The sequence below is a fragment of the Gekko japonicus genome, unplaced genomic scaffold (genome assembly GCF_001447785.1).
Source record: "Gekko japonicus isolate JY-2015 unplaced genomic scaffold, Gekko_japonicus_V1.1 scaffold1147, whole genome shotgun sequence".
In the NCBI taxonomy this organism is placed as follows: Eukaryota; Metazoa; Chordata; class Lepidosauria; order Squamata; family Gekkonidae; genus Gekko; species Gekko japonicus.
In genome coordinates, this window is record NW_015169206.1 from 458,678 (window position 1) to 586,661 (window position 127,984).

At 44.4% G+C, this 127,984-nt stretch overlaps 1 protein-coding gene across 1 annotated transcript; it reads left to right on the plus strand.

Annotated features, from left to right (window-relative positions):
- The first annotated feature begins 27,033 nt into the window (after positions 1–27,033).
- GABRA5 (gamma-aminobutyric acid (GABA) A receptor, alpha 5) lies at positions 27,034–118,138 on the plus strand. The gene is made up of 9 exons (XM_015416355.1): positions 27,034–27,119; positions 46,722–46,834; positions 52,774–52,841; positions 53,186–53,406; positions 74,262–74,350; positions 108,476–108,619; positions 113,538–113,690; positions 115,110–115,321; positions 117,839–118,138. The coding sequence occupies exons 1-9, from the start codon at positions 27,034–27,036 to the stop codon at positions 118,136–118,138; spliced, it is 1,386 nt and encodes a 461-aa protein (XP_015271841.1).
- The last annotated feature ends 9,846 nt before the right edge of the window (positions 118,139–127,984 follow it).

Genomic DNA, 127,984 nt, shown 5'->3' on the forward strand with positions numbered 1-127,984 from the left:
TAAGAATTTACTGATGTTCAGGGGTGGTGTTCTGTCCCTTCTCTCTGACCACAAATTCTTTGGGTCAAAGATAATGGTGCCCCAAGTGGTTCTTGCCTCAGTTCCACGAGAGGCACTCTAACACCTGGTGTGAGGAATTTTTCCTTCATCTATGCCTCAGAGTACCCACCCATGCTTTATACTCAGAACATAACACTGATTGCCTGCACTGATATTGCAACCAGGTGACACTGATACCAAAAGTGACTGGCTCATTGGGATCTGAGAGAGTCTACTCCCATGGTCAACAGAGTGGAACAGGTAAAAAATGACTTCTTGTTAATTGAGGGAGAGAGGCAAAATAATTCCTTCTCAGACCCCAAAAAGAGACCAGACTGTGCCCACTCTAAAAAGTTGGGAAAGAAGGTGGGTGTCTCATCTGGAGCTGGGTCAAGGGGGGTAATACAATGGTGCCTTATATAACCTCCTACTATGCCACCCTCCCCCACACTGTGGGTGAGCCTTCTTGAACATGCCAATGCCCACCAGCTCACTTCTGCGAGTCTCCAGGAAATTCTATCCCCTTGCCCTTATTGTTTGCAGTGGAGGGAACTGAGTGGCATTGTCTGCCTGCTTTCACCTATGAGCAGTGTTCCCTCTAAGCTGAGTTAGTGTAAACTAGCTCACAGTTTTTTAGCCTCCAGCTCACACATTTATGTCTTAGCTCGGGAAGGACGGCTCCAGAGAAAACTAATTTATGCAGTAGCCAAATCACTCGCTCACAGCTTTAATGCCAGGAGCTCACAAAGTAGAATTTTTGCTCACAAGACTCCGCAGCTTAGAGGGAGCATTGCCAATGAGGTATGCCTTCTCCCAAGCCATTGGCTGTACTGTGATATCATGGAATGTTCACAAATACTGTATATTTTGGGGAAGAAATCGGTGTCAGAGATCCAAGCCTGGTTCCCCCTGGGTCATCACTCCTTTTTATGTGAGCAGCACCCATTCCTGCGGGTCCTCAAAGTTAAATGTACAACAATAAAGCAGACCTTTTAAAAAATATATGAATGTTTATTGAACAATTTAAAAAATGAATATCACTGTGCTGTACAGTTTCTTCCACTTAGCAGCAAAGAAATAAAAAAGCTAGCTTTCTATCTAATACATTTAGTACCTGGTATTAGATGGCACAGCTTCTTGTAGCATAAGAGTCCAAGCATTATCCTAAAGAATTCTATACATAGTTGTCCATCATGAGGTAGCATTACATATAAAAGTGTGCTAGCATATAGCCTTAATATAGCCTTTTGCCCTTTGGCACCAGGTGGTCTCTTGGATCCATCCAAGAATCTCCCTCGGTGGAACTTTCCAGAAGATGTTAACATCCGCTCCAAATTCCCCCTCCCATCTAGTTACACAATTGAGCAGAGGTTCTCATGATTAACCAATTACCACATTCTAGAATCAGGCCTTGAAAGAGATAAGGATGGTATCAGCAACAGGAAGGTCCAAACTATGGACTCCTGTGGGCAGGAGCAGGCCTGCTAATAATCATGTTAACGCTTGAGGGGAATAAGGGTGTTTTGCCTCACAATTGGCCAAGAAGATTGGGGGCCGGGTTATGTGTTATAAATGAGAAAAGTGATGGAGGAGGCAGGGAGACAGGTTCAGTGGGAAAACTGCCAGGGTCAATGGGAAAACTGCACACAAGACATGACTGCAAAGCCAATCACACCCGCTATTGTCATTTGGCATCTGAAATCACTCCACTTTCCAATATATAGTACAGAGGGGCTCCCATTCTAGCTGTATCTGAAGTCAGCAGTGACTCACAAAACCTCAGGCCCTGCCACAAATTTTGTTAGTGTTTAAGGTGCAACAGAATTCTTGCTCTTTTTCTACTGCTACAAGACAGAAAGACAGAGGGGTTGTTGTAAGTGGGAATGACAGTAAGATCAAGAGAACTGTGGGACACTGAAGTAAGAAAGGAGGATGGACTGAATTTCACATTTTGGTTGCATCTTTGATGCAGATCCCATGTATTTTTGTTGGGGTGGGGTAACTGTCACAGCTATTGTTGTCCAACAGTACCATTACCCATTAACCATATAAAACATATTTTATTATCCACAACAACCATACTAGTGATATAGTGATATAAAAGTTAACAATAATGGGAGATAGTGGGAAATAAAAACTCTAGCAAGAGGCTGAGTTTATATTCTAGTTGATTTTTCTGTTGCTTTGTGCCTTTGCAAAAAACAAAACAAAACCCTGTCCTGTCCAATTCATTCACTGGATTAATGCTTGCCAATCTATTCCGTCTACAACAGATTGGATTTGATATAGATGGGATTCCACAATCCACCCGGCACAACTTTCTGGCAAGGCACCAGATGGACTTCTGAAAGTGTCATTTTTGATGAATGAAGAACTTGCTAGGATAACCAATTGGAAACCTGAAATTGCAATGTGTGACAAGAATTTCCGTGACCTATTTTCTCTGTTACCACTGATGTAAAGGAGTCAATAATCACTCACTAAAGTTGCCAGCTTTTCTTGAGGAAGGGCTCTTGTGCCTTCAGGTGGTATTTCCCTAAGCGCTGCTAGCTCTAGCACTGTTGTTAATGAATTCCCACGGAAAGCACCATTCATTTTTTTTACAAAAAGTATTTACATGAGACTATGCAAACGGCAATGAGCAATTATCACGTCTCTGTATTGGGAAGGAATGATCAATCATATCCAATGCATAGCTGTAGCAGAATTAGCCATACCCAGTTGTGGTGACTGGAAGGAAGTGAGGCCAGATGAGTTTTAGTCATACAGAATTACGGCACACAGACTGTGGGTGTGAGTGCTTGAGGTTCAGGGGACGGATACTTTAATGGTTTTATTGCTATACAATGCCCGCACGGGGGAAGGGGCAGGGCGAAACGTTCCCTTGCCTCCCTGAGCCCCAGGGTGGTGGCCTTGAACTCGTAGGGGCAAATTCCACCTCTCCCGTGTGATGTCCGAGCGGAGTTGCCGTTCGGTCATCACACACAAGAGGCCATTCTGGCTCCCCCAGTTCTCGGGAGGGGCTCTTTAAAAAGTGATGGCCACTGCCACTGTTCTCAGCAGCAGCTGCGGCGCCCGCACGAGGGGAGGGGCGGGCCGAAACGTTCCCTTGCCCAGGGGTCATTTCGTAGAAAAAGAGGTGCAGGGGCTCATTAGCATAACTCATTAGCATAACTCGTTTGCGTATGCCACACCCCCTGATGTCACCGGAAGTGTGTCAGAAGGCAACACGCACTGCTCAGGCTCCACTGGACTGTTTTGGATTGCTAGCTATCGGGGGGACGGGGGACGTGCAGATCTGTCCTCGCAGAGGAGGGAGAGCTTGTACCTGAATAAAACCTGGTCTTAAAGGTGCCACTGGACTGTTTTGGACCAGGGGGCCTGGGGGGGGCTCTGCAACTTATACCTGGCTGCTTCTTGCTCTGACTGAGGGCTGCTGGGAGCAGGGGGTGGGGGCTTGTTGCATGTGCCCGCCCCCTGGGCTCTTTACTGCTGGAGCTCCGCTCCTGTGCGCTCCTGCAGGAAATGACCCCTGCCCTTGCCTCCCTGAGCCCCAGAGTGGTGGCTTTGGACTCCTAGGGCCAAATTCCACCTGTCGCATGTGATGCCAGAGGTCATTCTGGCTCCCCCAGCTCATGGGCTAGTTGTGGCAAATGGTTGGGAAGCTCTGTTTTTCTGTATACAGTTGTAGGGGCTTTATTGCAATTTGGTATGGCCTGATATTTTGTTCTTATTCCAGTGTGGGGTGTGTGGGGGGCAATGGAAGCTGAGTGATAGGGTCTCTCCAAGTGATTGCCAGAAGTGAGATGCGTCCTGGTCTTGTGTCTTACAGATAATCTTACAAATAGTCCTTTGCATTTATATCATGCTTTCAACTTTAAAAGGATCATAATGCTGATTGTGTGAACTTAGGCAAATCACGAGAGGTAGAGCAGGAAGGGTTGCATCAGTGCTTAGTTCTTGTGGCCCTTTCTTACATGCCCAGGGAAATGCTGATCGCCACTTTGGGGCCAGGAAGCAATTTTTCTCCAGGCCAGTTTGGCCCCCAGTCATCCTGGAGTTTTTTTTTTAATCATATTCTGGGCGTGGAACAGGGGCCACTGGGGTGTGTGGGGGTATTGGTGAATTTCCTGCATTGTGCAGGGGGTTGGACTAGATGACCCTGGAGGTTCCTTCCCACTCTATGAGTCTATGATTCTATAATTCACCCAGGCTGGCTGTGGGCACGCCAGCACCTCTGTCAGGCAGAAGTGCCTGAGATCCTCCCCCTCCCCTTTTCCTTCGCCCGACTTGGAGGCGAAGGGAAGGGAGAGGGGGGAAAGAATGGATCCCAGGTGCTTCTGCCTGTCAGAGGGGCTGGTGCACACTTCCGGTGATGTCAGGGGGTGTGGCATATGCTAATAAGTTATGCTAATGAGCTCCTGCTGCTCTTTTTCTATGAAATGACCCCTGGATATACTACAGCTGGGATGTGGAATGGTATAGCACTGCCCAATATTATCAGATCTTAGAAGCTAATCAGGGACAATAATTGGGTGGGAAACCACTACGGAAGACTTTGCAGAGGAAGGTAATGGCAAACCACTGCTGCTTAATCACTTGCCTTGAAAACTTGACAGCACTTTGCACATGCATATATTACAACAGTCAGCCTGGGAATTACTGCTGGGGAGCCCATATAGAAGTTCAGCATGTGAAAGTTTTTCATCTGACTCCGGCATGCATAGTTTTGATCTCCATGTTGTCCTCACTGCAACCCTGCATCGTAATACAGGGCAACAGAATGACCGATCCCAGGTACGGTTGCTAAACAGCTAGACAAAAAATGTCCTGTGCCTTTAACAGGATACAAGCGGTTGGCAACTTTTCATGGCATGGAGATAAATAACATCACCTGTTATTTACTGCAGATCAAACTGATATTAAAGGGACAGCTGAAGAGACCAGTTTAAAAGCTGGTAAGCCTAAATTCTAGCCCATCATTCTAACCACCACGCCATACTGGCTAATCCATGCCCAGAATACCATCATCTGCTAAACTTCTGCATGTCAGGTAATTAGGACAAAAGGGCTGTTGGGAGGGGGAGGAATTGACAACCTATTGCTTATTTGCCTGTCTAAATGTATATAAATGAAGAAACCCTTTGATAGGCTAGGCTAAAATAACCCAACCAATAAACCCTGCCTCTGCCTGCAACAACAGAATCAATCCACCCTCAACAGCCCAGTTGAAAATGGCCATGCTGCTGCGTGTAACTGGGAAAGCATAGCTCCTACAATTAGGATGCGATCCAGATAATATAAAGTGTACTGCACACATATGAAGCGTTGATTTGAACTTCCCTGATTTGGACTGCGCCCTGAATGCTTCCTAGCATTACCAGGTAAACTATGATTGTGTTCATTAGTATCATCCCAACGAAATAAACCTATCCTGGTTAAGATGGACAGGTCTACTATGCAACACAGAAGGGTCATAGTACGTGAATCAGTAAGCTGTGCTTTCCTCTGGTGCAAGAGCAGACTTTTGTGTCAGCAGAGTGTTAGGAGAGGAAAGCACTGCTGTTCTGACCAATAATTAGCTTGTGTGGTAACAAGCTAGGTTTTCTACTAAGGCCCCTGCCACACAGCAGGGAAAACACGAGGCGAAGCGCGGCTAAAGAGAGCCGCATCAAAAAAGATAGCGTGGGCGGGATCCCACGGATCCCGTGCACCGCGCGCTGTTGCTCCCCGGCATGATCACATGCCGGGGAGGAAGTGTCGGAGGCAAGGGGGAGGCTACCAAACTGCGCATGCTCAAGCATGCACAGTTTTGGCCGGAGGCTGGGATGTGCCGCTGCAAGGACGCGCGGCCGATCCCACGGCCAGTTTGAGCCGCTCTACTTCGCATGAACCACCCAGGTAGGTGGTTCTTTTTAGAGTGGGTTTTCGCGCGGAAGAGACAGATCGGGGACGGACAGGCAACGATTCCCAGATGTTGCCGTGGGATCGCGCCCGTTTGATCCGCCCCCGTTCTGTCTCGCTCCCGGACCAAAACCCCTCGTATGAACGGGGCCTAAGACAGTCAGTATTCAGAAATGGCTGTTTTAGTACAGCTGTTGGGATTTTGCAGCCTCTCCTGTTGCTGACTTTTCTGGGGCTATTCACTATGCCCCTGTGTCAGTCCTGGATGAAATGGAAGCAAGTCAAAGGAAAGTCCTGAGAGGCTTCCAAATTTGACAGCTTTCTTTGAAATCACTTCAGCCTCTGATTCATCCATTCAGTGTGAGAACAAACCAGAGATTAATAGAAGTTCACGGACTGTTATCTCATGCCGAATTAATAATTCTGTTACAACATACTCGTGGTCCTCTGGTGCAGAAATACAGATGGTGTCATTTTTTCTAGGAGTAACAGGGAAAAGCAACACCTGTTGAATTTCTGGTTGCTAGATAGCAGTAGCAACTGTTTCTTCAATCCTGCCTTAGGTTCTAATATTGATCTCTGTGGCATCTCTCCAGGAGGACCATTAACATACTCGTGGTCCTCTGGTGCAGAAATACAGATGGTGTCATTTTTTCTAGGAGTAACAGGGAAAAGCAACACCTGTTGAATTTCTGGTTGCTAGATAGCAGTAGCAACTGTTTCTTCAATCCTGCCTTAGGTTCCAATATTGATCTCTGTGGCATCTCTCCAGGAGGACCATTCGCACATGAAGTTAATCTTCAAGACAAGAAATTTGTTGTCTTGATCTTGCAAGGAGTTTCCATTAAGCCAAGGGTATAAACTGCATTCCTCCAACTGGAATCTAAGAAAACTCTTAAAGAAGGCATTCTTTCAAGATAAACCCTTTTTGTTTGTTACAGATAAAGCCTTTTTGCTTGTTACAGTTTTGGCACTGAATAAACATGAAAGAAGAAATGATCCTCCTCATACATGTAGTGCGAATATGGCAACATGCAGATATCTGGCTTTGGCACATGTGAGCACATGCTCTCAATAAATCTGAATTTCTAGTCACACATACCAAACGTGGAAAATATGTGTGTTTCCCTGTTCACACTAAATGGTGACCACTTGAATCAGGAGGATCAAAGGGAGTATCACCTCCTCTTATGCATGGTTTGAGCACCAAAATTGTCATGACTGAAGATGGCTATAGGTATTAGCCAGTTGTGTTCACAGAGGCATCAAAACAGGCCAGTTCTCAGTCAAATCTCCTAGTATATTAGCTTCCACCTTTCGAATTTCCACATGATTTAAACTTAGGACCAGCCTACGTCTTAACAGTCCATACTAAAGTGGCTGTTGCTCTGAAGTTGAAAAAAAAAAATCTTATTCTGTTCCAGCAGAGAGAACAGCTGCCAGCCCTTCCCCGATCCAATCTTTAACCTTGGTTATACTTGCAAACATAAATGATTTGTTTGACATTTCAGCATACATTTTTTAAAAAGTCAAAAGTATTTTTAAGCATTTGGTAGTATCAGTATTAAACATCTGGCATTCTGAAGGACACACTAGGAACAAAGAGAAGATAATGGAATAGCATTCTGACAACCAAATTTGCTACAGATGTTCAGTTGTATTGTTTTAGCTATTGGTCCCAGCAATGTTTCCTGGAGATGGGAGTGAAGTGGGAGGGGGAATCTTGGGCTTCTACTATAGTAACTCTATTCTCAGAGAGGTTCTCCAGAGAAGATAGCTGCTGTCCCAGATTTAGGCTGTCACAGGATTCAAGACTATCCAATATAATCATATTATATGAAGTAGTAGAGCCCCATTTCCTTCTTTTGTAGAATCCTGCTTAGTTTCTGAGATCTGATGAGATCAGACTAGCCTGGGTTATCTAGGTCAGGGTGTCTGTCTATCTAAAAGAAAGTCCCCTCACCATAAAATCAATGCCCAGGCCAAACCCCTGGACCTAGAAACACGAAATTTGGGGAGAGCACTCCTACCATGATGTAGATACTCACTAAGAAGGCATTTTAAGAAATTTGACCCCTAAAGGGGGCAAAAGGGGCAAAATGCGCTGCTACCTCTTTGCACCCCGCACTCTCTGATTGGTCAGCTGCAGAGCTCAGGGTTCTGAGTTTTTAAAAAAAAGTTACAGGAGACTGCAGAGAGCTAATGACATTTGAAGAAAACAGGAATGGCCAACCACCTGTGAGGTGTAGCAATGCTGCTGGTCAAGCCTCCCCGATGACTTCAAACACCCCCCCACCTCCTACACCTGACAGGCAGCTATCTGTAAGGTGCAGCAGTGGGTGCAGGGTGCTTAAAGCCATCAGGGAGCCTGCCCCAGCAGTAATATCTTAGTGATATTGCTGGCCTAGCCTCCACAACTGCTTTAGCCACACCCCAAATTTATATAAAAGTGGTTTCCTGTATTAGGTTATTTAACTTCTCATAATGTGGGTTCTAGAAAATTGGTTCATATGAATTTACTTAATATCTGATTGCTTGGATGTTGTTTTGAATACGTAGTTATGTCACACTTCTTAAATGTAACATAAATAAGAAGCATTTATGTTTAAAAAAAGATGTATACCATGCACCCAAAAACAACAAAAATTCAATGCCCAGGCCAACCCCCTGCACCAAGAAACCCAAAATAAGGGAATGCATTCATACCATGATGTCAACCCCCATTACGAAGAAATTTCTGAGAACCATGACCCCTAAGGGGGTAAAAGTGGGGCAAAATGTGTTCTCCCAATTGTTTTCCATGTGCCTGGCAGGCTGCTACCTCCTTGCCCCCCCCCCAATTAGTCACCTGTGTGGCTCAGAGTAAAACCTGCCTGCTTGCACCCATAAGAACAGAAGAGAAGCCAATGTTGGATCAGGTCAATGGCCCATCCAGTCCAACACTCTGTCACACAGTGGCCAAAAATACCAGGTGCCATTGGGAGGTCCAGCAGTGGGGCCAGGATACTAGAGGCCCTCCCACTGTTGACCCCCCCCAAGCACCCACCTCCCTCTGATTGCTCAGCTGTGGTTCTCAATGTTCTGAGGTAAAAACACAGTTAAAAGAGACTGCAGAATGTTGAGGACAGTTACAGATTGGACCCTACCAGAACTAACAGCCAGGATCTACCCTGATATTGCCAGTATCACAGAGAAGTCCATGGACAGCCTGTGCGAGCATGCCATTCTGACCCCCAAGAACAACAGGGCTACCTCTGTAATGAAACTCTAATTAACTTCTTCGAGGGGGGAGAAATGGAGTACAGATCTGTGGACTCAGTGGAGCAAATGGATGACATGGTCCACTGCCCTGTAGAGTTTCTCAACACCCTCAGTCCTCCTGGCTTCCCAGCCCATAAGCTTCTCCTCAAAGTGGGGACTCCAGTGATGCCTCTGTGGAAACTCAACCCACCAAAATTCTGCAATGACACCAGACTGCAAGTGAAGGCCCTGCACAGGAACATCTGCACATACCACTCATACTATCAGAAAACCCCTTTGAGTTCAAGAGGCTGCAGTTCCCCCTCAAGGTCTGCTTTGCTATGACCATCAACAAGTCCCAAGGCCAGACACTGAAGGTGGCAGGAATTGACTTAATAGACGACTGCTTCTCACATGGACAGTTCTATGTGGAATGCTCCAGAGTGAACCTGAGGGCAGAACCACCAATGTGGTCTACAGAGAGGTCCTTCAGTAGAGAGAAAAACCAGTATGTATGTTTCACTTCATGCTACACTTTTTATGCTACAATCCTCTCCATTAGAATTCCTACAACAAATGTTACATTTCAAACTTCACATCATCAGTATTATAACTGAAGCACTGCAGTATCAGGCTAGTCAACTATAAAATATGCACATATATCCACTGTTGTTCTTCTGTCCTGTCAACTACTATTCCAAAATGTCCTGCCTTTCACAACCAACTAGTAAAGCTGGGTAGGGGAATCCATTTCAATACATGTAATTATACATTGATTCATTTGAAAACTCTTTTCCCCTAAAACCACATTCATTACAACAGTCAGATTTGTAGCGCCTCAGTGGAATTGGGAACTGCAGAGTACATTTATTTCAACATAGCACATGCCAATAAATGCAGAGGGAATGCACTGTATTGGAGACTTTAAAATAAATGTCCCTTCAGTTTCCCAAAAGTAATTTATTTCCCAGCTGCAGCTAAAGGCAGGAGGTCACATCAGCAGGAAGCAGGAAAGCATTCATAGACTATCCCCACTATTGGAAGATTTCCCCCCCCTCAGTGTAAAGTCTATATTGCAAGCAATTTGCTTGTGTGATGGCCCCATCCACTTCCCTCCCTCAGAGGCAAGATTTTCCCTCCATTTTTCTTTCCCTTCACTGACTGAGCCACCCTAGTAATGTGTTTTCTTCTTTGCTGAAGAACTCTGGCTGTACCACCCTGTCACAATATGATATTTTGGCTGTCGGCTCAGCCCAGGAACCTGAGAGAAGGATCAGGAGCCTACTCTTTAACTTAAACAATTTAAATGGCACTCAAGGCATTTTGAAATTCAAAAATAACAAAATATTTTATTTAACACAGAGGGAAAAGGTCAGGTGAAATCAGGGGTTGAAACTTCTGAGGTTAAAACCAGTACATGCATAGATGTTAGTTTTTATATTTCAAACTAATGAGAGTTTCTTAAGCTTTTCACAGTGACATAAATCTTTATGTTGGCTGCGGTCACACGCAACATTAGCCACGCAAGAGATACGGAAGACAAGCGGAGTTTCCGGTCGCGATCTCAGCAGCACATCTGGGAAGCACTCTTTCCAGTACCCAAACCCCTTCTCTTGAAACACCAGTATCCATTTTGAGTTTTTAATTGACTCTTAAGGTTTCTAATGGAAGTTTCCAACCACACCAGACCAGGGATCTCTGCACTCCTCATAGCTAACTGACTGGGTAGGGAAATTCTCCTCTCACTAGAGGATCTATCACCTTTCATTGGCCCGAATGGGAGTCTTTGCCTACTTCTCAAACTTCCTTGCCAACCTTCCCCCAGCTCTCCTGTCTGTGTTAAACTGCTCTCAGGCAGGGCTGAATTCCGAAACTGTCAGTACTTGACTCTTCAGCTAGGGCTGAAATCAGACTGAATTCTCCTCTGCATCCGGTTCAGAAATCTTTCTCTCTTTGACTGATACTAACCAGTCAGATCTCTTGGGACAGCCTGTCACTCAAGGCTCCCTGGCTCTGTGAATTAACCCTTTACAGTCCTTTATCTGTTTACACAGCACTTCTAAGCTTTTAAAAGTGCACTCCATCACAACTTGCAATACCAGTTTGCAGTAGCAGCCCCATATTTGCTATACAATTTAGTGAGAAACACGGAGCATTTAATAATCAAAACTGTAACATATAGGCAACGTGAGATAAATTGAGATCGAAGGGCTGCCAAAGCTCTGAAGCTTCAGAATTGGTTATATTTTAGTTGCCACAAAGTTGGTTTTTACTATTAGAGGGGGAAAGCATACCAAAAAAAACCTGGTACCCCTTGAACACTGTGCCAAATTTCTTTCCATTTACCCCCCCCCCAACTTCCCGCAAAATCCCTACAGGTTTTGTTTTAGGAAGAGACTCCAAATGTACTAAGAATTTTTCTTGAGGTAAATTTGGTAGTAACTCTGATTTCCTATGATGAAGAAGCATTTTGCTAATGGGAGCTTCTGACACATTAGCCACTGGATACATTTTTGATATAAGCAGAAACCAATTTGTAGGGAACATGGCTGAAACCTCCAGTGAAAAAGCCTGCCTGAGAACCAGCTAGTGTTGAGCTGGATGAAGACAGGGGAGGAAGGGGGTCAAACTCAGACATGCAGTGGGGGATCTTGGGCAGGCCACTGTTTCTCAGCCTGATATACCTCATGGCCAAGTTTTTTTGTGGGCATTCTTATCTATATATCTAATTCCCAACATGTCCCCACCATGAGGATATCTAAATCTGCACATCGGGGGCACTTGGGGGGCATGGAGATTTTCCTGCACATTTGGGGCAATCCCCAGATGTGCAGAAAAATCTAAAAACTGTAAAAAAAATATAGGGGGGTATTTAAATCCCCCCAAATGTAGAAAAGTGTTCACTGCGCATGTGCAGGAAATGCACTGGGAACGGTGCTTCGCAGCCATTGCAGGTGGGGGGCTTGGCGGGCCTGTAGCTGCATGGGCCTCACTGTCGCTGCAGGGGGTTGGGGGAGAAGGTTTGTCTGCAAGTATTTAAATCCCCCCCCAAAGTGTGTAGTTGGGCTGCGGCGGCAGTGGCTTGACACCGCAGAAGAGCAGGTGGTCACAGAGCCTCCCCCCACCACCGCCACGGCCATGCCGCCCGGCTGCTGCTGCTGCCCCAGCACCCGCTCGCCGGCTGGGTGGGGGGGGGCGGCGGCCAGTGCAGTAGAGTCCCTGTGCCTGCCCATCACACTGCGGCTCTCTCCCTTCCCTCCACAGCTGCCTTCTCTGCATCTGGCACCCCCCAGTCTCCTGGCGGTTTGCCTCGCCAGCTCCCTCACACACAGGCATGCTTCTACCCTTGCGCAGCAGCCCCACTTCATGTGTGCATGCCTCTCCCGCTTCCTCAGCTCCCTCCCGTGAGTATCGTGGGTCCCTCTTCTTATTCTCTAATTCCTTGTAGCTAAGGGAAGTAGGATAGGCTGTGTTCCTCTAGTGTGATGAAATGAAAGTCCAGCGGGATCTTAAAAACCAGTGACATTCAATTCAACATGAGCTTTCGTGTGTCACAGCTCACTTCTTCAGGTAGCTCATATTGAAATACATGCTGTTAGGCTTTAAGGTGCCACTGGGCTTTTATTTTACTTGCTAGGACAGACTAACGAGGCTACCTCTTTGCATTCGTATAGTGCATACAGCCAAGGAACTAAACTACACTGTTATTCTGCCTTTCAAAACAGGACATCATCTTCCTTGAAGATTTTGCTCTGGGCCAGTACCCAATTTCCCCCAATGAAAATTTAGTCAGTAGACAGATGCAACAACCTACTACAATAGACATGTTATGCTAAACACATTATTATTTTTGTCCTTACTAGAAAACAAGCTATAGAAAGCAATCACCAGCCCCACTGGTGAACCTCCTGATGGCACTGGTATTTCTGGCCACTGTGTGACACAGAGTGTTGGACTGGATGGGCCTTTGGCCTGATCCAACATTGGCGTCTCTTATGTTCTTATGTTCTTATGAAAGATTTCAGTTTCACCAGGCAGAAGCTATTGTCTCATCAGGCTATCCCAGCTGTTTAAAGATTCATTGGCTGTAGCTGGCTAAGAATTCCCCTCATCCCCAATAGATGGGTTCTGTTCAGGGTTTCCTAAGGAGCAGTTGTGGCTAGGCAGAGAAGGAATGTAGTGCCACAATCTCATGAGTGAAGATAACTTTTAGTTCAAGGTCTTAATGCAAGATTTGTAAATAAGTATGAGTCATCTGGCTTGGGTAGGTTTTCTCCTGTTTTCCTCTAACAGCTGCATATCAAACAAAAATTGGACTGGACTAGCTCCTCCCAACCTGCAAATGCACAGATGAAAAATGCTGCATGGGGTGAATTTGTTTTATCATGCAGCTATTAAAAGCACAGATCCTCTGTCAAAAAGAAAGGTAGCAACCCTTTTTCTTGGTTTGCAAGGAACACATTGGCAGAAGAAGGCTGACTCCCAAAACAATAAAACAGGTATCCAGTGGCAAGACTAACAAAAACCTATTACAGCATAAACTTTTTTGAGCTCCCTCCATCAGATACACTGGAGTGACCCAAGCAAAGGATTTCAAATTTATCCCCTTTTTTTGTTTTGCCCCTTAAGACCCCCATTATAATTCCACTTTTCCCTTGTTCAAACTGAATCCAGGATTCTTTATTTTTGTATCCCTTTCTGTTATTTCTGATTGATTTTTTTTAAAAAAACGTGAAATGTACACATTTTTCAGTGTCATTTGTGCATCAGTAGATCAACATTGACTGTGTGGATCATGTAAAGTTATGGTTGGCTTTCTTTTATATATATATAATACTCATTTCAAAGAAATGAGTGTGCCCCAACATCTGATTGTTTTGATGTGCAAACTATACTCCAAATAAGAGGCCACTGTTAGGACAGAATGGTTTCCAGCTGGTGAATATGTCAGACAAGGATGTATTTTATCTCCCTGTTACTTCAGTCTATATGCAGAACACATAATGAAAGCTGGATTAGATTTAGATGAAGGTGGAGTGACAATTGGTGGAAGGAACATTAACAATCTGAGATATGCAGATGACAACAGTTTGTGGCCAAGGGACTGAAGGAGCGAGGGGGACTGGAAGAATTACATAAGACAACATTAACTTGGTGAGAAAATGGCCACAGCCTTTATTAATTACAATTGTAGAAGTACAGGCACAGCATAGGGCAGGATCCATAATCAGGTGACCCACCTGTCAGCCAATAATAGATGGGCCTGCCTGTTGGGGGAGTACTATGGAATGGCAAGCCCATTGGTCCCAGCTGAATATTCACCACCGGAAGATTGGAGCTGGGCACCAACCCACGAGCTGGGCATAACACAGATGAGCTCCCCTCTCAAGACCCCTCATGGGGGTCCCCAGACCAGGGGAGGCAGGCACACCAGCTCAGCCTCCCAAAATCTGGATCTGGCCAAGTGCCCCAAACTTTTCATAAAGGCTGTGACACAGCATGCAACACAACCCACATACTAAAGACCCACCAAACACTATAGCAATGGATGATGAGTAGGGGGAGTCAGAAGCCAACCGACCCTGCAGCAGCTTGCTGAACAAAGACGTTCTGGGGCCAGAGTGAGCAACTCTGGCTTCCAGGCCCCCCTGGAATCCCCGCCCCTTGCCTCCAAGCAGTGGCAAAAGTCAAACACTGCAGCCACAACCCCTGCCAGGAATCCTGACTCCTCCTTCCTCTCGCTTCCCAGCCCAGCAACCCCAAATGTGGCCTTAGGTAAATCCAGGACCATTGCTTACTGGCAGAAAATAATGAAAACTTGAAATAACTACTGATGCAGGTTAAAGCAGAAAGAGCCAAAGCAGGATACCAAGAAGACAAAATTAATTACTGGGGAATTACACAACTTTAAGGCTGACAATGAAGAAATTGAAATTGCTCAAGATTTTCTATTCCTTGGTTTAATCATCAACATCTGATCTCCAGGGGACAGAGATCCCATCCCCAGAGAAAATGGCTGCTTTGCAGGGTGGAGTCTGTCGCATCATGTGCCACTGAAGAAGTCCCTCCCCTCCTGAAACCCCGCCCTCCCCAGGCACCACCCCCAGATCTCCAGGAATTTCCCAACCCAGAGCTGGCAACTCTAGAGGGAGTGGAGCCCTTTCTCCCCTTCGTCTCTGAATTATATAATTGAAAACTAACTCATTAATATCGGTCTTCAGAGCTGGATTTCTGCCGGGAACGAGTCTGTTGCCTATTTTGAATAAAATGTTTGCAATGCAATTATATCAAGACAAAATAGCTGTCAGAAGCTACTTTATAATACAAGTATTGAAAATATAATGGAAATATAAAATATACTCCTAGGAACCAATAGGGTGAACTGCTCAGGCATGGTAATCACTCACTTGAGCTCATTTGTTAAATGTACAAATGTTTTTCATCTTAGCCATGCCGCGCGCGTGTGTGTGTGTGTGTGTGTGTGTGTGTGTGTGTCCTGGCACAATAAATAACAAGTAATAAATGCCTAAATAAAAGCGAGAATATTTTATCTCTGGTTTTGGAGCAGTAACTGAATGATATCCAATTAAATGCATGTAGCATTTTTGTCATTGACTCATTGCTTTTTGTCTTTGACTTGTTTATTGTCACGATTATATAGAGATTCGCGGCTATGTACAGATCTGAGGACTGTGCAGAACAGATCAGCATGACTGCAGGCAGAGTAACTGCTCCACCCTCCGTTCAAACGGCTTCACTTCACCTATAGATTTCTCATAGCAATGGCAGGACCACTGCATAAGTGGAGAGATTTGGTCTGCAAAAGCTTGGCTTCTGTGGAACTATAGCACCCTCTAACGGCCCATTAACCAACCGCAGGTATTTATGCATCATGCTCCCCCCTAAATAACAGGAGGAAAATGCTGACAGAACAGATGGGGTTTAGCAATGTGTGCCTGTAAGCTGATATTTCTCATGGCAAGCACAATCTCCTAAAATTAAATTGATATTTATCAAATGTTCCCTTTTGCAGTGGAATGCACTTTTCCATTTTCTTCGAGAAGTTAAAAGTCTGCATTCTCCTTGACGTTCAGAGTTCTCTCACAATTTCCAGGCTCTTTTCTTATTAACCATTTTCTCCCTTGAGTTCGTGGAATGAATATTCATTTTGATTGTATGCTCCGAGGGGAAGATCTGATGTGTTACAGAAACGAATGGTGGACTAAAGTAATGTTGAAACTGGAGCAGGGAATTAGACAATGAGGCTCTCTTAAGATTCAAAAGCAAAAATTCTAGGCCAGCACCCTTATTTACAATTTGTATTTAATGACGGAAAAAATTAGGCTATGTCAGCCTCATTAACCTACATTAGAAATCAAAAAGCTCTGATGTGAATCTACACAAGGCAGGAATTCTCATTAAAGGCTTCGACTCCATTCTCATTTCTGTTAATTTTGGGCAGGCATTTTTATAACATAGAAAGCTCTGCTGTAATTCATACATATAAAACTGGCTTTCTTGTGGGTGCCATGAAGGACGGACAGGATCCAGCATGGTTCATACGGTGCTTTTCTTTTCTCCTCATTTGTCCCCTAAAGAGGAGTGCTATGCAGTGCTGTCTTACTGACGTGGCTGGCCCAGGAACAGTAACTTACAAACCCATAACTGATATGCAGTCATAACTTCTTGCCAGTCAGAATAATTATGCTTGATGGTGGTGGAAAATGCTGTCAAGTCACAGCTGACTTATGGCAACCCCTGGTGGGGTTTTCAAGGCAAGAGGCAAGACAGTTCGTGGGTGGTTTGCCATTGCCTGCCTCTGCGTAGGAGTTTCCCAGGCTGTGACATGGTAACGGAGGAGTTTCATGTGTGTTTGGAGAGGGGCCATGGCTCAGTGGTAGAGCATCTGCTTGGCATGCAGAAGGTCCCAGGTTCAATCCCTGGCATCTCAGTTAAAAAGGACCAGGCAGCTGGTGATGGGAAAGACCTCTGCCTGAGACCCTGGAGAGCGTCTGCCAGTCTGAGTAGACAATACTGACCATGATGGACTTGATGGTCTGATTCAGTTTAAGGCAGCTTCAACCCTGGGCTTCCTTGGTGGTCTCCCATCTAAATACTAACCAGGGCCAACCCTACTTAGCTTCTGAGATCTGATGAGAGCTGGCTAGCTTGGGCTGCGCAGGTCAGGGCAGTGGGGCTTTAAGTGTGCCTGACTCTTTGTCTGACTGTGGTTAAGTTCTTCTGCTTGCTCATTACAGCTATCACTTCAGTACTTGAATGAGGGGAACAGCTATCAAGAATCCATTACCATGGATCATTCTGTATTATCTCTTCAGGCAGTTATACGACAACAGACACAAACTAGAAGGGTAACTGGGTCTCTCAAAACAAAAGTCCTGTGGTACCTTGAAGACCGACATATTTGTTGAAGCATAAGCTGTCATGCACTAGAGGCCACCATCAGAAGTATAACATTGATTCCCAGCAGAATATATATAGACAGAAAGGGGGGGGGGAACGACTGTGAAATGTAGATTATTGCATTTCCTTGCCAGACTCAAAAGTATACAAGGTAAGTACAGTAAGCATTCAGCCTGATTGCAATCCGTAATAATGAGTTATTCTAGTCATGTTAAGTCCATGATACTCACTCTGCAGCTCATTTGAAGTTACTCTTAGCCAAAAAAGCCACATATACTTCCATCCCGGGCATGAGGCCTGCACCTGAAAGAAGCTAACAATTAAGCCATTCCTCAGATTGCAGCTATTTCAAGGTGGGAACCAACTGCCAACAACAAGTCCCACCGGGAAGGGCCTGGCTTAGATTCCTGAAACATAGGGAAGTTGCCACACTGGGGAATGGTGCTCTGAACAGCAAGTCAAAGAGCCACATGTGGCTCCCAAGTGAGTTAAGCAATTTAACACCTGGAGTGCTTAAGAAAGATATCAGCTCTGTTTAATCCTTTGTTATAAGAGTCCTTTCTGGGTGTTTGTTTGTTTGTTTGTTTGTTTTCTGCAACAGGCTAACAAGGTTAACTGACTGACAGGGCTCTTTTTGTAGCAGGAACTCCTTTGCATATTAGGCGACATACCCCTAATGTAGCCAATCCTCCAAGAGCTTACAGAGCTCTTATTACAGGGTAAGCTCTTGGAGAATTGGCTACATTAGGGGTGTGTCGCCTAATATGCAAAGGAGTTCCTGCTAACTCCTGGTGAGTTCAATAGGATTTACTGCTGAGTACTGCCAACCTAGCAGTTCGAAAGCAAGAAATTGCAAGCAGATAAATAGGTACCACTTCAGTGGGAAGGTAACAGCATTCTGTGCGCCTTGGTGTTTATTCATGCCGGCCACATGACCACGGAAACGTCTTCTGACAGCGCTGGCTCTTCGGCTTTGAAACGGAGATGAGCACCGCAACCCTAGAGTCAGATTCAACTGGCTTTCGAGCAAGGGAACCTTTACCTTTACCTTTAGACTTTGCTCCTAGAGCTTCTTACATTGTTCCTATTAACTCACTGGCTCTCACCTTTCCAATGTGAGGAGATCTTGAGTAAATGTCACAGAATTGGGCCACAAACTGTCCCCTGTTTGCAATGTTTCATATATTCTAAGTAAAGTATACTTCCTAATTCCCATGATCAATTATGGTTCTTACATTACCTTTAATACATCAAAGATTCACCCTGAATGTGATTTTGCTCATGTCCTTTTCTTTATTTATTAAACGATTATTGTTCCATTGTCATGAACTATTTTTCTCAGATCAGGTATCCTATTATATATATATATATGGTTTGGTATTTTGGATCAACTTGGTATCTCAAACGTAACATCAATATATGCTTTCCCCTGTATAGTTCATTTCATATCAAGAATGAGAACACTGTACATTAATGAAATGGTTTAGATTTTCATTGTGAACAGACTGACAGTTCTTTAAAACATTTACTGAGTCTCCTGAATGTGTAACACTGGTAGAATGCTGCGGCTGTACTTTCTTAAATGAAGTAACATTTACATGTTTAGAGTTTTGCATCCATGCAGACTGTGGGTCAGTTTATCCCCAGAAGTTTGATTGGCCACTTTGTTATCAGAGTTGTACATGAAAGATTACCAGAGCTGTATATGAGAAATTGGATCACAGATATATGATTTAAATGCTCCCCCTTTCCCCTCCATGATTGGCTAATATAAACAAAAGTCTACAACAACTGTACGAAGCCATTCTGCAAGAGGACTGTAACAGAAACAATTCTGAAGAAGACAGTGAAACAGTGTCTTCATTAGCTGGCAGACTGTCAATTGTTATACTTTACTGATTGTCATAATTCACTTTTACCATGCACTGAATTTGTATACCTTAATGGTCATACTTCACTGTATCATGCACTGTATCTGTGGACTGTTTTCACTGACTGCACTGTGGACAGTTAAGTATATCAGCCTGTTTTTCCTTTTGTGTAGCCTATGATTCTCACGCTGTCAACATCAATAGGATTTTAGCCACCGATCCCAGCAGAGTTGGGGGTTGCAGTTGTAACTTGATTGTTGAGGGTTGACTGCCAAAATGTATAGCCTCTGGTAGACACAAAACATGATTTCTGGGGTTTCCCCACACCACAAAGACAGCTTCTTCTATGAAAACTGGGGTGGCCCCATTCTGAAAGTCTTCTCCCACCAGTCTGCAAATCTTTGCCCCATTCCTTATGTTCCATGCACGGCTCACATGGATCGGTCTCATCACATGGAAAGTCTCCATGCCAACATGGCATCTTTCTGAAGGCTCTTGGTATTCACATATAGTATTAGGGTTCTGCTCAAGAGGAACAATATTCATATTTCACCCAGTGGATCCATGTGGGTTTATTGAGGCTTATTGGGGGTGCATGGATACCAGAAACTGTTTAAGGAAGGAGCCATGTGGCCTACACAGGAGATCTGTATACTCAAGTGGAAAAAGAGGTCAGACCCATGAGAAGAAACGGGAAGCAATGTTCACTGTCGTAACAGCTTCACCTGCAGATTTCCAAGCACAGGACCTGTGGAAACTGTGGGACAGGTCTGCAGATTCAGAAAAGAGCATATGATTATGGAATGTCCTATATTTAATGAGCTGAGGGCTAATTTAATTACTCCTTTACTTAGAAATAAGGAAATGCCCACTGAGGCATCTGACAGTATGCGGGCACAGGTGATATAGTTACTACCGGACATAAATGATTTTGTTGCTCTCTCTGTGGCAAAATTTATGGGGGCAATAATTACACTAAGTAAGGCATTATTTTATTTTATAATATATTTTTTGCTCAAGGCTATTGCTATACACACAGTACTAGATAGATGGAGATTAAGAAAAAGAACAGTTTGTTGACAGGAACTGGAAGAAGCATAAGAGCAGCAGCAGTACACCTCAGCAGTTCAGGAGAAAAACATCTGCTTGGCATGCAGAAGGCCTCAGGTTCAGTCCCTGGCATCTTCAGTTAAAAGGATCAGGGGGGTTAAATGGAAGAGCTCTACCTGAGAGCGTGGAGAGCTGCTTTCAGTCAGAGCCAACAATGCCGGCCTTAATAGCTCAGTGGTCAGACTCAGTATACTCAATATAAAGCAACTTCCAGGATGGAATTGAGAGTGTTAGACGAGAGAAAGATAAGAGGTATTTGTTGAGTTGGCAAAGAGAGCAAAAAGTGGCAAGGCAGATGATGAAAGGCAACACCAGCTGCTTTGTCAGGCTGTAATGATATTGCCCTGTCAGAAAAGGCACACATCAATTTTTATGGAAGGAGGTGCCTCCTTGAAACTGCTCTGTACCCTTTCCCCCCAAGGCCCTGACTTTATAGTCCATAATTTCTATTCATGATGAGTCTAAACAGGATGAGTCATGGATGAAACCGAAGTGCCGGTCAGTCCTAGCAAACTGGCCTTTGTATAACCGTGCAATCCTGCAACTGGAAATAGTGAAATTTAGTAGTAAAGAACAGACATCATTCTCATAATCTCAGTTTTCTCATATTTGTATTAGAAACTCATGTGTAGCCTCAGGGCTTCAAAACAACCTGGAAAACAAGAGGCCAAAGCAAGCACTGAAGATGGGACTCAGTGACCTGCATTTTTACTACTACTACTACTACCACCACCACCACCACTACTACTACCACCACCACCACCACCACCACTACTACTACCACTACTACTTCAATTTATGAAGCAGGGCTCTGGGTGATATATATCGATAATAAAACAACAGATAAAATTGTACAACAAACCAATATACAGTTAAGCATGTAATTAAAAAGCTAAAATCCAAGACGGTGTCCTACTAAATCTTATTCCCATGCTGGACTGCGCCACCGCCCCATGGGCAGGGCAGGAGGAGGGAGACAGATAAGACAAAGAGAAAGAGGGAAGGTGTCAGTGGTGGGTCATACCATTGCTGTCCTCAACAAAAATCTTTGCCTTGTCCATGGTCAGCACTAACACGATACGTGCCGTCCTAAGCAGAATGATGCCCCTGTCAGTCCACTGAGGCCAGTGGGCTTAGAAATGTGTAGGGTTTTGGGTTTTTTTGGATTGCACTGTATGCGTTACAATGTATGAAATGCATGAAACAGCATAGATACTCCATGGTGCAGAATTCTGATTTTGTTTTTAGAGTACTGTTGGGGCTTGGAGCCTAATTCTGCAAAATGTTTCAGAAATAATGCCCCTCATTTCAATGAGACTTACTTTCTAGTACGTATATTTTTTTTACTGCAAAGTTAGAAATTTGGCCTGCAATATCTATTTCTATTACAATTTTGTTCTGCCATCTTTCATCGATGTCATATGGAACAACTGGCTGTTCCATTTGATCCTTACAACAACTTTGTGAGATTAGATAGTATGCGAGAGTGTAACTGAACTCAAGGCTATCCAAATTAGCTTCACAGCCAAGAGTGGATTAGAAAGAAATTTCCCCCCAGTCCTAGCCTGCCACTCTAACCTCTACACCACACGGCCCACACAAGACTGTCTTCCTTTCTGATATGCAATTGGCACTTGTCTCATCAGACACAGATTTGGGCTCCCTTCTTTGTATGCAGGGGAACTCTTATCTTGTCATGCATCATCTGAAGGTGCTGCCGAGGTATCTCTGCACACGCACAAACTCTGCTCCTGTGCAAAACCTGCCGAAAAGGAACCGCATAAAAAAGGGGTAGAGGGGAAACCCGAAAGAAATAACATGGCATTGCCCTGAAGGAGGCAGCCTGATGGGTAGCCAATGGGCCAGCCTGCATCAAGGTCCACTCAATCGCTTTCCCGGAGTTCAAGGAATCCAGACTGTATTCTTTTTTTCTTTTCTTTTTTAATGAGTTATGCCTTCTTAAAATCCCTGCATTATCATGTGGTTTACCCACCAAAGTGGTTTCACATATTGCACTGTTCTTGTGTACATATGAAACGTTTTATGTGCACATGTGAACTAAACATATAGTACCTGTGCGTGATAATTATGTTTGCAAATATGCATTATACAGGTAAAAAAGGTAAAGGTAAAGGTTCCCTTGCTTGAAAGCCAGTCGAATCTGACTCTAGGGTTGCGGTGCTCATCTCCGTTTCAAAACCGAAGAGCCAGCGCTGTCAGAAGACGTTTCCGTGGTCATGTGGCCGGCATGACTAAACACCAAGGTGCACGGAACGCTGTTACCTTCCCGCTGAAGTGGTACCTATTTATCTACTTGCAATTTCTTGCTTTCGAACTGCTAGGTTGGCAGGAGCTGGAACTAGAGACGGGGGCTCACTCCGTCTTGCGGCACCCGGGTCTCGAACTGCTGACCTACTGACTTTCCACAGCCTGCAGTGCAGCGTCTTAACCACTTGAGCCACCGCAGCTCCATTATACAGGATTGGCCTTGGTCCCGGTTTTACTTAAGAAGAACACTGCTGGATCATACCAATGGTCCATCTAACCCAGCATCCCATCCCCCAAAGTGGTTTGGCAGATGCCCTGGAAGGGCCAGAGCATGCAAGCAGAGACCAAAGCCCCCTCCCTTGCTACTGTCCACCAACAACTGGCATTCAGGGGCATTTCACCTCTGAATATTCCCATATGGCCATCATGGCTAATAACTCTTGACATATCTTTCCTCCATGAGTTTGTCTAATCTCCTTTTAAGGCTGCGGTGGCTCAAGTGGTTAAGACGGTGAACTGCAGGCTGTGGAAGGTTGGTAGTTCAGCAGTTCAAACCCCGAGTGTGCCGCATGACGGTGTGAGCTCCCATCTCTAGTTCCAGCTCCTGCCAAGCTAGCAGTTCGAAAGCAAGAAATTGCAAGTAGATAAATAGGTACCACTTTGGTGGGAAGGTAACAGCGTTCCGTGCACCTTGGTGTTTAGTCATGCCGGCCACATGACCACGGAAATGTCTTCGGACAGCGCTGGCTCTTCGGCTTTGAAACGGAGATGAGCACCGCAACCCTAGAGTCGGATTCGACTGGCTTTCAAGCAAGGGAACCTTTACCTTTAAGCAAATGATAATCACCACCTGCAGTGGCAGTGAGTCCCACAAGGTAATTGTACAGTGCAAAGAAGTGAGGGTCAACACATGCACCCAACACACACGCCCCGTTTGCAGTATAATCCTAGGTATCTTTACTCAGAAGAAAACCCCACTGAATCCAATGGAATTTCCTTCCTAGGAAGAGACAGAGAATTATAGACCAAGGGCTACATGTATTCGCCACTGGGCAACTGATGAAATCTACCTTTCTCACAATGTTCTTTTGATGATACAAAAGAACCACAAAAGGATTTTGAACAGTAGAAATGAATGACAGAGCAGTTCATAATGTAATGTAATACATTTTATTAGGACCTTCCAAAAGGTCACAAAACAGCAAGCAATCTTTAAGGTTCCCAGAAATCTTTATCAGTCTGGTTGTGCAGTGCAGGTGGGGTGGGGGTGGACAGGAAAAAAAAAAGATGTCTCAGGGCAAAATGGGGGAGGCTGTAGTCTCCACCACCACCCCTGTACTGAATATCCAGGTTGATGAAGAGTTCAGGGAAACTCAAAAGCTTAAACAGGGCTTTTGTGTAATTTTGGTTCATCCAAATAAAAAAGGCGACTGTGGTTTCCGATTTCTCCCTCCTATGGACCAACACACCTGTCCACAATTTAAACGTATCCCCAGTGCAGTCAACTTTACACAAACTTCTGAAAAAGAAACCCCTGCCAAGCTCTAGAAACAGGAGCCTCCCTACTCGGAAGTGAATGCTATAATAAGCCATCTCTTCGTCTCGGAATCCCCCCCTTCCTCGAAACAATGCCGTTCAGGAAAGCGCTTGGTTTTTAGCGAGTTCTCCACCGGTGTTAAGGGACGCAGTGATTAATATCGGCTATTTCTGCCATGCGTGCAGCGGCCTCTGCTGGCGCACGTCTGCTTGGCAACCGTTCCGCTCCAAGCCGAGGAGGAGCCATGTGTGGGGTACAAGGGAACGACTAAGGGGGAGAGGGGTGACACCTGGGGGGGGGCACACCACCCGGCGAAATCTGGGGAGGGGGGGAGAAAAAACAAACGAACGGCAGCAGCCTTGGAAAGACGGTGACTCCCTGGATCTGAACCATTTACTGTTTTCCCTTTTCTTGGCGCCGTGGGCGAAGAAGATGTGTTACCAACAGTTGCTGGGATCTATACATGCACATACATTCTAAGCGGCAACAACGAAGGCACAAAAGCGAACGGAGAGGGAGAGGCAGTTCACGAGGGGCTCCATCGCCCGAGCTTCGACAGCTGGTAAGCCGCGCGGCATTCTTCGCCCCAGCAGCCAGGCTGAGCTCGCAGGAGGCTTTGCGCAATTCCGCCAGGGGATGGCTGGCTGGCTGGTTGGCTGGCGGAGGCGAGAGGAGCCAGGGCTCGAGCGGGGAGCCGAGGGGAGCGACGCGCACCGCGATCCCGCCCTCCCCTCTAGCCGGGGCGGACGGGGGTGTGTGTGTGTGTGGAGACGACAGAGGCCGGCGGGTCGCGTCGGGCAAACTTTGCTGGCCGAGCGGGCTGCGGGAGTGACGGGCTGGGGCTGCGCGCTCTGCTCCGGCCGACCTGGGCTGGAGCCTTGGAGCTGGCGCGGCAGGCTGGGGCAGGCGCAGGCCCGCCGGGGCGACGGGGAGCGGCGAGCCGCCTGCTGCGCTTGTGATCTTTCGCCCGAGTTTGCGGGAGTTGTGTGCATGGCAGGGGCAGAGAGGTTCGGGAGAGGCGAACCAGGCGCTCGGTCGGCTTCGTTGCAGCGCGCGGCGCTCGGTGCAGTAGCAGCAGCAGCACCACCACCAGCAGCAATAGCAGCAGCACGAGCAGAGCGACTGCAAGACACCCGAAAGGCGCCGGCCAGGGCTGCATGCCTGGATCTTGCTGCGGGTATAGCCATGGTCTCGGGACCGGGGAGGGGGGAGGCATCCGCGGAGGGGAGTGAAGCAGACGGTCGAGGGGGGGGAGTCCGGCCGGGGGGACCGGAGGCGCGCGGGTGACTCCCCAGGGTAAGAGGGGTGGGAAAGGCTGCCGGAGGTAATAGGAGGCTGCGGCTCTGCAGTGCCCTCTTTCTCTGGCCAAGGGAGGGAGGTGAAGAGGGGAGATGACAGGAGGGTGGGAGGATGAGCCCTCCCCACGCCGAGCCTTCGCCCAGGCACGGCCTTTTCCAGGGTTTGGAGGCCGGAAAACACTTTGGAGGTTGTGGGGGGGGGGAACCCTCCTTGGACTACTGAGAATTGACTTCACCTGCACTGCACTTCCATGCAAATCACAAAAAAAGATAAAAAGAAGAAAAAGCCAAGCCCAGCCTCTTTCTGGGTTGTTGTTGTTGTTTTGTCCCCTGAATATTTCCAGGGGTTGATGGCAAAGAAAAATGCACCGACTCTTGTTCTGTGGCCAGAGTGTCTTGGCTGTCTCTGTGTGTGTGTGTGGGAGGGTGTTACATGGCAGAAGGAAAAAAGAACTCAAATTTGCCTTGAAAGCATCCTCCTTTTGCTACGTTTTAAAATTAATAAACCAAAATCCAAAAGCAGGAACCAGAAATGAAGAAGGGGTCGTGATTTCCTTCCAATACAGTCACGATTAGCTGTTTGACTCAGGCAGGCAGCCTTCCAAGGAGTGCCCATCAATCTTGCAAGCAGGTATTCCTACCATGCCTCCCCCAGAGCCCTTAAGGTGCTGCGAAGGAAATAAGCCCTTGTTTTATCTGTGACTGTTCTTTATATTGGCACCTTGAATTTCAGGAGGTGTTAACTAGCTTCCCTTTTTTAAAAAGCCATGTAAAAAAGCCATGGCTCCATTTGGGAAATAAAGGGGGAAATAATTCACAATAGCAAACATTTATTTTTAAAGGCAAACTCAAGTATCTTATTTTGGGTAATTTTTGCACGTTGGTTGTGTCGTGGATGTGTCTGCTTGAAAAATATGATTTATTTTCTTACTTTTCCGACTAATATGTGGATCAGACATACCTTTTGTATCAGTCTATCTGTGGGAAGTCATTTAGTTGAATACAAAATCATCCTTGCTGTGCTAGAGTTCCCATTATCCAAGCTGTTCAGGATATCTGAATTCACTTGTGTCCCCTTCATGTGTACAGAAAGGCTCCCTTAACCAATTTCCTTTAAATTCTACTTTCCCCCTGTCCGAGTGTTGGCTTAACTAAATGTTTGGTCTGCTTGCTGGGCAGATTGAACAACTGGTGCCCCATATCTTGCTTAGTATCTGACCGTTTTGCTGTCTTGCTGCTGACTGATGTGCATTACTCCATTTCTTGTCCACTGCAGCTTCAGAACAAAAGTGGCCAAGGGACACCCCTGCAAAGTCAGCTGCTTCTAGTCCTCTTTTCACTGGGAATGGACAATGGGATGTGCTCTAATTATATCATGATCAAAAACTGCTTCCTGCTCTGCATTTCCATGAGTTTAGCCAGTCACTTTGGGTAAGTTACCACTTTTACAGAGTTTTTTTCCATATTTTCTTCAGGATATCTCTGTTGTTGTTGTTCAGTCGCACAGTCGAGTCCGACTCTTTGCAACCCCATGGACCAGATCATGCCAGGCCTTCCTGTCTTCCGCCGTCCTCTGAAGTTGGCTCAATTTCATGTTCGTTGCATCTATGACACTGTCTAACCATCTCCTCCTTTGCCGTCCCCGTCTTCTTTGACCTTCAATCTTTCCCAGCATCAGGCTCTTCTCCAGTGAGTGCTCCCTTCTCATTTGGTGGCCAAAGTATTTGAGCTTCAGCTTCATTAGCTGGCCTTCCAGGGAACAGTCAGGGTTGATTACTTTTAGGATTGACTGATATCTCTGTACATCTGTTGAAAACCAGACGCTGTTCCAAAAGAAACAAAGAGGGTGCACCCTAATGCGTCCTTAAGATTATCAGTGTGGCGCAGAGGCAACTGGGAGAGATCAAGCAAAGTATTTTTCTGTCTCAGTTTCGCCATCTGTACAATAGCGGTAATCTGAGCCTGAAATCTGGAGATGCTCTGAAGACAAATGAGTTACAAAGCATAAAACGCAGGGGAAAGATCTATAAGCATTGGTATTTACTGTCTTTTTCAGCAAGCATCCAGGTGTATCGTCGATCCTGGGATGAGGAGATGATGAGCCAGTCAGAATTCTGGCCTTTGGGACTCTGGTTGGTTTGGAACGTTAAGGCTGAACAAGGAAACTCAGGGCATGTTTGACGTGTCCATCTGTTTCCCCTACTATTGCTGTAACATTCAAAAGAGGAATTCATGCATCAGCAAGAGGCAAGTGTTCTGTGTGTGCTTGGGCACCTCACCCTACGGAGAAATGCACAAGTCCCCCACCTTTGCATATGTTCTGGAAGCAGAATGCGCTGGCACAACAACTTTTTGTTCTGGGAGCAAAGCAGCTCTCACTTTTTGAAACTGTCAGCCCAACACTCCAGGCCACGAAGGCCTCCAAGGTGCATGATTTTTCTGGCAGAAATCAGCATCTGTCACTGTGATCGCACTTTTAAGAGCCAGGCTTGTGTTGCATCCACAATGGTCAGAATCATGCATCTGACAGAAAGGTAGCTGGTATATCTGTGTTACCTGAAGGCGATGGAGATTGTTGTGACCGTCGATAGGAGAAATAATTTCTTCTGTTTAACTTTTGACTGTGCAGTGAACTCAGTAGGTGGCCTTAGGCAAGGGGCTCTCTCTCAGTTTGGTCCTCATTTAAAATAGCCTAATATAGAGGTCATTATAGTGCTGTTTTTTGGATTCCTGAGAAAATGAATGTGAAGGGCTTAAGGCACCCCTAAAGGTCTTCAATCCAGAAAACAAAAGCCTTGCCATGCCTTCTATACAGACCGACTGAAATAACACAACACAGAGGGACAATTTTCAAGTTCTCCAGCACTCTTAATAAGACAGGATGTTTAAAAATGGGGAAAGGGGTGGGCTTTTCCACCCATGATCTTTAGGCCTTTTTTGTCAGCATTCTGTAAAGAAAGTTTTGCTGACTTCAGAGAGTGCAGGGTGTGGTTAGTATCAAATTGCATCCTTGGTACACTGGGAAGAAGAAACAAAAAAACCAGAAGCTATCATGTTAAAAATATAATAACTAGTAAGTGATTAGATGTCTCTTCGGGCTTAGAATCATAGAATCCCAGAGTTGGAATGGGCCATACAGGCCATCTAATCCAACCCCCTGCGCAATGCAGGATCAGCCTAGAGCATCCCTGACAAGTGTTTGTCTGGACACTCCTTAAAGATTGCCAGTGAGGGGGAGCTCACCACCTCCCTAGGCAGCTGATTCCACTGTTGCACTACTCTTACTGTAAAAAAGTTGTTCCAATATCCAGTTGGTACCTTCCCACCCTTAATTTAAACCCATTATTTCAAGTCCTATCTTCTGCTGACAACAGGAACAGCTCCCTGCCCTCCTCTAAGTGACAGCCCTTCAAATACTTCAAGAGAGCAATCATGTTCCCCCTCAACCTCCTCTTCTCCAGACTAAACATTCCCAAGTCCCTCAGCCTTTCTTCACAGGGCTTGGTCTCCAGGTCCCTGATCATCCTCATTGCTCTTGTCTGCACACGCTCTATTCTGTCCACATTCTTTTTAAAGCAAGGCCTCCAGAACTGCACACAATACTCCATGTGCGGCCTGACCAATGCAGTGTACAGCAGGACTGTGGCACCTTGTGATGTGTTATGCCTCTGTTGATACAGCCCAAGATCACATTAGCCTTTTTTGTCGCCACATAACACTGGCTGTTCATATTTAACTTTCGGTCCACCCTTACCCCAAGATCTTGTTCACATACACTGCTACTCCCCCATCCAGTATGTGTGTTCCTCAAGAACTCGGCACTTATCCTTGTTCAACTACATCTTGTTCACATCCTCCCACTTTTCCAGCATGTTCGGATCTCATTGAATTATATCTCTATGTGTGTTCGCTACTCCTCCCAATTTAGTGTCATCTGCAGATTTAATGAGTAGCCCCTCCACAAAAAATATTGAAAAGTACTGGGCCTAGAACCGAGCCCTGTGGCACCCCGCTGGACACCTCCCTCCATTTAGATGAAACTCCACTGACAACTACTCTCCAAGTGCAGTTCTCCTACCAGTTCCCTAATCACCTAACTGTCCTACAGTCCAGTCCACAGTCCTTTAGTTTACCCGTAGGGACATCATGGGTAACCCTGTCAAAAGCTTTACTGAAATCCAGGTAAACAACATCAACAGCATTCCCTCGATCCAGTAAGCTCATCACTTGATCAAAGAAGGAAATGAGGTTGGTCCGGCAGGAGCTGTTGGGGACAAATCTGTGCTGACTTCTCTGGATCACCAAGTTGTCCTTTAGATGCTCACAGATTGTCCCCTTTAAAACCTACTCCAATATCTTCCCTGGGACAGAGATCAGACTGACTGGCCTGTAGTTTCCTGGCTCATCCTTTTTTTTTGAAAATTGGGATAACATCAGCCCTCTTCCAGTCTTGTGGCATGTCTCCTGTCGTCCAAGAGGTCTGGAAGATGATGGACAAAGGCTCTGCAAGCTCTGTAGAAACTTCTTTGAGCACTTTTGGGTGCATACCATCTGGCCCTGGGGATTTGTACTCATTCAATGCAGCCAGGTGCTTCTCAACTACCTCTCTGTCCATGTCAACCAGCAGCCCATCTCTAGATGAGCCTGTTTTCATCACTTTAGTACTGCTTTAGCAATACTAAAATGGGCTTTAAAGGACTGAACATTTTCTTTATTATTATTATTATTATTATTATTATTATTGTTGTTGTTGTTGTTGTTGTTGTTGTTACTATTGTTACTATTACTGTTGTTACTACTACTACTGCTGCTGTTGTTATCATCATAATCATCATTCTGTTTTGGAAATAGATGAGTTTTGCTTACCTCCCCCTAATATTAAACCATAAATCAATAAACCACATGGGAATGTCTTAATCATGTGATATGAAGGGGAATATAAGGGGAAAATCCAGGGCTTCTTACACTGCATATATTTTCCTGCTTCCCCCTCCAGCTGCAATTTTCTGTTCCCCCTGAAACTGTGGCCCCCTTTGGGTCAGAGGACCCTGAGGAATGTAATGGGACTCAAAGTGGGGTGCTGCAATAAGAAGGGGAAACTGAGAACAATTGCACTTTCTTTTTCCCACAAACAAAAGTGCCTACTGCAAGTAGAAGGAGAAGAGAAGAGATTGGATTTATACCCCGCCCTTCACTACCCAAAGGAGTCTCAGAGCGGCTTACAAACTCCTTTCCCTTCCCCTCCCCACAACAGACACCCTGTGAGGTAGGTGGGGCTGAGAGAGCTCTTGACAGAAACTGCTCTTTTTTTCAAGAACAGCTGTGCCAGAACTATATGCAAGTGGAGGAGCGGGGAATCAAACCCAGTTCTCCCAGATTAGAGTCTGCGCACTTAATCACTACACCAAAATGGCTCTCAAGTGGAAAAGACAGTTCAAATCCAAGACACACTATTCATGGCAACTATGGGGGAGATCCTATTGTTTTTAAGATATCAATTGTATTGAAAGCAGATTTTGTGTGATGGTCAGTTTCGGACAAGGTACAGGGAGATATGGGTTTAGCTCCCCAGTCTGCTATTAAAATCACTGCATGGCTTTGGATTATCACTCACTCTCAGCCTAGTTTATTCATAGGGCTGTTTGTGTATGCTGCTTCTTACAGGAAGGGCAGGATAAAACCCAGATAAATAACAGAACCAAAATGTTCATTGCAACAAGAAAAACAGCATTAATTGCAACAAGAATGGTGATTCTTAATTTTAAGAGGAAACATAGCTAATTGCCCTAATTTCCTGACAGTATAACAGAGACCAGTCCAGTGTTCCAGGTAACCGCTGAGCTTTGAGCATCTGAGTTTCCAGTGGCCTTCAGTGTCTCAAGTGTCAAAAATATTTGTAGCCGATGCATCCTCCTCATCTCAGTCTTTTCAGCTGATAACATTATAAAGCAGACTGAATATATGTGAAGAGAAGCTGGTTGCCTGGAAATGATTATGACAAAGCCCCCAGTGTACCTTCGTGGGGAAAGTACCATCATTGAGAATTCTCAAAAAAACAGCCGGGCCCCAAATAGCAGATAGGCTGAAGCCATGGTCTCTTGGCATGATTTAAGTTACAGAGCAAATGGCCAGGCTACTGGAGCAATTGTGTTACGCTCCCCTTGCGATCACTCATCCCAGGGTGATGTGACTCGGCTGGGAGGGAGCAGGGAGGCCCCGCTAACACAACAGCATTACATTTTACCATGGAGATTTCTGTTATTCCTAGAGCAGGGTGACTTCCCATGGTGATTCTAAAATGTATTTTTCTCCCACCAGCCAAGAAAGCGGCAGTGGGGGGTTGCTGGCAGTAGGTCTCCTGACATAGCAGGAGACCTGGCAACCCGACTTGGCCTGGTTGGCATCATCACTTGGGTGTTTCTATGGGCTCCCATGAGACAGGGAAGTCTCACACGGTTCAGAGAACTCAGAGGAGCAATAGGGAGAAGTAGCAGGCCAGTTCATATTTATATTACTATCATCTACATATAGTAGTGTTAAAAGGAATGTTAGGCACCACAGAATGAAATGGGTTTACTAGTTGTTATGTCTGCCCAGAGAACCAGTTCTGTACAGAAAGCTAGGGAGTCTCTGTTGGAAACACCTTTATAATCTCACTAAACTATAATTCCCAGGATGGTTTGGGAGAGGTCATGTCAGGTAAACCAGTAACAAATTGATGAAAGGTCTGGTTTTATTTTAGGCTAGTCAGGGTACAGAAAACAGTCCTGTTACTTCCTCTGCTACAATATAATAGTCAGTCTGAGTTTCTGTTGTATTTGTTATATTGTACAGAATATTGACCAAATTGATTTTATGGGTAGGTTAGCCTAGATGAATGAAAACTGTATATACAGTTTCTATATTTGAATGAAGATCTCAGAAAAATCAGGGACAGTAGTTGTTTACCCTGAACATGAAAGCCCATACAAGAAGCCATTGGCTTGAAACTTTTTTTTTTTGCCCTCAAGTCACAGTTGACTTATGATGACCCTGTGGGATTTTCAAGGCATGAGATGTTCAGAGGTAGTTTGCCATTATCTGCCTCGGTGTCATGACCCTGGTATTCTTTGATAGTCTCCCATCCAAATACTAGCCAGGGCCAACCCTGCTTAGGTTCTGAGATCTGATGAGATCAAACTAGTCTCAGCTATCTAGTTCAGCGCAGTTTGAAACTACAGGCAAATGAATGATGATCAGATGTTAAGAACTTCCAAAGTCAGAGGTTGTTGGTGAAGTAAGGGGACAGACAGCAAACATTTCCTTTGTCCTCTGTTTTGCCCTTTGTCTCGTTTCCTATCCTCATATCTGGAGGATATGCAGAAGTTTGAATACAGACAAGATGGGAAAGTACTGAAACCAGAAGTGCCCAGAGCAAGCGCCACCTGCTCATCATGCGTTAACATCCCATCCAGGCCAAGTGTAAAAGCAATAGAATCAGTGTTAGGAGACTTTCTAGGAAGGGCTGTGGCTTAGAGGTAAAGCATCTGCTTGGCATGCAGAAGGTCCCAGGCTCAGTCCCTGGTGTCTCCGGTTAAAAGGATCAGGTAGTAAATGATCAGGTAGTAAATGAGACCCTGAAGAGAGGCCACCAATCAGAGTAGAGAATACTGACTGATTCAGGTTAAGGCAGCTTCATGTGTGCTTTTTAAGAGATCAGTTTTAACACAATATTGTCAGTTGCTGGTTTAGGGTTTCTATGTCCACGGAGGCAGGACGAGAGGGGGTTTAGATACAGACTGGCAATGTATCTTATGAACTTTTTGCATTTTTTGGTATATATCTGTAATTTGTTTGTCTTAAAAATTTTAAAAGATCTGTGGGCCCATAATCTGGCATGGGTGGGCGGGCAGGCCACCTCAGCCATTCTCAGTCTAAGAGAATCGAAAGCTTTTATCTGAGGATATCCTGAGGTGGGGCATCTGCCAGGTCTCAAGGCTTCTGCCAGGGCCCACTGCCCCTGACCCCACCACCCCCGTGCAGTTAGTGTGAGCTAGCTCACAGTTTTTTTAGCCTCTGGCTCACATGTTTTTGTCTTAGCTCAGGAAGGGATGGCTCCAGAGCACACTAATTTATGCAGTAGCCAAATCACTCACTCACAACTTAAATGCCAGTAAGCTCACAAAGTAGAATTTTTGCTCACAAGGCTCCACCGTTGCCCCGGTGCCCTCTCTGTGACCTGTTTGTGCACCCTTTCCCCAACTGCTGGCTTGCACATGCTCTGCTGCCTGGGCTGTCCGGCACCACCACAGAAGACTGTGCAAATAATGCAAGCAGTGCTCTTGAGGCTGTAGCTGTGGCACCCACTACTGCACACACCACCCCAGCGTCGTTGATGAAAGGCCGTACAGGTGGCTTGGGAGCATGGGCCGGGAGAGAGATGGAAACAGGGTCCTGGTAGTGGGCAGAGTAGGGGAGGGGGGCCCTGAGTACCCTCTGCTCCGGGGGGGCCCGAAACGGAAACTGGTCATGATCTGAGGTGCAGAATTACTTCTCTTGGACCAGGATCAGGAGGATTCTGAGCTGTGGGGCATGTTTGGACTCCATTTGTGTCTGGTGCTAGTGTCCTGGCTCCAGTTGCCCAGTGTTCTTTCCTCTGCCCAACAGCCTGGCTGGTGCAGGAATCAGGAAAGTAGCTCTTGATCTGCAGAGCTCCCTTTTGGAGCTCCATGGCACTCAGCAATACATTATTCTATTTCGAGGTTAGGCTAAATTATCCATGTGAATCCTTTCAACGGTTATGATGCTTACTGCAAGTCAGCATTTTGTAGATATTAAATGGTGTATCTTTTGTGTTTTATACTGCAGCTGTTCAGTTGAGGTAGAAACGTGTGGCTGTTCACAACAGGGCATGTGTGGATATATTCGGTGATGTTCTGGACCCATCCTAATTCTTTGATTCTATAAAATGCCTTAATGTAATGGCCAGAACCAGGGAAATTAGTCTCCTTGGTATAGCTTTTCACTGAATCCTAACAAAGCACTTTTTTGGGTATTATACCAGTTCAGCAGAGCGAGGCAGTCATTCCGGAGCATATACCATTTGTCCTTAAGGTTTTTCAAAAACAGTTTTAAAAATGGTAAAACTTGCTGGGGGGGAAATCTCTGTAACCCACTGCGGAAGTTTCTAATTCACTGCAATGTTGGCTGTAGCCTGTTCTGAGGTTTAGCTGTCTTGGTAATGCAGGGGTGTCTGGAAGTGTGCATAATATAGGCAAGAAATGCTGTCCTCGTTGGAGCTGCAGTTTTAGTAACCAGCTTGTGATACATTTGGGGGAATTCCTCAGCAGTGCCATATAAATCTCCATAAGGCTCGGTCCAATAATATTAAACAGCATTTTCAGTGTCGCCATTTGACACCTATAGTTGCTGTTTGTCACGACCAGGCACTTCAGTAATTGCCTTTTGCTGTACATGGCATTTTGTAAAAGTCATAAACAAAGATTAAAGTCCCCTGTGCTATAAATATGTGATTTTTCTTAGTCCTTATAGAATCTAGAGAGACCTCTTTATTTTGTAGGTTCTGTGCAGCTGAATTCTTTGCCAGCCACCAGGATCAGCTTATTGGCCAAGGAGCAGCATATAAATCCTGTACATAAATAAATCAGTAGTCTAGCAAGTACAGCTGAAATCAGTTTGTCATACATTTGAAATCTGGGAATGTTTCAAAACTCTTGAGTTTTGAATGGTGATTTTCAAATAAATTGAAGAGTGCTCCTCCCCAATTACTTTCATTTCAGCATGAGTTTTCCTGTTGTACTGAATTGCACCACAAGTTATTAATGTAACTCAGCTCCTTGTTTTGAGGAGTGCTTTGGTCTGAAGAGCTGAGAAATATGCTTGTGGACTACTCGTATGCCTGAAACCCATGCCAGATCAAACACATTACTCCACCTTAGTCACCTTTTCTTCAAAAGTTAAAATCTTCCTCTCCCAAGTCCATGGGAGTTCATGTAGAATCTAAAATCAGATATAGATATCTGATACTATTTTTTTTAAGAAATAACTGTCAGAGATGAGAGTTCATAAACAAATGCTATTTGAATGAGAACTTGGCATTTGAGAATTTAAGAGAAATTCCCCACAGATTATTTTTTTGTAGTGCTACTAGAAGGGTTGAAGTCAGAGACTGTTACCCCATATGTAGATCAATGAAATCCTCTGCATGTAGACCAGCCCTCACTTTCAGGACAGGAAACAGATCTCTTTATGCAATGGGGTGCATAGTTAGATACACTTTCTCTATTACAACGAGCTTGTGTAAACGAGGGCTTTCTCTGTGTGTACTGGGATCACTGCATCCACAAGCAACAATGAGTGAAAAATCAACATATTTATTTTGGCATCGCCTTTATGCGCTGTATTGCTGCAGCAATCCAGCACATATAGGCAGTCTAGGATTTGGAAGAAGCTACTGGCCATCCATGGGCAACTGTATCCGTTTTTGAACAGGTGCCGCAGTCCACAGGCTTGGTTGAGGGAGGTATCGCACACATCAGACAGATGTTATGTGGGAGTGACTCTTGTGGAATCTTGCTGCACACTGAAAACAAGAGCAGAGCCCTTGCTTTGCCTTCTGAATTCAGAAGTAGAGATCTGAAGGCATTTCAGAAGCGGTCTGGTATTTGAATATCCCCAGTTTGACTTTGTTTCTCCCTTGTGAGAAAGCCCTGCATTTTTTTAAAAATTTTCACAGCAGAGTCCCTTTCCTTGCACCAGTTTCCCCCCATTGAAACAAAGTATTTGGCAACATTATCTCTGTATCAGTTGCACAGAAGTGGCACATAAAGGGCTTATAGCATATAAAATGGCATACAGGTGGCACAAAGATGGTGCAAAAGAAACAAAAGGACCATGGATGTCAGCAAGGAAAGTGAGGTGAACCAAAACCCTGCTAACACTGAGAACATACAAACTGGGGAGAAAAGCAAAGAAAATCAACATGTCAGATCATTCCTGTTCAGAAACCCTGGAAGGAATCTTGGTGAGCATAGCAAAGAAAGGAATCCTGTTTGTGAACACATGAAATACTGGAATACCGAAGACATTGTCATTGGCAGTACAGATAGTCTTTCCTCCTAGACAAGTTTCTGGTGACTTGATTTTTGGTATGTTCTGAGGCTTTTTTTCAAATTCTACGGGCTTTTCTGAAGTGCACTATTCATTGGCCTCCCCTCGAAATCAACTCAGAAACTCCAGTTGGTGCAGAATGCCACAGCTCTGCTATTGTCGGGAGCTAGATGGAGCATGCAGATCACTCCCGTTTTACAGTCACTCCACTGGCTGCCCATCACTAACCGGGCTCAATTTAAAATATTGGCTGTCACATACAAATCCTTTCATGGCCTTCGGCCATCATATCTGCAAGACCATCTCTCTCTCTGTGCTCCACCATGACAGCTTCGCTCATCTGAGCTGGGCCTTCTGCAGGTGCCAACTTGTAAATGGGCAAAATCAACAACTGCTGGCACACATGCCTTCTCCATTGTGGCCCCCACCTTGTGGCATGGCCTGCCTGAGGAGGACAGGAAGGCTCCTGCTCTCCTGGTTTCCCACAAACTATGCAAGACTGAGGTATCCAAGAGGACTTTTCTATGCGGGCAATAGGGTAGCACTGTACACAATGATCCATAAAGTTACTGGGACAGATTTTTAAGGTCTGTGGCCTATACTACTGGGTATAGTTTGCTGTAAGTTGGATCCTACTATGTAATCTTGTGCCGTTTAATGTGTCAAGTTAACACGTAAGCTTTGCTTCAGTTCTGTTTTTGTTTTAGATTCCTGGTTGGTTCTACAATCCAAATCCTATTTCATTGTTTATTGCATGTCCCATCCTGTTTATTGTATTGACTCACTCTGTGTCATCCTCCTTGAGTCCCAGTGAGAAAGGTTGACTGTAAATAAAGTAAGTAAATAAATAAATAGATCAAAACCAGGAGGCTTGAACACAATTAATGAATTTTAAAAAATCATATCAAAGGATACGGTATGGGCTAAATTAACTGAACAGAAGTAGTTCACGTTATCAGGTAGATTTCAGATCTAGGACTCCAGACCTCTTTTCTCAGGATTATGTTTGTAAATGTGGTGGGGGGGGGCAGTATCAGGGTACAAAATCAAGAAGCTGTCGAGTGTGAAGGGTGCAGGTATATTCAGCTGGGCATGAAAGGAATTCCCTGGAGATCCATTGCCAGTCAGCAAAGGTTATACTGGGCTCACAAGGGCCAATGGTCTGACTCGATAGATATGGGTGTCAGACTCTGGGTGTCAACTCAGACTTAACGCACTGTGAATGAGCATGGGATGGTAACTGGTAACGTACAAGAGACGTTTCTTACATCAGAAATCTCTATTAGAGGGTAGAGCAGACTGGATACAGGAGAACACACGTGGCAGCTCCTAAGATATTGTGTTGACTTCAGTTTGTTCTATGATGGCCAGTCACAAAACCTCTGGCATTACAATTCTTGCAGCAGTTCTAGTGCTGACATCCTTTTTGTGTGTGTGATGCATCTGCTGAAGTGCAGGCACAAGTTTCCTGAGAGCCTGGGTTAAGATCACCGGCAGGCAACCTACATTTAATGATGTCAAAAGCCATCAATCAGCTTTGATCATAGATACAGAAGAATGCCCATTAGATCAAGTATGATTCTTCCTCATGGAGTATTTACTAGAGTTTTAAATGTTTCAAATCAAGAGCTTCACAATATTCCAGGATATAATATATTCAGAGTTCCAAGACTTTTTCCCCTCTTCTGACCAAATTGCTTTTATATGCTCATATATATCAAGTCCATGAAGAATCTTTCAGTTTTCACTATTCTTGAAATTTTCAGATAGGGAGGAATTGAAGGAGAACTGGGCTATATACCAGTGTGGTGCAGAAGTAAGCCAGCTGGATTTGGCTATAGGAAACCCAGGGTCAAATCTTGGTTCCTCAGCCCCAAGACTTATTGGGTGGCCTAATGGAAGTTTCTGTGCAGCCAAAATGTCTCTCAGCACGCTGGAGGATGCAATATGTATCATTTTGGAAAGGCTCACAAATCTCGTCTGCCAGCATTTAGAGGCAAATAGACATCTGCACCATCAATTTAAAATCTTCAATGCTTGCTTTAGTTTGACTCTATATTAATCTTAAACAGTTATATTCCTCATTTTTTAAAATTTACTTTAAGGTTGGGAAATACAATAAGCTACTTATGAAAGATGATCCTTGCTTTAGCTTTGTATTTTAGTTCTAGCCCCTTTTCCCCTTTCCTTGTAGTATGTGAAGTGGAAAAGCAATAAAAAAACTTTATTTTTTTAAAAAATATTTCATTCTTTTGCACTTTGGTTTTGTGTTCAATGTATGTTTAGAAATTACTGAGTGTAAAATACATGCATTTTGTGTCACAGGAATGAATGTTCTGATGCAAAATGTAAATTACTTGGAATATGATAAGAAAGTATGGGCACTATGCAGATTACTTGGCCTGTGATCCTGAAATTTCCTTATATTACTTTCAGTTCCATACCAGACTGAAGACAGGAATAGCAATTTCTGATCAGGTAGCCATTTTTTGTAGGGATGAATGCTAGGTATAGATCATCCCAAGTTATATACGCAGTAAAATATATTGTGTGATCATTGCACATGGCTGTCAACCTCTGCATTGCATACCAGTTCCCACAGCACATGTACCCAGTAGTTTCTGTGTATGAAAGCTCTATGTGCATGGTGCATTGCCCCTGTTCCTACAACATGGTAACAGCATGTATTGGGTAGGTCGCATGTGTTCCCATTACATGCAGTTGGTAGGCTTCTGGTATATGCAATTATAACATCTGAAAAGGACTGCTGTTTTTTTGGATTCCTGCCTGTTCCTTTTAAACAAATACAGTAATACATTGGTGTGTATTAAGATAATGGAAAAAGAAGCGAAGAGATTGGATTTATATCCCGCCCTTCACTACCCAAAGGAGCGGCTTACAAACTCCTTTCCCTTCCCCTCCCCACACCAGACACACTGTGAGGTAGGTGGGGCTGAGAGAGCTCTGACAGAAACTGCTCTTTTTCAAGAACAGCCCTGACAGAACTGTGGCTTGCCCATGGTCATCCAGCAGGTGCAAGTGGAGGAGTGGGGAATCAAACCCAGTTCTCCCAGATTAGAGTCCGTGCACTTAACCACTACACCAAACTGGAAAGGACCGTCTTGTCCCGTATGATCCTACATGTATACTCTGCTCATCTTTGGAGGCCCTGCTTCTGTTGTCCCTGCGGTCTGAACCTAGATGGGTAGCAACCTGGCACCAAAACTTGGAACTCCCTTTCCAGGGAGGTATGTCTGTCACCCACTATCAGGGTGGTTAGCCAGTAGCCAGGTGAAGACCGTTTTGTTTTGTCTGCCATATCCCCAAAGATGGTTACTGGCCCTCCTTCTAGTGTTGTTTGTTTTGGTGCTTTTAATTGAATTGTTTTATAATTTAACTGTATTTTAAATTTCTTAAATGTTTTCATGTTTTTTCTGTCCATTGCCTTGTGGACCCAGACTGGGTGGAAAGATGGCATAAGAACGTTTTGAATAAATCCAAATAAATATTAAGAAGTCACAGCTGCTTGTGGCTTTCTGTCATGTGTACCCACAGTGGAATATACATGTGTGTGATCATCATGCGTGATGTGCTGTCCATGAGTTTCATGCTACCCTATCCGGTAACGTTTTCTGAGTTAAAAATAGATTATGGGTCAAGCGGCTCATAATAGATTTTTGAAATAGCACATTTTTTAAAAAACCCACACTATTTTTACTTAGCAACTGGAAGTGATTTGAAATAGCAAATTTCTGAAGTTTCAAAGCAGCCGTCGACCTATATTCCTGTGAGACCTTCAGTGCTTTCAGAAGAGCCTGGCAGTGTCGTTGGCTCCCTCCCCCGTTTGCACCTGGGATTAGCCACTGCTTCTACATTTACCACAGAGACTTTTGCCCAACCACTAAAGACCTTGGAATCCATTTCTAAACTAGGCTAATTCAAACACTGAGCTTTTTTTTTTTTCTGAGACAGGAGAAATCTTGAAAAATTAAGAAGCAGACAGCATAAATTCTAAACAAATAAACATGCTGAACCAAGCAAATGTCGAAATAATTCTGTTGTGCAATTAGTTCAACTTCACCGAGACTGTAAAGAGCAGCTAAAATGCCCAGCAAAATGAAATCTGATGTCAAGATAGGACGTGGAAGAAAACTCAAGTCATTCACAAGGATAGGCAAACCCTGTATATACATCACCATCTCTGTTTACCCTCCAGTCCAGTTTGACAGATTATGCTCTAAACAGATTTTCCCCCTCAGTTGTATTCTGGGAATTGTTCAGTTAGCAAGGTTTACACATGAAGCTAAATTAAACACTGGAAATTATTGAAAATTTTTGCAAGATCCAAAGGTTCTTATACATTTTCTGTTATTGTAAAGCTGTCTCTCCCCCCCCCCGGGCAACTTTAAATAGAACTGAAATTGCACCAAAACTCTACAAAGCATTAATAGTTTGTATAATAGAGAAGAATTTGCTGGCATACCCCGAGAAAGTGTTAGCTGACCAGGTACCAAACTACAGTAGATGTCCCTTTCTAAATAGCTCTTTGGATCCCTTATTTTAGATTCTTGTGCAAGCAATATATCACATTCCATAAGCTAATTTCCTGCAAGAACAAGGGGAGAAGGGACAGTGCTGGGCAAGGCAAGAATTATAAATGTTTTTGGTCTTAATTTCCACTTAAAGATGAGCCCAGTATCAGTCTTCCATGAAGTGGGGGGAAATTTCAGTGTGTGCTTTCACTGCCTTTAAAGAAGAAAAACTGCTCCACAGGATTCAGCCCTTCCATGTTTAAGCATAACTAGTGGAATTTCAAGTACTGCAGTTCCTTTTCTCACCAGGATGCATTCGCAGACATGCTCTTTTCTGCAAAAAAATTTTTTTTAAATCTAAATTTTAGCTCTGTAAATGTCTATATATCTAATTCTGAATATAGCCTCAGAGTGTGGTTCAAAAAAATCTGTCCAGTAGGGCTATGAGTAGATAGGGGAGATGTTTCTAAAAATCTGAAATATTAAAAAAAAAAAAAACAGAGAGGGGGGGGTGTTGTCTGCATTTCCACAGAAAGCACCAAAATACTGACTAAGATCCCACAATATCACTATCAGTATTAACAGCTAGGCATCGGGTTAAAAGAGTAAGATTTAGCACTGCCAATCCCCAGTTGGGGGCAGGGGATTCTACCAGTTTGGAGCCCCTCCCCCCACTTCAGGGCTATCAGAAAGCGAGGGAGGGAGAATAGCTGCTGTGCATTCCATTATACCCTATGGAGACCAGTCCCCATAGGGTATAATGGAGAATCAATCTGTGGGTTGCTGGGGCTCTGGAGGGGGGCTGCTTTTTTGAGTTAGAGGCACCAAACTTTCAGCATAGCTGCTGGTACCTCTCCTAAAAAACATCCCAAGTTTCAAAAGGATGGGACCCGGGGGTCCAATTCTATGAGCCCCAAAAGTAGGTGCCTCATCCTCTATTATTTCCAATGGAGGGACAGCATTTAAAAGGAACGCAGTCCATTTAAGTGCAATGGCAGCTCACCCAGAACTTGCTTCGGAGTTCCCTCTTCTGGAGCCTCCTGATAAGTCCCCCGCCCACTTGTCGGCCTCACATGGTCTGTGCAGGTGGCCATTAATAAGCTGTATGGGCTACCTCTGCCAGTGACAGTGACTGACAGTGCAATTCTACACAGAGCTACTCCAGTCTAAACCCATCGAAAGCAATGGGGATAGAGCAAGATCAGTGGTAAGATTGGACTGGGGCAGGAGGAGAGACAACAGGAGGAGTACCAGGCCTTGGGAGGTGGTGACAGTGGCTGAGTGGAGGGAGGAGGAGATGGCGGAAGGAGTGAGGCCGAGGGAACAGAGGAGATGGGACAGTAGCAGGGTGGGCATGGCAGCAGTGAGGAGAAGATTTTCCAAGGTTGGTAAGTGGTTGCTGCTTAATGGTCCAAGCATAGCTTGACGGCGGCAGTCCTTGTGAGAGGGGGAACCCTCTGGGTTCCCACCTGTCATATATCAGATTCTCATGATGGCTTCTCCGTGAAGGTCCAAAGCTCCTCACAATGGAGCCACCCAGGGCTAAGAGACAGGCTTTCATAAAAATCTAAACATATTTTTAAAAAACACACTGAGAGGACCCTAAAATTGTAAACGTGTTGGCAGTTTTTAACAAAAGAAAAACAGAATGCTGATTGAGAGCTCACAAGATTATGTTGCGGGATCTTGGTGTCCACTTTTTGGATAAATGCCACATGGGTCAAGCTACAGCTCGTAAAATAATACCAACATAAATATTTATTGTATGGTGTACACAATCGTGAAACTAAAAAACATAGGCCCTATGTTTTTAGCATCACTGTTTTGTACACCATATAATAAACATTTGATATTATTTTATCTGCTGTACCTTGACCCTTGTGGCATTATCAGTATATTTTGGGTTGAGTTTGTTTCTCCTTTTTCTTCATTTGCCCACTTTTGGATAGCCAGACAAGACAGCATGGTGGGGGGGGGAGTGAGGGAGGAGTGGGTGTTCTCTTTCGTTAAAAGTCCTCAAATGTCCCCTGCTTGTATATAATAGGTATACAAAACAATACCTTTATTGGCATATAAAATCAGTAAGATAAGAACCTTGTCAAGCTAAAATTACATCTAAAATCTTAGAGCACACCAATATTAAGAATAGTTTCTTGCTACCAAAATCCTTTCCTTTTGTACCTTTAGATGCTCACTGATTCACAAATCTTGAGCAGCGGAAAACATTTATAATGCGAGGGCTAAAAGGACGGAGACAACTTTTGATAGTAAGGGCTTAATCAAAAATAGTCAGATATGTGAATGGAAGGGGCAGCATAGCAGAATATGATCTAAGGTATCGGGTTCTCTAAGTGAGCATTTGCAGATTCTGTCACATTTCAGAATGCCTCTATATCTACCTGAGACCCAGGATGAAGGGAAAACATTGAATCTGGCCAGCATAAAGGCTCTGCATTGCAGTGGGATCACCAGATTAGAGAAGTGTTGGGCCATACTATTTGGTGCATATCTGAGGCCAAGGGAAAGGGGGGAACAAGTGCCCTCGGCACCAGCCCAGATTGTTTGGGCTTCGGTGTCCCAAATTCTTTTACGAATCGTCTGGTATATAAAGGTCTCATCTTGGGATTTTGGGTTAGAAAGAGTAAATAATAGGGGTGAGCAACTTCTGCGGGTTCTCCAAATCAAACTACTATGGTCGATTTCCAGGAAAGGTCTCATCTTGATTTTCCAAGATGTCCAGGTCATTGCCAATTGAGCGTATTTTAGAAGTTATAGCCTGTGACCACTTGGATACATACGGCACTAAAATGGATGTGGAGCCAATATTTAATAGTGGTGATCCATGCCCGCAAGTCTAGCAGATGGAGACCCAGCTCAGCACAGAGAGAAGAGTTAGGTAGTCCAAGAATGTGTCGCAAGACGATTGCATAAGTTTGGTCAATTTCTTTAGTAAAACTCTGAATCCACACAGGGATTCCATATAGTAAGCGAGAAACTACTGTGGCCGGGAAAATTCGAAGGGTGGCCAAGGCGAACTGGTTTCCTTGTCGGTAATAAAACTGAGTGACAGCTGAAATCCAGTTTTTAACTAAAAGAAGCAATTGGTCCCGATGGGAAGACCAGTTTAAATTATAATGAAACAAAATACCCAAATACCTAAAGGATCTAACTTGCTCAATTTCCCTCCCATCAATTTTCCACAGGGTGCGTTTCCACACCCTGGAGAAAACTAGGATAGGTATACTGCGCAGCTGTTCTGCTGTCATGGTGAGGCAGGATGGGTAGAAAGTTTCTACTAGTTGAGCTGCTCTGATCCTAAGGGTCTCTGACATCAGCTGGTTAACTAACTCAGGACTGGTAGAACAGCTGGCGGGGGGTGGGGAGGAGGCCATGGGAGTGTAAGAAGGCAGACATTCAAGTGAAGTGGAAATTGTCCAATAGAATGTGGAACAGGAGAATCTAGAAGGAGAAGCCTGGCAGAAGAAAAGAAGCTGGGAAATAAAAAGGCAGACAAGAGATGTACTTACGATTAGCAGCTGCAGAAAGGAGAAAAGCAGAATTCTCTTATTAATTTGAAATAACTGGTTTACTAAGCACTGGAAGTCCTGTATTAGCTACCTTATATTGGTGACCTGTTCTTCTGGTGCATAATTTTTCTGTCCTAGTTCATTTGGGATAATTGTATCTCTTAACCTTTGGCTAACCTTTCTTTTATGTTAAGTCTGTCATACACAGTGACTGGCAAGTCAAATTCTTATTATTCAGAATTATTAGTGCTTACAAAGGGTAGTAATTAAGGTAGCAGCTTTTTTGGCAAGCCCCAATTCCTTCTTCACACCAAGGGAACTTGCCTTATTTATTCCAAGTGAGAATGGCTGTGGGCTTTTTGCATCAAGAGACATAGTCTCTACACAGAAAAGTATACATTTTTGAATGTATACTTGAAAATTACTGTCATTCCTGCCAGCAATAACACTCCTGCAGCATTAAAATTTTGCACAAGGCAGAATGTGAACTAGCATAATGAAAATGATTTTAAAGTGATGATAAAGATCCAAACAATACGAACTTTTAAACAATACCAATACCAAAGTTCTACACTACAGATACTTCCAGATGTTATTATCGTATGACAGATATAAAGATCTCCTGATGTTTTCTGTGTATGTGCTTCAGATTCTTATGACTGCTATAAATACAGCAAAGGAAGAAGCCAAGTAGACCAACAGAGTATCTAAATATTTGCAGTGGAGCATGGTGGAAAATGTAAGAGAATATTTTAAAAAGAGTTTTTAAAAAGTCTTGTCACTTTAAGGTAAAGGTAAAGGTTCCCTTGCTCAAAGCCAGTTGAATCTGACTCTAGGGTTGCGGTGCTCATCTCCGTTTCAAAGCCGAAGAGCCAGCGTTGTCCGAAGACATTTCCGTGGTCATGTGGCCAGCATGACTAAACACCAAGGCACATGGAACGCTGTTACCTTCCCACCGAAGTGGTACCTATTTATCTACTTGCAATTTCTTGCTTTCGAACTGCTAGGTTGGCAGGAGCTGGGGCCAGAGACGAGAGCTCACTCCGTCATGCGGCACACTTGGGTCTCGAACTGCTAAACTACCGACCTTCCACAGCCTGCAGTTCAGCGTCTTAACCACTTGAGCCACCGCAGCTCCTCTTGTCACTTTATAGAGCTTTAAAAGAGAGAGTCCTGTACACAATTTGAGAGTCCAAGGCCTAGTTCTTAGAAACAAAAGATAAGATTTGATCCTGCAATCCCAAGTGTTGCAGTCCTCTAACAGATTAGGACCTCATCTTCTGTTTCTAAGAACAAAGCCTATGGCCAGTGCACATGGAAGAGGACTGGGGAATGGAATGGGTGGAGAAAGCAGGTCATGTGGGAGGGTCTGGGCAAAGGAGGATTGTTTAATTACTTGTTCAGGATGGTGGTGGATATAGTGAGACAGATTTTGGAGTGGGAAAGGGAATTCAAATGATACAGGGTACTAAGGAAAATGCACATAAGTCGGGTCAAAGTGGTCAAAAATCCCCTACAAATAATAGATGAATACCCGAAATATTAATTTTATCTGCGCGGAAGTAAGAAGCTAAGCAGGGTTGGTACTTGGATGGGAGACCACCATGGAAGACTCTGCAGAGGAAGGCAATGGCAAATCACCTCCGCTTCTCAATTACCTTGATAGCCCGTTGCCGGGGTCACTATAAATCAGTTGCAACTTGATGGCACTTGTGTACATATGTGATTTTGTCTGCATTCCTCCTTAACAAGCATTTTATAATCCAAGCCTGTTTGGTTATGAGATTTATACATTTTTAATCCACTATCTGCACCTCTTTTATCTGTCTTTACTTATGTTCTCTTTCACTTCTGCATTTCAACAGCTTCTCACAAATGCCAACACCTTCAGTGAAAGATGACAACATCACCATATTCACCAGGATTCTGGATGGTCTTCTGGATGGATACGATAACAGGCTTCGACCAGGCTTGGGAGGTACTAGAAGTCATTTTATTTTCATGCTCTTTTAAAATATTATGCAGTTGCCTCCCAACCTTACAACAGTTTTCAAAAGAATATGGAGAGAGTGCCAGAAGTGTAGTTGTAGTAGTTAGAGGGTTAAACTACAACCAGAGAAACTGAGATCCACAACCCCACTCTGCCATGAAGCTCACTGGGTGTCACTGGTCTAGTTGCTCTTTCTCACACTAATCTGTCATACAGAAGAAGGAGACCACGTATGCCATCCCGAGCTCTGTGGACACTGGGTGAGACTTAAGAAAACCCAAACAAATAAAATTGTGCTGCAAAAAGCCTCCGATACTTTTGCTTCCTGTCTTGTATTTAAAATGTGCTGACACTTAGATGAGTGTTTGAGTCTATGTGTGTGTGTACATTGGTATAGCTGGGAGACAAGGAAGTATGGAGGTACCACCTGAAAGGGAGTTGTGGAAATATGTATGAAAGTCAACCAGTCATCTGGCATACATGAATATATGAAGCTGCCCTAGCCTGTGTTAAGACTATTGATCTGTCATGGTCAGGATTGTCTACTCTAACTGCCAGTGGCTCTCCAGAGCCTCCCATTAGAAGTCTTTTCCATTATCTACTACATGATCCTTTTTAAACTGGAGATTCCAGGGGCTGAACCTAGGACCTTCTGCATGCAAAACAGGTGCTCTCCCACTGAGTCATAGCTCCACCCTTATTGGTCTAGTACTCATTTTTTAATCGAAATGTATTATATTGTATTGTTTTGCATTTTGGAAAATTTATGTATATGTGTATGTATACAATTGTCCTGACCTGGATAGCCCAGGCTAGCTGTCAGCTGAAATGCTTATCTGTAACGATGTGCAGGTGGGAGTTGTGTTGTCTGCTTTTTTCCAGGGAGCCGTGGGAGAAGGCGAGTTCCCAGCTTTGGCTAGAAACTGTTTGCTAGCTTTATCCCGCGTGCGGGAGGGTGCCTAATTGGCCAGCACAGTGGGGGGTGCATACAAATACCCTATATCTTATTATGTCCAAGGGGCAACTGCCATTCTTAACAATGACTATGTTAACGCATCTATAGCTCTTCAATAAAAGTATTACCTTTCCTGAAAGCGTGTACTACGTTCTTGGCTGTGGGATCTGACACTAGCCTGATCTCATCAGATCCTGGAAGCTAAGCAGGGTTGGCCCTGGCTAGGAGACAGGGAAGTATAGATGGGAGACCACCAAGTAATCCCAGGGTCATGATGTGGAGGCAGGCAATGGCAAACAACCTCTGAACATCTCTTGCCTTGAAAACCCTCTGGGGTCACCTGTGTCAGCTGTGAGTTGACAGCAAAAAAACAAACACAAACACACTATACAAACATACCCATTCCCCCCCTCATTTAAGTATGGCCTCAGTTTTAATCCAGATACACTGGCTCAAATAATGAAGTCAGCCTATGTATCTGTAGAATGAATTCACACTTCTAGTGTTCAAGTGGCAACACTGAACAGCATTTAGCAACCTTGTTTAATTTAATGAATTGATTTGCAGTTATCTTTGGAATAATATTTTCCAGAATCATATGCCGGTTAAATTAAATTTTATGCAGTTACTGTATCACAGTCAAATAAGTAACTTAGAATTGTGATTTTTTAATTTTATTTTATGGAATATATATCACTTACTACAGAATGCAGTTGGGGTGGTTTCCTCATAACATGATACTGGCAATAAGGCATCAAGTTTTCATGCATGTTACATTACACTCAGTAATAATATCAGCATGCTTCCACATTTCTAGAGGTGAGGAGGATATTATTTTCTTTAATGAAACTGGAGAAAAATGGCTGAACAGTATCAAACCCCATTAAACTGATGGGCAAAAACTCCCTTTCATCATAACAACCAGGTAGTAACAAACTGAAACATGTGAAAACTGGTCAACAGATATTATGAAGTGTTGTGTTAAGATTAATTTTACTTTTTCCTATGGTTCATTTCAGTGATCAGCTTCAGGGACAAGGGTGCTCATGTGCTTACCTTCTGATAATTTTAGTAGAAGGAACAATTCTGCTGATATATATTTGTGTACATATAGAGATTTCCTGTCTGTTGAGGTAGCCAGTTTTGAGTTCATAGGTGGTTTCTTATAGGTGGTTAGCCATGTTTGTCTGCAGTACAAGAGCAAAATTACTATGAAGTGAGCTTTGACTACCGAATGCTTATATCCTGGAAATCTTCTTGGTCTTTAAGGTGCTGCTGGACTCGAACTTGTGGTTTGTATGTGCTTTTCAAGTCAGTGACATACAGGACTTCTGTTCTTGTGCATTGGTCTTGTAGGTTAGGTGCTCTTTTATTGCTGCTTCTGTTATTATGTAACTTCCTCAATGTGCTAAGTACTATACAATAGAGATATGCATTCAGATCTTTCCAGTTAGAATATATATCCGAAAAATACCTTATTGGTAGTTTCTGTATATATTTGGGTGTCCGGATAGTATTTGGGATTTTTTGGGGGTACCAGGAAATGGGTCTGGAAAAATCTTGGAAATGTTTGGGACTAACTGGGAATATCAGGAGCCAGTGTTTTTCTTTAATTTTACCATGTGTCCGGCTTTTTGCCAGGGCTTGGTATCAGCTTGTCAGGTTGATTTGACTTGGATTCTGTCCTTTGAAACTGGGTTTGCTGTTCTTGCAATGTTGTGTTCTTTGCTTAAGTTAATTTGCATCAGGTTTGTGGTTTGCATTGGATTCTCTGGTTCAATATTAGATTGGATTCTTAGATTCTACATTGGCTGGGTTCCCAGGTTTGATATTTGTTGGGCTTGCAACATCCTTCCTTGCTAACGTTCTTCGGCTTGGGGGGATTCTCTGGTTTGACATTGTTATGGATTCTCTGATTTGGCATTTGTTGTGTTAGGCTTGCCATGTTGTCCTGGGCTTCTGCTGGGATTCCCTGGCTCTGCATTGATTCTTTGGGCTCGTTGGTTCTATTTGCATTGTGAGGCTTTCGGCCACTGATTGCTCTGCTTGTTCTTGAGTGTTTGGTTACTATTTGTCCTGGAGAAAGTTTGGCATTCCAACCCCCCCCCATAGGAAACAACAGAGGATAGTTAGCGGTACCTTGTTCAGGGACCCATAGAATTGGACCTCTTGGTCCAATTAACTTGAAACTTGGCCTTTGTTTAGTGGACAGGTGCCAGTGACTCACCTGCAATTTTGGTGTCATTAGCTTAAAAAACAGGCCTTTGTGCCCCCCCCCCCGCCCAATGATTCTCCATAGGGAATAATGGAGTCAAATAATACTGGAATCTGAAAGAAAACCCAGATCCAAATACTAAGCCAGTGTTTGGAACTTGGATAACCAGGAATACTGATATTTTTCAGTTCCCTCATATCCAGATCCAGAACATACAAGTGATAACCAGGAATACTCATGTTTCTCAGTTCCCTCATATCCAGAACATACAAGTTTTTTCAAAGCAGGCATCTGTATTATGCAAAGTGTAGAACTTCTATGGTCACTGTGTTGGACAGGACCCAAAAGCATTTTAAAAAATTCGGACCACACTCGGAAGCCATAACTAGCCTAAACATACATGCCTCAGTTGGGTTTTTTCTTTGACTGTGTGGAGATCTGTGCTGCTGTTCCTCAAAAACAACCTGTAAATAAGTAAATATCCTTTGTTGTTTACATACAACCCGTGCCTCTGTGATTTCCATGTTCTACTTGCTCACGACAAAACTCACCTCACAGCAGTGAACCCAAAGCCTTTACACTTGCTGCCCTAAGAACATCTTGTAACTGAGGGAACAGTTTACAGTTTAAAACAAACCTGGCTTCCTAGAATCATGAGGGGCATGTGGGCCCCCTCAGTTGGTAGAAAATGCTTGTCACAGTCACCACCCAGAGGCTAAAACAATTTTGAAGATACTGCTGAAGGATTAAGTTATGACTTCACAGGGGTAAGAAAGGGTAGGGTTGATGGGCTGTAGAGAGCATAGAGGAGGTGGATAGCATCTTGAAAGGCTTTCTGGAATACGATAGATTTGGGAAGTCGTAGAAGGTCTTCTCTTTTATTCTTCCTCCAAACACTGGTTCACAACTAGTGCCACTGTGCCACATGTAATTATTTATTACATAGAGTTAGATCCAGAGGTGCCCTCCTACTCATGGAAGATGTCCTTGTAGGACCAGAAGTCTCTTTCTGCGAATGGAAAGACTCTCTGTGATCAGAAGGGCATCTCTGGATCCTGGCCTATGGTTTTGATCTAACTCTTAGTATGTAAAATATTTTAAAAGTGCCTTTTCAAAGAAGCTCAAACACAACTGTTTATAGCATAGAATGTACATTAATTAAGTCAGAAGTGCAAAGGTAGATGTAAAGTGTAAAGATATTTATTTATTTAATTCGAATAGAAGAACCCAACATGATGTTCTCTTTTTTGGCCCTCACATTGTTGGTAAGCCGCTAATCAAAACAAGGGTTGTCTGCTTCATCTATCCATTATATGTCCAACCTTGTACATACAATGCTCCTACAGCGCACCAACATTACCTTTTGTAATGTTCGCAAAGTTCTGCTGCAGAATTCACCATCTATGCTTACTCATATTTCCAATCCACTGTGTTCTTCTGTTATTTGCACAAAATGAGTTCAGAGCTGAAAAAAAGGATTGTGCACGACAAACTAAATGGTGAGCGTTATACATTGCTTTTGAGAGGGTGAAGGAGAGGTTGCCAAAAAGTACACAGGCACAATTTATACTGTTAGACATTGGAGTTCATTTACTGAACCAATATCACCAATGTCTGCCAGCTGGGCTGGCTGGAGTTCCTTGCTCTCTGGCATGGGGACCCTTCTTGTAGTTGTGATGATGAATACAAAACACAATCCTGCTAACATTTATAGTCTAATATTTGTTCAACCGCCACAGAAATAGCCAGACTTCCCTCTAAATGAGGCAAGGATATTTGCACCATGTCAAGAGGCCAAGTTCCCACAATGATTTCAGGTTTTGTTTGATAACTTAGGTGTGTAAAACAACTAGTGTTATCTGCTCTCTCTCTCTTATTCGTCTTATTCTTCCCGGCAAGTACTTCATAACAGGAGGCAATTATTCATTCAATTTATTATCCCATCCTTCCTCTAGGGAGTAAGAGTGGTATGCACAACCTCCTACCCAATGCTCCCTCTAAGCTATGGAATCCTGTGAGCAAAAATTCTACTTTGTGAGCTACTGGCATTAAAGTTGTGAGTGAGCAATTTGGCTGCTGCATAAATTTAGTTAGCTCTGGATCCATCCATCCTGAGCTAAGGCAAAAATATGTGAGCCGGAGGCTAAAAAACTGTGAGCTAGCTCACACTAACTCAGCTTAGAGGGAACACTGCCTACCCATTTGATTGTCATAGCAATCTTGTGCGGCTGGCTGCAGTAAGAGGTCATGATTAATCAAACTCACCCAATGTTTTCATGGCCGAGCTCTCCAGCACTGTAAACCTGTACACCACATCGGCTTTCCAGCCTGCAAAGTGATGAGGCAATGACGTCTGGAAGCTTTTTCCTTGATGATAGCAGCATACAGAAACGGATCTCTGGCTACAGGCAAAAAGCATGCTTAGTAACCTGGCCCCACTGGTGGACCTCCTGATGGCACTGGTATTTCTAGCCACTGTGTGATACAGAGTGTTGGACTGGATGGGCCTTTAGCCTGATCCAACATTGGCATCTCTTATGTTCTTGTGTTCTTATGTAACGTATCTATTTAGTTATTATAGTAACTCTTGTCTAACTCTTCCTTCAGGAAGCTTCAGATGGGGCTCCTAATGGTCATGTGTAGACCAGATTCCAACTTCTTTAGTTTGATATAGAATTAAAAGGTCCCAGTCCAATCATGACAACTGTCTGTTGGCACAGAAGTCACTGATTCAATATTTAAATTTCTTTGTTGCAGAGAGAATCACTGAGGTGAAAACAGATATCTACGTCACCAGTTTTGGGCCAGTGTCAGATACTGAAATGGTAAGTTATGGCCTCCAGTTTCTAAATACAGGCGCATATTAAACCATCCACAACCTTCATAGTACAGGGCTTTCCTGCTGCAACCCAAGGAGCCCTCCCCCCAGTATTGCTTCTGGGGAATAGTGGACCCTTAAGAACAGCGTACAGGCCATGTGGGAGTCTGTAGTAGAAAAGGAGAATTGGTGGAAATTGCCGCTGTCCTCTTCTGAAGGTTTAGTGCCAATAGATCTTCACAGCTGCATGTTTGGATACATGCTGTGACTTCTTGTGATTTGGGGCGTGTGTGGAAATGATCATTGCTGGTGAAATACATTACTGATGCGACTATCTCTGTTTTTCACCAGGAATATACAATTGATGTTTTCTTCCGGCAAAGCTGGAAAGATGAAAGACTTCGGTTTAAAGGGCCAATGCAACGCCTCCCTCTTAACAATCTCCTGGCCAGTAAGATATGGACTCCAGACACTTTTTTCCATAATGGTAAAAAATCTATTGCCCACAACATGACCACCCCAAACAAGCTTCTGCGCCTTGAGGATGACGGGACTCTTCTGTATACAATGAGGTGAGTCGGTGGCTTGCTGACCAGTCTCTTTTCCTGCTTCTTCACAGCAAAGTCAAGGAAGAGGTCTCTAGCACATGTTTTATGAGCATATCAAAAGAAAGGGGAAAGCATAAAAATGCTTTACTAGTAGTGATTAACAAGCAGCTTCAGAACAATACTGATTTTTTTAAAAAAAGAAAAGAAAAGAAATGTGTTGTTTGAGGGCCAGAAGATTCAGACGTCTTCTTTCCCCCGCACCCCAAGTGGATGGGTTCCCTCCCATTGTAAAGATTTGCAGTAGATCTCCTGGTTTTCATCTAAGGCAGAAAGCTGAGCCTGTCATTGGGTTGGTACATTCTGAACAATCAAAGCCAGGGGTTTTTTGCAGTCCTAATTTAATCCGAAAGGGCAAGAGGCTAAAACGGTAGCTGGTGTGTGAAAGGGACCTTATTTTAGCAGGTGCCCTTTTCAAATCAAGCATATGTTCTGTTCGTAGTCTTTGTGAATAAGAACAATTTCAAAGCTCTCTTGTGAACTGGTGAGATTAGAAGCACTTGCTGTTGTACTGCAGAATCATTCGCATTGAGGGTGGCAGCATATAAGCAAGTAAATGTTCTGCGATAAGATGGAATACGAATCCTATTAAGAGTGTGATCACGTGCAGACAAATTCAAGGGATAACTGAAAAGTATTAACACGCCTCAGTATTGTAATCTCATATATGAAGAGCTGGAATACCTTCTCTGGGGCTTTTCGGGTTAGAAAGAAGATGGCAAGGGAGGGTGTGTGTGATAGAGGTTTATAAAATTATGCACGGAGTGGAAAAAGTGAATTGAGAGAGCTCCCCCCCCCCACTCCCATACTATTAGAACTTGGGGGCATGGCACTCAATGAAGTTGGTGGGCAATAGGTATAGGACAGACAAAGGAAACACATTTACTCAATGCGTCATTAAATTTTGGAATTTACTGTGAGTAGACATTGTAACGGCCACAAGAATAAGTGGCCGTTGGAAGGGTTACATAAGAACATAAGAGACGCCAATGTTGGATCAGGCCAAAGGCCCATCCAGTCCAACACTCTATGTCACACAGTGGCCAGAAATACCAGGTGCCATCAGGAGGTCCACCAGTGGGGCCAGGACATTAGAAGCCCCCTCCCACTGTTGACCCCCCCCCAAGCACCAAGAAGACAGAGCATCACTTGCCCCAGAGCCCCTATCTATACCTTGTGGCTAATAGCCACTGATGGACCTCTGCTCCATATGCTTATCTAATTCCCTTTTGAAGCCGTCCATGTTTGTAGCTGCCACCACTTCCTGTGGGTTAGACAGCTTTGTGGAGGCAGTGAGTACCTGCCCTAGGAGGCAGCATCAGGGGAGAGCCTCAGCCTCTATGGCATCCAGGGCAACTGGCTGGCTGCTGTGGGAAACTTTATGCTGGGCTAGATGGACCATTGGTCAGATCCAGCAGGGCTCTTCTTTCCTTCTTATCTGCCAAGGCTGAGGAAGGCCTGACTCATAATGAGTTTTGCAAACTCCTTAAAAAACAACAACTATTTTTTTAATTTTAACGCAGTATTAACTAACAATACAACATTACTGTAATTCTGTGGTAATTCTAAAAAATTAACAGCTATACAAATCTGTAAAAAGGTGAGAGATGTTTGAAAGAGGAGTAATTAATCCAGTCCATATACTGAGAACATATTAAAGTCCTAACATCTAAACAAACTACTAGCAAGATTTTCCTCTGTCAGTCCTTACCAGGTGGTGAGTGGGGAGGCACGAAGTTGTACATTTTGGGTTCTTTTAGCATTATCCAAAATATTCCCAGCTGTAATTTTGTTTAATATCCACTTGGCTATTTCAACAAATATAAGCTATCTCAAACCAAGAGTGCAGGTGGGATATAACTGTTTTAATAAGTAATAAATAAACCCAGCTTTTAAAAAAATAAACGTTTTATTAATTTTCCACCAAAAACCATAGAACAATATAAGAAACCTATATACATTGTACTTACATAATGAAGGAACATATAGTGTTTTACAGGGCTGTATACACAAATTAAGTAATTACCATAAATGAAGTGTATCTGTTACATCTGGCATTTCTTTTTGGTGAACAAGATATGATAAGATTGGTAACCATATGATGGTAAACTCACTATAATCAGTAACCTTATCTATTGGTCTCAGTATATCTGTTAATTTTTCCATTATATATATATTCCATAACTTCGTATGTCATAAACTTAATGTAGGTTTGTGTTCTGATTTCCATTTTGTTGCTATTGCTGTTTTGGCAGCAAATGATAATATCGAGAAACCCAGCTTGTTAGTGCTATCATCCCACCCTGACCTGGACGGCCCAGGCTATCCCAATCTTGTTAGAGCTTTGAAGCCAAGCAGGTTTGGCCCTGATTAGTATTTGGATAGGAGACCACCAAAAAATAGCAGTCTCTCCCTGCAGAGGCAGGCAATGGCAAACCAGCCCCAAACGTCTCTTGCCTGACAATCTTACGGAGTCACCATAAGTCACCTTTAACTTGATGGCACTTTGCACACACACCTTGTCCCAGTCATGTTTAGCACTGAATGCTTTTCCAGCTGATTTCAGTTTCTTCTGATGTCTCTATAAACTGCCTCTGGTTTTAGACTGGAGGGTGTTGCCAGGAGATTATCTCTACTAACAAAGAACACCTATGGGCGACAACAGTCAGCCAGCATTCTTTGTCATTGACATAGGAATTAACAGGTGCAATACCTACATGCTCTCTGATTTTACAAATAAGTTCCAAATAATAGTGAGGCTAAAATTTGCTTATTGAGGGCAGTTGTGGGTAAGAAGTCTGGAAGCTGGTTAACAATCAGGTAGCAGGGGGAAGGAATGGACGGGCAGTTTTCATAGCTTATCACAGTTTATCAAAGGGAATAAGAGGGGATCCAAATGGGGAAGGCGCTAGTTCACTTTTTCATAAACAGCCTCGAGTAAAGGGAAATTTGGTAATGAGTTATAAAATACCACACTTTCTGCAAAGGACACGATTTCTGAATTATTGAACCCCTTTCTGTCCTGATGCACTTTAAAAAATGACCATAAATCCTGGCCTCCGTAACCTCAGCGATCAGAGGATTCTCTCCTAACAGTGACCACCTACTGAGAAACATCAGCAGACCATGCTGAGGAAAAGCAAAGGATGAGCAATCAGCAAAGCTTCAGGCTGGAGGGAAAAATACTTTTAATCCCAAAGCCATGATCAACAGGCATCAGTACTGATAGCTGTTTTTCTGTTGAAGTGTGCCTGAGAGTCAGACATGTTCAGCAGCTGTATATCAGTCTGCAAACCAAGGCCTGAACTGGATGATACAGCAGGCCTGGGGACACCCATCATTTTGAAGCCGTGAGTACCTAGCCATGTTCAGGTGGGCAGCCGTGTTGGTCCAAAGTGACAGAACAAAGTTTGAGCCCAGTGGCACCTTTAAGACCAACAAAGTTTTATTCCGGGTATAAGCTTCCGTGTGCATGCCCACTTCTTCAGATACCTAGCCAGGAACACCTTCAAACTATGCTGTGGGGGCCCGGTGCTGCGGTTGAGACTGGTGGGGGGAGGGGGGCTGCTGCTGGCTCCCCTTTTCCAGCTTTTTCCCACTCTTCCAGCTCTGTGGTGGTCCCCCAACCACAAATGGGCCCCATGGCAAGCTTAAAAGAGCTCCCAGCTGGGCACTCGCTGACTCAAAATGGTGGGTGTCCATGGGGACATCTATCCCATCATGCCTGGCCCTGAAAGAACCCATACAGATCATCAGCATCTGTCAGACCAATGCACCCATGGAATTCTTCTGCATCACAAATGGGTAGGCCTCTGTTTAAGTTCTCTGTTCCTCTTGAATGCTGGGTACCCTGGAAAATAGTGCTCTTCAAAGCAACTTTGTATGGGTCCTGTAAGCTACATGTTCCAAGGCTCCTCCTTGCACCTGGGATAACCACACACGGAAGCTTACACCTTGAATAAAACTTTGTTGGTCTTAAAGGTGGCACTGGACCTCAAACTTTGTTCTGCTTCTTCAGCCAACACGGCTACCCACCAGGTTCCAGAGTGTTAGACTGAGAAGGTGGATCCACAAGTACCTCCCTCCCACCTCAGAATCATAAACCACTGTGCAAATTCACAGAGACCTGGTCCTGCTTGAGAATTCCACACCAAAGAGTGCGGGAAGCATTTCTGTAATTCAAGTGTCAGCTAAACTGTGTCTGAGAATTGCTCTATCACCTTTAAGTTCATGGATCCAAAGACCAGCTCCAGGTTGCAGTGTGCCCCATAACTGACTATTGAGGCAATCTGGAGAAAAGCCTTCAATTAATTAATTATTCGTTAATTAAAATATCACACCCATCTTTTCCTATAGCTCAAGGCAGCATACCAGTTCAAATTTAATGCATACCTAGTGCGATAGCACCTATTAAAAGCCTAGCAAATAGTCTCCTTTCAGCTCCTCTTAAGTATCTCTGGAGCAGCCAGAACAGCCCAGGCTAAGCAAGGTCAGCCCTGGTTAATACTTGGGTGGGAGACCCACTGAGGAAGTCCACAGTTCGCATGCAGAGGCGGGCAGTGGCAAACTGCCACTGTTTGTCTCTTGCCTTGAAAACCCTGCTGGGTAATTGTGACTTAGAATAATAGAATCATAGAGTTGGAAGGGATCTCCAGGGTCATCTGCACAATGCAGGCAATTCAAAAATACCTCCCCCCACACCCCCAGTGATCACTGTTCCACACCCAGAAGATGACAAAAAAAAAACCCTCCAGGATCTCCAGCCAAACTGTCCTGGAGAAAAATTGCTTCCTGACCCCAAAGTGGGAATCAGCATTTCCCTAAGTGTGTAAGAAAGGGCCACAAGAACTAAGCACTGAGGCAGCCCTTCCTGCCCTCCCTCTCATGATCTGCCTAAGTTCACTTGATGGCACTTTTATTTAAATACCTAGAGACAGCACCGTCCTCAGTTCCTCAGGGAACCTATTCCATCGGGTAAGAATTCTTTGTCTTTCAGCCTTATTCATAAATCCGTACATTCTGGACAAGAGGTAGCTGATGGAGAAGCAGCATTAACAGCTCCTCTAAGATGGAAAGACCGCATTTAAGCATTGTGGTCACTAGCACTTAACTCTCTAAGGCAAAGTCAGCCTTGGGCGAATATATAGATGACGTGCCTATGAATTATGCTCCTACCAGATGTCTCAGACAGGAGAGAAAAATAATGTTTCAAGAAAACATGTGTTTCCCCCCCTCCAAAAAAAATCAGGTTTCTGTTGCTGTTTCTCCCCCGAACAGATGGAAAAAGAAATATTTTTAAGATGTGTTTTCCAGGAGTAATTATCTCTGTGTGTGGTAGGTAGTCATAGGACCACTTCTCAGCTGCATTGTCATCCCTTGATTTCTCATTGTTTGATTATGCAACCCTTGGTGACTCAGAGCTGAGTGTGTGAGCTGGTTCCATTGAAAAGCATGGTGCTCGAGGGCACATGGAAGCGCTTCCTGTGATGCTTTCTCCATAATGGCTTATTCCTAAGGTGCAAATCGCCACTGGGCACATCATTACTTAAGGGCCAGGGCACATAACAAGCCAGCCCATCAGTCTTATGTAAGATGCAAGACACAAAAGCTGCAGTCACAAATGCTATTTTACTTACTGGAAGTCAATAGACGATAATAAAAACAAGTTTGCCTTTTGGTTTGTATAAAATCCCCTTGAAAGCACCTTTCAGCATAACGAAATGTAGTTAGAAATGGACAAATGACCTCACACATATATAGAGTTGAAATCACAATCTACTGAATGGTAGTTTCATTTATTTACTTGATTTCCGACAAGGATAATATAAATTGGAGGTATAGATTTAAGGTTGTACATTTCTTTTCTGCCCCTAGAGGGGAGTATTGTCTGCATCTAAATCTGAAAATAGTTACTTTGGCTAAGGATGAAACAGCTGCAAGTACTAACAGGGACAGGTCTGGGTTTTCATGGTCTACAAAGTTGTTTTGCAGTGTTGCCTAAGGTAATACGCCAGTGTAATGTGTTTGTTGTTTGTGTAACATTAGTAGCTTTAGCTAGTGAATAAACAATTAAACAGCGGCAAAATAAGGGACATGAAAACATCTTGCAAGAGCATCATTTGTTATTAATGATTAAGGGACAGTTGATTAACCATCACTCATTTCATGCAAGGGAAATAGCAATAATTTACTGAATTTCAGATTGAGAAAGCAAAGTAAATTGGTGAGCTTGAAAAGTGCATTGGTCAAAAATTATGTTGGTGTTTATTTGCCGTTCAAACTATAGTAATGCAGTTCTGTTTTCTGAACCATGACATAACAAAACAATAACCAACCCATTTGTGTTATTTGGCAAATGAAGAATGTTGAATCTACCTAACTTTTGTAAACATGATGTTGCAAAGATAAAGTAGAAAAGAGTAAGAGTCCAGTAGCACCTTAAAGACTAACAAAATTTGTGGAAGGGTAGGAGCTTTTGTAAGTTACTGCTCACTTCTTCAGATAAAGAAGTGAGCAGTGACTCACAAAAGCTCCTACCCTTCCACAAATTTTGTTAGTCTTTAAGGTGCTACTGGATTCTTACTCTCTTCTACTGCTACAGACAGACTAACATGATCTCTTGATCTGTCTGCAGAATAAAGGTGTATCTAACTACAGGTCTCTTGAAGCTTCATGTAATATTTAGAATATCCACGTGATGGCAGCACAGTCTCATATTTGGTCACACTGACTGGGACCAACAGCTGTGCTTGCTATAGACCCCCCCCCAAAAAAAGGCCACCCAAACCCACCTTTATACTCCACTAAAGCTCTTCTGGTTGTATAGTTTATGTTTAAGCCTATAATACATGGAATCAGATGTATTTCAGTGTCGATTCCCATAAAGCATTCTAATTGAAAATTACAGACATCGTAATGTTTAGTAGGTTTAAAGTGACTTAGTGTGCAATTAAGGAGCTATGACAAAAGTTAGTGACTTATCCTCTCATTCTGAACACTTCTGATTTTATTCTTCCAAGTTTTTATTGTTTTTAAAAATACAGAAAATCAGAATTTACAGAACTGCAGTATGCAATACTGGGTAATCTTAAACAGAAAAGATTTATACACATTAATATTTGTGTTATATCAAAAACACATTGAATTCATTAAAAGGCACCCTGTGTCTAGAAAGGTATTCTGTCGTTCATTGTTATATCTTAAATTAACCAGTTTGCTTACTTTAGCTGTTTGTACTTTAATTACCCATTCTGAACGAGAAGGTACTTTTGCCCTTTGCTGATACCTGTGGAAACTCGAGCTGCAGTGTTAGATGAGTCAAACAACAAATATATACACTGCAAAAACCTTTTTTATAAGTTAAAGTGTTCTATATGTTCCATCTTATAAAGTGCATTGTGTATTATTCATAATATTCTAAAACCCCATTTATGGTTTTCTCTCCTATATATTACTGTGTCTAAAAAGTTGATAGCTTGTTCATTGGCTTGATGTGTAAATTTTATAGTTGGATAAAATTTACACATGAAGGGGGTTAGAGTCTTCAGGAAATTAACAGATAAAAATGCTCTATTGCACTTTGATTCTAATCATCCTTGGCATCTTAAGACCAACTTACCATATGGGCCATTTCTCAGAATGAAAAGAAATTGTACTGAAGAGAGAGATTTCATTGATGAAAGTAAACCATTAACAAAACAATTGAAAAACCAGGGTTACCCTAAGACAATTATAAATTCAGCTTGGAAATGATCTAGGAAAAGAGACAGAAGGGAACTTTTATATAAGGAAAAAACAACACAGATAAATTCTAGAATGTCATGTGCATTCCAGTTTAGTAGTCTGTCTATTAATAAAATTTTGCACAAATGTTGGCATGTAGTGTCTCATATACCAGGATGCCAACAATCCCCTTTAGTAGGATATAGATGGGCTAGAACCATTAGAGATATTCTAGTAAAATCAGATATAAACAACCTAGCCCAACATACACAAAAGCAAAATAGTATACAAACATATGGTCACTTCAAATGCCAAAACTGTTCCATATGTAATAATGGCTTTGAAGTAAAAGAATTTTCTTTAGAACCTTATCTGAAAAATTATCGTTTGCCACTCTTGTCTACTTGCACCAGTAAAAATATTGTTTATGTAACCTTCTGTGGGTGTCCAAAATATTATGTGGGGAGTTTAACACAATCATTAAAAACTTGTATCATGGAACATAAATCGAGACTGAAAAACAAAATTTTGGATGCTCCAATGGTGGAGCATTGTATGTCAGTCCAGCATCGTTTTGAGGACTTAAAATTCTTTGTGATTTACAAATATGAGAACCAAAACCTCAACCGACAAGACATTAAGAAGATTCTTCTCTGCAAAGAAAACTTCTGGATACACAAGCTCCATACACTGACCCCAGAGGGAATGAACCAAACAATGGACCTCTCATGTCATCTGTGAACTGGATTATCACCTTAAGGAAAAAAGGAGAGAACATCCCCTGCAAACTTCGAAGTACAATTTAGACTGTTATTGAACTGAAATGCATTATGAAGTGGAATGTGGATTTTTCACTACTGTCACTTTAATTAGAGAACACACACATGAACTGTTAACAGGTGCTGTAAGATTTAATGACCGGAGAACAAGGTCAATACTAGGCAGCCTTGAGAAAGACAGGAGCACTCCATCTATGAATGTCAGCTGTTTAATGGGGTAAGAAAACTACATGAAGCCAAGTTATATTCGATATATAATTTTTAGACTCATGAATTATGTCTTTTAACAGCCTTTTGTAGGACCAGCAACAAACATCAATTTAAACTTCAATGTAACCACAAAAGGAAACTTCCCCCTTTAGAAGACTATCAAGCAAGGAGAAGCGGGTGTACAATTCTAGAAACTCCCGTTGGGGTTGATTGTGTAAAAAGGATGTGAATTGACTGGTAGCTATTAGATTGTACAAACTGATTATTATTGTTGATATTGCATGTAATGAATATATACCTGTTTTAGAATATTATGAATAATACACAATGCACTTTATAAGTTGGAACATATAGAACACTCATAAAAAAGGGTTTTTGCAGTGTATATATTTGTTGTTTGACTTTGCTGATACCTGGCAATTAAAATTTTTGCTGTAGTCAAAAGATTCCATATTATATTATTCCTAGATTTTTCCATAAGAATCAAGCAGAGTGTTGAGCGGCACAGTGTATAACTTTTGCTTAGTTATCAGTACTATAGCATATGCTATTTTTCCCAAAAAAGCTTCACCAAACATGAAGACGTTTGCTTTGACACTAAGCACATTTCCAGCATAGGTGCTATCAATCTTATGAGTACAAGAAAGCATTAGATGTCTGTTTAATTTCTCTTAATTTTTTAAAAAAGAAAACCTTCTAGTTGGTTTTCTGCAGAGACGCAAGGTAGCATGCAAGCTAACATGCCAGATGTTTTCCCTGCACAGCTGTGTAATCCCTGGGAGGATGCAAGAGTGGCCGGCACAGCTGCACTCCCATAAGCAGAGACATTGCTCCCAGAAATAGCTGCCTCCACTGAAGCTCTTGTATTTAATCAGCAGGTTTTTGTGTTAGCTTTGTTATTAATTTTTATAGCACCTGGTATAATTGTGGAAAGTGGGAAATCTGTGAAATAAAACGCCTTCACTGTTGTTAATTAGTTCAGTTTATCATGTCTCACACTGTACCTTCTTTGATTAGATTTTGTACGTATACTCCTCTGCCCATTATCTATAGTTAGGAGCAGCCTTTAAGCCCTCTGTACAGACTGATTTCTCTTTGATTGGTTATTGTCTCAAACTGGCCTCTCTTCGTAACACCTCCCAACATCCATCTAGCACTTGTAACTCTTAAGTAAAAATGATTTTCAAGGGTGTACACTCCATGCATCTGATGAAGTAAGCTCTGATTCATGAAGGTAGTTTATTGGGATACGTCTTGTTGTTTGCCGCTGGACTTCTGGTTTATAAAAGAAGCATCTCTTGCTAAGGCCTGAATGTCGTCTCCACTAACCAGTGGAGAACATATATACTGTTTGTGGTTAGTTGCTGAAGACACCATTCAGATCTTATTAGGAGACACAAAGCAGCACAATTCCATTAGAAAGTGTAAAATGCTATAGAAGAGAGTTGTCGGTCTAGTTAATCAGAATATGACTTTCATATCACAATGCATCGTCCATGGCAGTAAAAGATGAAGGAGTTCAATGAAAAGAACCTAGCAAATTCTTTACCATGTTATTAACAACTTTAATAAAAAACAAATTCTTTCATTCATAGTCTCACGCCGTAGTGCCACACAGACACACACATTAAGTTCAGTGGAACAAGTCCATTAAGTTCAGGGGAACATTTCCAAAGGGTTTGCAACATGTTGCAGGCAGCGGTCTGGGTTTCTGTTTGTTTTTGTAGTACATCATCAGAAGTGGTTGGAAGGATCCTTTCCCTCTGAGCCCTGGTTTTGCATTTCAACCCATAAGCCACAAGGCCTGAAGTCCCTTTCATGGAGGGGGGGGGGAATCCTGTGATGACGCCTTAAGCAGGATAAAATAATGACCACATCATAATTTGGTGGGCAGTGGCTAAATGCATCTCATCCATTTTATACTTTCAGAGGGTTTATGGTGAATATTTTGAACCACAGATAAAACACCATGTATTTGTACAAGATGCTAGTTACTTTTGTTGAGTAGAGATGTTTGCTGGAGTGTACATTGTGTGGGTGTGCAAGAAACAGTTTGTTGTTGTTCACTGTCAACAATAGCTGCATAGCAATGGACAAATTCGCCATGCTTTCATAGTCCTCATAAAGGGTGCTTCTCCACACTCAAGGACTTCTTGGCATCTTCTCAATAAAAGATGTTCTGAGGAATCAGTAGTGTTTTGTGCTGACAAAGACTCAGATGTTATGCCAAGGATATTTAGATGGCTGATAAAAGAATTTAGCAGGGGCATTTTGACAACATGTAGACATTACATTTTGAAGTGTAGGTGGACAGAGCTCTAAGCCTTGGGTCATGTAGCCAGCAGAGTTGAAGTGAATGAGACCTGGACATATGAGGTTGCCTCTTTACTCCATCTAGCCCAGTATTGTTTACTCTGGATGGCAGCGGCTCTCCAGGGTTTCAGGTAGGGATGTAAAACATTAAACATTGAAAGAATTAAATGACAAGGATTTGTTTTCTGTTTATGTATTACTTCTTAATGTTCAAGCATTTTTCCAAGGCCTGGAAAATTGGCAGAAGGTTACCTATGCATTCCAGGACCATCTGTGCCTGCAGGAAGTGTGTTTTTCCAGTGCTGGCCTTACTGTTAATTGTCTGTACACAACACTGACACCAGAGCATGTTAATATTGCTTAAGAAAAGTCATTAGCGGAGCAGATAATTTGTAAGAATATATTATGTGGGCTTGATAGATAGACTATGAACTTGTTAATGTGATGTCTAGGCAACTTGAAGCATTACTGAATGAAGCCAATTATTTTGGATTCTTTCCAGACTGGTTCCAGGCCTGGTTAGCTAGCTTCATCTTTTCCTGGGCAGAAAAGATCTGGCCACTGCAGTTCATGCCCTGGGTAAATCTATATTATCTTGCTGCAATACACGCTGAGCAAGGCTGTTAATGATAGGACGTGTTGGAGGTCATTAATTCACAGGGTTGCTGTAAGTCAGAAGTGACTTGACAAGCCCTGACCTGGATAGTCCAGGCAAGCCCAATTTCACCAGATCTCGGAAGCTAAGCAGGGCCGACCCTGTCAAGTACTTGGAAGGGAGACCTCCAATGAATACCAGGGCTGGGACGCAGAGTCAGGCAATCAAGCCACCTCTAACTCCAGAAGGTTCACCAGAAGTCACCATGACTTCCAGGCTCGCAAGCACACACACACACACAAAACAAAAATAAAAAAGGAATGACTTGATGACAGTTAACAATCACACACAATGCACTCTGTGTGGGGCTGCCCTTGAAATGTGTTCCAAAAATTCAGTCGGTGCGGAATGGCGCAGCCAGGATGTTGACTGGAGTGGGTCCTAGGGACCATATCACTCTAGTCTTGGCCTATCTACTCTGGCTCCCAATATGCTTCTGGTTACAATTTGAGGTGATTATGATGATCTCTGAAGTCCTATATGGTTTGGGACCAGCATACCTGAAAGGCTGCTTACTTCCTTGTGAACCTGCCTAACCACTGTAGTCATCTTCCAAGGCCCTGCTTCAGGTGTCCTTACTTTCTGAGATTAGATGGGTGGCAGCCTTCTTGGTTATGGCACTGAAACTCTGGAACTCTTGCCACAGGGAGATTTGTCTCTGCCCCCTTCTGTTGCTGTCTTCTGCTAGCAGGAGAAGACCTTTTTTTGCTTCATCTGGCATTCCCTTCCTGATCCCTTCTTCCTGGCCACTGTTTCCATTGTTGTTCTTATGTTTTTATTTGTGTATTTTACCTTTGGTTTTTGTTCTGTTCAGTTTTAGTACACATGTTGCCAAAGTGAGTGCTTAGCTTTGGTTTTTAATTGTTTTAATGATCTGTTTTTGTTTGGCTTTAATGGTTTTTATTAATCATGCATGTTTTTAATCTGTTGACTTCCTTTGTGACTCTGGCGAAGGTAGAAAGGCAGGTTATAAATTTTGTAAGTAAATAAGTAGTTATATTTTTGGTAGTTTAAAATGTTTGTGTTGTTAAATGAACTGTACGTGTCTAGTCTAGTAGAGAAAGATCTTCTCTAACTTGTGCTATCAGGGATCCTTTGGCGGTAACAGGAATGGAACCTAGGACCTGTGGTATGCAAAGCAAGAATATAATTGCATGCGGTCTTGGGGTATGTTCACATGATGAAAGGGGATGGGAAGAACTGAACAGGGGACTGCCTTTTTCTGTAGTTCTTTGTGGACTGGTTCCTGGTTGGATTCTGTTTGTCTGTTCTTTCCTCAAGAGGTTTTAAGCCAGTTGAGGTGGTGGTTGTGTATAAAGGGCTTGCTATGGTTTATGTTTCCCCTTTTGGATTGATAGGATAGATTTTGCTCAGCAGTCATAACAAAGGTCCTCTCTAATGGCAGTGTTCAATTACCCACTGGACTGAAGGAGGAGGCACCTGCTGACAATAATAAGAACAATGCTTGGTACTTCTGCAGCTCCTACCATTTGAGGTTTTGAAATCACTTTGCAAAAACATACAAATAGTAATTAAGCCTCATCACAGCTTTGCAGTAACGAAGTAATAATGATCACTGTAATGATTCCTTGTTTGTGTGTGTGTCTCTCTCTTTAAAAGTTTGGTTGCATGGCTGTGGTAGATAGACTAGAGTCGTTGAGAGAGGCAAGTGTGGTATGATTGGTGGTTGACAGAGAGGGGGAGGGGTTTTGGAAGTGAATCTGGTTGGATGAGTATGTGAGTCAGTCAAGAGTTTCAGTTACAAGTTGACAGTTGATGTAGACAGGCAGTTCTGTGTTGAAGCAGAGAAGCGGGCAACTGAGGTTGTTCAGTGAGAAAGAAAAAGAGGGCTGAAAGCTGAGTGTATAGGAAAAAGTAAAGTAAAGTTTAAGTGATGAAAAGTTAAATGAAAACCTGAGTGTCATAACAAACTGGAGTGAAACAGTGAACATATATGGCATTGAGATAAACAAGTGTTACAAAGTTACATGAAAAGATCCCTGTCAGGGAGGGAGAAGATTGTGTGTGATACCAAAGCAATTGTTCATCATTTACACATTACTAGTTACATTGTACCGCCCTCTTATTTAGTATTTATTTCAATAAATCCTCTTTTATTCATGTTTATACCAGCTCTGAATGAATTACTTCCCAGGACCACATAGTTCCTCATAAGCCTTAAACTCGGTCTACCAAACTAGTAAGAGCAAAAGTAAAAGCATAAAGGTTTGGAAATCCTTAAAATTTCCTGTTGGCAGCAGAATCTACCCAGTTAAACAAAATAAAGAGAACTTTTAAAGTGAAACTGGTCCTCCCCAATAAGGAGGGCGTCACAATCACATATTTTCCTTACCAGGGAAATTTGAACAGACCATAATGGTGGGTAGGAAATTAATAGGAATTTCAGATTCTGAATTCTGAGGGTTCATGGCTTGGCCAGGCTAGGCTGGAAGCCACCCACAGCACAGAATAGAAAGGAACTGTGAAGTGCAAGCAATAGAAAGCTAGAAAAGAGCCAAGGTTAAATTCAGAGCAGTGGGTGTAGTTAGAGGTGTGCAAAAAATAATAATGGTATTTTCCGATATTCCCAAATCCCAATATTGGTATGGCATTGGGATTCAGGATTTTTTCGGAAAACCTAAAATTTTTCAGCTCCATTATACCCTATGGGTACTATAGAGAATTGATATGGGGATATCTGGGACTCTGGGAGGCTGTTTTTTGGAGGCAGAGGCACCAAACTTGCAGCATAGTTGCTGGTGCCTCTCCTCAACCCCCCCCCCCCCCCCCAAGCTTTAAAAAGATTGGACCGGGGGTCTAATTCTATTGGCTTCCAAAGGAGGTGCCCCCATCCTCCATTGTTTTCAATGGAAGAGGGGAAAGGTGTTTAAAGTGATTGCAGTCTTTTTAAATGCCTTCTGCAAGCTATGCCACCACTGTGGCATGACTTAGCAAGTGACTCAGAAGGCATATGCCTTCTGAGTTCACTCTCCAAGTTGTGCTGCCACCACTGCCACGATAAGACTTGGTGGTCTCTTTAAATGCCTACTGCCTTCTCCAAGGGCGGCAGTGGCAGGACTCATCAAGTGAACAAGCTGCGGTGGGATTCAGCAAGCTGTGGTGCTTGGAGGAGGTGGTGGCTTCTCCAAGCACGGTGGTGCAACTGAGCAAGTGAACTCAAAAGGCATATACCTTCTGAGTTCACTAGCCAAGTCATGCTGCTACCACGGCAGCAGGGCTTGGAGGAGAAGGCTTCTCAGTATACCTGAATGGTATACCAGTATATCAGTAGCTGAATACAGATCTCTGATCTGCATTCGGCTTAAAAATACCCGGAAAATACTGGTAAGTTATTTTTGGGGGTATTTTTTAGATAAACCGAATGCACACACCTAGATGTAGTTCAGTTCCATACAGAGGGCCACACATAACACTGGGGATCTGTAACACCGAAGAAATTAACACCGTCCAACAGCAGTGTCAGAAAAGTGTATTAAGATTAAGTGGAGCACGCCACTTTCACAAAATATTGAACAATGGACATAGACACAAAAGAAAAATCAATATAGTTGCCTTCTAATGCTGAGCTGACTTTCCTTCTATCACAGAGATTAAGGGATAATATAAAAACAGAGAGTGTTCACTTTTTTAGAAGTCTTATACGAAGGCTTTGTATAATTTCTTGGATTCCAAGCAGATATGCATTTTTCAAAAATAAACTGATGAGCATAATCCAGCCACTGGTACAACACTGAGAAAGTAAATCTGGATTTGTCTTCATATTTTATTCTGTAATGTGAATCTTTCCTTGACAAAAACCTATATATGACTTTTGTTTAAATGCTAACTGCCATTTACATTTAGTTAGTGGATGTATTTGTTAAAACATAGCCCCAGGCCATGTAAATGTTCAGGAGTTTGCCTTTGAATTCTGTTGTCTAGAAGAGTGTTGGCCAAATGCCATTGTTAGGATTAGCCTCTCTTTGACATAGTTGTACAGTGTCCAACTGTTTAGTTACATCACCAGACTTATTTATAGCATTAAATTGCATGCTATCAATTGCATGGATAGACAAAAGGTAGATGATAAGCCTGGACCTGGAGAAAGAACAATAAGGAGGTGTCAAAAATTATACATTGTGTTGGATCCAGACTACATTGGCAATTTCCACTGATTCCCTCTGCAGACCTCCCTAATGGAATTCCTCATGGTCCCATAGCCTTCAGGTGCAGCATTTCATGGGTATCAGTGAACTGCAGTAGGATTGGGGAGGTGTTCCATTCTGCCATTGGAAAATTTAATCTGGATCTATCCATCTTGCTGTATCACTTAATAGCATGTTACGGTCTTGTATCTCTTATGTATGTGCAGTTTCTCTGGATTGTGCCCCAATCGATGATATTTTAGTGTACCTAATCCAGTCTGAATACACCCAGAACATTTCAAATACCATTTTACTTTGTCATAAAGCTTTCCCAAAGGACAGAGGCTCCTGATTCTGTTTCCACATTACTGAAGTAGAATATTTCTTTGCAACCTGTTTCCATGTTGCACCAGTAGGGGTGTATGCTCAGTATATACTGAACCAAATAAATACCCGAAAAATATCTTATCTTTCCCTTTGCACTTTGCTCCCTGCACAAAGCAGTTGCTTCTGTGTTCTGTGAAACATGCGACCCAGTCCTTTTCACACCTTAGCTTGCGATATTATTCGGATTTTATTTGGGCTCAGCTTCACTTGCCAAGTAGAACTGAAGTCTGAGTTCCCTGTGCTGCTACAGTGGCACAACTTAAACTGAACTAGAAGGTATTTAAAATGTAAATGCCTTCTGAAGTCACTTGCCTATGCTGCTGCTGCAGTGGCGGCTTTGAGAAGGCATTTAAAGTTAAATGGCTTCTCCAAGCCCCACTGTGGTAGTGGTGGTGCAGACTGGCTTGGCTTTGCAAAAGTCATTTAAAGGGAAAGTTCCCTTTAAATGACTTTTGCAAAGCCAAGCCATGTGTGAGTGAATTCAGAAGTGGTGCAAGTTCACCCACCCCCTTCTCCATTATACCCTATGTGGATGGTCCCCATAGGGTATAATGGAGCCACATAAAATTGGCAATCCCAATAATTTTCTGAATCCCAATATCATACTGATATTCCCGATTCCTGAATCATATTGATGTTCCTGAATACCAATATACTGATACTAGGATTTGGGAATATCAGGAAGTACCAATATTTTTCAGGTTCTATTTACCCGAAACCAAAAAATATCAATTTTTTTTGCACACCCGTATGGACCAGTAATGGAATGCACCCAGTCAATCATTTGTCATGCCCCTCCAATCAGCACCCAGAGTTGGTGTGAAATCTTTCACAAGTCTGTCTTCTGCCAATGAGGGAGGCAGGCAGAGGACACTGCTGTTCCATCTCTGATGGAGCCTGCCGGTCTTTACACATCCATTTCCAAAAACTGAGCCCCACTGATACTGTGATTTACCATTTTGCTGCTAAAAAACAGCCCCGTTGCCAAAGCGACGTGTAGCGTCATGTCCTGGCGATGGCGGTGCAATGCGTCTCGCTGTCCCCGCGGCACGGATTCTGCGAAGACATGCGGATCCCCCGCCACGATTTTGCAAGATTTGGTAAGCCTAGGACACTCAGAGGATTTGGCTTTTAGATAGTTAGTTTTCATTTGCAAACTCCACATGCAATTCATGTTTAAAGGGATTTTATGGGCAAAGAAATGTACTTGTTATACCAATGTTACATCTAAGTTATATTGTTTTATAAAAGTTAATCAAGAAAATAAAATTTTGTATTTCTTTTTACCAGAGTGAACAAATTGAAATGGAAAAGGGAGTTGTTAAAGCAGAAAAAGTAGAACCAAAGGGGAGGAGCCAATTGGAAGGAATGTGACTAGAAAAGAAAGGGGCTCTACCAAAAGGAAAAGGGGCCCTGGTGATACCTTTTTTTTTTTTTGCCCAGGGCCCACAAAACCCTGTGACTGGCCCTGGGCTCTACCAAAAGGAAAAGGGGCCCTGGTGATACCTTTTTTTTTTTTTGCCCAGGGCCCACAAAACCCTGTAACTGGCCCTGCTTTCAAGTGTAAATACTCTGAATTAATAAGGAAGGAGCTGAGGTAGAAAGGTGTGAATCCCATCATAAATCCTCCAAGGATGAATTTTCTATGCAGTCAGCTAGAACAGAATTAGCAGTAAGCAGGGCTGAAGAGTCCTGATTTTAAAAGCCTGCAGGTGCAGGTGGTGAAACATCATGTTGGAGTAAAGCAGAGAGAAAGAGATTAAGGAATGGATGGGTCACAATGGTATGTAGCACACTCGGAACTGCTTACAGCATTGGTTTTTTTGTTTTTTGTTTTCTTTTGGAATCCCATTTTCGATATTGCGTGGCATAGCATGTCTGATTTTTTTTGCACTTTTCTAGTTTTTGTAATCCCAGTCTTATTACAGTGCTTATTAGGTCTCTCATGCTATTTGATCACACTGTTTTATGTCATGTAATCTATTTTGAGTCTCAAGCAGAATATTGGTAAATAAATTATAAAGCATCCTTCCTTATTAATAAAAGCCAGTTGGAGTGGCAAGATTTGATGTGCGGCAAAATCAGTTGGCCGCTTGAACTGCCACTCAGGATGTCAGAAGGTCATTGGCTCCATAGACTCAATCCTGCCCACACAAGCAGCACCCACGAAAATTTGCCTCACACTGTTCCTGGCTCCCTCAGATGACGGACACTCCAGCCCGATCTGCTTATTTAGGAGGAGGAGCTGCTGGGGGGGGATGGGCTTCCCTGGCCCACTGGCCTTGCTGGGCCGCTGGGGCAGCCTGACTGCCCTCAGGGAGGGGGAAAAACGGCCACGCAGCACTTCTTTGGCCCGGCGCAGCCTTTCCCAGGGAGGCCATGGGCCCTTCTTTGGGAGGGGGGGAAGGCCTCGCCGGGCTTCCCTGCGCCATCGAGACTGACCTCGGGGAGTGGGGAAAGGGCCGCACCGCATTTCCCTGGGCCAGCACAGCCTGGCCCAGGGAGGCTGCGGGCCCTTCTTCGGAGGGAGGGCCCCACCAGCCTTCTCTGGGCCAATGGTGCCACCCAGACTGGCCTCAGGGAGTGGGGAAAGGGCCGTGCCACACTTCACTGGCCTCGCGTGGTCTGGCCCAGGGAGGCTGTGGGCCCTTTTTTTGGGAGGGGGAGGGCCCCACCAGGCTGCTTTGCACCACCCTCGGCCTCTCTGGGGTGGCCCAATTGGCCTCGGGGAGGGAAGCCTGGCAGCCTGAAGATGGATCCGAGTGGCGGCACCTGGCTGGTAAATGTGGGTCCACTCCAGGAGGTCCCCCTCACTGGCACTGGACTGCCTCTGGGGCACTCTCTGGGGCTGGGGGTTGCAGAGCTCCCCCCCAGGCAACTTCCGAGGCCAGATCGAGGCCACTGAGCAGCTGCGAGTCTGCCTGGCCATGCCCTACAAGGGCCACTTCGTAGGCAAGCAGTTGCAGCGGAGGAGCGGCAGTAGTGGTGTCTGCTGGTGGAGCTGTTCCACCTCTGAGGTGAGGGCCTGGCCAGATGCCAGCCTCCTCCCGCTGGGCCGTTGAGTCGGCCGGCCGGTGCTTGCAGCAGGAAGGGGGTGCTTCTTTGGGAGGCAACGGGGCACGTGAGTGCAGGCACCCCCCCTCCCCGGTCTTGCGGGGGCGCCCGGGAGGGATGAGAAACCATTGAGGGCGGAGGCTGCTGCAGTCAATGGGGGGGTTGTTGTGGTCAATGGGGAGCTGCCGGACTTCCCTGCGCAGCCCCCCTCCGCCTCGCTGGCCCGGTGCAGCTTGACTGGGCTCGGGGAGGGGGGAAAGGGCCACGCCGCGCTTCCCTGCGCCGGTGCTGCCTGGCGGCGAGTTGCACTTACCCAGGCCCTTTTCCTAGAGCTTGTCGCATTCATTTTCGCGACGGGCCTTTCTCCTATTAAATAAATAATACCGTAAACAAATAATGATGAGCTCACCACTGTGTTCCCTCTAAGTGTGAGTGGCTGCTCATTAACACAGGAAGCCCTGCTCAGTAGCAATCTGGAGCCACATAAGGTCTTGATTATAGATTATAGCAGTTATATTCTGCTCAGGATGTGAACTGCTCAGTGTGTGTGTGTGTGGGGGGGAATTAGAGGGAACATTGCTCACCACCACTGTACTCATTTGCCCTCCTGATAAAAATTTTCTATCTATGAGCCTGAATGGATGGGATAAAGGAACAGTTTAGAACAGATAGACTGTGTAAGAAATTATGATGTTGGTACTTTACTATCCCTTCTGTATAAGATGCTATGGCTTAGTGGAAGAGCATTTGGTTTGCATGGAGAAGGTCACAGGTTCAATCCCCACCATTTCCAGTTGAAAGGATCAGATAGTAAGCAATGTGAAAGATGTTTGCCCAAGACCCCAGTCAGCCAATATCAGTCAGAGACAAGAAGAGCTTGATAAACCAATAGTCTGATTGGTCTAAGGCAGCTTCATCTGTTTATGTGAGGCCAACAGTCATCCAAAAAATACAACCCCATAAAAGACGAATTAATAGGTGAATTAACGCTGAACTGCAGGCTGTAGAAGGTCGGTAGTTCAGCAGTTCGAGACCCGAGTGTGTCGCATGACGGAGTGAGCTCCCGTCTCTACTTCCAGCTCCTGCCAACCTAGCAGTTTGAAAGCAAGAGACTGCAAGTAGAGAAATAGGTACCACTTCAGTGGGAAGGTAACAGCGTTCCGTGCGCCTTGGTGTTTAGTCACGCTGGCCACATGACCACGGAAATGTCTTTGGACAGCGCTGGCTCTTTGGCTTTGAAACGGAGATGAGCACCGCAACCCTAGAGTCGGATTCGACTGGCTTTCGAGCAAGAGAACCTTTACCTTTACCTTAAACACAAATAAATACTAGCTATGATCCTCCCTCCCTCCCATACACACACAGACAGCCTATATAATGCAACTATATAACTGCAACTTAATTTAGTTCATGATTTGGGAACCTAATCCAGTCTTCTTTTGGTAACCCAGAAATCATTAAATTATCTAATGATTTTTTTAAAGTAGTTGCTGCATTTGTGTGTATTTTCCCTGTAAACCCAAAGACTTGATTTCTCTTTCTTTCTCCTTTGGCCAGATTGACCATCTCTGCAGAATGCCCAATGCAGCTTGAAGACTTCCCGATGGATGCCCATTCTTGCCCGTTAAAATTTGGAAGCTGGAAGTGTTGCATTCCTGCAAATCAGCTCCAGGAATAATATCTTTATTTGGCTCGTGTGGTCAGTGGGGGCAGCTTGACTCTATGTGAAGGATCTGTCCATGTGGGCTCCGGACCACGGAAACCACACAGGAGCGAAAGACCTTTTCTGGGTCAAGCCACTTTCTGCTGTATTGCTGAGCAAGATAGCCTGACTGTGGCTGCTTTCACAGAATCCCAGTGACGATCATGCCAGTTGTGAACCAGGCTCCCTTTGTATAACAGGATAACATTGCATGAGCGAGCGGAATTGATCCAGCAGATGAAATGTACACTCAACTACAGGATTTATACTAGATGGTGGTGATTTGGACTCTTTTGTGAGGTCATGCAAAGGGGGGTGTTAATGGCTCCCTGTGGAGCCCTCCCTCGTGCCTTAGCATTGCTTTTGTCTCCATCATAATCAATGTAAGAAAATATTTTGGGGGGGATACATTTTATTTCATAATTCGAACAGGCCTGTGGTACATTTATTCATCGTGACCTTTAAAGAGAACAAGCTAATTGAGGGGGGACTGGGGATTTTATAGTTTTGTGAAAAGGGTAATTCTGTTAAATCTCAGATTGCGCTAGGATAGTATTTACATGTGTACTATTATGTGGTGTTCCGCTATCCAGTATGGATAACGTTTCAGCAGATATATAATCATGCATGGAATTATTTCTCCAGAGACACGCAATGTGCCTGCTTTTTCTCAGGAACGCAGCACAAGTTACATTCCTGAACAATATGTGTAAGGGTCAGACTTAAAGCACTTCGGGGGGGGGGAGGGCTAGCATCATATTCCAGCTCCTAACTCTGGGGGAAGAATTCACAAAAATGGGCACCAATAAATGAAACCGCTCACATACAGAGGATTGCAAGCTGCAATTGAGAAAAGGTGTGTGGCCCTTGAACAACTCCGCAGCCACAAAAAGTGATACAGCCATACTTCCCATCTCTTTTCCTCCTCTAGTCCTCTCATCCCTCCTCACCTCCTCTTCTTCTGTGGATTCTAGTTTGCTCCAGGAGAAAGGAAGATTTGGGGGGGGGGAATGATCAGCATGAGTTACGGCACAGTTGCATTGCCTTTTGCTGCTTGGGAAGGGTCCATGGCTCAGTGACAGAGCATCTGCTTGGCATGCAGAAGGTCCCAAGTTCAATCCCCAGCACTGGGGTACAACATAAGAAACCTGAGAGGCATCTATGCCAGGGGAAGCACAAACTCCCTTAACCACAAACTCACTTAAGAGTATCAAGTAGCAGATGATGAGATACCCTTCTTTGGGAGAGCAGCTGCCAGTCTGAGTACGCAATACTGACTTCAATTGACCTCAATATAAGACAGCTTCTGACTCAATATAAGACAGCTTCATGTGTTCACGGGTATCAGTTGAGAGCTTCATATCCATTGCAGCCTGGCAGTCTACACACAGAATATTCCACAAACTCTGACCTGTACTTTTATTCCCCTTGAAATCTTCTGTTGTCCACGAAGCATTCTGACCATCATGCTGTTCAGTGTTACCCTGTCAGTCAACATGGAACCTGCTGCCATTTCTTGCCAGGAACAAGTTAACAGCTACCAAAATGGACAGTGGTTTTTTTGGGGGAAGGGGTGCTAGTCAAGAGGGAGTTTGTCCTTCCCCTGGCATAGCTGCCTCTCAGGTTTGCCATGTTGTACCCCAGTGAAGAGATTCTGCCTGTAAAACCCTGGGTCCTTGGTTGTTGAGGCCTACCATGCATTGGTTTTTGGTTCTATGCAGAGGCCTCTGTTTCAGAGTGGGTCTCGAGTGGGGAAGCTAGCCTCTGTCTCCTCCTTAGTCAGCTTCTCTCCTCTTTGGTTGCTGTGTAAAGAGAATGGAGGAGGAGCTCAGCAAGTTCCCCTGCAGCGAAACAGATGCCCTTCCTCAAGGGTTGCTATGTCCTTCCTAGCCACTGGTGGGGGATGGAAGGGTAGGGCTGCCATGTCCAGGTTGGGAAACTTCTGAAGGTTTGGGAATGGAGCTTGGGGAGGACGGGAACCTCAATGGGGTACAATGCCATAGAGTCCACCCTCCAAAGCAGCTTGATCTCTGTAGTCTGGAGATGAGCTGTAGTTCTGGAGGATCCTGAGGTTCCACCTGGAAGCTGGCATCCCTTTTTTCCTCCACGTAGTAATGTGGCAATCCCCACTGCTTAAAATATCCTTGGAGAACCTCACACCAAAGCTGTGTGGAAGGCCAGTAGATGAGAACGTCACACCAGAGTTATGCAGAAGGCCAATAGAGACTCCAAGCACTGCTGCTTAGATTGAGATGCCAAGTTGTGTTTTGAGAGTGCCAAGAGTGGCACGGGCTGGAATTCATAAGGAACTTTCCAGTTTGTAAAGAAAAAACAAAGGTGACATGAGAATGACTCAAGTACTCGGCAGCCTTGCAACTCTTACCCACGTATGCATTCAGCCTCTAACCCAGTAATTTGTTTCCTTTTCAGACCCCACAGGCCATCTTGAATGTCTCCAAACGTGTCTAGGCTCTGAGCCACTTTGCATGTAGGAGTACTCGTTGTTTGGCAACCTTGGCAATTGTGGGCTTTGCAAAAAGAAAATTATTAGAAGAACTTCCTTTGGCTTTATGATTTTTTTCCCCTTTCTTTCGCTGTTGTTTAAACATCGGGAACGTGGGCATAAATGGGATCCCTGCGTGCGAGGGGAAATGACAGCCAACAGGTCAGCCTTCACTTTGTTAATCGGGCTGCCTTTCCCCTCGAAAAACACAAAATTTCCCTCCCAGACACAGCATGACAAACTTGTATCAAATTAGCCCCTGCAAGAGTACCATGCACTGAAGTAAAATCTATAATACTTTCCTGCCGAGTCTGCTACAAATAGTGTATGCCCGCCTTGATTCTTCTGCCTTTCCCTTTCTCTTTTAAGTGGCTTCCCTATTGAAAGTCTGTTTCTTTTTATCCACTCTTAAAAATAAAGGGGTGGGGATGTTGTGTAAGTTAATTTTGATCTGAAATGGCAGAGTAGTTTGTGGGGAGGAGTCATCCAGGTAGACAGCGGGGGGTAAATAGCAGGAGGGACATACAACATAGAGGATGGAAATTGCGCCAGAGGGAAGCACGGCGTTCCAGGTCGGACCAGCGGGTGACCGGAAGCAATGGGAAGGCACAGTACATTACGATCTTTGGAAGATGTGCTCGGAATAAACATTTCTTTGCTTATTAGAATAGTTAGCAATGAAAATGAATGTTTTCTCTTTTTAAAGGGTATTTTCCCCCTTGAAGTTGTGCAGATGTCCCAATTGAAGACAAGCTGTAATGATATTGGGTGTGTGTGTGTGTCTATTGTTGCGTCAAGGAATAAGCCCAGCAAAATCAGTGAGGTGGTAACTCTGAATGTTCTCACTTTTGTTTGGCAAACATAGGTAACCTTTATCATCTTCATTTTTTGCATATCAAAGGCTTAGGGTTTAGCTGGAGACCCAGTATGGTGTAGTGGTTAAGCGTGTCAGTCTAGTATCTGGGAGACCAACGTTCAAATCTCCACTCGTGCCATGGAAGCTCACTGGGTAACCTTGGGACAGCCTAACCTCCCTTACAGGGTTCTTGTGAAGATCACATGGAGGAAAGGAGAACGATGCAAGCCATTCTGGGTCACCACTGGGGAGAAAAGCGGGATCACAAATGAATTAAATCAATAAATTCAGGGTTGAGTGAGACGTGACGGGAATTGCGGGTCTCTTGTAGAGGTGAATGGCAGCTGTGCAGGGCCCTGATTCAGGGCCGTGCAGGGAGGGGAGAGCAGGTTTTATTCTTCCCACCCATTTCACTGATCGAAACTGAGCCCCACTGCCACCTGTTAGCCCTTCAAAGAAAAAAGAAAAACAGGTATCTGTCATTTTTCTTTAAACAGTTAGGAATGTGCTGGGGGTACAGAGCTTGGTTTTGATTAGTGAAAGCTTTAAAAGTTGCTGTCCTGTCCTGTCCTGTCCACCTCAACCCATAGATCTCTTTCCAGCCTTTCTGTGTAACTTGAAAGCACATTGAACTAGGATTGGGAAGACCCAGGTTTGAATCCCCGTTCTATCTTGAAACTTGCTGGGTGACTATGGGCCAGCCTCTTCCCCTCAGGTTTGTGATGATAAAATGGAGGCAGGAAGAATTAGGTGCATTGCCCTTAGCTGTTTCGAAGAAGGGTGTGATGAAAATGTACTAAACAAATATATAAATAAAACCTGGCCAATAAGTACAGATATTGCCTTCTCCTTTTTACTGTTGCTGTGTTGGAAGCAGAGTGGCCCCAAGTCCCCTAGAAGATCGAAAGACGTTGTCTTCTGTTCTCCTCTGTGCAAGTAATATTTTGCAGGCCTGGTGAATTCCAGCCAAACGCCTCTCTCTCCCCTCCCCTACCACAGCAGAGTCTTCGACTCCCTCAATTGGCTCTGTAAAAACGTTGCAGGTAACTGCACCAGGCTTCCCAGCAGCCCAACAGGAGCAGAAAATTATGGCTATGATTTTATACAAACAATCAAGCCAGAGCAAAGTGAGGTTAATTGACTTTCTTTGAAAGCTCTACCAGTAAAGCAGTCAGGGGATTTCACCCAGGTGCTGTAGTCTGCTGAGCCAATGCCTGGTCCTGGCAAAAAAGAAGCCCTCCTGCCCAGATGACTAACAACTCTTCAGTCTCATTTGGCACGTGATGTTAATGATATTGCATTCACCCCAGTCAGAGATTACATGATGCTTGTCTTGTTCTGACAATGAAATAGCAAAAGTAAAGGAAGCTTGACTGAGGCTTTGAAGTTTTCTATACTGTTGATAGAAGGCTACCACTAATCTTCAGAAACATCCTAAGATTTCTTCTGTGTGCTGGAATAGTATTCTCCAAAATGCAAAGAATGGAATTCTTTGAGCAAGTTGACAGGCGTGTGGACGGTGGTGATACCTGCATACTTGACCTTACTTATTTAATATAGTTCTATACCACTTTTCTGCAGTGCTCAGAGCAGTTACCAACATAAACTAAAATCAACAATTTAAAGCAGAGATGGATTAAAACAACCCTGAAACATCACCTGGCAAATAACACATTACAGTCAGGCCGTGTAAAAGCCCATCTAAACTGTGCAAGGGAGGAGGCAGCCGTCACCATGGCTGGCAGCCCGTTACACAGCAATGGAGCTGCCACTGAAAATATTCTTGCGATCATTGATCTTAAGTTCCATCTGGGTTCCTATGATGAAATGGCCCTTCAAGTATTACGGTCAGAACCAGCATCTTGAACTGGGTGGGTGGTTGGGATGCTGGTATAATATTGCACTCATGTGAGTGGTCTGGCTGACACTGAGCTGTTTTATTCTGGACTAGCTGCAGTTTCTAAACTGTCTTCAAGGGGAGTTCCACAATGAGTTCATTACAGTAATCTACTCAAAAGTACTTCCAGGCTCAAAGAAAAGACTGTTAAGAGGGGACGTGGTAGAGATTCATAGTTATGCAAGGGGTAGAAAGAATTTTTCTTCATCCCTCATAATATGAGAACTGGTTCACAGCCAATGGATTAAATTTGAGACAACAGAAGGAGGTATTTCTACACTCAAAGAGTGATTGTGGAATTCACTTCTACATTATGTAGTAATGGCCTTCTATAAAAGGGATTAATGCAGGATAATTTCACCAGTGGCTATTAGCCATAATGAATAAATGGAACTTCCATGTTCAGAAGCAGTGCTGGTACCAATACTAATGCTTTTTTTTGTATAAATGCATCAGACTATTTAAAAAATCACTCCTTTAATTTTGTATCACTGAAAATTCTAATGGAACCATTTTGCCGATTCCAGTGTTCTTTGTCATATACTGTCCCATTTAGTGAAATCCAGCATCACCATTGAGGGCTATCTGTAGTTAGAATCTGTACCATTAGTTTTACATTCGTGTTTGGGAATGTCCCATGCATTCAGGGGGATAGAGCTATACCATTGCTGTAGCAGGACAAGGCCACAGAAGACAGTATAAATAAGATATCTGAAAGCTTCTGGTATACCCTTGAAATTGAACCTGTTGAAGCAAGGCAACACTGTGAGACATGATCAGCTCTAGTAACTAGTTAGTTGTTAGTGTCTCATACAGTTCTAAAACTTCAGCCTGAAAGGGTTATTTAAAGTCAGTCCTATATATAGCACTTTACAGTGACCCAATACAAAATAATAGAACCCGTTAAAGTCTCCTCCACAGAGCACCCTGTTACAGTAGCTTCCTTCTGATGTTTCACAAAAATCCCTGATAGATTTTGAAAAAGAAATAATTAACTGAGCAGTCTGGTCTCCTGCATGTGAAATTTGCCTGCAAAATCCAGATGTGTGTTTCATAACAATGCAATTTTTTAAACGTGAACTTTATCGCAGATATGGGGAAAAATTGCATAGTAACCAAAGTAAAAATATGTTCCCTCCCCCAGAGGCATTCCCCAGAATAAAGCAGTTTGACCTTAAGCTATTGTATCTCAATTCTGTAAATATGAGGTATTTACCATCCTCCTATTTATCTAATTTCCTCCAATATAATGTAATTTTTGGTGCTGTTAGCCTATCTGTTGTATGCTGCATTGGGCCTTCAGGGGACAAGAGAGAGATAAATATTCTTAATAAAAAAATAAGCAACTTCGTTCATGGACAGCTCCGAAAGAAATGGACCAGGGACCAATCTCCCTTCCCCAAGCAAAATGCTTTTGTACATGGATGGGAGGCAGGGCAGTATTTCACTCCAAGGGTGGTCCTTTGTACTTAACAGGGTTCCCCCAACCTTGTGGCTTGGAAGAGAAAATCCTCATCAGCAAGCAGAAGACTAGCTGGGTTGTTTCAAATCCCACTTTCGTCTGGTCACAAACTCACTCTTTATACATCAATCACATCAAAAATTGCCAAATCAAAGCTCGAATGCAGAGGGGGGGGGATGAGTTTCTGTATGTACATTGTTTTCAGCTTAAAGAATATGGTATTGTTTGATACCACTTCACTCTTCTTTTCAAAAGTATTGTTTTGTTCCTTGAAAAATACTAACTACAAAACATTGAAAGCTGTGTCTATTACATTGCTAGGAGTTGGGGGGGGGAATCTGGGGCACTCTGATTCAGAGGAACAATTATATTGTATAACAAATTCTGTGTCGTGCTTGCTGAGATCAAAATAATCTCTTCTTGTTACGTGTAGAACACAATCCATGCCATACTTTTTAGTAGGATATTTAGACCCTTGAAATAATTTCCCCTACTGCAGTAAATGGAAAAAAACCTTCTGCATTCTTTGCAAGCCGGAGTGATGAGTAGTTTTCACTTTCACTCAGGCTGCTTAATCTTATGGAGCTTCAGTTCCTCGGTTATTATTCAAAACAGTAGCCCTAAAGTTACTGACCCTCAGCTTCAGGGCAAAGATAAAGCTTTTAAATCAAATTAAGTAGGTCCCCAAGATGAGTTAGCATGACTTGGCACAGCTTATGCTGCTTCCAGTGTCCACACATTTGGACTTCCTGCTGAAAATGCTGAGGTAAAAGGCATTTTTGAAGAGTGGGAGCAGAAGTCAAACACCATCGCAAGAGTAAAAGGAGAGCTCTGCTTAATTTTTCCTGGTGAAGGACAGCTCATTCTCAAATTCAAAGACAATAATTAGTAGGGATGTGTGTAAAAAAATGGTGTTTTTCTGTTCAGGCCTATTGGACACCAAAAAACTTCAGTATTTCTGAAAAACCCTGGATCCCAATACTGGTATGGTATTTGGATTTGGGATTTTTTGGAAATCCTGAATTTTTTCAGGTCCAATAGACCTGAGAAGAAAAAATATTTTTTAAAAAAAGCCAGCCCAACTCTGGGGCTGACTTGGCTTCTCCTACAGTGTGGTTTAAACCATGCTGCAGGAGAAGCTGGCCCCAGGATCTGCATGCAGCATGGAGGAGCCCACCAGCAATTTGGTATAGCTGAATATACCCGAATAAAAGCCAAAAGATAAAAATCATCTTTATTCGGGGTCAGCCATACTGGTAGCCAATCAGATTCTCTGGTCTGTGTTTGGCTTAAATAATACCCCCAAAATACTGGTAAGGTATGTTTCTGGTATTTTTTCCACTCAGTTTATGCCAAATGCACACACCTAATAATTAGGACTGGGCTGAATGTTTTATTTGCTAATACTTTCAGAGTGAAGGGTGGCTTGGGGGGCTCAAAATGTTTCCTAAAATATCCTTAACAGTACCCCTTTTGACTGAGGTTTGCAGGGATTTACCACTATCATTTTTTTCTGCTTTAGCACAGTTCATCCCCCCCCCCAGTTTTCATCATCTCTGAGTGTTCCAAGTCAATCAGGGATTAAATTGGGAACATCTCAAATAAAGCCAGTAGAAGTTCGAAGGAAACAATCCTGTTGCCAAGGCAATTGTGGTACATTCATAAGGCACAGAGCATGACCCCAGTAGTCTTGACAACAGAGGTGCCCCCTGTGAACATCTTCACTCATTTTTAATGCTCAAAGGGAGTGGCAGTCTTCATAGTGAGTGAAAATGATCATGAGAAGCCGTGCCCTGTTTTGGCTAATCCATAGAAACCACTGCTGTGGTTCACCAGTGCCATTCTTGTGTTTCCCACAGCTATTCTTATATTATCATTTACACCCAGCAGCAGATAGTAAATGCATAATTTATACAAAGGCAACACCTGATTTTTTTACTTCAGCCTCTATCTGTTTATTTTATTTTAAGGTGACATATACTTATTTAGAAAATGGAAATAATTTGTTCTTGCTAATAGGTAGGGATAATGGATTTGTATTGCCTCAAGATATTTCCCTTAGAAGAAGTTGGTTTTTATACCCCACTTCTCTCTACCGTAAGAAGTCTCAAAGCAGCTTACAATCTCCTTCCCTTCCTCTCCCCACAAAAGGCTTGTGAGGTAGGTGGGGCTGAGAGAGTTCTAAGAGAACTGTGATTGGCCCAAAGTCATCTAGAGGGCTTCGTGTGAAGGAGTGGGGAATCAAACCCCATTCTACAGATTAGAGTTTGCTTGCTGCTCTTAACCACTACACCATGCTGGCTCTCCTTCATCCTTAGTGGCCAGTTTACTTCCAGCATGGAACCTAAGATCATTGCTTTGCCAGTAGATGTGGGAGGCAGAAAAGAAGGCAGTCGTTTGAATTTAAATACATGGAGGCAGAGAACTAAGGGCTGGCTCTGATATGTGGACGCTGATGCCATTTTAGAACTGAACCTTGCCAATTAAAAAATGCTGCATTGGTGTGATCCTGCTAGGGCCCGCAGTGTGACAGTACCAGGCAATCTTGTTGTGGCACTTGAAAAGGCGCCAGGGTGGAAAACAAGATTGCCTGGTCTCTGTGCTCTGCAGACCTGTTCAGGATTGGGCCTTTATAGCATTTTTAAATGGGTAAGTTCAGCTCTAAAATGGCATCTACGTATGCTGTAACATCTAGTTTGGCCCTAGGAATCTTTTCCCCTCTGGAGTTAAGGGGGAAAGCCTAGGGATCTAGGGGTTGGACTAGATGACGGTGGAGGTCCCTTCCAACTCTATGATTCTATGATCTGCACCAGTTCCTTTTCGGGAATTGGATGCTGAATTAGTAGTTGTATGGAATGCAGGCTTCCAAAGTTCCCTACTTATATATTTGTAAATAAAGAGATTATCACCATGGGTCCCCACTATGCTGTTGTCCAAAGATCATTAAACTCTGTAGCATCCTCCATGGACTTCCCACCATTTGGGAAAATGGGAGGCATCTTTCTTTCTAAAAACAGACAGACAGATCAATATGGTCTTCTTAAAAAGTGGGATTACTTTTTTGAGGTTTTGAAATAGTGATGCCTGTGGGAATAGGTGGAGGGGAAAATTGGATACTTGCCCTAGGCATCGTAATTCGTTTGAGCTCTGAAAAAGAATTGTATAGGAATATACTGGAATAATGGAAGAGTATGTTCTCCTGTAGTTCACTTTCTGCAAAGTACTTTTCTGTACAAAATCTTACAGGCCGCATCAGAATCAGAATGCATTCCGGCACTGATGTTATTAGGCTCTGAGAATGTGTTGTCTTTGGAATTTAAGTACAGCATGGGCCCAAAGTATTTTTCCCTTTGAAATGAGTTTTGTGAGAGCTGCATTAATGTGCTGCACTGAAAACACAGCTCCAAGGGAAGCTCTCATTTCATCAAGCACTCTATCTGTGTTGTTTTTCATTTTGAAGAATAGGCTCCCCCTTAACTTTACCATCATGTAGGTTGTTTTTGCCTATTCAGTCTCCAAAGCTTCAGCTTTCAGTTTCTCTCCTCTCCACTTCAGCTGTCTTGTTTGCAGCTCCTTGAATGCAACAACCTCTTGAACCGTACAGCACTTACTGATTATTTAGAGCCCTACTTGTGCTTCCTTCGGATGCTGGAGGAGGTGGAAATGTTTCTTTTGAGAGAAATCCTGTGGATGTGTTGAGGCCTGGTGCTCAAGGTCTTCTTCGAGCTTTCTTTCTTGCAAGTAATAGAACAGGACATTGGCTGACATGGGACCCCCCCCCCCTTCTGCTTCATAAGAACATAAGAACATAAGAACATAAGAGATGCCAATGTTGGATCAGGCCAAAGGCCCATCCAGTCCAACACTCTGTATCACACAGTGGCCAGAAATACCAGTGCCATCAGGAGGTCCACCAGTGGGGCCAGGACATTAGAATCCATCCCACTGTTGACCCCCCCCCCCACCAAGACCACCACTTCCTGTGGCAGTGAATTCCATGTGTTAATCACTCTTTGGGTGAAGAAGTACTTCCTTTTATCCGTTCTAACCCGACCGCTCTGCAGTTTCATGGAGTGCCCACGAGTTCTTGTATTGTGAGAAAGGGAGAAAAGTACCTCTTTCTTTACCTGCTCTTTCCCATGCATAATCTTATAAACCTCAATCATGTCACCCCTCAGTCGTCGTTTCTCCAAGCTAAAGAGCCCTAAGCGCTTTAACCTTTCCTCATAGGGAAAGTGTTCCAACCCTTTTATCATTCGAGTTGCCCTTTTCTGCACTTTTTCCAAAGCTATAATATCCTTTTTAAGGTGTGGTGACCAGAATTGCACACAGTATTCCAGATGAGGTCGCACCATTGATTTATATAGCGGCATTATGATATTGGCTGATCTGTTTACAATACCCTTCCTAATAATCCCCAGCATAGCATTGGCCTTCTTTATTGCAGTCACACACTGTCTCGACATTTTCAGTGAGTTATCTACTACAACTCCAAGATCTCTCTCTTGATCAGTCTCTGCCAGTTCAGACCCCATCAACGTGTATTTATAGTTAGGATTTTTGGCTCCAATGTGCATCACCTTGCACTTGGCCACATTGAACCCCATTTGCCATGTTGACGCCCACTCGCCCATCCTTGACAGATCCCTTTGGAGTGCCTCACAATCCTCACTGGTTTTCACCACCCTGAACAACTTTGTATCATCCGCAAATTTAGCCACTTCACTCCAAGTACTGGACCAAGTACTGATCCCTGCGGTACCCCACTGCTTACCCCCCTCCACTGAGAGAACTGCCCATTTATACTCACTCTCTGTTTTCTATTAATTAGCCAGTTTTTGATCCATAAAAGGACTTGTCCTTTTATCCCATGATTTTTGAGCTTACTTAGGAGCCTTTGATGAGGAACTTTATCAAAAGCTTTCTGGAAGTCAAGGTAAACAATATCTATTCGATCCCCCTTGTCCACATGTTTGTTCACCCCCTCAAAGAACATTAACAGGTTAGTGAGACAAGATCTTCCCTTACAGAACCCATGTTGAGTCTGCCTCAATACTTGAGTCTGCTTCCAATACTCTTGACTCAAGAAAAAAGCTTCCCCACACACATACACAATAGTATTTTGGCATTTCTTTCTTTCTTTCTTTCTTTCTTTCTTTCTTTCTTTCTTTCTTTCTTTCTTTCTTTCTTTCTTTCTTGGTCTCCATTTGAAAGCTGCTGTTTGCTCGTGCACTTGAATAATCAGAACTTATCTGTTCTATGAGTTTATTGGCGTAGTTCACCTTTCTCATTCCAAGTCTCTGTCTGTGGCATGTTCTCCTTTATGCCAGCCACTCAGTGCTTAAAATCCCAGTTTTGTGTAGACCAGTGGTTGTTGAAAGTTTCTGTCTCACTTGCATGTGGGGAAACAGTCAAAAGGCTTCCCATCCAATTGCTTCCTACTTTGAAAACTGATTGTCTACATTTAGTTCTATTCAAAACCCCTTCGTTTGGCAATTCTACATTGCAGGGGTCGTTTCGTAGAAAAAGAGCTAGGGGAACTCATTAGCATAACTGATTAGCATATGCCACACCCCCTGACATCACTGGAAGTGTGTCATAAGGCCACACCCCCTGACATCACCGGAAGTATGTCATAAGGCCACACACCCCGCCCCCAACGGTCCCGGCCGCCGCCGGCCTTGCAGCTCCACTGCCGAGCCCCATGAGGGGCCCGGCGGTGGACCTGCAAGGCCGGTGGGAGTGCAAGGAAGCCCCGCGAAGGCCCTCCCTGGCCCCAGGCAGGCAGGGGTGGGGAGAGGCAGGGAGGAAGCAACTTACCCTCCCTCTTCTCCTGCCTCCTCCTGGCTGAATGAGGGCCGGAAGCGGGGTGGCCGGAAGCAGGGGGCAGGGCTTCGTCATGTGCCCCGATTTATGGCTTTTTATGGCCGTTCATGAGTGACTTTGCAGTCAGTATGATGTCGGCCCGAGGCATTTGAATGTGGTTTTGAGCTGCACTTTTTCCTCCCAGTTAAGAAAATGTAGAGCGAATACTAGATGCAGAATCACCCATTCTTTGCATTGCAGCAACATGCAATGCTTGCTTTTCCTGCCGAATTTTATACTATGCTGAAAAATATCTTGTTGTTTCAATATGTTTTGCAAACTTACAGAAATCCTCAGGCTGTTCACCATTTCTCTCTCTTTTCGGTATGCTTTCAGGACTAGCCTGGAGTGAACATAGACCAATGGGCTTAATGATTGATAGCCATCCAGATCTTCTTCGTGGTCTCTGTGCATCACACCCTTGGGAATACTCTGCGCCTGCGCTGACCTTCTCGGTACCGATAGCTAGCAAAAGGGATTTTCACGCCTCTCCCAGGTCACGCGCCGGCTCCACTGCGCATGACCAAGGAGGGGCACGCAGATCCCGCCAGTTCTCTTCTGACCGCCGCGCTGGTAGGACGCCTTCTGCTTCAGTCTGTTAAGTACAAACTTTTGCTAAACCTTCGTTTAGTTACTTTCTTTTTCTTTATTTTTGTAGTTAGCATTTTTCTCCGGGTGTTGTTTTGTGTTTTTCTCGTTTCCCCTCCGCTGGCCTATGGCCCCGCGGTGGGGTTGTTTCAAACGGTGCAAGACTTGCGGCCTTAAAATATCCCCCACCGACGGGCACTCACTTTGCCTCGTCTGTCTAGGGGAGTCGCACTGTGTGTCCAAGTGCGGACATTGCCGGAAGTTTTCGAACCAGACGAGAAAAAACAGGGCAGCTCGTCTACACTTGGCCCTGATGGAGAAGGCATTATCTCCACAGTCCTCTTCGCCGTTAGACACGTCCGGGCACGCCTCGATGTCCACCTTGGCTACGGACACTTGTCCTCCCGTTCCGGGAACATCGACGTCGACGGTCGCAATCGATGCTTCGGCACCGAAACGATCGACGCCGATAAAGGACCACCCCGTACCTTCCAAGATCCGGAAGCAGGGGATATCTGATGCCGTACCTTCCAAGATCCGGAAGCAGGGCAAAGACTCACAGCAGTCGAAGAAACCTAAAACGGACAAGTCAAAAGTCCATAAGGTTTCAGCCAGTCAAGGCCGAGATCTCACGCAAGAACCTCACCACCCGATCGGTTCAGATCTCGACATCGACCTTACTCAGCAGACAATTCAGTCGCAATCTGATATGTCGAGTCGTCAATCCTCTCATGCTTCTCCGGAACGTGGAGTCGATGATCGACACCGACCGGCGTCCCCTCCCTTAGCCTGGGATGAGAGACAATGGCACTACTTATATGGGAACCGATACCCATACCCCTGGGCATTCCCTCCACCGCCCCCACCAGACTGGGATCGTCAATCGGTGTCATCCCGCATTTCGCACTGTCGGGATCGATCCTCGATATCGAAACAGTCGATACCGACACTTCCACCGGGTCCGATTGCGCCCCCGGTCAACACACCGGCACCGTCACAACCGGAATTACCCGGGTCATCGGAACCATCCAATGTATCCTCCGATTCAGACGACTCCTCTGAACATGTAGAGGACGTAAATATACAGCTCACCCCACAAGATGTGGAAGCAGACTTGCCTATCTCTCCATCGGAGGATGTTAAGTCATATGGAGACTTTGTGCAACGTATGGCGTTAGACCTATCTATGACTCCCACTCTCGTTGCCAGTTTTGTGGATGACAATGTTTTTGACATCATGCATTCCAACACTTCGCCTTCTGTGGCTCTGCCGATGACAAAAGTCCTCTTACAAACTACCAAAGACTTTTGGACTCACCCAGCCTCCATTAATGTATCCAATAAACGTTTGGATCACATGTACAAAATCCAGGAATCAGGGGCTGAGTTTCTGTACACACATCCTAAACCCAATTCTCTGGTCGTCTCATCGTCCACGAAAGGGAAATCGAGTCACTCCACGCCTTCAGATAAGGAAGGGAAGAAATTAGATTCGGTTGGTAGAAAATTCTACACTGTCGGCGCAATGGGCGTTAAAACGGCTAATTATGCAGCCTGCATGGGCCGCTATCAGTTCAATTTATGGAAACGTTTGAATGATTTCCTTCCGCACGTGCCTAAAGAATGTCAGCCACAGATTAAAAGGATTCAGAATGAAGGGATGGTACTGGCTAGGCATCAAATTAGTGCTGCCAAACATTCCCTGGAATCAGCGAGCAAGACTCTGGCAACTTCCGTAGCACTACGCAGACATGCCTGGCTCCGCTCTTCTTCATTGCCATATGATACCAGATCATCGGTGGAAGACCTTCCCTTTGAAGGTTCTGGATTGTTTAGCTCCACCACTGATACGGTATTACAAGAAATGGACAAGAGTATCAAGACGTCCAAGAGTTTGGGAATATCTCCCCCACCTAAGTACTCTAAAACTAAGCAGTGGCCTAGACAACCTTGGCCTACTAGACAACCGTACAGTAAATCACCTACGGATCAATGGCAAAGACCTCCCTCTTCTCAGTCAAGGTCTTTCCCCCCTAAGAACAAAGGACAATCGTCTGGTGCCTATAAGTCGAAGTTTCCTAAAAATCCCAAGCAGGGGCTTTGACTTCAACCGTCTCGCTCATACTCGCCTCGCTCCTTTTCTTCACGCATGGCTGGACATTTCTACAGACAAATGGGTTCATTCTATAATAAGAGATGGCTATCTCATAGAGTTTTCTCAGGTCCCCAAATTTTCCCATTTCATTGGAACCCCGACGTCACCCGTCCTGCTTCAAGAAGTACAATCCCTGACACTGAAAAACGCCATAGAGACAGTCCCGATGGCGGATCGTTGCCAGGGGATTTATTCCAGATATTTCACGGTCCCCAAGAAGGACGGAGGACTTCGTCCAATTATGGATCTAAGATTTCTCAATCGATTCATCATTTACAAAAAGTTTCGTATGACCACTTTGCAAAGCATCTTACCACTCCTGTCTCCAGGGACCTGGATGGTCACTTTAGATCTCAAAGACGCTTATTTTCACGTCTCCATCCACCCTCGTCACAGAAAATTCCTCAGATTCACTGTCGGAGAGGACCATTATCAATTCAAAGCCCTCCCCTTCGGGCTTTCTACCGCCCCCAGGGTCTTTACGAAGGTAATGGTGGTGATCGTCGCCCACCTTCGTCTTCAGGGCATCCAGATTTTTCCATACATAGACGACTGGTTAATGGTGGCAGATTCGAAGGAATGTCTCCTTCAACACATCACCATTACTTTGTCGGTCCTCTCCTCCCTTGGAATTCTGGTGAATTTACAGAAATCCATGCTGCAACCTGCAACTCGCGTGCAGTTCATAGGAGCTGTCATAGACTCCCTAGCCACTCGGGCGTACCTTCCTCGCCAACGGGCAGATACCATTCGTCTGGAAATTCAACGTTTGTTCCAGTCCAACGTGACATCAGCGGTCCACATTCAGCGGATCTTGGGTCTCATGGCAGCCACCACTTCCGTGATCGAATATGCACGCCTTCGCATGCGCCCGTTGCAGCTGTGGTTTCTAAAGAAATTTCGCCCTTCCATCCATCCTCCGAGCCTTCAACTGGTAGTGCCTCCGCAGGTCCTCGTCTCCCTGCAGTGGTGGCTCGTGGACACCAATCTGTTGGCGGGTGCACCGTTCCAACCGATAGTTCCCGTAATGTCCATCACCACAGATGCCTCCCTGTGGGGTTGGGGTGCTCATACAGACGACACTTGTGTGGGTGCTCCATGGCAACCCCTTTGGAAGAGTCATCATATCAACTATCTGGAACTGCTGGCCGTAAAGTTTGCCCTAAGATCCCTACTCAGACAGGTTGTAGGGAAGGATGTGTTGATTTTTACGGACAACACAACTGCGATGGCTTATATCAATCGCCAGGGCGGGACCGTGTCCAGGTCCCTTTGCAGGCTAGCTATGGACATATGGGAAGAGTGCCTTCATTGGAACATCACTCTCCAAGCTGCCCATCTGCCAGGAACTTTGAACCAACAAGCGGATTTCCTGAGCAGAGGGGGAGCATCGGACCACGAATGGGAGTTGAACTCAAAGTATCTCCTTCCTCTTTTTCAACATCTGGGACATCCCCACATCGATGTTTTTGCAACTCGATTGAACAAGAAGTGTCCCAGGTTTTGCTCCAGAGCGGGGTTGGACCCTCTGTCAATGGGGGACGGTCTGTTGATGTCGTGGGCTCACGACTTTCTATACCTATTTCCTCCGATTCCGCTGCTCCACAGGGTGCTTGTGAAAATACAACAGGACAAGCCCCATTGTCTCCTGGTAGCCCCCTGGTGGCCTCGGCAGGTGTGGTTTCCGACACTGCTGCGGTTAGCCAAGGGATCCTTCGTACACTTCCCGCAGGAGTTGGATCTCCTCCAAGCTCAGGAAGGCCAGGTCCTTCACTACGATCCTCTGAGTCTCAAGTTGACTCTATGGGAAATACGCTTTCAGTGATGGATGACCGTATCAATGAGGTCCTGTTGAATTGTCGTAAACTGTCTACTAGGACGTCTTACGCAAAGAAGTGGGATTTATTCCTACAGTACTTGAGTTCTTCCAATTTACCTCCTCCGCCAGTGGATTTGAGGTCTATTTTTGCGTTTATTTTGTCCAGAATGGACTTGGGACTCAGTTTTTCTTCAGTTAAGGTGTATTTAGCTGCGGTGTCAGCTTTTCATCCATCTATTGATGGGTTTTCAGTTTTCTCGCATCCTCAGACGAAACAGTTTTGTAAAGGTCTTATTCGCCTGTACCCTCCCCGTCGTTCTCCGACTCCGGCCTGGGATTTGGCTTTAGTTTTGCGGTTTTTGATGGGAAAACCCTTCGAACCACTGGCCACTTGCTCTCTAAAGTTGTTATCGCTCAAGACTGCGTTTCTGGTGGCCATTACTTCTGCTCGTCGAGTCAGTGAGTTGTCCGCTTTAAGGTGTGATCCACCATACTTGATTTTTTCCCCTCATGGGGTGTCGTTGTCTTTGGACATCTCCTTCTTACCGAAAGTCGTTTCGGAGTTTCATCTACGTTCAGATATAGTTTTGCCGTCATTTTTCCCGTCTCCTGCCAATGAAGAGGAACGGAAATTGCACTCTCTGGATGTTAAGAGGGCGTTGCTGTTCTATTTGGGCAGGACCAAGTCTTTTCGTCAGTCTCCAGCCTTGTTTGTTGCTCACAGTATGCCCTCCCTAGGGAAGAAGATCTCTTCCCAGACGCTGTCCAGGTGGATTGTGGAAGTAATCAAGCTATGTTACGCTTTGGCTAAGAGACCTCTTCCAGGTCAACTTCGCGCCCACTCTACAAGGGCGGTGGCGGCTTCCACAGCTTTCCTGAGAGGGATGCCATTGGAGGACATCTGCAACGCTGCGACTTGGGCTACTCCGCTCACCTTCGTGAAGCATTATGCCCTTGATGTCCGGTCTACTCGTCGTGTGGCGTTGGGTCGGTCTATCTTGCAGACGGCGCAGGTGTAGGGCCTCGGCCCCTCCTCCAGGTAAGAGTTATTGCTTGCTATTCTCCCAAGGGTGTGATGCACAGAGACCACGAAGAAGATAGACAGGTTGCTTACCTGTAACTGGTGATCTTCGAGTGGTCATCTGTGCATTCACACCACCCGCCCTCCTTCCCCTCTGCTCTCGGCCCTTCATCTTGTTTCTTTGAAGGCTGTTGGGCGGCGGTCAGAAGGAACTGGCGGGATCTGCGTGCCCCTCCTTGGTCATGCGCAGTGGAGCCGGCGCGTGACCTGGGAGAGGCGCGAAAATCCCTTTTGCTAGCTATCGGTACCGAGAAGGTCAGCGCAGGCGCAGAGTATTCCCAAGGGTGTGAATGCACAGATGACCACTCGAAGATCACCAGTTACAGGTAAGCAACCTGTCTTTTTGTTGGTTCATTGGTGGGGGTTTTTTTGGGGGGCGGTAATTTTATGAGTATAATAAAGTTGGAGATTTGGTTAATTTATTTCTGACGTATTTATCCCTCCAATGTGGGCTCAAGGCAGGTTGCAATTTTTTAAAAAAATAGCAACACACACAACCCAAACAGGTAAAATCGACTTTAAAAAACTATATATACCATTAAAACAACAGTGAATTGTCAAAAGCTCCTTGGGATGAAAGCTGACGAAGACGTGTTTTATTTAGAAAATTCCACCTGGCCAGGTAGATGGCCCAGGCTAGCTCAATCTTGTTGACCCCCAGTTAGTACTTGGATGGAAGGCCACCAAGGAAGTCCAGGAACACCACACAGAGGCAGGCGATGGGAAACCATCTCTGTTTGTCTCTTGCCTTGAAAGCTGTATGGAGTCACCATAAGTCAGCTGCAACTTGACAGCAACACAGCCGCTTCACCAGAGACCTGCTCTAGGTAGTTAGACCAGGTCAAGAAAGCTTTACCAGCTCTCTGAAAACCTGGTGGGGTGGCACAACAGGCAGCATTCATGGCACTGAAGATGCTGAGTCTAACCTAGTAAAATTGGAATTGAAGGAGAGCCCCCCCCCTTTTGTTCTTTTTCATTTGTATCTGGTAAAGCTGCCGCTGCTTGTGACTTTTTTCCTTCTCCTAGAGTCAATTGAGGGAGGCAGGTAGATAATATTGTCAACTGTGGGGAGGAAGACACAATCCTCCTCGCATCTGGAGGGATCATGAGAAACTAAGCAACCTAAATTAGATTCTTTTATTTTTCCTAAGCCTTTTTCCGTTTTCCCATCATGCTTTTGATGTCTTACCTACAGACTCCCCACTGTCATCTTTTGTGGGAGAGAAATCTTAACACCCCTTTTGAAGGTGAGAAAGAGCAATCACCTCTGCGCCTTCTGGCTGAACAGACGCTTCTGATCTCCGGCACTCTTAATAAGATCTCCTCTAAACTTGAAGATACTGCAGAGCAACTCCGTTCAGCTATCCTCCCCATCATTTAACCTTGAGTCAGCCTCCTAAAGTTTTAAGGAATCAGTCTTCTCAAATTATGTTGAAAATGTTTCCCTTTTGGTCTGGTGGCAGTAACATTCACCTGCACTAGTAGCCTGTAGCAGGGCATTGCTGCAACCACCAAAAAAGCCCTGTACATCAAGCAGAGCTTGGATAAAGAGCCTATCTTGGCATATTAATTGTCTTTTTTTTTGTATTATTATAACTGTAATTGTAACCCAGCCTAACAACTTTTTTTTCTTGAAAGACAGCACAACACACACAAACACACAAAATAAATGTCTTGATTCTAAGCATATGTGTGATGCTGTAGATAACTCAAAAGAAACTATACCTCAGTGTTTGATAGTCACATTTTAATGCTGTGCTTAAATGTACATCCTTTTAAAAAATTACATGCTGCCTCCTCTGGCTTTTTTGTTCTTACTACATGGCTAGCATTTGCAGCTCACGCTGCAGCCCAGTAAAATGATTTGGGATTCTTGGCTCCCTCAACTCAGCCTGCCCTCTTTTGTCTTGTTTTTAAAGTCGGCATTCTTGTTGTCTCACCTACAAGGGCTCCAGTCTATCCAGAACCTCCCTAGACATTTTCTGTTTCCAAAGAGGTTGCCTCAAAATAGCCCTGTTACAATGCTCAGCCACTGTGGTCCCTTTCAGAGCAAGATTTATAGTGACAATAAGTCGACAGGCATAGCGGGAGAGCACAGGAAAGAAAAACAATAGCAGCTGAAATAACTGGTTCCGGCTGCTTCCCTTTGAGAGATAATTACACCACCGCCATTGAAGCACAGTGCAAAATCAATTTTCAGATTCATTCCCAATCGAATGTTGCATCCCAAAATAAATATTCTGCAATAAATATTAACATCAGTAAGCAATAAGCAGTGAGGGAGGGGGTCAGGGTCTGAGATCTTTATTGAGCTCCAGTAAAACCAGGACAGAAGAAGAAGAATAATAAGAAGAGATTGGATTTATACCCTGCTCTTCACTACCCAAAGGAGTCTCAGAGCGGCTTACAAACTCTTCTCCCTCTCCCTCCCCACAATAGACACCCTGTGAGGTAGGTGGGGCTGAGAGAGCTCTGACAGAAACTGCTCTTTTTCAAGAACACCTCTGACAGAACTATGACTTGCCCAAGGTCAAGCATTTTTAGCAAAATGATTTGGGATTCTTGGCTTCTTCAACACAGCCTGCCCTCTTTTGTCTTGTTTTTAAAGTCAGCATTCTTGTTATTATTTATGTGGTTAAATATTTCTGTAATTTTAATGTATTGATGTTTTTATGGAAGCCGCCCTGAGCCCGCTTTGCAGGGAGGGTGGGGTAGAAATCTGATAATAAACAAACAAACCAGTCCTGGACCATCTATATATATAAAATAAAGTCCCCTCACCGTAAAATCAACGCCCAGGCCAAACCGCTAGACCTAGAAACACCACATTCGGGGAGAGCGCTCCAACCATGACGTAGGTGCTCACTAAGAAGGAATTTTTAGAAATTCAACCCCGAAGGGGGTCAAAAGGGGTAAAATGTGCTCCCCCCATTGATTCCTGTGTGGCAGCCAGGCTGCTGCCTCTTGCACCCCCACCCTCTGATTGATCAGCTGCAGAGCTCAGTGTTCTGAGGTTAAAAAAGCCAACAGTTACTGGAGACTGCAGACAGCTAATGACAGTTGAGGAAATCAGGAATGGCCAACAACCACCTGTGAGGTGCAGTAATGCTGCTGGCCCAGCCTCTCTGATGGCTTCCAACACACTCCCCCCACCCCCTACACCTAACAGGCAGGTTGTCTGTCAGGTCCAGGGTGCTTAAAGCCCCAAGGGAGCCTGCCCCAGCAGTAATGCCTTAGTGATCCTGCCGGCCCAGCCTCCACTGTGGCTTCTAATACTCCCCCCTCCCCCTCCTACAGGCAGCTGCCTGTCAAGTATAGGAGAGGAGGTGGGATGCTTACAGTCACTGGGGAGTTTGCTCAGCAGGATTGCCTTAGTCCTGCTGCTGGCCCAGGCTCTCTGATGCCTTTAAATACAATCCCCCCCAACATCAGACAGGCGGGTGTCTGTCAGATGTAAGAGCAGGATCAGGGTACTTTAATCCATCAGGGACACCACCTCAGCAGGATCACCTTAGCGATGCTGCTGACCCAGCCTCTCTAATGGCTTTCAACACACACACCCCACCTCCTACACCTAACAGGTGGTTGTCTGTCAGGTGCAGCAGTGGGTGCAGGGTGCTTAAAGCCATGAGGGAGCCTGCCTCAGCAGTAACGCCTTAGTGATCCTGCCGGCCCAGCCTCCACAGGGGCTTTTAATACTCCTTCACCCTCCCCTTCCTACACTGGACAGGCAGCTGTCTGTCAGGTGTAGGAGAAGAGGTGGGATGCTTAGAGCCGCTGGGGAGGTTTGCTCAGCAGGATTGCCTTAGCCCTGCTGCTGGCCCAGCCTCTCCAATGCCTTTAAATACAATCCCCCCCTTAACACCAGACAGTTGGGTGTCTGTCAGGTGTAGGAGCAGGGCCAGGGTACTTTAATCCATCAGGGACGCCACCTCAGCAGGATCACCTTAGCGATACTGCTGACCCAGCCTCTCTAATGGTTTTCAACACCCCCCACCTCCTACACCTAACAGGTGGTTGTCTGTCAGGTGCAGCAGTGGGTGCAGGTTGCTTAAAGCCATGAGGGAGCCTGCCACAGCAGTAACGCCTTAGTGATCCTGCCGGCCCAGCCTCCACGGGGGCTTTTAATACTTCTCCACCCTCCCCTTCCTACACTGGACAGGCAGCTGCCTGACAGGTGTAGGAGAAGAGGTGGGATGCTTAGAGCCGCTGGGGAGGTTTGCTCAGCAGGATTGCCTTAGCCCTGCTGCTGGCCCAGCCTCTCCAATGCCTTTAAATACAATCCCCCCCTTAACACCAGACAGTTGGGTGTCTGTCAGGTGTAGGAGCAGGGCCAGGGCACTTTAATCCATCAGGGACGCCACCCCAGCAGGATCACCTCAGTGATGCTGCTGACCCAGTCTCTCTGGTAGCTTCTAACACACTCACCCACCTCCTACACCTAACAGGTGGTTGTCTGTCAGGTGCAGCAGCAGTCGCAGGGTGCTTAAAGCCACGAGGGAGCCCACCCCAGCAGTAACGACTTAGTGATCCTGCCAGTCCCAAGTCCACAGTGGCTTCTAATACTCCACCTACCCCTCCTACACTGGACAGGCAGCTGCCAGGAGGAGGCAATTTAGGAATGTGGCAAAGACATTTGCACATAGTACTCCTGCAGTGCCAAGTACCAGCAAGATCACCCTGAGGTGCTCAGAACAACACAGTGTCCACATGAGCAAAACAATCCAGGAACACAAGTAGAGAGGCCATCACTTTTGTGGAAGGTGGCAGGAGTTGACTTAACAGATGACTGCTGCTTAAATGGACAGTTCTATGTGGCCTGCTCCAGAGTGAGCTCATCAAGCAGTCTGGTGTTCCTAGCACCTGAGGGCAGAACCACCAATGAGAGAGAGGTCCTTCAGTAGAGAAAAAAAAAAGTACATATGTCTCACTTCATTTCTTACACTACAACCTTCTCCATTAGAATTTCTACAACAAATGTCACATTTCAAATTTCACATAATCAGTATTATAACTGGATTTATGGAACTTAAATACTGTAGCGAAGCACGGGTATCGGGCTAGTAACAGATAAAGCAAATAAATTGAAATATTGTCCTGAAATTGTGGGCAGTGTTTCTCCAAACTGTAAGAATGCTTTTGCCTAACCAGCTTCACATTCATCCAGTTAAGTGTTTAGTGAGAGCAGTGCACAGAGAATTCTGTGTTCCTGAAATGCCTGCATTAACATGAATGATACTGTAAAATGGTTCACTCCAAGCCTTTTGCTACTTTCCAAGTAAAGATTGGGATAGAAAGCAAGGAAGGAATGATTGCTTATTTAGAAATAAAACCACAATTTGCCATCTTTTGTTGAACCTGAAAACAGAAGCTTCATTGTAACGCAGGGCCAACTCAGAGCAAAATGTGCATGCATAGGTATTTCTGCAGCTTTACAGTTGTAAGTCTAAGAGCTGATAGCTGCATGTCTATGAACTGGTTAGTGCAAATGCAGGTGTAACATTTTGTTGTAATGGGCCCCAGTTTTAACTGACCAGCTTCAAAAGCAGTGACAATGAGAAGGCATATGGTGAATTTTGAATAGATTTGGCAGCTCCAAGTTGGGAAATACCTGGAGATTCACGGAATGGAGTCTGAAGAGGGCAGGGGTTGGGGAGGGGAGAGTCAACATGGAACGTTTCCTTCAATAGTTGATAAGTAGTAATTGATAAGAATTGGGATTGCTACACGCTCAGATAAAGCAAATATTGTGAAACTAATTGTTCATTGCGCAGTATTCATTAGCGTGTGAGCGATAATAGAACATTTTCTACAGAAATTACTACGGTAAACGTTTTTGCAACTTATCTTTATTGACTCTTTGTTATTTTTGTCTCAGATGTTATTTTTGGAATTCCACTTCCTCCCGTGATCTCTCATTTTTGGCTACCACCTGGAGGTTGGCAACTCTAAGTCTGAATAAGGCTTTCTATGAAAATTAAACCAAAATTTGTGATACAAACTTTTTTTTGCACGTTTAAACTTCCTACGTCTTCCAAGTAATATTTCTAAGTGGTTCCCTATTACTCATGAGGTCTTTATCAAAGTGGCATTGAATAAACATTTTACTGGATGGTTTTCTAATCAATTACACTTTATCCATATTTAGGTATTTATTTATTTAACTCATTTGTACCCCACCTTTCTCCCCAGTGGTAACCCAAAGGGGCAGACATTGTCCTCCTCTCCTCCATTTTATCTTCACCACAACCCTGTGAAGTAGGTTAGGCTGAGAGTGTGTGACTGGCCCAAGGTCACCCAGTGAACTTCCATGGCACAAGTCGGAATTTGAACCCGGGTCTCCCAGATACTAGTCTGCCACTCTTCTCCACTACACCACACTGATTCATTTTCATGTTATCCTAATGTTAATCTAGGCATCCTTCTGAAGGTATTGAAGCACATATGACATAACTTAGCATTTAATAAGCAGAAGCTATCACTCATGGTGATATCTTTTCCTTTCTTGTTCCTTTCCATTTCCTTTTCCTTTTCTGTTCCAACACGTAGGAACCAAAATGGCTTGAAATAATAAGCAAGCCTGCTCTTTAGTCTCAGCTGCACATTTTTCAATTTGCACCAAACAATTTATCTTTGCATATGATCAGTTTGCCTTTGCATATGATCAGTTTGATTCAGTTTTGCCTTAATTTTTATACAAAGGAATTCTTTCTAGAGACAGTCCGGTATCTTCCAAATATAATCTGTGATCTGACCTGGTACAAGAGTCATATTGGAAATGAGCAGTCACCCATGGAAGCACATACTAGTTTACCAAAAGCCCTTGACCTGGATAGTCCAGGCAAGCCCAATCTCATCAGATCTCAGAAGCTAAGCAGGGCCGACCCTGGCAAGTACTTGGAAGGGAGACCTCCAAGGAATACCAGGGCTGGGATACAGAGGTAGGCAATAGTAAACCATCTCTCTGAAACTTCCAAGCCCCACTAGAGGTCACCAGAAGTCAGTCATGACTTCCAGGCATACACACACATACACAGTACCCCCCAAAAAAAGAATAGTTTACCAAAAGGAGTGTAAAAATACTTTTTTAAGGGTTATATGTAATTATACACATCAAATGTGAAGTGTGGAGGTTTCCAGTTTCACACATTCTAACGAGAACCTAAAGGCAGAATGCAGTGCCCTTGTTTCTGCAGTAAGAGAAAAGGATAGAAATGGGGGGGTGTGCAAAGTTCTCAGTAGAAACCATCTCTGAACTAGAAGAATGCAGAAATATATCATACAAATCGACAAAGGAGATATAAATGAGCAATGACCACAATTTCTAAGGGAAGTGGATAGGGAGCAATTCGTTCAGTACTGGGAGTGGGTAAAGGCTTGTCAGATCCAACACAAATGTAGGTTTTCTTGCAAATGTGGCTCTCTGAACTGAAAGCTGTAGCTTGACAAGGTGTAAGGCAGGCGTTTTATGAGTGCCAAAGCAGGATAATTTTCAGAAAGTGGCACAGTTGGTATTTCTTCTTAAACTGAAAGAAGCCATTTCCATTGCAGGTTCTCTAAGGGTTACTTTGGGTTACCTTCTCTCCCCAAACCTTTACCCCCACTGAGAATGGAACAAGCCTTGTCCTTCCGTTTGTGTTCCTACCCTTCCTACCCTTGTTTCTGAGTCTGTTCTCTCCCACTCCCATCAGCACGGGAATGCCCAAGTCGAGGGATACAGCTTTTCTCGGGGCATTAAACTCACTTGCTAGGGACAATTGGTTGTAAAAGATCATTAAGTGTAACAGGGAATGGATTAATTTCAGAGCAGTGGTGACTCTCAATCAGATTATAAAGCTCACCATGATACTGCAAAAAGATTCAGCTTTCCTTGTGGCAATTGAGAAGGGTTTTATTTGACTTTGCAACACCTGAAAAATTGCATTATTCATCCTCTGAGAGCAGCCACTGAGACATACTGTGGGAAATGTAATGTGTGAAGTGGCAGTTGATTTGGTACTGCAAGTACTTTTAACAGTTTTTTAACCTTGCTTGAACCAAAAAATGTAATTATTCAGATTACTATTCAAAGGCATGCTCACAATTAAAGGCAAGGTCTTTCTTAAATGCATAGCTAAGTCAGAAAGAGCACATACCAAGCCAAGTTTTCATTCATGAGTCCTTAAGATGATTTTAATTACAAGCAAATAGGTGGAACATATGAATGAATGAAACAATTATGGACATAAAACTTTTCAGTCAGGCCCGTAGCTACAGTATGGCATTTCAGGGCTCCTCCCCCTCAAACATGAGGCATGACCCACAACAGCTGCTGCCCCTCTCTGCCTCCCCCTCCTCCTCCCTCCCCTCCTGTAGCATTAAAAGGGCCCTCCAGCTGATCAACGGGAGCATGTGGCCACCAACCAGCTGGAGGGTTCTTTAAATCTTGCAGCCACCCCTTTTCCTCCCCTTCTCCAAGAATTAAAAGGCCCTCCAGCTGATCAGCGGGTCCTTTCAATGTTGCAGGAGATGAGGGAGAGGGGCAGCTGCCAGCCACACACCTTCCCTGAACTCCAAGCCCCAATTTCACCGCTTGGAGATCAGGCGCGGGAACCCTTTAAATGCCCCTCCTTCATGGCCCCCTCACTGGTGCCCCACAAAATTTCCCCATGCCCCACCAACCCAAACTTTCTGGCTACGGGGTTGTTTGCAGTGCTTTTTTCCCCTTTTAAATTTGTAGTTTGGCATGATACAGATGGAACACTCAACCTTGGTTTAGGCACAAGCCCTGTGGTCATGCTCCCCTCCCCATGAATGGTCAACTAGTGATCCAGCTAGCAAACTACGGTTCCCTGTCAACCAACAAAAAACAACACTGCAAACCATTAACTGCAAACTGTGTTTTGTTATCTTTATTTGCAATGTAAGTATAAGCCACAGTCTGCTACTAAAGCAGAAATCATTAACATGGTGGAGGACCTTGACCTGGATAGCCCAGGCTAACCTGATATTGTCAGATTTTGGAAGCTTAGCAGGATTGTCCCAGGTTAGTATTTGGATGGGAGACCACCAAGGAATAATAGGGTCTGTACGCAGAGGCAGGAAGTGGCAAACTACCTCTGAATGTCTCTTGCCTTGAAAACCCTATGGGGACACCATAAGTCAGCTGCAACTTGATAGGGGGGGGGGAACATGGTGGAGGATGGAAGCGGGTTCAGTGAACGAGCAAAAGGGCTCAATCACATAGCAGCACATCATGATTGCCTTGAGCTTATGCCAGAACCATACCGATGTGTTTAATGATTCTACAAAACTGATGGCTTATAAACGGAAAAGTACAGAAGACGTACCTGGAAGATCAACATACTCAGATGAAGAATGTTCTTTCTTTTTGTCTACCTGTTTGTATATTTTCTCACATTTTGTTTAATTTCTTGCTTTAATTTCAACAAGTGGAAACTGACTACAAAAATGCCAGGATTCAGTGAAGAGTAATCAGTCTTAGAAATTGTACAACAGAATTGTCAGGATATGAGCTCTATATACTAAATGCTAAACTGGTTTAGGTGTATAAAAGAATTGATTCCACCTATGTCAAATCTAAACAGTTACAATGAGTACTAGTTCCATGCAATGTTCCCTCTAAGATGTGGAGTCCTGCGAGCAAAAATTCTACTTTGTGAGCTACCGGCCTTAAAGTTGTGAGCTAGCCATTTGGCTGCGGCATAAATTAGTTTGCTCTGGAGCCCTCCTTCCTGAGCTAAGACGAAAATGTGTGAGCCAGAGGCTAAGAAACTGTGAGCTAGCTCACACTAACTCAGCTTAGAGGGAACACTGGTTCCATGTGTGTTGTACGTTAGTTTCCTTTTGTAGTAATGTCTTTCCTTCTCTTAGTTAAAATCAATAAAATCTTTAAAAAAGAGTAATCACACCAATATTAAGATTTCAGAATGTAATTATATATTTTGAACTTCCAAAATCCAAACATAACCTCTATATTCACTGTTATTTCCACTGATAATAATTTAATAATGTGTTAAACCGGCAGACTTTGCACACCTATGTCTGCCAACTTTACTGATTTCCATGCTAAATTATTTTTGATAATGAATGATTAAGATACTAAGGCCAGGCTTGCCAAAATGCCTGTGCTTCCCATACACTGGGGAAGAATTTTAGAAGTGCAATTAAATTCTAAAATCCTACTGAAATGAAAGGTGGATGAGCTTGGCATTTATCGGTCTGTACATTTATTGAGCCAGTCTTTAAGAGTGTTTATTTTTAAATTAACTAATGATTTATTAATCAATGATACTGATGTATTTTCTTTTATACTCAAGAACTTGCCGCTGCTGTACAATCTACATATTGACAAGATTGGAGGTCTGTCCTTTCTAATCTAAGATAACCCTTCAACTCATTAAAATGAATGGTAGATGGCATACTGTACCCACAACCATGAGGGGGAATAGTAGGATAAATTTTGCCCTGTCGGGAACAAGCAACATTTCTCTTGGTGGTGGAAAATGCTGTCATGTCCAAGCATACACATGGTGACCCTGTAGGATTTTCAAGGCAAGAGCTGAAGAGAGGTGGTTTGCCATTGCCTGCCTCTGCATAGCAACCCTGGATTTCTCCTTGGTAGGCTCTCGTCTGTACAAATGCTAACCTGTACAAATAACCAGGGCCAACTCTGCTTATCTTTCAAGATCTGATGAGATTGGGCTATCCTGGGCCATCCAGGCGAGGGATAACATTTCTCTTACTATGCCCTAATGTGTTAGCCCTCCTGCTTACCCCAGTTTGACCTGTGGAACAAGCAGGGGGAGTCAGAGAACTAGGACCATTGCATCAAAGAGAGATCCTGTTCACGTAATTCCATAAAGCAGTCCTTAACAGAGCTATGCCCTCTAAAGCTTATTGCCTCTAATGGACTTAGAAGGGTATAACTCTGCTTAGGACTTGGGACAGAAAGATCGGTAATAATTACAAATGCACTAGAGCAAGTTACGTAGTGCCACTTTTTGTTGCTCTTGGAATGCCGGAAATCAACAAGATCTATTTTATAAACCTGAATGTACACAGTAATGGCAACACAGTGCTGTAGTTAAATGTATCTGGAAGAAAGAAAAAACAGAGGGGCTGTAGCTGTATGAGAACCTCTACTCTGTGGCTTGATCCCCTCATGGCTTAAGGATGTGTACGGGTGATACAAACTAGTACATGGGGGGGGGGACCGCTTGTATCTTTCCCTCACAACAGGCAATCTATGTAGTTGGTCCCACTCCTGTGGTTGAATTGTTCACATGCAGCTCCCAGCTATCTGAGACTGCACTGCAGACAAGCTGTGTGCTGGGAGGGGGGCTAGGAAGGCCGTGTACATTCTGGTTCAAATCTCACCTAAGCCTTAAGCTTACTTGGTGGCCATAGGCAAGCCTCTGTCTCTCAATCTAAGTACCCCATCTCCGTAATAACGCTGCCCTACTTTTGAGGTTTATTGTAAGGATTATTGAGATAATGTATGTGAAGTGCTCTGAACACTTGAAATGTGCTGGATAAATGCTGAGCATTAATCTTATTATTTGAATGTGAGGGGTTTAATACCCTTTGGGAACTCATTGGAAAAATTTAAAATTAATGAGTTGGGGTGTTTTCTGCTTACAGGTTCTTTTCTGTTTACAGAAAGAAAACTGTAAGTGGAAATCAGCTATAATTGGAGTCATTGTTTACTAACTGTGCTGGTGACAATGTGCTGGTGACAGTGCCCAATGGGGACAACGTTGTGGAGCCGCTTCTGTAGCCTGTTCACATGGGACAGTGTACTCATGCACAGACTAAAGATACATGTAAGAAAGAGTCAACATATGTTCCCTTTACAAATGAAACCAGGGGTTATATGTAACTTACACTTAATATCAACATTACACATATAAAGACAAATATACTCAATACACATATAAAGAAAAAGAAAAATCAAGGGTAAACTGTATGCACATTGTATGTGCATTTACTGTAGCACAAACAGGTATAGGCAGGATGTATGTGCATTCCCTGTAATGTGCAAACAGGGCTTCTGTGCATTGACGTGGGAATGAAACAGAATGGAAATTTTCCCCAATAGCAAATATCAGTTGGCTGTTTGGGGTTGTTTTATACGCCAAGTGCTTTTCTGTTTACAGCAAGACAACTGTAAGGGGGTTGTAAGGGAGTATCTTCACTTCAGGGGTTGTTTACTAATATAAAGATGACAGAGTCCTTGATGGACAGAGTGGCAGAGCTGTGCATCCTGCCCCCTCCCCAAATACAGCTGGGGTGTCTCTGATTATTTAATGGTGGAATGACTGGCACAAATAAATATGTTTAGGACTGAAGTACAGAACGCTAACAAAGTGTACACTTTAATCAAACTTACTTTTGCAAGGGCATGATTCAAAGAGCAGTAGCTGCATGAAATTTATGCACAAAGCCTTTCTGTGGGAAACAGTTTCTGTACTGTCAAGGCATAATTCAAGAGGAGGTTTGTGTAGGTGGACTGCAGTGAGGTATGTTTCCAAATTTTCCCGTCATCCAGATTTTGGAGCTCCAATGCCATAGTTTTGTTTCCAAAGTGAAAATGATGCATTAATGACCTTGCATTGTTCCATTTTTTATTTCTGAACTGTTATGTGCATGTGCAGTTGGCTACAGCTCTCACTTCATTCATCACTTCCCCTACATTCCGCATTAGTGATTCTCATGTTCCCATTGATACAACATTGTAAAAAAGCAGTCTTGATGTAATTATTCGTATAATTATTCGTATAATATCTGAGTATGTATTTTTGCTTGATGTTATAATTAGGTAGCAGCCTGAATAGCCCTGACTAGCCCAGTCTCCTCAGAGCTGGGAAGCTCAGTAGGGTTGCCTGCAGTTAACACTTGGGTGGGAGGCCACCAAGGACATCCAAGGTTGCCACGTAGAGGGAAGCAATGGCAAACCATCTCTGTTCATCTCTTGCTTTGAAAACCCCATACTTCCTGGGTCACCATGAGTCAGATCCGACATGATGGCACACAGTGCTTCACAAGACACACGCACACATCAGGAAAACACAACATGGACTCCTGATGTGATCGTACATAATACTTTTTGTAGTGTTTTTTCAATGCAAATTTGTATACCAGTAATATAGAAGGGGGAAATACATAGGAATTAAAGCCCCCCCCCCGGTGCATTAAATTGTGGATTCTCCAGTTCCAGAATTAAGTTTAGAGATTAAACCAGAATGAAAAAGAAGTGGAATTTACAGATCAAATTCTTGGAACAATAAAGGAACAGAACAAAGGAAATCTGATCATCCTTAACTGCAGGCTAGAGAAATACTGAAGTTATGCCCCAAAAATGCATACTGATAACCAATGCTCCCTCTAAGCTGTGGGGTCTTGTGAGAAAAAATTCTACTTTGTGAGCTGCTGGCATTAAGGTTGTGAGCGACTGGTTTGGCTACTGCATAAATCAGTTTGCTCTGGAGCCGTCCTTCCTGAGCTAAGACAAAAATGTGTGAGCCGGAGGCTAAAAAACTGTGAGCTAGCTCACACTAACCCAGCTTAGAGGGAACACTGCTGATAACACTTCCTTTTAATCATGAATAACATTTGCCTTGACTTCCATCACTGAGTGCTTATTTCTAAGGAAGGTGTGCCCTTTCAAGGGTTGTCTAACCAAAGATCGAGACTTCCAGATTAACATAGTATAGCCTGAGATCCTTGGTCTGAAGCAAAACAGACCTCTTCTGAATCAAATGGCCTTGAACAGTTTGTATTTGCTACTCCTGCTGTTGCAGCCCTTTACACACGTCTGTTTCTTGGGTTTGGAGTGGGGACCCAGGCCATCTAATACTGTGGCTAAGGCATACAAGAATGTTGTTATTACACCCTTGTTTTGCTTCTTAGTAACTATGGGCTATGGTAGGGAGTTAGGCTACAGAGTGAGGGTTCAAATCCCATCTTCAATCTTTTTTTTTTGTATTGTGAATGTGTGTGTGTGTGTGTGTGTCCACGCGTGCGCGCGCAGGCACCTGGACGTCATGCCACCCTGGTGACCCCTCCTGGGGCCTGGAGGATATTCAGAGGGGTGGCTGAATAAAGCCTGCCCCCACCCCCTGCCTCTTGTTTTCCAAGGAGGTCTCCCATCCAAGTACTTGCCAGAGTCGACCCTGCTTGGCTTTCGAGATCTGACAAGATTGGGCTTGCCGGGATTATCCAGGTCAGGGCCCATCTTCAGTCTCAACATTCATAATTCTATATAGCACTTATGTCTATGGATCAGTATGCCGCCCACAGAACATTAGAGACAGAGGTAATTAAATTGGGAGAGAAAGACCACTCCAGTGCAAAACCAGGACATTTGTCCATACTTTGACTGTAACACACTGTTTTACTTCTTTATGTCTTCTATATATATTTTAAAATAAAAAAACAGCAGGAGGTAGGCAATAACTCCTTTAGGAAATGCCAAGTGAGTATGGAGAGCATGGGTTATAATTGGACATTGTTTATTTGGAGCATTTTGGTAAAGTGTTATGACAACAGAGAGAGTATTGAGAGATTCTGTTGAATTTTTACCTGATTAGCCTTTTCCTACAGATATAAAGATAATGAAGTTTCTGTTATTAAGTAGCCTCTTAAATGAGCCACATAATGACAGAGCTCTTAAAAAGGTAGCAGCGCATGTGATCAAACCGGTTATTCTGTGCTACCTTTTACGAGTGGGTATAATTGCTTTTCCTACTGCTTGGAGTTGCGTGGGTAATATCTCTCTTCTTGATACTTTGATATTCTTCCAGGATTTAATTTAGGCCTATTACAATGTCTATTACCGCCTCTGGATGTTTTAAAAAAGAGTAGGTCTAGCTTTTTTCATTGTTGAGACATAAAGACTATGTGTAACTTTCCCCTTATATTTTCACAAAGGCTAAATACTTACTTTTAAAAAAAAAGAATTCAAGGGAGACAGTAGATTGTGGAAGTAAATCTTTGTAACATGATAGGCCTGTGGCTAATCCAGCAGCTGCTGGGTTTTTTTAAAAAAGCAGTGAGGGGAAGGAATAGTGGTTGGGGGAGGGGGCTGGGGCAAGGAAGATGGAGCAAATTTGAGTACGTGTAGGACCTTCAAAAATGTGCACCTTCCCATTTGTGCAGGGTGCAACAGTGCTTCGAGAGCAATCTTTCCAGAAAGATCATATAAAATCAGGTTTGGGAAACCAGACAGTGGACAGCTCGTGGATGGTATATTGTAGGTGCCCCCCAAAGCCAGGCTGGAGTTTGGATGCCAAAGTGGACCAAAACCTCCTTACGAAAGCAACCTCTGTCTCGCTTTCCCATCTATAAAATACACCATTAATCTGCCTCACAGGGCTAAAGGAAAAATGAAATATGTACATCTCCAAACCTATAAATCACATTTATATTGAGGACTGTAGGTGGATGTTTATTGTCTACTGCTACTAATAACCGTTTCCGAAACAAGTGGTGCTCAGGGTCAAGTACTCTCCCAATCTGCCCTGAAAGTTCTTCTCTTTATTTCCTGATCTGTGAGAACTGCTTTTGCTCCCCTGATACGAAAAGAAACTCATTCTGCCCATTTTCCATTGTCAGCAATTGCTTCTCTAGGACTGAGGCTAAATCCTCAAACGCCAAGCACAACTACCTACATTGATAGTGAAATACTGTGCCAAGTTACGTCAGTGTGAGCCCACTGACATCAAAGCAAAACACAGACAAAAAGTTCTGGAACAGAGCAGTGGGACAGATTAAACGCTGCTGAAAATGTCGCATGAATACTGAAATTCAGGCTTAACCATTCGCATTCTCTCTTTTTACCAGATGCTTATCCCAATTCCGAAGTGATCTACGTGTGGACTAACAACTCGGATACATCTGTGGTGGTTGCAGAAGATGGTTCGAGGCTTAACCAGTATCACTTGATAGGACATATTGCAGGAACTGAAAACATTAGTACCAGTACCGGTGAGGAATATAGTTCTCTGTCCATCCCGTCCCCCCCCCCCGGCTTATAGTAGGCAATGAGAAAAAAATTCGGGATCATTTCTTAGAAATGAAGATGTATTGAACATTTTGGGCCAGATCCAGAGATTTGCTCGTGAAAGAATTGTCATCTTCCCTGCTTTCCCATCCCCCTATCAGTCTGTTCCACCACCAGGAGAATTGATTCCTGAGGTTGCAAGACCCATGTGGGGTGCAGGGAGGAAGGGGAATAAAATCATTCCCTCCTCCCTCTTCAGACAGCCAAGTCCTGGCAATAGAAGATACAGAAAGAGCAGTTTAGCCCCCTCCCTCCTTCTCTGCCGCATGGCTGTTGAATCCATACAGATCCTGCAAGCCCCAGAGCATCAGTTCTGGGAGTCAGAAGGAATTCCCGGGGAGAGGGGAAAGTGGGGAACCATAACCGGGTCACAGGGCCCAAACCATTGTCCAGTTCATCATTCTTTCCTGGTTCCTCTTTTTGTATTTCTAGAAAGGGGTGGCTTTAAAAGCCTGGTTAGATCAGGCCAAAAGAAGCACACGCTTCCAGCGTCCTGTTTCTCACAGTGGTCAATCAGAATGCCTGCAGGAAGCCCAGAAGCACAAAATGAAGGCAACAAGCCTTCCCCAGCCTCAGCAGATGACCTGCAGCTGAGCAGATCCCACTGAAAAACATTGCACTGCAGAAAGCTTACATGGAAGGTTTGTTCAGTGGTGTTTGACCTACGATGGCTTATTTTTACATCTGCGAGACAATGCTCGATGCTGCCTCACGGAAACAATGATTCCGCCAACAAGCCCCAGCTAACTGTGGGATCAGGTAGAGGTAGGCCCAGCACATTCACTGATGGAGCCAGCCGTGTAACAGAGGCACGACCCTCCTTTCTTCCGACCAGGCACCCAAAAGAACACATAGCCCAGGTGCTGTGAGTGGGGTCCAGTGGTTTAATTCAAGCAGTGTTTGTCACTGGAAAGAAAAAAGGGGGAAGATGGCCATCAAAGAGCCCAGCCCCTGCACAGAGAACCTTTAAGGTTCATGAGAAAGAGGCTTACCCAGAGTAGCGGCAGAGTGGCTGAATTTCAGCCTGTTGTGCAGGTGTTCCAGGACCTGGATTCCTGGGGGGGGGGGTAGCAATCTAACTACCTACGCTTGAGACAGGGCCTGGGGAAAAAGTACTGCCCCTTTCCCTGGTTCTTAAGAGGAACTGGGAACAAGTCATGCTGGCTCCCACGTTTGTAGAATCTGCTTTCCTCCAGCGGGGAGGCAAAGAACCGCCTACGCGTTTGATGAGAGCTTTAAAATGATTTGTTTGATGAAAGCATTTGGGACCATGGAGGGGAGAGGAGAAGGGAAGGTGGCAGCTGTCGCTCAGCTTTGCAGTGCGTGTGTGTGTGGGAGGTGGGTGGGATGGAGAACCACGTCGCTGGAAAGGAGGTGCTAACCCTAAGGATTCCCCTTTCCTCCGTAACCGGCAGTGGAGGCGCCAGATGTGACAGCATTAGGGGACCAAAGAAGCTTTAATCCCAGCCCAGCCACCCACGTGAACCCCCTCCTGGTTAAGGCTTCGGTGTCAGGTCAGCTTTGTGCTGTGATGGGGGGGGTGTATGGGAGAAGCAGGGGAGGGTGGGGAAAATGGGACTGGCTCGGGCTGAAGAGTCACGTGGTGCTGCAGAGAGAGGCTTCAACAGGTTACATAATACACTTTCCTTGATGCTGCTGCAAAGACGCCGAATCAGAGGTCTGCAGTAATTAGAAACTGAGCATCTCGCCTGGGAAAAAAAGGTAGCATCACACTGTGCCTTCGGCATGGGAATGCTGATATGGAGAAAGCCGCCAGAGAAAAGCCTGTGCTTATTTTCGGTTTGTGGCAGATGCTCCCAGCTACAAACAGCAGGCTCCCTGACTAATTTGTGAGGATAGGGAGAAAGGGTGTAAATGGCCTCTTATTATATCAATAGATGGGATATTTACGTGATTTTAATAGACACAGGTGCGTGCGCTCAGATACATGCACGCACACACACACTGCCCAGGAACTGAACAGATTAAAGAATACCAGTGCTTAAAGTCTTCTCTGCCAAATCAGTACAGGAACAAACAGCTCTTCTAAAGCGACAACCCCACCGACAGCTCAGCTGATTCCTTTTTAAGCCTGGACCATTGCTAAAATGCCCCCGCATGGGGGGCAACTTTACAGCACAAACCCTAAAAGTATCCTGCCTCAAAACAATCAGAGCAAAGATCACACTGAGATTTCTCTTCTCTGCAGCCATGTTTCCCCAGCAAACTCAAGAAGTCAACAGCTGCCATTTATCAGAGGGGGTGGGATGAGGGGGTGAGAATCCCACAAGCCAATCAGACTAGCAGCAAAGACCCCCGCACAGGTCAAGTAAAAGCCCACAGGTTTCCTTACCAGTTTACCATCATGGCGGCATTGTTTTCGGCAATGAACGGCAGCTCTCCCCTGGCTTGCAAGACTATCAAGAGGAAGATCCAGACGGGGTGCTGAGGCATCGCCTAGAATCGTGCCTAGGTGATGACCATCCAGAGTGAGCAGTGGGCTCTCCAGGGTGTCAGCCTCAGGCGCTTGTCCGGGGCTCAGTAGTTGACTGCGAAGGCTGCTTGCACGCCTGGTCGCAAGGAAGCACCAGACATTCGGGAGGAGTCCCAAAGTTTGTGTCCAGGAAATGCCTCTTCTGACGTTGCCTAAGATTTAAGCTAATAAAAGGCTGAATTTACAACGTCAAGATCCCCCCCCCCTTTTTTTTTTTGCTAATATCCCAGGTTACATCTGGGCAGGCTGGATTCTGATTGCCGGGTGGATCACAAAGAGCAGGACACAGATTGTAACCAGGGATTAGCAAAATGCAAAAATCCGATTTTACACAGGGAAAGCATCAGTCAGCTATGGATTTTCTGGACTTCATCAAGCTTGCAAGAGGCCTGTAATCGGGGTTTCTCATGAATGGATTTCGAAGGCATTCTTTCCTTTTACAGTTGTGGAATATTAAAATAGCAGGCATAGACCCTGAACAGTTTTCATATCATGTTTTTGCTCGTCTTGTAGTTTTGTTGTTGCTTAACCCCATGTAAGGGGATTAGATAGATTCATGGAAGATAAATTCATCAATGGCTCCTAGCCATGGGAGGGGAACCTCCACATTCAGAGGCACTAAGCCAGGAGGCCACATCAGGGGAAGGCCTCAGCCTCTGTGCCCTGTAGTTGTTGACCATCCAGAGGACCTGATTGTCCACTGTATGAGACAGGATGCTGGACAGGATGGACCATTGGTCTGATCCAGGAGGGCTCTTCTTATTTTCTTAAGTTTATCCTCACCTTCAAACAGCTAAAGAGATCTCACTAAAGCAGGTTTCCACATGCATGTCAGTTGCTGTATCACGAACCAGGTGCAGGTGATTCTTCATTCCAAAGTTCACCAGAGTGTAGGTGCTCTCCATCCAGCATGGCACAGAGGATAGAACCTGGGATATCTAGGTTCAAATCCCCGCTCTGCTATGGAAGCTCGCTGGGTGACCCTGGGCCAGCCATTCTTGCTTAGCCTAACCTACCTCACAAGGTGGTTGTTGCAAAGAGAAAATGGAGCAAGAAAGAACATTGCACTTTGGATCCCCACTGAGAAGACATCCCATGCATCCCAGGGTGTGGGTCACGTGGATGGCTGCTTCCCTATGGGATCTCCAGATTTGGGGACAACCTGCCACAGCCCTGCTGATCGAACTAGGAAATGGCCTGCACCAGCAAGATGCTGCAGACTGGGAACTGGACTCACTTTCTTCCCTCCCTCCTCCCCCTGTGGAAGTCAGGTGTGTCTTTTCAGAAACACATACCACCTTTTTCATGCATATTGCGAGGTTCTTCCTGGTCCAGCTCCGGCTGCCTGCTCTTTCATACAAAGGACTCCTTCACGGAAGAGGAGAATGAAATGAATCTGCAGCCTAGCGCCCTGCGTTCTGAGCTTCACGATTTTGTCTTAAAATACACATGCAGCCTGCAAAAGGACTCCTTCACGGAAGGGGAGAATGAAATGAATCTGCAGCCTAGCGTCCTGCGTTCTGAGCTTCACAATTTTGTCTTAAAATACACATGCAGCCTGCTGTCATTTTGCGTGCAATCTTGCATTGGAGTCAGTGTTCCTGTTCTTTTGAATAGTATATTCTATACTTCCTAAGCAAAGCACCATCTCTGACAATGCGAAAGGTTTTTGCCAAGTAATGCAGCTGTGAGTGGAATGTGGGCTGAGCTTCCAAGGCCTATTTGGTTATTGCCTATTTATTACTTTAATAGTGGTGAGCAAGGCAGTGCCCCCCTTTCCACCCACACATTCTTGTCTATGCCATCCTTGTGAATTTTTCAAACCTTTATTTATTAAAATGCTTTCGGATAAACTAGACCATAAATGAACAGCAGTTATGGAGGGTGTGTGTGAGTGAATTACATATGACCACAATACTGGGGGCCCCTCCCTTTTTAAAAATGCAGCTTGATGAAGAGTTTTGGAGAACTTGAAAGCTCACACTCACACACACACACAAAATTTTCTGCTAATTTGGTTGGTCCCAGTTAAAGGTATTGAATGATTGTGTATCGATGTTTGTGGTATGAATGGTGTTTGAAGCTTGAATATGAGGCTCGAGGTTATCTGAGCCCAGTACTCTGGAAGTATTTCATAGGTTTCAAAGCAGATGGGCCTTGAATTGTTGGGAACAAAAGTGCTTGTGAGCTTTGTTTTAATAACCTTCACTCACTAGCCAGTGGCATGCTATCAGTTCTTACAGGCCACCCAGCCAGCCATCTGCTGGCCTGCCCCAGATAGGAGCTGTATTACTGATGGCCTTCTGAGTTTTATTCACATAGTGTCTCTCTCTCCCTCCTCCCCTTAGGTGAATACACTATAATGACAGCACACTTTCAGCTGAAAAGAAAGATTGGCTATTTTGTCATCCAGACTTACCTTCCATGCATTATGACCGTGATCTTATCCCAAGTATCATTTTGGTTAAACAGAGAATCTGTCCCTGCAAGAACAGTCTTTGGTAAGTATTTCATTGCCAGGCTTTTTCTGAAGAGTACCCAGTGTTCTCAGAGTCACCAGTCACTGATCATGCTCACACTGGGGAGGGAGAGATGGAAGGACGGGATGAGGTGTTTAATCTTTCCCAAGACCACTGAGTCTCCTCTGCACATGCTCCTCAGGAAATTTTTGTTTCCCCCCCCCCAGCCAGAAAGGCTGTCGGGGGGGAGCTGCTGGGGGGGATTTACAGAAGAGAATCAACAGGGATGGGAAGGGTTAAGCGAGTATCCAGTTTGCACACTGACCCTCCACCATAAGTGATCCCCAACTACACATTCTTGTTATTTTGGCAAACATGGGCTTGAGTATATACAGAGTCAAAGTATTGCTCTTGTGTAACATTAAAAATTGTCATTACTATTGCCATTGACCTCATCTTTCACGAATATAACCCTGAAGACTATTTTCCACTGTAGATTATTCTATGGTTATGATTCTGTCTTCGTGGCAGTGGAAAGTGCCACCAAGTAGCAGCTGATTTATGGCACCCCTGTAGGGTTTTCAAGGCAAGTGACCTTCAGAGGTGGTTTGCTATTGCCTGCCTCTGGCCCCGGTCACACGAGAGGTTTTGGGCCGGTAGAGGGACGGAACGGGGATGCAGCAAACGTGCACGATCCCACAGCAACATCTGGGAATCGTGCTGCTTGCGTCCCCGATCCGCCCCTTCCACCCAAAACCCCGCACCAAAACAGAACCACCTACCTTGGTGGTTCGTCCGAGAAGTGCGCCCCAAGCCCGGCTGTGGGATCGCCGGCGCGTCCTTGCGCCGGCGCATCCCTGGCCGAACTGCACATGTGTGAGCATGCGCAGTTCGCCAACCTCCCCTTCCCACCGTAGCTTTCTCCCCGGAATCTGATCATGCCGGGGAGAAAAGGCGCCGCGGCTCACGCCGCGGCGTCTCAACTTTGGTGCGGCTTTTAGAAGCTGCGCTTTGAGCGAGTTTTCCCCTGCCATGTGGCAGGGGCCTCTGTGTAGCAACCCTGGACTTCCTTGGTGGTCTCCCACCCAAGTCTTCCCACCCTGATTAGCTTCTGAGGTCTGATGAGATCAGGCTAGCCTGGGCCATCCAGGTCAAGGCAATATCTTCGTAGTCTTCAAAAATCTTCACTTATTGTTCCCTTATTTTGAGGCAGTATTTTTAACAGTCGGGACTATGTTCCCCCATTCCAACTTCCATTCCTGTGCTTTAGTAGCACACATATTTTAATTTGATATCACATTTGGGAAGCTCTCCATGTGTTGTGTCTAAGGCTTTTGAAAGAATCAATTCAGTGCTTCCTTCATAGCAAGTGCTTCCTTAAAAGTCTTTCAGACTCTCTCATTTTTTGGGGGGGGCAAGCTAAGCGTTGCTTGTTTTCTTTTTCCTTTCTCCTTTCTGAAGGTGTCACTACTGTCCTCACAATGACTACTTTGAGTATCAGCGCTCGCAACTCTCTACCAAAAGTGGCCTACGCTACGGCAATGGACTGGTTTATAGCTGTGTGCTACGCCTTTGTGTTTTCTGCACTGATTGAATTTGCCACAGTCAACTATTTCACAAAGAGAAGCTGGGCCTGGGATGGCAAGAAAGCTCAGGAAGCTGCAAAAATGAAGGTGAAAGAGAGAATACTTAACCTTATTTGGGAGGAAGGGGGCATGCTGTTGAAAACCTCATGAAAGCATTAGTCTCTGGGTTTCAGCCAATGAGCACAAAGTACTCAACAGTTCTCCTGTGGGAGCCCCCTTGGTGGGAAACTGCTGCTGTTATACTCTGCCTATACTCTGGACTGCCCCCTACTGTTTAATGCTTTGACAGAATTAATTCGATGCCTTTACATTCAGTGACTAAGCTCATTGATTTCATTGGCACAGTGAACATATCAGAAGTTACTTAGAAGCCTTAAGATCAAGGCTTACCTAAGTTTAACGGACTATTTTTGATTTAACCACAAATGGCCCGGGGGTGGGGAGGTGGGAGTGAAAAGAAAAGGGGGAGAAACTTTGGTCCCAAGAAGGAAATCAGTTATTACCCAGTTAAAATCATATAGAAAGGGGGGTGGGGTATGAACTGGGACCCTGAGGACACATGGCTTATTTTTCCAGTATTGAGATATTAGTATTTTGCAGCTTTCCTAAAAGAAGGAACATCACAAGAAGCATTTTCAAATCTATCACTACACATTGGAGGTGAGATTTTGATTGGTCAGGATATAAAGTAATTTACATGCTAATCTGAGTCCCAGTCCTCCTCCACTCTTCTTTAGTTCACTGACATTAATTTTTTTAAAAAATATTATTAACCACACATCATAAATATGGCTAACTGTTCTAGAGATGTTCAAACTAGAAAACAGAGGTGTTTAAATATAACAGGGAATGCTGGATGATTCTTTATATACTACTGTGAATGTATTATATGTTTTTTATACAGAGGAGCAAGACCGGTACTTGTTTTCCAGGAGTTAACTGCCTAAATGTTAACAATTGGGGGAATAATAAATAATAATTATCATATGGCGGTGTATGTGTGTAGTATAGCCAGGAGATCCTAAGATTGTCTGGCAGCCAGAAGCTCTAGCTCTTTTAGCATTATACACCACTAGGTGGTGAGCTAGACTTGTTTTTAAGGCAAGAGAGGTTTCAGAGGTGGTTTGCCATTGCCTGCCTCTGTGTCATGACCCTGATATTCCTTGGTGGTCTCCCATCCAAATACTAGCCTGGGACAACCCTGCTTAGCTTCCAAGATCTAAGAAGATCAGGGTAGCCTGGGCTATCCAGGTCAGGGCAACAATTGGGGGAAGAATGATGACATGGAAGGAGGAGGGGGAAGCAGGAGGCTATGCAGTGGCCAACACAATAAAGAAGTTAGCTGGGGATAAGCACTGAGAGCCAACCTATATGAAACAGTAGAAGATCCAGGAGAGGTTCTCCCAAGTGACTTTATTGCTAAATACCAGCTACAAGAAGTAGAATTGCCAGTTCTAAGTTGGGAAATTCCTGCCGATTTGGAGGCGGAGCTTGAGGAGGACAGAGTTTGGGGAAGAGGGGAACTCAGCAGGGATGTGATGCCATAGAGTCCACCCTGTGAAGCTGCCCTTTTCTCCAGGGGAAGCCGGCATGGGGGGAAATGCTTAAACCACCTAATGGAATCTGAGGGCTGCTGCTTGAATTATGGGTCTCCTAGCCTCTTACTTTGTTTGTCTTCAAACCTGTAATTCTCTGGGCATGTTTTTGGGAGCAAGACCCATTGAGTCTGGTGGGTCTGAGTAAATATCCATATAATTGGGCTGCTGAGCAGTAAACCGAAGGTATTTTGAAGATAGGGCTTGAAGAAAGTGAGAAAGCTAGCATCTGATAGGAGGCGTGGGAGCGAGGTATATGAGGGAGAGAAGCAGAAATGCAACGCAACACATGTCACCCCCGTGAAAATTGTGTCCACACACTCAGGCCACCCTCAATGCATCTTTTTAATGGTTGCACAACAGCCCGTAGGTTAGCCCCATGAAAAATTTAAACGCCAGTCAATGATGGATCAGTATTGTGTTGCAACGTAACATGGGGGGGGGAACCCTCATGCCAGGACGGGAAAGGGAGGGGGAGGCAGGAAGGGAGGGGGAGGGGCAGAGAAGCAGAGGGGCGTTGAAGGTGTGGAGAGAGGCGGGAAGGGGAGGGAAAGAAGCAGAGGGGCATTAAAGGGGTGGAGAGAGGACAGCCGTGATTCGTGAGTTCCCCACTACAATGCCCCGACTTCAACCCCGTAGCAAGAAAAAGATCCTGAAGTTGACAGAGAGGAAAAATCTGGGGGGAAAGACCCTTAGATTTGGGTCAGTTGCCGACCCCGCAGCAATAAGTGGGGAAATGATACACTGCCGCAAATGTTATCGGGGAATGACACCAGAGCAAGCATTAGTGTGGAATCAGCCTAAAATAGCCCTTCTCACCCCACCCATGTCAGTCCTTTATTTCATAATGAAGCTCCTATGGCTGCACTGTCCCCCCCCCAAATCATTGGATAAAATGATCACAAAACTACATGTAACGTATACTTCTGACCCATGTTTTGCATAACTCCTACCTTTTCCACTTCTCAAACACAGTTTTACCATGTTTTGCTTCTCCACTGTTTTGCAGAAAAAAGAACGTGAATTATTGGCAAACAAAGCCATTAATGCATATGCCTCTGGAAGAATGACCCCCACATTAAACATACCAAAGGACTCCAGCCCTTCCGTTATCTCCAATTCAGCTTCTGTTCCAGTAAAACCTGTCGAGAAACCGGCTGAAAACAAAAAGACCTATAACAGCATCAGTAAGATTGACAAGATGTCCCGAATAGTGTTCCCTGTCTTGTTTGGGACTTTTAACTTAGTCTATTGGGCCACATATCTGAACAGGGAACCTGTTATTAAAGGTGCTGCGTCTTCAAAATAAATGGAAGGACTTCCTCACCAAGCGTTAGCCATACTTGCAAAAACAAATGCTACCAAGGAGAATTTGAGGTTCCGAGACTTTTTTTCAACTTTTGGGCAATATTCTTCAGGAAGTTTTTGCATGTGTAACGATATGTACAAATATTATTGCCTTGATTGTTTCTACATGTAACCTCAGATGTTTCTGGCAACTCAGTCAAGAGCAGCAGACACAAACCTTTGTAGGAAAACGGAAGACGTGGAACTTCTACGCTGCTGAGTATCTTGCATTGATAGTTTACAATGAAATAGGGTATATTTTTTAACTGTTTGGGCATATTGCATATCTGCAGTTTTTTATACTTTGAATGTACAGTCATGCAAATACGTGGGAACTGACTCTGCAGCTGCAGAAACGTTTGTGTAAGTTATTTCAGAGTCCGTCGACACTGGGCTATTCTGGCCAGGATCCAGAACATTGCAGGCCCAGGACTTGGTTGCGTGCATGCAAATGGATGCGCAACACCTTTCAAACGTGAGTGCTCAGTTTTTGGGTTTGGTCTTCATGGCAGTCCACACACGTACACAAATCCCTTGAGAAGCTGGATGTGCAAAACAGCCATCACGGATCAGACACCACAGGCACAGTTCTCACTTCACTGCACATCATCTTGTAACACCTTACTTTTCAGAGAAGGCAGTTTGCTAAGAATCACTGAGAGTCAGTAGCATGTCTGGCCAAGGACAACCCTCATCTCTCCGCCTCCCCCATTGTGGTTGCCAGGCGCACACCAACATCTTCAAACATTTTTTCCCCCTTGCACTTGAACCAAAAAGGTTTCCAATCCCTTTGCTGTAGGGTTTTCTGAACTCTTGCAAAACTATCTCCCCTCAAAAGAGTTCAGCCACCAATTCTGGTTGCCCTGGCAAAAGGCAACCAGAAATGCTGCTGAGCTCTCATGAGAAGAAGAAATCTTGTGTGAGGTTGGGAACCAGTATGTGCAGCCTGCTGTGCTGCTTTTAAAGAGAGCAAGGAAGTAAGATTATCTCCTCCAGGTCCTGGGGGAAGGCAGCAGAGATGCTGGCAGGTGGAAGGTTGCCAGACCCCAACATCTGTTGCTTGAGGCAATCACCTCAGGACACTTCACTACAGAGCCAGGCTGCAGATAACGCACCTGGAGACTGGCATCTCTGTGGCAAGTTTTCCATTCCTCATTCATAATATTTAGCAGTATTTGGTGTTTAAAATCACTATATGATGCCCGTCATTCACACTGCTGGTACTGCTAAATGTAATGCGTGGAAGTGGAAAAATGCTGAAGGCGTGCCTGCCCGTCTCTGTGGCGACCATCACATTTAGCCCAATATCATGACAAGATAGTGAGCAATGTTATCATGCATGTTTGAATTGACCTTTGTTTCCCGCCATGCAGTGTACTTGTGCAGGCTGTAGTGATCCATACGTAGTAGCCTGTTTCCATGCACAGATCATATTATTTGCATTTGCATTTTGTACTATACATGAGGAAGACCCAAGCCACATGACAAACCCAGGAGGTGGCTGCCTTGGAAGGTTCAGGCAGCTTCAGTAACTGGGACCAGCAGGCAGTGGTGGCCTTAATGCACTGGTGCACCTGAAGTGCAAGGTAAAAATGACTCCCCCCCAGGGCCAGCTCACCCACTAGGCGAACTAGGCATTCGCCTAGAGCGCCGGGCCCTGGATGGGGCACCAAGCTGTGCCTCCCCCCTCCTCCCCCCCCCTTTGGTGGTGGTGGCGGCGGGGGTAGGAGGCGGTGGTGGCAGCAGCAAAAGGGTGGCTGGCTCCAGAGGTCTCCAGGTTTCCAGGCCCCACCGGGAGGTTGGCATCTGCGCCATAAGGCAACCTCGCCTAGGGCGCAGAAACACCTCGAGCCGGCCCTGCTCCCCCCCACACACACCTCACTTCACCAAAGGCAAGAAAATGGCACCACCAACAGAAGACAACATCTCATTGCTTCCAGTCTTGGCTGTATGAGCTTTGTGTTGTTATCGCAGTTACCCTTATGCTTTGTGTTTCTTCCCTCTGGCCTAATTACAAGGTTGACGTTCTTTGCTCTGGCAGGGTCTCCTCTCCACAGAAGTGCCATAGCTTCCTCCTCGAGGCCACCCTAGTCTTTAACAAGAAATTCCTACAAGATTGAATTATCCTTCTTAATAGGGGGTGGGGAATCAGTCGTAACTCATCATTTAGTTAGCTAGTCTGTTGATTTCATTTGACTTTTGATCACAGCACCGTTGGAGGACGACAGCATGCATTTTGTTATAACTTACTTGATTATTTATAAATCACTTTCCTTCCCCTCCCGCTCACAAATGTTTAATATTTTATATTATTTATTTAATATTACTGTTTTAAAAAATCAGCACAAGACCACCAACCAATTAAAAAAAAGCAATAAAATGCAATTAGCACTCAATGGTATGAGAATACATCAGCATGAAGCACAACAGGAGCTTTAACTATAACCAGCAACCCAATGATACGCAAGGCCAGTTGTACTCCTACCTGTCAGGAAAAGGAAAGTTTTACAATGTTCCTACAGGATGCGGCTATTGAAAACTATATGTGAAATCTGTCACCCGTGCACTCAGGTAATCACAACACGATTTTTATAAAAGTCATGCCCCCCTTCCCTGTTTTCCAGAAGTTAGTGTCCCTGCCAGAGGAACAGCTGAGCTTTGCTATTGTGAGGTCCCTGCATCTAGGAAGGCCTAAATGCTAAGCTAAAGTGTTCCATCCTTGCCACCTGATAAAGTACTGTGATATTGTGAACACCATCTTTATTCACACTGCATGTAACTCAAGAGGAACCACTTTACACAAACTCCATCTAGACCAGTGGAAGATGCACAATAGTTGTGCTCTTGTGTGTTTCATATTCCGTCTTAGTGGAGCTGATGGTGGAGAAAGTTCCTGGCAGATGAAAAATCTCTAATTGCACAAACAATGCCATTGGCCCAGATTCTCAACCACTGTAATATTCATGGAGCCATTTTAATATGCACTTGCTGAGAACCTGGTTCACTGATTACTTGAATAATAAGGCCACTGCATAACGTACTCATTAGGAATGGCAGGATTTTTGCCTTTCAGGGAAATTTTTTTGTCGTTCAAAATTCAAGCTAATTTTTTTCCAGATAATGCTCATTTTTCAAAAATTGAGACATGTACTGCATGGTTACCTTTTAACAGTAGAATAGAACCAAATATGCCAGATAAAACAACAGTGACTATTCATTTTCATTAAAGGCAACGTGAGCAGATTTCTTCTCAAGAGGAAGAGTTGCCTATTAAATTACCAGCTTGCGTTCCAAGTAAATAAAAAGACACAGCTCGAACAGAGAGAGAAATTCTGCTTCATCAAAGCCAACTGTTTCCAGTGACTATATCAGTGTTTTGTTTATCACCATTCCTTTTTGGAAACTTTCATTATTGCCAACAGGATGTTTTGTTTTGTTTCAGTGGTAAATGACTTCAAAGTCAATCCTGTGCATACTTATTTGAGAGTAAGCCCCCCTGTGGAGAATTAAGTGGGACTTAGTAAAAGTAAAGGTAAAGGTTTCCCTTGCTCGAAAGCTAGTTGAATCCGACTCTAGGAGGCAGTGCTCAACTCCGTTTCCAAGCTAAAGAGCCAGCGCTGTCCGAAGACTTTCCGTGGTCATGTGGCCGGCATGACTAAATGCCAAGGCGCACGGAATGCTGTTACCATCCCACTGAAGTGGTACCTATTTATCTACTTGCGATTTCTTGCTTTCGAACTGCTAGGTTGGCAGGAGCTGGCCTCTTCCACATCTAAAATGGCCCGAAATGGGAGCTTACTATCACGCGGCACTAGGGTCTCAAACTGCCAAGCTACAAACCTTCCGGTCTGCAGCTTCAGTGTCTTAACCTCCGAGCCACTGTGGCCCCTGCAAGCAGGATTACTCAGAAGTAAATATGCACTGGATTAGGTACCTGTTATTTTCAATAACTCCTTGCCTCCCCCCAAAATTATTTCATGCTCATAGCTTCAGTAGCTTTTGTAATTTTATCTTAATGTTTAAAATAAAGAATACATTTGATAGTCATTTGCAAGTTGTCTTTCTCGAGCTCCTTGTATTAAGAGGGAAACAATTTTTGTGACGCTTCAAGATTGTGATTGTTGGCAATAGAAACTGTGCATGGGGGGGGTGACCTTTTGATTGAATTTAACCTGCTGTGGTGACTGCTGCTCTTTATGGCTGTACTAGGAGAAAGCCCCGTTGCGGAAATGAATGCAACCGGGTCTAGAAAGAGGGCCTGGGTGAGTGCGGGGTCCTGGTGATGCGCCTTGTTGGGCGGGCAGGAGAAGCAAGGGGGAGGCCTTGAAAGCCCCCCCCCCCCGCCTCGCCTGCCCCGGCAAGGGGCGGGAGGGGGCTCTGGGAGCCTTCTCCTGCTCATCTCCACAGAAGGAGGTCCTGCGGACTACCTGGGGCAGGCCACGCAGCCCAGGGGAGCATGGCGCGGCCTTCTCCCCTGTCCCCGAGACCAGTCAGTCCCCCTGGGAAGCATCCATCCCTGCCGGCGGCTCCTCGCAGACTGTGGGCGAGAGGCTGGCCAGTGGGTCTGTGGGCGGGACCAAGGCACTGACAGGCCAATGGCTGAGGGAGCGCATTTTATGTGGCCACCCCAAATCGCTTTTATTAATAAGGAAAGATACTTGCAGCCTGTTCCTGTTGGTGACACTCAGTATGCCAGTAAGCATGCCCACCTGTTGTACAAGCACAGCTCTCTGCTGGACCACAGAGGAAAGGGTGGCAGAGTGTGCAGTGCAAGCATACAGTTGCCAGCTCTGGGTTGGAAAATACCTGGAAATTGGGGGGAGGGCAGGGTTTGGAAAGGCAATGGACTTCACTGAGGTATAGTACCATATAGGTATAGTTTTCCTTACCGTTCCATCATGTTCTTAGTACCACTCTAGTGTGGGGTGTGGCTCAGTGGAAGATGATCTGTTCTGACCACAGAAGGTCCCAGGTTCATTCTCCAGTTAAAAGGATCAGGTAGTAGTTGACATGAAAGAGCTGTGCCTGGTACCCTGGAGAGCTGCTGCCAGTCAGTGGAAACAATAGTCACCTTGATAGAACATTGGATGGACAGTGGCTTTGATCCTATGGCACCATTCACCTCATTTCCAGCCACCATAGATGTTTTCCTCCACCACAGCACTCTCTTCCTTTGCCCCTGGCACTTCTGCATGCATAGGGATCCTAGGGAAAAAATATTGATCTTGTGAACTCAGAAGTCCTAATGGTCCAAAAAGTGAGTGCCTCCATGCAAGAAAGCCTCTGTGGCAGCCAGGGAGAAGTGCGAGCCAGGGAGAAGAATGTCATCATAGGTTCCAAGCCTACATATACTGAAATCCACACGAAGAGGAGGCATGGGCACGAGAACACTAGTTCCACCCTCAGCCTGCGTGTGGTTGCTGACCTCAAAGCGTGGAGTCTATATGTGTAGGGAATATTTTTAAAAGTCGCATTTGTGTTCACAGGGAGGAATGTTTCCTGGCCTGCATGTTCATGTGCCCACAGTCATGCACAGGGCTAGTGTACTCAAGCTTTCAGCACATGCAATATCATAAGGCAGCTTTATATGTATCCTAATCCAGTGAAAACGATGCTTCCACTGAAAGAGACAACAAGTAATTTGGCAACTATTCTTAAAATCTTTTAAAACTTGTCCTGGACCTCTTAGGCAGGACAGGGTGAAAAGCAGACATAAATAAGACCTTGAAGAATGAGATGCAGCTACTTCTGTGTATGGACTTAATCTATCAAGCTCTCTTCCTGAAGAAATGCTATTGAAATGAAGGATATTGTAAAAGACAATGTTAGATGGGTTCCAAAGATTTAATAAAAGGCCATGAAAATGAAGAACACATTGCTGATGTCGGGGAGGGGGTGTTTAATTACTTTTTTCATCCTGTTCTCAAACTTTCTGCTGTAAGCCTGAACAATACCTGCTAGAGAGTTAATACTAAAGAAAACAGAGCAATTGGTTTTGGAATCATGGCTCTCATGGGTGGTTTTTTCTCATCTGTACTCCTCTCAGGTTCATCAAGGTTTATCCTTCTGCCTAGTTCTTACATCCTAGTTGAAAGCAGATATATTTACATATGAATAATTTTACTTGACTTCCTCTTCATTAATATTATTCAAGTGTATGTGGAATCTCTTTGTGCAATGATTTAAAGCAGCCTTTGTACCAATTTACTTAAGATATAGAAAATTAAATATGAACTGATGTAAGGTATTAGATATTTGAACCATTACATAGGCATTTTAAATATTTAACTACCTCTTAAATTATCTGGAGGTATTTTTTCTCCTGGAGTGGATGATGATCAGAATTATGATTAAGTTTCACATTATTATTGTTATTACAAAAAGGCCAATCTATTAGACATCTCCTCTAGAAATCTTAACTCATTTAAAATAGTGTATGAGAATATTCAAACCGCATATTCTAGACCTTCACACACTAGTTGAAAGAGTAGAAAACCAATTGGAGTATTTTCAAATGCTAATCTAAAAACTGTTTTATGAAAAGGTTAAAGGACAACTTTCAAAAAAATCTTTGTCACCATGATTAATACAATTTGCCATAAAACATCAGCATGACATACAAGTGCATACCAATAAGTCTATTGTAGTCATCACATGTAAATTAATTTATATACATTTACATCATACATCATAGTGCCTTATTTTTTATTAATGCAACAAATGAGCCAGTAGAATACCATTTGCAACTGTCATCATGATGTAACGGTCATAATATCAGACTAAGAACTGGGTTTTTTAGGTTCAACTTACACTTTGGGTCACTCACAGTCTCACAGCATGACCTAATTCACAGGTTTGTTGTGAGGATCAAAATGGGAAGAACCATTTATGCTGTTCTGAGCTCTTTGGATAAAGGGTGTTCCAAGCTGAACCCCATGGCCATGGGTCCCCAGGGGAGATGCACACAAGTAACCATACCATTATTAAAATTTAAAAATAATAGTTTATTAAATTATAATCAGATAAAGAATTACTCTACTGACAACACATTACTCTTTGGTCACACAACAAGAAAACAAGAAAGCTAGCTCAACTGTCTAATACTTTTCAGAAACTTCATTAGACACCACAGACCTTAAGTTCCAAAGGCCAAAGCTCAGGCGTTCTCTATGTTACTAGCAATTGTGTGTCATAATTTAGGCCTTTAGTCAATCAAAACCCGAGCTAGTTCTCCGCCTCAGGGCCTTAGCTTAATTTTAGATTTTGGGCAAGCACATTAGGCAATGATGACATCCAATCAGGACATGTTGCCAGGAGAAACCTCTAGAAAATTACCTCACCCCCTCTGGCTCTCCCCCTCCCATCACACGGATCACAGGTTCTCATGGGAAGCTAACTACTTTGGCCTTGAAGATGATAAAAACTATGTAGGCCTAATGACCAATTAATAACACCTGAAGAACAGACCAGGCCCATTATTATTCACATTAACCCTTTAGAGGAGGCCAGGGGCCCTTTGCCTCACAAAGGGCAAGATGAAAATGTACTCCAGGAGAGAACTCCAGGAATGGAGCCGGTTCCATCACAAAGGGCAAGATGAAAATGTACTACACAGTTGATAGATAACACATGAAGTTGCCGTATATTACCCCTGTGCAGAAGCACATTGACTTACTCTGTGGAGAGGGAGAGCAGACACACAATTCACACCATCAGATGACTCAGCAACTGCATGGAGGCGAGGGGCAGGACCAGTGTGCTTGAGTCCATTTTCTTGACCCACTCGGTAAGCCAATATGTGGACAAGTCTTCTACACAGGGTTACTGAGTCAGACCATAGGCCTATTTTTTTTTTGTTTCCTTCAAAAGTAACAACAGAAAAAAACTTAAAACAAAATATATATATACATGAAGTAAAGGTCATGGACCTATAAAGATCAGTGTTATCTAGATAATGTGAATCATAGTGGCTTTCCAGGGTTTCATGTCAAGATCTTTCATGTCACCTGCTACCTGATCTTTTTAACTGGAGATGCCAGGGATTCGGCCTGGTACCTTCTGCTTGCAAGGTGGATGCTCTGCCACTGAGCCATACCACTCCTGCAGGACATAATTATGTCTATGGCTCTGGGCATATAGTGTACCTTTCCACCAAATGAAAACATGTTTTGCTTTTTAAAAAACAGCCATAGAGCCAAGTGGATAGTGCCTTACTTATACAAAAGGGTATCTCTTTCCTTACTGGAAAGCATGCTATAGAAACTGGGGTCCTGAATCCCTACCCTCGGCCTCACAATCAATGGTGGCTGTGTCTCCAAGGCAATGTGCTGCCAGCCAGGCAGCTTGCACCACTAGGCAACCTGCAGGGAAGAAGCTCTGCTGTGCAGCAGCTGCTTTGTGCTGGCTCAACGTCTGGTGAGAGACCAAAGACACATGAGCAGTCTCAGGAAAAATAAAATTGTGACTGCCATAGCCGTATCAAGAGGTGGAGCTGGGTATTGTGGCTTGGGGTGTACATGTTTGCATTTAGGGTTACCAGCTCTGAGTTGGGAAGTAACCTGGAGATTTTGGGGGTGGAGCCTGAGGATGGCAGGGTTTGGGGAGGGGAGGGACTTCAGTGGGATAGAAGACCATAGAGTCCACCTTCCAAAGTGGCCATTTTCTTCATGCCACTCGGACATCACACGCGAGAGGTCATTCTGGCTCCCCCAGCTCTTGATAGGAGCTCTTTAAAAAGTTATGACCACTCCCACTGTTCTCGGCGGCAGCTACGACGCCCGTGCGGGGGGGATGGGGGGGAACGTTCCATTGCCTCCCTGAGCCCCGGGGTGCTGGCTTTGGACTCCTAGGGGCAAATTTCCCCAGCTCTTTGGAGGGGCTGCTTAAAAAGTTATGGCCGATGCTGCTGTTCTCAGCGGCAGCTGCGATGCCCACACAGGGGGGCGGGGCAAAATGTTCCCTTGCCTCCCTGAGCCCCGGAGTGGTGGCCTTGGACTCGTAGGGGCAATTTCCACCTCTTGCGTGTGATGTCCCAGTGGCGTTGCCACTGGGACATCACACACGAGAGGTCATTTTGGCTCCCCCAGCTCTCGGGAGGGGCTCTTTACAAAGTTATGGCCGCTGTTGCTGTTCTCGGCGGCAGCTGCGATGTCCGCGCGGGGGGGAGGGGAGGGGCGAAACGTTTCCTTGCCTCCCTGAGCCCCGGGGTGGTGGCCTTGGACTCATAGGGGCAAATTCCACCTCTCGTGCTGCCGCTCGGACGTTGCCGCTTGGACATCACACGCGAGAGGTCATTCTGGCATCCCCTGCTCTTGGGAGGGGCTCTTAAAAAAGTTATGGCCGCCACTGCTGTTCTCAGCGGCAGCTGCGATGCCCGCAGGGGGCGGGGCGGGGAGGGGAAACGTTCTCCTGCCTCCCTGAGCCCCGGGTGGTGGCCTTGGACTCGTAGGGGCAAATTCCACCTCTCTCGCGAGAGGTCATTCTGGATCCCCCAGCTGTCCTTAGGGGCTCTTTAAAAAGTTATGAGTGAGAGGCTCCAAACTCACAGGGTAGCTGCTGGAGCCTCTCCCCAAGATACCAACCAAGTGTGAAGAACATTGGACCAGGGGGTCCAATTCTACGGGCCCCCAAACAGGTTGCCCCTATCCCCTGCATTGTTCTCTATGGTGGGGAAAAAGTAACTTTTTCCCACCATGCAGAACAATGGAGGGGATAGGGGCAAACTGTTTGGGGGCCCATAGAATTGGACCCCCTGGTCCAATGTTCTTCAAACATGGTTGGTATCTTGGGGAGAGGCTCCAGCAGCTAC

Coding starts and splice junctions, on each gene's coding strand:
- GABRA5 (XM_015416355.1), top strand. CDS start 27,034: ATGGACAATGGGATGTGCTCTAATTATATCATGATCAAAAACTGCTTC. Junction 46,835..52,773: donor GCTTCGACCAGGCTTGGGAG/GTACTAGAAGTC, acceptor TCTTTGTTGCAG/AGAGAATCACTGAGGTGAAA. Junction 52,842..53,185: donor CAGTGTCAGATACTGAAATG/GTAAGTTATGGC, acceptor GTTTTTCACCAG/GAATATACAATTGATGTTTT.